Source organism: Homalodisca vitripennis, chromosome 5, assembly GCF_021130785.1.
Source record: "Homalodisca vitripennis isolate AUS2020 chromosome 5, UT_GWSS_2.1, whole genome shotgun sequence".
Lineage (NCBI taxonomy): Eukaryota > Metazoa > Arthropoda > Insecta > Hemiptera > Cicadellidae > Homalodisca > Homalodisca vitripennis.
The window spans coordinates 1,368,994-1,513,172 of NC_060211.1; positions in this window are offsets into that span (position 1 = coordinate 1,368,994).

Here is a 144,179-nt window from a genome sequence, read left to right on the forward strand (position 1 = left end):
TTTTAATTCTGAGTAAAAAAATATTCGAGTAAATTTAAAATAAAAATTACTTTTTGGGTATGTGCCACCTGCCGCCGTTTTCTCGATAGTGGCCAAATTTTCTTGGATATCAGAAGGGGAGTTGTAATTTTTTTTTTTTAATGTTAGTGAAGACTATCCCAGCGACCCATCGCAAACTCGTCAACTGAGTAAAATGCTTTGGACACTAAGAAGTGTTTTAATCGAGATTTAAATTGTTTGTGGTTATTGACGCGTTTGATCTCTTCAGGGAGCCTATTGATTAGCCTCACACCAACCTGAGATGGCAAGCGTTCAAAAACAGTAGTTCTGTGCTGTGCCATACGAAAGTTGTCCCGGCCTCTAGTTCCGTATTGGTGTACGTCGCTACCCCGAAGTGAGACGCACTTGAATCGGCAGTATAGCACGACGTCGAGAATGTAGAGGCTAGGCAAAGTGAGTAATCCAAGCTCCCCGAAGGCTAATTTACACGACTCTCTCTGATTTAATTTGTAAATGATTCTGACAGCTTTCTTTTGCATTCTAAACACTCTATTAAATTTGTATCTAGAACAGCCACCCCACAATCTTAGACCATAAGCTAAATGTGGATGTATTAGGCCAAAGTAAGCTGTCTTCAGAATATCCAATGAACAGAATTTTGCCAAATTGCGTAAGACATAAATGCCAGAAGCAACCTTTGAACAGACACTCTCAATGTGAACATCCCATGTCAGCCCTCGATCAAGGTGCATCCCAAGAAACTTGGTGGATTCTTCTTCTTCTATTATGGTTTCATCCACCATCACAATTGGTCGGATTTCGTTTTCGTGTTGCCGAAAACAGAAATTAATCACGCTTGTTTTAGAACAATTTGTTTTCAAATTGATATTGAAAAAATGATCAATGCATGAGTTGAGTTCTTCAAAGGCTTTGATTTCAAGATCTGGTTTGGTTTTTGATCTAATGCAGAGAGTCGTATCGTCAGCATACTGAATCATCTTTCCATTATGGATTGATGAACTCAATCTGTTGACGTAGACGAGAAAAAGGACAGGCCCTAGAATCGATCCTTGTGGGACTCCATAGGGCATTTTAACTTTTCCTGAGAGGGTATTCGCGATCTGCACACACTGCTCTCTATCATTTAGGTATGACGAGAGCCATTTGTGAGGCAAACCACGAACACCGCTTGACCATAACTGGTGCAACAGTATTTCATGATGCACACAGTCAAAGGCCTTTGAGAGGTCGAGAAATATGCTAAGCACATGTTCCCGCCTCTCCAAACCATCGACAACAGAATCAATGAGACTCGTGACAGCATCAATAGTCGATTTGTTTTTTCTAAATCCAAATTGTTCAGTATATTGCAAGTATATTAGCCACAAAGTGTCACTACGAGTTATACTGTCAGTATGGTATTGACTAATCCGGAACACGTGCACTATGAACACGTAGATCGGCCAAACGGAGAACATAAGGAAGTATATTAGCCAAAAAGTGTCACTACGAGTTATACTGTCAGTATGGTATTATCTAATACGGAACACGTGCAATATGAACACGTAGATCGGCTAAATGGAGAACATTAGTAAGTATAAGATCCACAAAATATCACTCTGAGAGATCAGATTGCAGTGAAACGAAGTGTTACTAATAGTATTTTACCACTGAAAGATGGTAAATGTCCATAAAAATCCTGCTTCCTTCACAATCCTCCCATTACCACAAACAATATTCTAACCAATCTTGTTTGGTTATTAATAGAGAGATTCCGTCTTTGAAGTGAAAATAAAATAATGGCAGTATATTATAACACTGCACTGAATAGTTAGAGGAGAACACAATTATAAATAAGTGAATGTGATATCATCTTTGCCAAGTTTCAACACAGTCACAAAATAAAAAAAACACCATACACGTCTTCCGTGTCAAAATGTAAATTTGGATATTCCATGGTTTGATAACGTACTTTTAAAATTTACAGCACAATATGTGAAATGTTCCCAAAAGGGATTACTATATTTGCCGAATACATATGGCCGAAAAATAATGAGTGATGCTTGAGTAATCTTTTGATCTCTCATAAAATGGATTGATCAGTAATAACGGTCATAGACGAAGAATGCATTTTATCAGGTTTCATTAAACGTGACAGTTATGAGATAAAAGTAAGTTATACAAGTACGATTATTGGACATTTCGTTGCATATATTATAAACCCTCATGAATAATGTATTTTCTCTTTTTTGTATTACAAGATGATGCAATATGTCTCACTCAAGTATAATTAGTTGCGCACTCTCTGAAATGGTTGCTTTAAATGCCCCAAAGCTGAAGAAGAGCAACGTAATGTTTGCAAAGAAATCACAAGCATAATTATTTCAAAATTTATGAAACTCCTAAGTCTAGTTTGTTTGTTCTTAGAAGAATCCTAGATGCTCCTGGTAGTAAAATGTTTTTTATAAATATTTTATTAGCCGGAATAACAAGTAACAAAATATACAGCCAACACGGTTACACCCTTTTGCATTGCTGCAAATCCGCTTGGGAATGAAAAGTCTCATTCAGCTTTTAAGTTGAAAAGCAACCCGAACCACTAAGAAATCCTATGCATACATATACAAGAAGATATGGGCCAAGTACTCAACGAAACATTATTTATAGTTTGGGACGAGTGTACCATCGCCAAAAAAGAGGTATATAGGCTCTGGACAGGACACTCCAAGATATGAAGATCTGCAAACGTCTAATGGACGGAGTACAGTGTTATGATAGGTGGGGACTTCAGGCAAACGTTACCCGTGATATGTGTACCTCGAGGAACTCGCACTAATCATTTTTATGGAAAAATATTAAGCTCGTTTCCTTGGGATTTAACAGGAGAATTTACTTGAATGGCGATTTGAAACCAGAAGAGTTTTATACATTAGTTTTACAAGTAGGTGACGGGAAACTGTTTTTTGTAATATTAGGACAAGAAGCTTAGAAAATTGCACTTAGTCCTATAAAGACCCTTGCGCTACTTCCGGAGTGACTTCCGGATATCCTGGATGGGTAAGTTAGGGGAAGGGGCCACCTCCTGTCAAGAACCATTAGTCATGCCCCCTCGGAAGAAAGTTACTATTTTGCTACACTAGACTGCAGGTGAAAACTCTGCATAACCATGTTATTGAAGCTACAGAATTTAAATTCAAGATAAAACTGTATTTATTCCCCGTATTCCTCTTATTCCACCGGACTATAATTTTGAATTCAAACGTCTGCAATTCCCTGTCAAGTTATATTTTGGCATGGCTATTAACAAAATACAAGGACAGAGTTTGAATATGGTAGGCGCATGGCGTCGATCTGATGAGTGGCTGTTTCTCTCATGCCAGTTGTACATAACGTGTTCCAGAGCAACCTCATCTGACAGCCTGGTCGTCCATCAGCCAGAAAAAATTAAAATGTTGTTTTAAAAGAAGGACTTGGGACTTTAATAGCCCTTAATAACCTGGGAGGCTACCAGCAGAAGGTTTCAACTAACTTTCACTTTACATTAAAATATTTAAAAAAATTGAATAAAAATTCTAAAAGATAATAAGTATAAAGAATTATGAAAATATTCTAATTTACGTATTGAGTATATTTTAAGAATGTAATTCTTTTAGGTTTGTTTAAGTAACTATTAAACCTAAAATTAACTTTTGCTAATATCAATATGAATAGTCATTGATTCTAATGACATTAAACCGTAGCTACTCATGAGCACTTTCAGCTAGTCAGATAAGTATGAAGATATATATAATATTTACTCACTTCTTTCGTAATAACATCATGTGTATTAATGATCCATAGTAAAAAGAGAACTTGATATGTAATCCACAACGTTTCAAGACACGTGTTTGTTTTTAAATTTTCCTCCAGATAATGGTTTGTGTGATCCTTGAAAAAGTATTTCGTGAACACGTCACAAAGCAGGGGTGCACAAGTTAAAATAGCTTTGAAACACATAAACAACAAATAAGGGTTCAAGTTCAGGTTGATTGCGTGCAATGCTTGGACCATCATTGTGAATACAGATCTCATTGTATTCAGGGTTTGAACTTTCACCCGTGCATCCAATATTTGAATAATGTGCCACGTTGAAGGATCATTTAACAAATTTGTACAGTATATTACTTGTTTAAAATATTTAATTTGTTTAATTTGGTTTTTTATATCTAACACTAAGTAAACAAAAAATATGATATGCAACTGCAGGAGGTTCTTTGATATTGGCCTTCCGTCGAACGCCAGCCCTATAAAATCAATTACTAATAGCGAGAAAAAGAACCAATATTCAGTTTTGGGTGACGTTACTGAGTTAGATGCATCCTTTACGGGTTTATTACATCGTAGAGTCCCAATAGTCTGATAGATTTTAGCAATTAAATTTTCGTTTTGGGCAGTACGAGTTCTCAAGAAGAGGTTAAGAGTTAATGTTAGCACTGGTGACACCATCTGCATGCTGACCAACGCCCAAAGAGGAAAAAAACTCATAAAGTTGTTCCTGCTTAAGGGAAACAACACTACCATGACGTAGTAGCCATTGGCTGTGAAAATAAACAAAAGAAGTGTGTTGAAAATGGTTTTCAAATACGGCACGTAAATCTTTTGGTAAAAACTATTGCTAACAGGTACGGAGTGAGTACTAAACATCGTATTGCACAAGTCACTATTATAACCCTGCATCGAGTTCTGCCCCAAGCGGGTCTTTACATATCGTGGCAGACTTCCATAAGGACACTAGATTGTTCTATTAATTTATTGCTTCTTTTAAAAGAAAGCTCAATCAAGGAAATTGAACTAAATTATTCATCAATGGAATCAATGAATGAATATAGAGGAACAACTCTTGTAATTCAAGAGACAGTTAGCTGTTAAAATAATAAAACTTTATTCTACTTTGTGGAAATAAGCATATTTATTTACGCTTTATTAAGTTGTAAGATAGTAATATAAATAATATACATACTTTGCGTATTTATTAAACTGTGTGGAGCAGTGTTGTTACTAGTTATAACCGATACTAAGAAGTGCATATTTATTTTATAAAAATTATACATATTTAAATGTTCAGTATACTAATATATGTTCAGCATATTTACAGATAGATGTTTTGGAAACAAAAAGCTTCACTCGCTATCCTGTCTAGTTAATCATTTAGTGTTCTTTTAAAAGATCAGTGTTGTTTAACACTTTCAAAACAGGAGAGCCTTATTTACCTTGCGGTGTAAAGGAACTACATATATAGTAACTGAATATTCATATTAAAAGATCAGTGTTTTTTAACACTTTCAAAACAGGAGAGCCTTATTTGCCTTGCAATGTAAAGGAGCAACATATAGTAACTGAATATTCATATTAAAAGATCAGTGTTGTTCAAAACTTTAAAAAAAGGAGAGCATTATTTGTACCTTGCGATGTAAAGGAACTGCATATAGTAACTGAGTATTCATATTAAAAGATCAGTGTTGTTTAACACTTTCAAAAAGGAGAGCCTTATTTGTTCATTGCGATGTAAAGGAACTACATATAGTAACTGAATATTCATATAAAAAGATCAGTGTTGTTTAACACTTTAAAAACATGAGAGCCTTATTTGTACCTTGCGATGTAAATGAACTGCATATAGTAACTGAGTATTCATATAAAAAGATCAGTGTTGTTTAACACTTTAAAAACATGAGAGCCTTATTTACCTTCAGATGTAAAGGAACACATAGTAACTGAATATTCATATTATAAGATCAGTGTGTTAAAGCTTTTTAAACAGGAGAGCATTATTTGTACCTTGCGATGTAAAGGAACTGCATATAGTAACTGAATATTCATATTAATAGATCAGTGTTCTTTAACACTTTCAAAAAGGAGAGCTTATTTACCTTGCGATGTAAACTCGTACATATAGTAACTAAATATTCGTATTAAAAGATCAGTGTTGTTGAACACTTTCAAAAAGGAGAGCCTTATTTGTTCCTTGCGATGTAAAGGAACACTATATAGTATCTGAATATTCATATAAAAAGATCAGTGTTGTTTAACACTTTAAAAACATGAGAGCCTTATTTGTACCTTGCGATGTAAAGGAACTACATATTGTAACTGAATATTCATATTAACAGAACTTAATTTGTTCCTAACTCGTGTGAGAATTTTAATATAAAAGGCTGGTGAGCTTTTTTTTATTTAGCTTATTATTTACTTAAATCTCCCTAGTACCTCTAAGGAAACAGTATTCCAATAGAAAAAATGCCATTTATTACTTCAAAATTGCAGTATGAAGATAATTCTCCAGCACGTTTTCTTATAGTAAACAATGTTGTAACTTTTTAATGAAAACGCGTACTCTAATGGGGTTTATTATATAAAAAAGAATAATATTTTAAGTCTCAGATCTTACCTACCTGGAAAATAGGGCCTTAAGTTTTCGTAAGGTGCAGTTATTACTTTGTAAACTTTTAAAGAATTTTTGGCGAATTCTGTAATGATCGATTTAATTACCATTTCTATTTTCAAGTCAACTCGGTCGATTTCCTTCTTAGGGAACTTTTATCGCTTTAAAAATAACGAATATGTGTTATAAACGGTGCAAATGGGTGCTTGGATCTTGGAATATTACAAGGTGATGGCAATCGTTTCAATTGCTATTAGTAATGGGGAATATTAAGGTCACATGATGCGGAACTTAACGACATATGCTTCAACAATGAACAAACATTAGAGGAGACGGGATTTTACCCGGAAATTTGATTTCGTTCAGTGACAAAGAAAATAGGTAACACTACTTTATGAGATCTGAACTGTTCTATTTCTCACGCGAACAATGAAACTAACACACAACTACAATCTACGTTAAAATAAACTAATCATAATAGAACGTTGTGTGGAGCATAAGCTAGGAATCACAACAACCATGATGTGTGTCAGCTCTATGGTTTCTAACTCATGAACTTAATAATAAGAAAATGCATCAATAAGTATCAAGATTAATAGGTCTACTCTTCGACGAACCACGTAAAGCAGACGAGAAGCCAATAGCCAAAGTAAATGACGATCGTCATGGCTACAAAAGTGGTCTAATTTCGACTTGTGGTTGATCCGTTGGTCTTAAAATGTAATGTATGCAGCCTCTATTAGTTTACTTTTAAAGTAATAAGGTTCTCGATGTATTACGTTGGCTATATCCCAATTCATACGATAGCCTTTAGACCATTAACTGTGTGAAACTTTTCTGTTAGCCCCTTTTAAACAAATTTCAAAAAAGAACAGAAATTAGTTCTTTAATCTTTATTGTTAGTGGCAAAACTTTAATTCTATCATAAAATAACTATCCTAATCTCAACTCTGAAATCAAATGAAGCAGAGTATGAGGTAGTGGCATTTGGGTTCTTGCTGTTGTATACTTTCGTAATTCCATTTTGTTCAATGTAAAGTCACTTTGGAATTGTTCTTACCAATGTACATATAAAAGTAAGTGTGTATGGAAGCAACTTACTTTCTTGATCCAATCGTACCAGGCTTGTGCTATAACAACTTGAGTCTATGGTATAAATGATAAAGAATCAACATAGAGATGTTTTACTGTAAGATAGATACAGCCATTATTCGCTGTACCTTGGAACAAATCAATTATTTTTGTGCGGCCGCAACAGATATTTGCAAACAGATCAGTATAAATAGTATGCTCTGAAGAGTAAACTGGCTTCATCTATGGTAATTTAAAACAGGTTCGTCAGTTAAGTAATGTAAATTACTTATCTAGCTCAAGTATTGTAAAAAGAATAGTATTCGTTTATAATCCTATCCTCCTACTTATATAAATCCAAAGTCGAGAACCATAGATTTTGTAGAAGAATTCAGTCTTTGCTAAACTACATTCTAGAACGTTTTCATTTTAATCACTTGTTATTGCGGGATGTTTTTTTAATTTTAATTTGCTTTCGAACACTCATGAAGTGGTGAAGTTTATAAATCTATTTTCTTCGTCTGGTTCCAAAGTGACTTCTTACAGATAACGAACGAGTCCGCATCTTGAACTGATAATATTCTAACCTCTTTTACCCTTATTTGATCTTTTTTATTGTAACCTGGACTTTATGATAATTTTATACTTTTAATTATATATGGATTCTATAATAAAAAACAACCTCAAAGAACGTAACGAATTTTTACGGTTGCTGTCAGAATCCGGAATATACAAATTGATATTTCTGAGTCGAATAAAACAGACGATAAATTTCACCTGTTCAGTCTTTCAAACAAATTTTCAGTCTGTCTTTATAAAAAGTCTTTCCTCTGGTGCATATTAAACAAAATAAAATATCAGGCTCTCTCCCTCTTGGATAACTCTGGGGATAAAGACTTCTTGTAACAGGAAGAGATTCCTGTTTGATGCTCAGCGCACCACCAAATGAGAGGTCGTGCGTAGGGAAACTGGTAAAAATAAAAAACTAACTGTGAAGACAAAAGGTTATCCGTAAGGGCAGAATAAATCACAAACTCGTTAAAAGTTGGCGAACAGTTAAATAGTTTTTTTAACAAGTATAGCTAAAAATATTGTCCAAAATCAAGCAGACGCAATTGATTTTTTTTATCTCAAACAGGTACTGCCAGACCCTAAGTCGATGTTTTATATCCTATTGATTCGAATGAACACGAACTCCTCATGTTGGGTTGGTATACCAACAGTGGTTTTGAAAACTAGTGTACATTTTATTTCCAAGTCCATGGCCGATATAATAAATGCTTCTTTTGAAAATTATATTTTTTCACAAATTTTGAAGTACGCTATAGTAAAACCGTTGTAAAAAACAAATAAACTGATAGACGATCGATGATATATAAGAGTACTGTCCAATATCTCTTTTGTCTATATGGTACAAAGTTTTTGAAAAATCTTTTTGGTTCGTTTAGTTACTTTCTTAAATACATTTCAAATTATCATAGACTTTCAATTTCTTTATAAATTTTCAACAATACATACATTTTCTTTATTTATTCAACCAGCTTTAATATCCGTCAAAAGAAAGGAATTCGCAGCATCTTTTATGTGCGATCTTTCTAAAGCATTCGATTGCATCAATCACAATATTCTCTTAAAGAAATTTTAACATTATTGGATGTGCGTTAAAGCTAAGGATTGGCTAAATTCTTATCTCTCTGAGAGAAAACAGCGGGTATTTTTATGTTAATAGTGCTGTTATTACTTGTCAATATTTCTGGGAAGTTAACGATCTTAGGGTACTCCAGGGATCAATATTAGACTCCATTCTATTCTTGTTATATGTTAACGCACTTCCACGGTCTTTTGGGGGTTCATCAGTGCTTCCCTTTACCGATGACACTACACTGAGTGTTTCAAATTAAAATATTTATGAGCACAATAATTCATTGCAGACAACTTTGGACAACGTTGGTTTTAGCAAACGGTCTAGCTCTGAACAAAGGAAAAAGCCAAGTCATAAAGTTTTGCTCGAAACAAATCAAAATTTATGCACCAGCAAATATAGATATTTCTGTAGTGTCGTCAGCGAGGTTCTAAGGAGTCGTGGGGGACAGTACGCTACATTGAAGTGGAAGGATCATGTAGTACTAGTGGGTTCAAAATTAAGCTCTGCTTGCTTAGCGATTAGGGTTATTTTTGTCATTAGTCCTGAGACTCTATGAACTGTCTACTACGCCTATGTCTACTCGCACCTGAGATATGGAGTGGTGTTCTGGGGGAACTTGTTAGACTATTGTATTACAAACAAAATTATTCGGACAATGTTTCAGCTAAAATACAGGCTGTCCCTGCATACCCTTTTTATTCAATTTAGAATTATGACTTTAGCCTCCCTAAAATTTATGAAACAATCTGCATTTACATAAAGTATCCAACAAAATGCAATAAGCACCAATATGAACATAAATATCAGCTAAGATATAGAGCTGAAGTTTACTACTCTGCTCTGAAATTATATAACGTGCTTCCGAAACATATCAAAATTCAAAATACCAGCAACAAATTCAAAGTTGCCCTGAGACACCATCTCATTGACCGCACCCACTACATGGTTGAGTAAAAAGAATGCAATTTAAAGTTTTTTTCACTCACAGCCACAATAATTTTAAATTAGTATAGCTCTTATAAGTTTGAAATGATTTTCTTGTTACAATTGATTTGACGTTTCATATGTTGAAACTTGAGCATAGCTCATTTTTGTAGACAAAAATGTATACACATTTTAAATTTAGCTTAAAAGTTTTCCGGATGAGTCTAGATCAAAATATGAATTAAACAAATACACTTTTTTCTTTTCATAATTGCAGTAAACACCAAATAACTAAAATAAGAATACACTTATTTACTCAAAGAAATATTTGTACAATATTATACTCGATATTTTACTCCGAAAGTAGCAATTAAATAACTAGTATTGCCTAAGTAGATTTAAAAAATTAATACTTCACACATAAGAAATAAAAATGCTAATAATTCTTTCTTCTCAAAAATGATAAGGACTCAGAGAGCAAAGGTCCGTTTTGATGTTCATTTAAAAAAATAAATTTAACTGATTAAGATTAACGTAATAATTGAATAAATTAATTCAAATCCAGTTACACATTGCTTAAACCTTTTTCTGAATAGGTTAAATAACTGCAGTTAAATAACTTTCAAACCATGCATAAATATTGCCTCTAAATTTGCAATTATTTATTTTATTTAAAAAAATAAATTTAACTGATTAAGATTAACGTAATAATTGAATAAATTAATTCAAATCCAGTTACACATAGCTTAACCCTTTTTCTGAATAGGTTAAATAACTGCAGTTAAATAACTTTCAAACCATGCATAAATATTGCCTCTAAAATTGCAATTATTTATTTTATTTAAAAAAATAAATTTAACTGATTAAGATTAACGTAATAATTGAATAAATTAATTCAAATCCAGTTACACATAGCATAACTGCAGTTAAATAACTTTCAAACCATGCATTAATATTGCCTCTAAATTTGCAATTATTTATTTTATTTAACAAAATAAATTTAACTGATTAAGATTAACGTAATAATTGAATAAATTAATTCAAATCCAGTTACACATAGCATAACTGCAGTTAAATAACTTTCAAACCATGCATAAATATTGCCTCTAAAATTGCAATTATTTATTTTATTTAACAAAATAAATTTAACTGATTAAGATTAACGTAATAATTGAATAAATTAATTCAAATCCAGTTACACATAGCTTAACCCTTTTTCTGAATAGGTTAAATAACTGCAGTTAAATAACTTTCAAACCATGCATAAATATTGCCTCTAAATTGCAATTATTTATTTTATTTAAAAAAATAAATTTAACTGATTAAGATTAACGTAATAATTGAATAAATTAATTCAAATCCAGTTACACATAGCTTAAACCTTTTTCTGAATAGGTATAACTCTGCAGTTAAATAACTTTCAAACCATGCATAAATATTGCCTCTAAATTGGCAATTATTTATTTTATTTAACAAAATAAATTTAACTGATTAAGATTAACGTAATAATTGAATCAATTAATTCAAATCCAGTTACACATAGCTTAAACCTTTTTCTGAATAGGTATACTCTGCAATTAAATAACTTTCAAACCATGCATAAATATTGCCTCTAAATTTGCAATTATTTATTTTATTTAACAAAATAAATTTAACTGATTAAGATTAACGTAATAATTGAATAAATTAATTCAAATCCAGTTACACATAGCATAACTGCAGTTAAATAACTTTCAAACCATGCATTAATATTGCCTCTAAATTTGCAATTATTTATTTTATTTAACAAAATAAATTTAACTGATTAAGATTAACGTAATAATTGAATAAATTAATTCAAATCCAGTTACACATAGCTTAAAACCTTTTTCTGAATAGGTTAAATAACTGCAGTTAAATAACTTTCAAACCATGCATAAATATTGCCTCTAAATTTGCAATTATTTATTTTATTTAACAAAATTAATCAAATGATTTTTTAATATCATTTTTATATCGGGCAAAGGTTGAGAGAAACCTTTTTTCGCTAAAGATTCTAGAAATACTTTTCAGAAAGCAAAGGTGATAAGACTTCTTCACTGGTACCGACTGGTTTTCTTATTCTTTACATTCTAAAACTAATTTAAAGCCTGCTCGAAAAGAAATAGTTAAAGACTAAACCGTTGTTGTCGAAGGTCCTCCAGGAACTGCTAGTGTTACCTGGATAGCCCGAAGTTACAAAACGTATAATCACTAATGTAGACAGGTTATTGAGAGAAATTCTCTTATCAATACTGCATCTCATCTAGTCGCACTTTAAACCATAGGCTTATTCTCCAGCAGGGTCTAACGACACCTTTTACCTTGTTGATTAGAGTTTTAGATTTCCTAGCCTCATTTAAAGAAATTGTAAATAATTCTGATCTACCCATCTCTTGACTCACAGAGATCAATTCATAGCCATTTAAGGTTTTAATGGTGGCTTACTTTGCTAGAATTAGAGCAATATTTGCACCACTTGATTGAGCACTTAAACGGACTTCGCTAACACGATTCAAGTTTTGCAATTTTATATAGTTGAGTTCAAAAAAGAAAGATTAACACTTTTGATTATAAAATATATTAAATAAAATATTTAAAAGTATCCTTTGAGTTGGTCAGGTATTTATCAACCAGCAACAAGACTCTGACGTCTGCAAACATCAACTTCTACTAATACTTTACATACTTAAGAAAACCATTAATAAATACTATAAAAAGCACGAATCCCAATACGAAACTCTGGTGTAGACCTACACCACATGTGATTTTCGTTTTCGTGTGATTTATGTTTTGGTATAGTTTATTGACGATAATTAAATCTATTACGTAGATAATGGAAGCATCAATTAATAAATTATGGATACAAATGTACTCACCTCTTCTGATATTGAGGCGTAAATATAGATTATCGACAAGGAAAATGTAAGCTGGTAGGATAACCACAAAACGTCGAGAAATGCGTTGCTCTTGGCTATAGGATTGGCACTTCTTTCGTTGTAACCACTTAACAAGTGAAATATGAACAAGTCACTGAGAAGGGGTGCGGCAGTTAGTATAGTTTTGATACAACTGAACAAGAGGTATGCGGCAAATCTCGCATTGAACCGCTTAAGAACACGAGTTAACAACGTGAAGCTTTTCACAACTCTTTTTAGTCTGTCAGATCTTCTATGTGTACACTTGATTCGAACGCAGGAATACTCCATTTCCTCATTTAGGAATGTTGCACACAACTTCAAACGTTTTAAAAGCCTTAACTGATGCACTTGGTTACATACATCAAAAATTACACACAAAATAAATAAGACGTGTGCCTCTAGAGTGGTCAGTAGAGCAGGAATATCGTTAGAGTAAGTAAAGATTACTATTGTGATATCAGTGAAAATCACAATGAAAAGTAGCCCGTAAGCTATTATAAATATACTATAAGAAAACTTATCACTACGTGTGACTTTTCCTTGACAGTCCATCGCACGAATGGTGAGGCAGAGCTTTCTGTAAAAGTTGGCATTTTGAATGGTGTATTCAGTTGAAGCAATGTTTATTAGCAGTGAGAGGATTGGAGATAATAATTGCGTACAGCTTAGAGTCCAAATTGAAAAGTATCTAATTGTAAATAAATCACGTCTAAGAGGGAGAACTTCCGATGTAACGTAAATTAAAATGGAACTGAATAAAAAAAGTAAAAATGCATTATAAATCAATTTACAATAGGAAACTTTAAAACCGTTTTTGTTCAGAACAAGAACAGATACTGAAAATATCGTTCCAATTAAGTCGATTGAAAAATCCTTTCTGTACCGCATCTCAAAATAATATTGACAAAAGAGTCAGAAGTGAGGATCAAAACTCTGCAAGAACATGTGAAAATGTCCAAAATACGTTTACATAATGTATACTGAATAGGTTCTGTTTGCGTTTAATACTCTTAGATCCACTTAATGTCCTTCCCATTGGATAGGATTATTAATGGAAATGTTAATTAAATATGGCTTCTTCCATTAAAGGTATTGCTTGTGAACAAATGAAACAATGAGTACTGGCACGCCTTAATTATCTAATAAGTAAGATCGTTCTCATCGAATTACTCTGTATTGTGCCTTGTACTTTTAATTTAAATAGTACGAAAGAACTATTGAATTTTTTTAATATGTAGTGTTCAATGTTTATTTATATTAGTAACAATATAGTACCTGTTGTATATGATTTAAGCAGTTGAAACCGTCCTCATAAGAACACATATTTTTTCACTACAATATTGTTATGATATATAGTAATTACATATTTATAAAATAATTATTGATACTTGATGTATTCACCTTGAGAACAATTCCAATTTATTAAAAGAACTCCTAGGAACACACAGCTTTGGTTGAAAATAATAATAAAAAACCAAACCAGAAAATTTCAAAATTAAAACTTCCAAAAAATCGTTGATACCTACATTTTGAATTTTTACTTAGGATCTAAGGGGATATGTGTGTATTGGTCATAGTTAGCTAGCGAACGGACTTGTTTAAGAGCCAGTCGTAGTGAAGCGCCATTCAGTTTTCAATACATAGCTTAATATAAATCCGCTTTTTGTGTTGGTCTGTTTGTACATCGATATTTTTCTCAATTACTCATCAGACTTTGATACGGTTTTCACTGTCAGCTTCGTTATGAACTAGGACAGGTCCCTAGGTATGATACATCAATATTGTAATCATAGAAAGTAGAGAGAAGTTCGCATATTGTGAGCATTAATATTTTTGAACGCTCTCATTATTAATTCTGAGAGCACCTTAGCATATTTTTAGATCCTCAAATTTAGCAGTTATTGTTATTGTTGGGTTTAAATAACGAGACTAATGAATCAATAAAACGACCATACATCTGACTACGTGTGGATAAATTAGAAGTAAAAACTAATATGATACATTCTTCTCATGAAAACAGGTATTTTACTCCATTATTGCTCAAAATATATAATGAAAATTTAATTAAGCCGATAATAAAATATATTAGGACAGTGAAAAACTTTGTGTTTTGGTAAAATGACGTCAAGAATTGCTCGACAAAGTATATCGTGAAATTAATAACATAAGTTTGTAAGACTATAACTTGGTTTGGTGAGAGAGCAGTTCTATTACATACCAACGAACAAGTAGACGAAGTTAATACTTTAGTTCTTTAAAAATTAATTCACAGATGCAAACATACTATTCTGTAGACACACTGCAGATGAGTCAGTTCATTTTCCTACAGAATTCCTGAATTCTTGTTAAATTCACATTAGAGGATTTGACAAAGACCAATAAAAAATTGAAACTTTTAAACCAATAACTTGAATTTCAGTTTAGCATATTTTATACCATATTTTATATCACACCATTCTTATATTCCAAGATTTTTAAAATAGTTCACTCCCTAAAGTCCGGTTAAAAAAGAAGCATTTGATATAATTGATTTAAATCCTATGCAATTCAACTTAATTGCATTGTAACTGATTAGCAGAATTTCTTTTTCTTAATTATTTCACAAACTGATTGTAAGAAACGGAATATCAGTACAAGTTTTTAGGGCTATCGTTTATACGTCTTGATATAAAAATAATATGTAAATCTCTTAAAATATACATTACGTTATCAAAATATACATACATCTTTCTAAAAATGCTGATATTGTAATTTAAAATTCTAGACATAAAAATTTAAATTTTTATTAGGCATACACCATTATTTGCTTGTGGGGTAAAACAATAAAAAATAAGAAATTAAATTCGTTACTTAAAAATCATATTTATATGACTTTTAGTGTATTTATTGACCGAAATAACAAAACCTCGAAACATGGACAATACTGTGTATCGTACGTTTTTAAATCTCAATCTATTTTAAACTATGCATAAAACATTTGAGCGTATTTCTCAAGAAATTTAGCATACTAATATCTCTATAATTAAATTAACCATTTGATGTATCACTTTATCTTGTGCTTGTCTTATTAATAATTATTTTATAACTTATTGTTGGTTACCTTAACTTTTGTACCGAATTCCGTTTTCCATATTCTGATCTCTGAGTCAGCAGATTTCTTTCCGTTTTCTCTACTGCGTAGCTTTTTTTGAAACAGTTTAGCCACTTTTATGGTTAATATATACAACTAAAAAGTCAGTTAGATTGTTGCAGTGATCATATCACAAAATTTTACGTTTCGCAAATACAAATAACAACTAAATAAAGTTAAGATGATAATTTGGGGGTTTTAGATTAAGAATTACTTTAAAATATGTTATAATTTTAAATCTAGCTAAATGAAGAAAAGACTTTATGGTTTGATGTTAGCCAACACTAACTAAAGTATTTTATTTTATACTCTATTTACCGAAATTAACTTATAATACGCGTTAACAGTACAATATAGATCGATAATTAATTTACATTTGGTTCAAGGTTTTTATACGTGGTATAAAACAGTATGAGATAAATAAATGTTTAATGAAAAGCGTTGTAACATTATTTTATTTTTGGAAGTTATATCGTAAACTATTTAATGTCATAAAAATATAATGGTACCAGTAATTTAAACTCACTATCAACGAAGAAAACGTGCATTAGTGATTGGACAATAAGAAAGACGATTTCTTTTACCCGCTATTTATAATTCCGATACGTGTTTGTAATTCGACTTTTAAAGCAACAGCATGAATGTGAATAGAGTAAACGTTATTGGTTGTCAAGTCGCTGTGATGCATGAAACATGAGCCTCTCATTCAAATATAAAGCGCAGTAGCTCATCCTCCCCAAAATATAAACTTTATTTTCTTCCATCATGGATACATTTCACTGAGTTAAATGTGTTGCTTCATTACTAACATGTATAACTGAATAAAGAGTATTTGCATTGTTGTTATACAAATGTACCATTTTAAAAGACCATTTGGAACGGCATATATTAACTTTGAAACAGTAATAACCATAATTTTAACCCGTTGGATGAGCTCTCAAGTCACACGTATACTCTTATACATTTATAAGGTATTATAAATGTTCACGCAAAGTTTAATGGCAATCAGTTTGGGAGGAGGAGATTAAAACTTTGACGCTGACAACTTCTGTGATATCAGATAATTAAAACACATTTAGTAAAATAGTTGAATGCAGTATATTGCTAATTAAACTCTAGCACAAATTGTTACTACACTTTCATTGAAATGAAATGAAATGAAATGAAAATGAAATGAAATGAAATGAAAAATTCTTTATTTGAAATGAAAAATTCTTTATTTTTACAGGCAAAGTTAGGGCCGCATGGCCCTTTCTTACACTTAACCTGTTGCAATGTAATATTTAAAACATTAAATAAATAGTATTTAAGAATAAAACAAAACATAATAAAGATAATAAAATAAAGAAATAATTACATTTACTCAAAGTGGTGAAATTAATGCAATATTTTAACGTGTAATAATTAAAATTTAACACAATAATAAATTAACCATCTCTACTATTCTTAAAACATAATATAAATTTATATTTTTAATATACAAATAAATTAAAGTATTTATTGCTAAATGAACTTTTTCACACACAATCTCACATTCATCCCTCTGCCAGTGTCACGCCCACAGCATCTCAGACCGGAACTGCCTCAGCTAACCGCTCAAGGTACATATCTTTCAGTTTCGCTTCATTAGGAGATTGTTAGAAATAATAAGTTTTATTAATTTTACCAGAATGGATAAAAATATCCTATCAGTTGTGAAATATTAAAAAGTTTCTTATTACTATAAAAACAACTTCAAGGCCCCTTCAATGGAGCCCTGACAACATTTACTTGTACTTATTTAGTTCGATTTCCATTAATAATTAGAAAAATCCATTTTTCACCTATAAAATATTATATTAAACAATAATATTACCATTTACTTGCAAGAAATATAACGCCTTCTTCGGCTAATTAATCTTTCAGATAAAGGCTTGGCCGAGTCCCTCTAGTCACTGTTACCGCTGCGACTGTGATCATCTCTGCACGCCAACGCACAATGCATCTCCTTGCACGCGGAGCTGTGTTAGTTTGTTAACTTACCATTATTTAGAGAAACTAATGTACGTGATAACATTTTCTTTAGTAAGTTATATATTTTAAATATCTAAAGAAAATTGACTTCAAACATCATATTTCACATCAATAGCTTTGCAATAAAAATATATTTTTAAACTGTAAAACATTAATGAATTATTGTAATGTCTGACTAGAATAAATCGTTGCAATAAAACTAATACAACTTCTTGCTCAATATTTCGTAATTGGATTTCAAACACTTCCTATTTTCCTTCCGCTCGGTACTCTTCTCTTATCCATTTCATTTTTTCCCTTAAAATAAAATTCTGATCCAAATAAATTGTGTACGATTGTGTTAAATATTAGAAGACAAAGGTATGTTGGGTTATCATATAAATAATGAAATTCATTACTATAGTAAGATGAGTAATCAGATTTTATTTAGGTTGTTTTGTTATTTTATTCTTATCTCCAGGCTTGCAAACAAAATGTTCAAATGTTGCCTGGAAGTTACTCTACGTATTTTTTGTAACTGTTGAGGTATATGTATCTACTTTGAACTTCCTAAAGCTATATGCAGGCAAGTGTAATAACCCTTCATAACCCTTCCCCAACTAGTCATATGAAGTTTAATATTGACAAATCGGTAAACTATATGGCTAAAAAAACTTTCTTGCTTATTCAGATAATTTTGAATTAAACATATTAATAGCTATTATCTAAAGCGAGCAAAAGGTTTTATTATTGCTTGACAGGAAACATCTGAATTTATGTAAATCAAGAAGATAATATATGCAATTCGTTTTTATAATAAGCTAATGTAGAAACTATTTACTCAATAATTTATACATATCATACAATTTAAAACTTTTTAAATAAATGAAATATTAACTTAATAACCCGGAAATTTTATACACTGATTTATTGCTTTAAATAGAGTACTTAATATTGTATTGTAATTAAACAAACCAACTATTTAGTTTCAAAAACGTAAGTATAAAAAGTGTAAAGCTACTTAAATAATATAGTGGAATGATTCAAGAACGAAATATAACAGGACAAAGTTAGTATTTGGCTTAAAAGTTTTTTTTTTTTAAACGACGATAATAAACTCTTAGATCATTTTCACCTTGGCTATTTATGTCTATAAGTTTCTTGTAATATGCAAAGTTTCAAGATGACGGCGTACACAATTCTTTAAAATTCCAGCAATATGAAAGCTAATATAAGGTATAATAAAACTTATAATTTTCAGCACATTGCAGCGATACTATGCACGATTATGGTTATTCCCAAAAGAATATCTACTCAATTAATGATATCAGGAAGGATCCGTATACACTAATGTTTAAATAACTTCTACTGATTATTTTACACTAACAAAAATCTGTAATACTTGAAATATCTCAAATATCTGAACTGAACAATTTATATATTTTTCTTCTGTGTTTGCAATTAAATAAACATTTCCATATTCTTTAGCTAATTGTTTTGTGTATAAATGAATATCGTTAATTGCAATTTTGTGACAGAAAACTGGAATCTTTTGTGGAAATTTCAGATTCTAATAAAAAGTGTTATTAGCTGCTCCTTGAAATTTTCCTGTTAAATGGCAATGCTCTCTAAATTTCTTGAATGCATATATAGTTCCAATTATCTGGCACAAAAGCTAATACTTTTTCTGTGTATTTGTAAGGAATCTCTTCACAAATATGACACAGATTTTAATTTTCATATACAATTTCTTCTTCTTCGGTAAATTTAATAGGTTTTGTCTTTTTAGATATACATTTTTAGCTATATACTTCGATAATTTATTGAGCTCTTCAAACAGCTTTTTGGAATATTTGGAAAATCTTTTCATATTTTGCTCTATAATTTTGTTTTGCATTCTATTCGTTTCATTACAACCTAAATATAAAGTAAAACCACAAGGAACTGCTTCTGAATCTTAGTTGTAGTCGGTTTTTGTGGATTATTCTTACATGTTGGAATTTTCTCTAATATGCTTTCAAAATCCATATAAATAAGGATAAGGACATTTCTTTTGATAATTAATAAATGTTGTTGTTTGTCCTGTATATGGCATAATTGGTTTACAAACTTCATTTTGCTTACAAATTTCTAAATTGTCTGTTTTAACCTACAGAATTGTATAAATTGGCTTAAACGTCCTCTACAAAGAAAATTTCTAAGTCCATGTTTAGATAATTGAGAAGAAACAATTTAAATCTGTTATAAAAACCTATTTGTTTAAAATACAATAAATCAGAGTTTAATTTAGCATCGTAAACTTCTAAAATTTGTATTGGAATAATATGAAATGTTTCACCATAAATATTGGATATTTATAGACATTTTTGGATGTCTTTATTTTGGATCAAAACTTGTTTTTTTCAAAAGCCTTCACATCTTTTAATGAAAATGAATAGTAAAATCCATACAATATTTCATCTCTTAAATAAATTTGATTTGACTTTCAGGATGAGTTCGGTTTTTCTACAGGCATCTAATTGTGTAAATAAAACAAAATAGATCACGATCATTTTAAAAATGAATACAAGCTTGGATTGCATTTTTAAATTCTTGTGGCAACTCAATATATGATTCAGCATTCAGAGAATTATATTTTTCAAGTCTTAAAATTGTTTGATTACATCCCCTCAAAGTCCATCCAGGTCCAACATTTGGTTGATTATTTCGTTCACACAATATAATGTTTTAAAAATTTGCTTGAAATAAAATAATCAAAATTAAAGGCATCTGTAGACCTAAATTGAAAAATAATTTGTTTTATTTTTTTTATCTTCATTTAATAATTTTCTTTCATCTTAACACTCGAAACATAATTGAATCCTAATATTTTCATTATCTTTTATGTAAGATGTTTACATGTTTTCAACCAAGTTTTTAATCTTATCTCTTTGAGATTCTATAGATATCCTATTCTATAAATATCGACATTGTTTCACGTGAATTAGGTAGAATAAATTCTTTAAAATGTTCTTTCGTAGACGATGATGCTTAAACATTGATATTATTTTATTTTGAAACTAGAATAAGTTTTTCCAATTCAAAGAACTCGTATCATTCATAAATAAATTGTTTTAGAGATATTGCAGAAATCGTCAATATATCATACAATATATAATATATCTATTACTTCCCAAACCAAGACAATCTGGATATTTTAAAACTTGTTCAATGTGTTTTTATGAAAGTTTCTCGCGATACATTATTAACTTTTCTAACTGAAAGTTTTTTGGAAATACATTGTATTTTTTTAAATTAAAAAAGGCTGAGATATTTGTTATATTATTTAAAAGATTTCTTTAGTTCCTGTAATTTGCCTGCAGTTAGTTTTTCATAACTATAAATTTGATTTTCCTTTGCCCAAACTCTCAAATAATTAAATTCGTCATCTTTTTTGATTTTTTCGAGATGCTTCTTTGAGTAGCAATGTCGGTTATAATGTTTCTTTAAAAGATCTTGATCGCAATATGGACAGTTAATTTTTTGTTAGTAATTTATTAAAAAATAATTTGTTTGACAGATTTGATTATTTAGTCAAATATCTTTTTATTTAGGAAACATAATTTACTAAATTCATGTTTTTTCCTTAATACTTTCTAAAGCTTTAAAAATATACTCTTTCACTGATGAAAAATCCCGATTTCTTCCGTATTAATCCGTATAATCATACAAATAATAGCCTAATTAGTTGTATAATAAAGTGAAATAATTTCTATTTACCCCAGTTGTTGAAATATAAACATAAACATTTGGACCAACAAATTTATATCTCGGCAGATGTAACTTTATAATTTCTCTTTCATAAACAATTTCAATGGATGAAATGCTTATTACTAACTGTTATAAATGTTCCAATATACGAGAGTTTATTGATAAAAGATATTTAGTTTGTACAAATTGTACATTAACATTGTATGAGCACCCTGAACCTAAGAAAAAAAAAACAAATTGACACATTTGAATAATCTGCTTTAAATATTTCAAAATAGAGGTGAAAAAAAACACAAGTTAAAAAATATACGTGCTTTTCAAAGAATACATTATGTTTGAAGGTACACACCTTTACTATGGTGAGATATTACCTGTTTTTTCATTATTTAGATGTCGAATTTTTATTATTTTAAAACAGAAATCCTCAATGATTTTATTGTACATTTATAGAAAAAGTTATGAATATCTTCATGAAAGTAATTGGGAATATTAAAAAAGTGTTTGCTTATCTTTAGTTACAAGTGCTATCGCATTATAGATTATAAAACTTGACTTTATATTAAATATATTATATTTTCTAATTCGAATTAAGAAAAAATACTTGAATTCTTTTCAAAAGAGTGTTCTTCAAAAGCAGAAATGCATGATTTTTCATTAGGAACACCTGAAAAAAGAACCAGTAAAAATTGTATTTAACTTTTAGCTATGTACACCGAAATACTAAGTACCAGATATATGGCTACTTCTGTTTGTAAACCATAATAGGGCTCCATCATATTACACCGTAAATACAAATTCACGGCTCGCAAACATTTGTGTGCCTCATTCAAACAGGTCTACAGAGGAAACAATTTACTTTTACAAAACAACACTTTTACAATTTTTCGAAATAATCCCCCTGAAACCTTATACACTTGTTCCAACGGTCCACAAGATTTTTTATACAAGCTACAAATAACACTTTATCTTGGTGTTTTAGCCAATTTCCCATAAAATTCTTGACGTTCTCCTTATCCTGGAACCACTTTCCACGCAATGCCTCCTTCAGCTGACCAAACAAGTGGAAGTCACTTGGTGCCAAATCGGGACTGAAAGGTGGATGAGGCAGCACTTCCCAGCCTATTTTGGTAATGGTTTCTCAAGTTAGTTGAGCAGTATGAGGACATGCATTGTCTTGTCGGAGAATCACACTTCTCCTCTGAGAACAACGACTTTTCTCCCTCATGGCTAGCTTCCTAATCTACCTTTGTTCCAATGCATATTCGAGAAGTATTGTCTGTTAATTGTACGCTGCTTTCAAGATAATCACAAAAAACCGGACCTTCAGCGTCTCCAAACACCGTCAACATGTCTTTTCCTGCTGATGGTTTGGTTTTGATTTATTTCCTGACAGGTGAGCTGGTGTGCTTCCACTCCGTGCTTTGCCTTTTTCATTCTGGCTCATAATAGTAAACCCAAGTTTCTTCACATATTAAAATTTTGTTAAGGAAGTGCTCACATTATCTTTCATAACGTTCCTGTAGCTCTGTGCACACTTTCAACCTTGTTTCCTTGCGAAGCCGGAACTGCCAACTCCTTTGGAACCCATCTTGCACATGTTTTGCCGTACTTCAACTTGATTTAAATAATGTTATAAACTGGACCATACTCACATGAACCTTTTTAACTATCATTTCCACAGTGACTCGGCGGTCAGCACGAATTACGTCGTCAATTATGCTTTCCAGAGAGGAAGTTGGAAATTCAACTGGTCGGCCAGGATGGTGTTCGTCAGTTACTGAGTATCGGTCATTTTTAAACTCTTTTACCCACTTGTAAATATTTGCACGGTTCAAACAATTTCCAACGTATACTTTGGTCATTCTATAATACATATTCACTGGTTTTTCACCTTCAGCAAGTAAAAAGCGAATAACGTTTTCTCCCCAGTCCTAATTGTCTCTTTAATTATTATATATCGCATACTCGTATATCGCATTAAAAAAAAAATAAATTTCCTGGGTATTCAGAGTACTGTAAACTTCACATTTCTGAGTACAATGTGTTTTATTTGTGACAATTTTTATTCATGACATTATTTACCAAACTAATAAGTGACAAAGTCTCATAAAAATATTAATGTATATAATAAGTTACAATGCAACAAATTAGGGAAAATATTTAACTCAATAAACAACAAATTAGGAACCTGTCTGTCCCACTGATCGGATTAGGAATGCCTATAGCCTGTTTTCTGGCGTTGAAGAGTGTTTGAACGTTAAATTGATTAATTTGGCGCTATCACACTGCAATATCACCCTGAGAGAAAGAGGGGAAAACAACAGTTAGAGTTCTTCATAGTGGATGAGGCTATTATTATTGAGAAACGATAGTGTCAGAGGAATATCAGTAAACACACCCCAATACATTTGTCTGCTTACCAGGAAAACCCTTTTTAGACTGTGGATTTCTTACAAAAACATATAATGATTGGACAAGGATATTTTGGTATTTCTCTACTATAATTTGAAAATCAAGTAGGAGTACGCCAAACCACGAGTCAAATAACAGTTTTCAGTCCATAGCTCATTTTGTATTTCAGATACCCTGCGAAAATTCAGAGAGAGATAGTACAGACAATAAGTAAAAATTTCAAACTAGAAAAGTACGGCCTTACAAAAAATATTGTTTTGTATTTGATACCCTATGAACACTCTCTATTTCGACTTAATAACCAAGGTGTCATGGTCCTCAAAAATAACGCTGACCAGACCTCTTAGCTCTGTAGAATGTTTAAACGCTTCAGCTCATATTATAGCACCTTGGGGTCCCAAAGCATAATTAGGTTTATTGAGTCTAAGTGTATTCAAATAGCACAATCTTCTTGAGCACACATACGAGCATACTACTGAGAATACCTGTACCGAGAATTTGCAATAGGTTTTGTTTTCTATCCTAATACATAGGACATCTGTTTTACAAGGAAAAGTTTAACTGTAAATTTGTTTATACCTATACACACATCAGGTATACACACACGTATTTAGTATGTTTAGTACCGTATGTTACGTTTGTAATATACTACATACGTTTCAAAAATTACTAAACCAACTTAAGTAATGCCGCAATCAAATTAGTGTGTCTATGTTTTTTTATTTATCCTTTTAGCATAGTACAGTAATAATAACATTTCTGTATTAGTTATTTGATTTCATAAAACTTATGACTTTTCTTAATAATCCAGGATCCTAGAGCCAATTTAAACTTGATGAGCAAATAACATATTTTGCCTTGTAACCAATAGAGGAATCTTTCTAAAGATGAAATCGGTATTCAGAAATGATAATTTTGGTGAAGTCGAAGGGAGTTGAACATATATCATTACTTAATAAATGTAAATACCGTCCGTCAGACAGCTATATTAAGGAGATACTGAAAACTCACCACTTTATAAGGTTTATTATATAGTTAGCTGACGCTATGTTTAAAATGTTTTTGTGTGAATTTTAGGTTTAAGTAATGTAGTCCCAGTTGAGAAATAATCTAAAATAAGAAATTTTATCTCGGTAATGTGAAGTAGCTGTAAATGAAATATCTAGACAACATTGTTAAAATTATATACTTTTTGCATTCAATGTAAATTTTCCATACAACTATTGTAGTGAAAAGTTGCTCCAACTATATCAGCTTGGTCTGCGAGAAAGACAATTTTCCCGGACCATTTAAGCAAGATATTCGATGAAAGTATTGAGAACCATGGGGAAGCTTTAACTTTTGTAGCCCTTCTAATGCCATTATACTATGGTCAACAAGATATAAAAATCATGATATTCCGCACAATCAACTATTTGTGGAAGTGAAGCTTTGACAAAACCTAATAATACATTAAATTAGCTTTGCATAAAGATAATATAAAGTTCTATAATTTCTGTATTAAGTATAGTTAACAAATGTATGTTAGATGCACAAATCGTTTAGTATAATATAAATCATATTTGCCACAGAACTACAGGAACTATGATTCCACGATGTGATAATCTAAACAATCTAATGAAAAAATATGTAATGTTTTCGAAGTAAGTATAGCAGATATACCTTCAAGTTCAATATAGAGTTCCCATATTTTTTGTTTTTTTAAAACTGGGCGTTTAAGTACAAAAATTTATCCTTATTGGAACCAAAACCTGAACAGTTAATAGCCTGTTTATATATAAACCAATATTAATGCATTGGAAACCAATAGGTAAATATTTTAACAATAGATTGCCTTGTTTAGTGTTATTGTAGTTTACGTTGTATATTCAGAGACAACACATAATAACTAATGGTTAAGAACACAACACAGTTTGTTTATATGCGATATACTACGATCGACAAGGGATATACTCAAACACCAGGATATAACAAAATCATGATATACCCTATAACCAATAAGTTTTAACATAGCAACAGAATAATTGGTTCTGTATTGTATATCGGTCAATCTCAACATATATGGTCCCAAGAACATCGGTACAAATAGAAACAATGAAATCATGAATGTAAATTTACCCGGTTGTTTTTGGACCATACATTGTTGAGATGACCAGTCGCGAGAATGTACAAACACTGGGTTATTTAGTTTCGGCTGTAGAACTGGACGAATTACGGGTTTTAATTTAGTATCGAGCTAGATATTTGAAGGTCAGCAAAATATAAAAAAGGCACACCCCGTAACCATCTTTTGTGTTTTGAGCTTTCTAATGAAAAACACAGAGCTTGTATTTTAGTGTTAAGTTTCTTCTGTTTTATTGCCTGCAAAATAAGTTTTTTTTATTTTGAGAATATGCTTTATTAATTGTAAATTTCTTTGTTACCGTTTTATAGTTATACTGTTGCCATCATGGTTTTTCATTACTGGCCAGAATTACGATAAATAGACGTTTTATTTAAAATTTCGGCATTTGATTTTTAGATTCATCTTAATAGAGAAAATTGTGTTTTTAACTGATAAAATGTTTTTAAATGATTGCAAAAAATATAAAGGTATACTTCTTCATTCGTTTCCATCCCCAATAACTGCATGTCCATCAAAATATGAAAGCGTTTAACAGTACAGCAAATCCAAAATAACCAGGATGTTAGTACATTGAGAAGAAATCATGTAAATCTTTCAGTTATAATATATTTTGTTTCTTAGGACGGTATTATTTGATGCTCTGCATGCTAAGCTATAATGGGGGTAGATATAAATGCACCAAAGTGCAATTCTAAAATGCTTCAATTTTTAATATCGTCTATTTTGTTTAATTCAAACTTTGACAATGTCTCCCATAAATAAAGAATCCCATAATGTAATCTACTCAACTTCGAAATTGTGTATCTGCAGGTAAAAATTCTGGAGAGTGTTCCACTTGTTCTGCAACTAAGTTGTTTTTTTATAATATTTAAATACTTTAGGACTTATGTTGCAATATTTTATTTTTATGAGTCTTAAAAGTAAAGTTTTATTAAAAGTAAAAGGATACCCAAAATGTTCAGTGTATCAACTACAAGGTAATCGGTGATTTTCCTCTATAAAGTACTGTAAGATACAGGATCAACAACCCTTTCTCCAGAAAATATCGATTGTAATGTAAAATGTGTGCTGGGCATTGATTTCCATGTGTAAACTAGATTTGCTGTATATGCGGTGTTAGTACATGATAATATTTACTTGCAGGGGTATAGTAGAAAACTCATCAGCATACATTGAGATGACGTTGATAATATGTGTCGGTGAAAACAAATTGTATATCTGATATGTATTAAGGAGCATCACAAAGATTAATAACCCACATGCTTGAGGTAACACCTCTGTTAGCTATACTCTAGTGCAGGTAAACGTTCTTCTAGAATCAAATGACACTTAAGAGCCTGTTGATTAATAAGATTATATGAGCAATTAAAACCAAGAATTTACGTAGAAATAACCTACATTATGAAATTTCATTTATTAGTGCTATATAAACAACATTATCATAGGGTACAGTATAGATCCAATGCTGTAGCAAAAGTAGTTTTCTTTGTACGACAGGGCTATTCAATAGTGTCTGTTAAAAGGTAAATAAAATAATCACTAACACCTTTCATTTTTAACTAAACCCATATAGGATGCTAGGAATTAGGTTAAGTTTTCTATAAGCCATTCTAATAATGTTTTATATGATTAAGTTAAATTATTATGCAAGAAAAGAAGAAAGGCAAAAAATTCAAGAAATTGGTCTGCATTTAATGCTTCAGATTTTTATCTTTAGAAGGTTTAAGTAGGCAATGACCCTGAAGTGTTTTCCAATTGCATGAAATATCATATCCATTTCATAGTATCATTTAAAAAAGTTCTAGGGAGCATATGAAGAGCATTATTTATTCGCAAAACACTTAATCCAATTTAAAAACGGAATTTCCAAACGAGGCCTGTTGAACTCGTGTTTGTATTTACTCCTAATCGTTAGTCGCAACACCTTTAAAGTAAAAGTTTGTTTTCTAAAGGTAAAAGGGTCAATTTTTGGATCTATATAGTTTTTCATTTTTGTATGCATTGCATTTCAATAACAATGGAGTTATTACATAATCTAAATTATTATGTGTTTGTTGAAAGCCCTCATTTCCTCTTTTTTTAATTTAAAACAATGTCAGTACTTCTCAGGAATAATATGTGTTTACGCTTTTTTAACTTCTTCATCGTATTGACCATGTGAATGTAGACTCCCTTTGAGATAACCTTTGCCATAATATTTTCCACCAAATTTAATTTTTTTCTTGGCCAACTGGAATTTTTTTCTCTACGCCTTTAATTGAGCTATATAATATGGTCCCCAGGTACTTAACTGCAATTTATTTTGTTTCTTGAATGTAGTGAATGCTAGTCGTCGTTTGGGCAACAGCCCCGGGGAACAATTAACTGTCCACCATGTTTTTGCGAACAAAGCTTCCCTTGGAATTATTTATTCGAAGTTTCAACTTGGGAATTAGATACTTAATTAGAATGTGCAATAATTAAATTTATTTATAGATTCTCTCAATGTTTATGGGCTTCAGTAGATTGCCTCATCCAGCTTTCTAATATTTTATTTCAAATAGTCATAGTGAAAAATAGGCCAAGTTTGCTTCTTAAAAACAATGTAGTTTCTTGTTATTAATATTTATAAAATCTGGATTCATACCTTAAATGTACGACGTCACAAATATTAAATTGTAGATACTTATAGGGTCAAGCTGATCACTTGGGCACATAGATCCTTTACAATACTTCCTATTTTTCCACTAAAGCATGGTGACGGCAGAAAGAAAAATCAAGGGGGTTGCAGCTTGATGATTTAAGGAGGGAACCTGTGTAGTGAACTGTGATCAGTTAAGCAAAATTAATAATGCATTTTATATATTCATGAAAAGTAATCATTTCCCCTCTTCGTGCTAGTTAAAAAGTAATTGCTGCCAGGTAGGCCGTGGATGAGCATTCATATCCCCACATAAATAATGTGAAACCCTTGATCTTTTATTGAATAAAGTAGTGTAGCCCAAAAACTGTATTTCAAATTTTAATTACAGAGGTGAACAATATACGTTTTGTAAATGTAAATATGGGTTTCTTTAATTTCAATACACTATTGAACTGTATTACTATTTTTGCATGTAGCTAGATATTTTTGGTATACGTAAAACAGACTTTATGTAACATAACTGCAACGCCACCGTATCTATGAGAAAAAAAAAATAAAATCTATTTGCCCCTGTTTCAAATATTGTACATGTATAATCTTTAATGGTAATCTCGATCTGTTACCCAAAGTTTTCTGAATCATACATACAGGAGTGTTTGTTTTGTTATAAGATCTTGTATGTAATAAAATTTCTGAACCATTTATGGGTGATTTTTGCGTTAGCACACTGGTTCCCAACATTTGCCGACTGATAGACTACGTATTAATAACGTTTGTGTTATAATGGCAACTTTTATTTATGTTTTTGGTTTTAAAAATTCAAAGTTCTGTTCATGAACATTAGTCGTTACTATTTAAGGTTCTTCTTCATTCCATGTTGAAATGGTTTCAAGAAAATAATAAACTTTGTTTTTTTTTGAAATTAATAAAAAATGAAAAAAAAAAAAAAAGGTTATTTTTTTTATTGTTTTAAATTGTATTTCCCTCCAATTCTTTATTCACCGGAACCTTAAATATTCCTTTTCCCTGTTCCCGTTGCCGCTGATTACTAATGTCAGGACTTACTTATTTTGTTATGAATCGAAAACCCGTATGAGTTTTTTTGAATTGGTACTGTATTAATTCTGCTACCACTAATACGATTAAGCTGTAAGACCTTGGGCTTAATAGCCTTATAACTTTTTATATAGTCCTTTCCTATGGTTTTTTTGTATTTTTGTTGCCTACATCTGATGGAGTATAATGTAAACGTTATAGTATAACTCTAGTTATGTTTGGCTTGTTCAGGTCTCTGAATAACCTTCTTCAGTTAAGGGCAATAAACATGTTGTTTAGTTTCTAATTAGGGTAGACGAATTAAATCCTAATTAACATCTACTCAAAGCAAGTACTTTTAATGTGCTGCCCCCGTATGTTTCAGGAGTCCCTAGCGTAAGAGTTTACAAAAATCTACTCCTTTACAAAATTATTCAGACTGTTTATATGATGTTATGGTGGAAAAAACTGTACTAGAAAGTAATTATAATCTCTTGTCCTTGAAACTCATACTCTATCCCTTAATGTTGTTTGACGGGTAATATCCTGGGAATATTTTAGTGGTTGGCTGCTGAGTGGGACCACATCAGAAAACACATTTTAAAGGGGTTCTTGACATTTCATCTGAATGCTACCTATCTCCATATTTTATACATAGCCTATCATTATTATTACACGTGTACTTGCCGTATATGCTCATCAGGCAAAACAAAAAAAACATTGCTTAACAGAATGTTATGTAGGTAATCATACCTTTATACGAACACTAAATGTAAGTTTTTACCATACTCAGGGTAGTTCACCTGAGTCCAAAAGTAACCTTTGCAATAGATTGTAAGTACTAGTTCGCCTATTGATTCATCTTTAAATCCTTATGAGACTTGAATTACCACACACTAATATTCTTGTCACTTTCTGCCATCTTGCCAAGGATTTTCATTCTACCGATATTTCTCGCTCTAAATACCTTACAGAATATAATTCTAACTGAGGGTACAAAAACATTGTATTACGACAAGTATATTGTGAATCTACTAAAAATTATGCCACATCGTGGTTTTTCAAATGTTGCAAGACAGAGTTGTTTTCCCGCGGACGCTCTATGTTTTCAATGTCCTTCATATTGGATTGTTTTAACCGATTGCAATAGTGTGTTATATTTAAGTTTTATCTTGATCTTAAATGATAATTATCAAAAGGTCCTTGATTATAAAAATTTTGTAAATACTTCTTGATAAATGTTTATTTTTTTAAGTTTGTTTAAGGTTTGGTTATTGTCCTGATTCCCAAAAAGGATGCACAGAATCCGTTTTCTCCGTTTATTTTTTGTTGGTTTTGTTTTCTAAAATTAAAACTATCCATGTAATCATGATCGGGTACAATAATAGTGTGTTACAGCTCTCTGCACCCACATAAAGTTCTCCGTCTCTTCTACTGAGCATTATGGCTGAAGGGGACAATCAGAGGACCACTAAACCTAATCTCTCATTAAACGTCGCAATATAAACCAAGGCAAAAATTCCAACCAGAGAAAGACAAATAAAACTCACATGTTTTAATCTCTCTCATAAGACGCCTTTTGCCTGTGAAGTTAACCATTAATGTGGCCGAATCACAATAAATAACACTAAAAACGAAACCAATTTATCAAAATTGCATATACAATTGCTAACTTTATTGTTTTAGATAACCAAATATAGGGTTGTGATAACCAAAATATGTTGTGAAAAACAATATAAATACTAAATTCAGATCGATATCATAATCAACAGATTTGGCAATTCAGCTGTAATATAGAATATTTATTTTATCCTCACTAAAGAAATAAAATTTAGAGAGAACTAAATTTAAATTAAGTAATAATTTTAAATGAATTATGTATTTATTTTAATATTTTTACCTTCTGGTTGCATACACTTGATAACTTAGTCTTTAATGGTATATTTATAATAAAAAAATATATATTGCTGTTAGGGATGCCAAATGGACAAATAACATGGTTTTTTAGGGGTATATACCATTAAGTAGATTAATTTCTTTAATGATTTAATCGTTTTCTATATGTTTGCTGTGTCTGGAATATCTGTAACAACGATTATCTGCGGCACGGGACTGATTAGCGTAATCTGTTATCTGAGCGCTCTGGGGCAAAAGTCAGTGCTATATATAAACGTAAGATCTTTACTGCTGAGTTTTGGATCGAGTGAGTGCGTGAGTGACGATCATGAAATCAACCATCCACTAGTTCGACCAATCGTAGTTAAATTGGTTTGTTGGAGTGGTTTTGTCGGGCATGTTTTAAGGAAGGTTTTACGTTTCCGATAAATCATGTATTTTTATAATGAGTAAAGAATTGTTCGTCGTGCGGTCGCGTATTGATTTTCAAACCGGAGGACTTTAATATTATCGGTTGCTAACCAGAAAAAATTCATTTAAAGTAGTAAAACCAGTTACAAAATGTTGTCATTTTTTAAAATTCGTCGCCCGGGCAGCGTTAGATATTTACAGAAACGACGCTTAAGACATTGAGGTACATATTAATGGTTATGGTAACTTCACTATTGGTTGCAATTGAAGCCAACCGAGACAACGCTATAATTTCGCTGCGTTTTGGCCATTTCCTGCACATTCTTTGGAACAGCACTGAATATAAGATTCCTCTATTAATGTCCATTTATATATTTAATATTAGGGGTTTATCATGATTTATTAAGTTATTTACACTGTACAAATAATTGCCTTTGAATTGACAATTTCAATAGTATACTTTTTGATCAGCCCCTCTAGAATAGTTGATTATTTTACTGAATATGCACTATCCACTCGAGGGATGTTATCTGTCGTTGTACATCTTGCATGCGTGCTGCCCTCCCCGCAGCTGATGCGCCGAGCACTTTGTGCTCAACGAAAATACCACTAATTAATTTGTAGCTCAAAATTCAAGAAAAACATTGTTCATGTTGGATCATAATTTATTTTTTGCTCATCGATCAGCAATTAGTTTTTTTCATTTACGTTTACAAAGGATGGCGACCAGTATCCTGATGACGATAATCCACGAGGTTAAATCAAGGTCACAAAAGGTCATTAGACGCCCGACCATGTAACAACATGGAAATATTGCTCCGCGCGTGAACAGTTGTTTCCCCATTTTTTACGGGTTGTTGATTTCTAATTTTCCAAACCTATATATCGTTTTGGTTGTGTAGGACGATTCCAACAAGTGTAATAACGCGAAAACCCGTATTTTGACGCTTTTTATAATGTGGCAATTTGCCAAAAATTTGAGATTCTGTGTCCAGATTGTAGGGTAATTTTGATTTAATGATCATAACAATACAATATTAAACGTATTTCATTATTAAAAACATTTATACCCATTTGCTCGATATGGTTTCCTACTGATTTATTATTCTTATTTTGATAAATAGAAAAATTTCTGAAATACTAAAGCATATTAAAGTTGGTACCCCTCAAACAAAAGGTTGAGAAAAACTGGGAGTTTGGATTGACAGATTGGGGTTGTGATAAAAGTGGGTTGATGACGCCGGTGTAACTTCCCACTAACTCAACTTGTAGGCCGGGATAAATGTTGAATGGGTAGCGGTATTCAATATATTTACAATAACAGGTTATGAAGAGCTAGTTGGAGATAGCGTTGCTAAAGAAGCTTGGATGTACAGACACGTCTTGCAAAGTTTGATACGTTGATTTCCAAGCAGGATTTTAATTTACCGTGACCAGAGGTGTGGATTTAACTCTAACGTGTACAATGATTAATACAATACAAGTATGAAACTAGTGAGATAGCGTTCCTAAAGTAAGCTGGAAATAGTACAGACAGCGCGTCCCTTGAGAAGATTGATACGTTGATTTCCAGTCATATTTAAATTTACTGTGACCAGAGGGTTGTGATTTAATACTTCTCAAAGTGTACAATAATTAATACAATAAACAAGTATGAAACTAGTGAGATAGCGTTTCCTATAGAAGCTGGATGTACAGACCAACGTCTTGCGACTTGATACGTTGATTCCAGCAGGATATTTTTAATTTACTGTGACCAGAGGGTGGTGATTTTAACTTCAAACGTGTACAATATTAATACAATACCAATTATGAAACTAGTGAGATAGCGTTCCTAAAGAAGCCGATGTTATAGACCACGTTCTTGCGAAGTTTGATACGTTTGATTCCAGCAGAATTTTAATTTACTGTGCACCAGAGGGTTGTGATTTAACTTCTAACGTGTACATTTTTAATACAATATACAAGTAATGGAAACATAGTCCAGATAGCGTTTCCTATAGAAGCTGTAATGTACAGCACACATCATGCGAAGTTTTGATACGTTTGAATTCCAGCAGGATTTTATAATTTACTGTGACCAGCAGGGTTTGAATTTAACTACTAACGTGTACAATAATTAATACGAATACAATTATGAAAGCTAGTGAGATAGGCGTTGTTCCTCAAAGAAGCCAGGATGTACAGACACGTCTTGCGAGAGTTTGAAACGTTTGATACCAGAAGGATTTTAATTTACTGTGACTAGAGGGGTGTGGCTATTTAACTTCTAAAGTGTACAAATATTAATACAATTAACAAGTATGAAGCTAGTCAGATAGCGTGTCCTAAAGAAGCCTGGATGTACAGACAGGTCTTGCGAAGTTTTGATACGTTGATAGTCAATGCAGGATTTTAATTTACTGTGACCAGAGGGTGTGATTTTAACTTCTAAACGTGTACAAATATTAAAACAATACAATTTAATGAAACTAGTGAGATAGCTGTTCTTAAAAAAGCCGGGATGTAACAGGACACGTCTTGCAAGTTTGAATACGTTGAATTCCAGCAGAATTTTACACACTTTACTGAGTTGAACCAGAGGCGTGTGTGTATTTAACATCTAACGAGTTTAACGATTTTTAATGACCATACAAGTAGGATGAAACTAGACAGAATAGCGATTCCTATAGAAGCCGGATGTAACTAGTACACTCTGCGAAAGTTTGGATACGTTTGATTTCCAGCAGGATTTTAATTTACTGTGACGCAGAAGGGTGTGAATTTAACTTCTAAACGTGTACAATAGATTAATACAAATAAAAGTATGAGCTAGTGAAGATAGCGTTTCCTCAATAGAAGCCGGATTGTACAGAACACGTCTTGCGAAGTATTGATAACGTTTGATTTCCAGCAGGATTTTAATTTACTGTGACCAGAAGGGTGTGAATTTAACTTCAAACGTGTACAATATTAATTACAAACTACAAGTCATGAAACTAGTGAGATAACGTTTCCAAAAGAAGCCGGAATGGTTAAAAAAACAAAGGACACGTCCTTGCGAAGGTTTTGATACGTTAGTATTCCCTAGCAGGAATTTCCATTTACTGTGACCAGAGGGTGTAGATTTTAACGTTCTAACGTGTACAATATTAATACAATACAAGTTTTGGAAGCTATGGAGATAACGTTCCCTAATCACGAACCGGATGTACAGACACCCGTCCTTGCGAAGTTTTGATACGGTTGATGTCAGCAGGATTTTAATTTACAGTGTACTAGAGGGTGTGATTTAACTTCTAAACGTGTACAATATTAATAACAATACAAGTATGAGCGAAACTAGTGAGATAGCGTTCCTGAAAGAAAGCCGGAATGTACAGACCACGTCTTGCGAAGTTTTGATACGTTGATTTCCAGCAGGAATTTTAATTTTACACTGTGCCCAGAAGGGTGTGATTTAACTTCAACTAACGTGTACAATATTTTTAATAAACAATACAAGTATGAAACTAGTCAGATAGCGTTCCTAAAGAAGCCTGGATGTACAGACACTTCCTTGCGAAGTTTAGATACGATATGTTTAATTCCAGCAGAATTTTAATTTACTTGTTGACCAGAGGTGTGTATTTTAACTTCTAACGTGTACATTTTTAATACAATACCAAGTATGAAACTAGTCCTCAGATAGCGTTTCCTATAGAATGGCTGGATGAGTTACAGTAACCACGTCTTGCGAAAGTGTGATAAACGTTTGATATTCCAGCAGGAATTTTGAATTTACTGGTGACCAGAGGGTGTGATTTAACTTCTAAACGTGTACAATATTAAATACCACCTACAATTACTGAAAGCTAGTGAAATAGCGTTCCTAAAGAACCGGATGTACAGTACACGTCTTGCGAAGTTTTTGAGATAGCGTTGATTCCAGCAGAATTTTACTTACTGTGACCAGAGGGTGTGATTTAACTTCTAACGTGTACAATTTTTAATTACAATACAAGTATGAAACTAGTCAGAATAGAGCTTTCTTCTATACGAAGCTGGATGTACAGACACGTCTTGCGAAGTTTGATACTTTGTTTTTCCCAGCAGGATTTTAGAATTTACTGCTGTGACCAGAGGGTGAGTTAAACTTCTAACGATTGTACAATATTAAAACAATACAATATGAAAGCTAGTAGACAGATTAGCGTTTCCTAAAGAAAGCTGGATGTACAGACACACTCTTGCGAAGTGTTGATACGTTTGAGATTCAATCAAGCAGGAAGTTTTAATTTACTCGTGACCCAAGAGAGTGTTGATATTTAACTTCTAAACGTTGTACAATAATTAATACTAATACAAGTATGAAAGCAATGAGATTAGAGTTCCTTAAAAAAGCCGGATTTATCAGACCACGTCCTTGCGAAGTTTTGATACGTTGGATCTCCAGCAGGATTTTAATATTTACTGTGACCGAGAGGTTGTGATTAACTTCTAACGTGTAACCAATATTAATACAATACAATTATGAAACTAGTGAGATAGCGTTTCCGTATAAGAAAGCCGGATGTACAGACACGTCCTTGCGAAGTTTAGATAACGTTGATTACAGCAGAATTTTAATTTTACTGCTGTGACCAAGTGTGTGTTATTTAACTTCTAACGACTGTACATTTTTTAATACAATACAAGTATGAAACTAGTCAGATAGCGATCCTATAGAAGCTGGATGTACAGACACGTCTTGGCGAAGTTTGAATAACGTTGATTTCCCAGCAGGATATTCCATTTAACTCGTGACTAGAGGGTGTGAATTTAATCTTCTAAACGAGGTACAAATATTAATACAATAACAAGTATGAAAGCTAGTAAGATAAAACGTTCCCTAAAGACAAGCCGATGTACAGACACGTCTTTGCGAGTTTTTGATACGTTGATTTCCAGCAGGATTTTAATTTTACGTGTGACCAGAGGGTGTGATTTGGAATCTTCTAAACGTGTACAATTATACAACACTCTAGATCGCCGAACACAAAGTCGATGAAACTAGGTGATGATAGCGTTCCTATAGAAGCCCTGGATGATACAGAACACGGACCCTTGCGAAGTTTGATACGTTGAGTTCCAGCAGAATTTTAAATTTAACTGTGACAAGAGGGTGTGATTTTAACTTCTAACGAGTACATTTTTAAATACAATACCAAAGTATGAAACTAGTCAGGATAGCGGTTACCTAAAGACGCTGGATGTACAGACACGTCTTGCGAAGTTTGATACGATGATTCCAGCAGGAATTTTTAAATTTACTTTGACCAGAGGGTGTGATAACCTTCTAACGTGTACATTTTTAATACAATACAAGATTAAACTAAGTCAGATAGCGTTTCCCAATAGATGCATGGAAGTACAGACACGTCTTTGAGCGAAGTTTTGATACCGTTTGATTTCCAGCAGGATTTTAATTTACTGTGACCCAGAGGGTGTGATTTAACTTCTAAACGAAACGTGTACAATATTAAAATACACAATACAAATTATGAAACTAGTGAGATAGCGTTTGTCCCTAATAGAGAGCTTGGATGTACAGAGACAACGTCTTGCGGAAAGTTTGATACGTTGATTCCAGCAGATTTTTACATTTACTGTGGACCGAGGGTGTGATTTAACTTCAACTGTAACAATTTTTAAATACAATACAAGTATGAAAGCTAGTCAGATAGCGTTTCCTAGAGAAGGCTGGATGTACAGCACAACGTGCTTGCGAAGTTTTGATACGTTTTTCCCAAGCAGGATATAATTTACTGTGACCTGAGGGTGTGATCTAACTTCTAACGTGTGACAATATTAATACAATACCAGTATGAAACTAGTGAGATCGAGTGTTTTACCTATAGAAGCTGATGTTACAGATACTTCTTGCGAAGTATGATACGTTTGATTTCCAGCAGGAATTTTAATATTTACTGTGACCAGCAGGGTGTGATTTAACTCTTCTAACGTGTACAATATTAATACAATACCAATATGAAACTAGTGAGACATAGCGTTCCCTAAAGAAGCCGGATGTACAGAACCACGTCTTACGAAGTTTGATACGTTGATTCCAAGCAGGAATTTTAATTTTACTGTGACCAGAGGGTGTGATTTAACTTCTAAAACGTGTAACATTTTTTAATACAATACACAGTATGAAACTAGTCAATAGCGTTTCCTATAGAAGCCTGGAATGTAACAGACATGGCGTCTTGCGAAGTATTTGATGACGTTGATTCCAGCAGTTTTAATTTACTGTGACCAGAGGGTGTGAATTAACTTATAACTTCTAACAAGTGTACAATTTTTTTACATACAATCACCAACTTTATGAAAGCTAGTCAATAGCGTTCCTATAGAAGCTGCTGGATGTACAGATACGTCTTGCGAAGGGTTTGAATACGTTGATTCCAGCAGAATGTTAATTTAACTCGTGAAAATGACCCGATTTGAAAAGATATGAGTGATTAACTGTGAACGTGTATCAATCATGACTTAAATACAATTAATGAAACCAGTGACGATAGCGTTCCTAAAGTGATGAACCGAACACAACCGAAAAATACCTGTGATGGACAAAGTAATGTGAATGAAACGAAGATACCAAGCAGGTATTTAGATCCTGGAACTGTGATTACACCGAGATTGGAAAGTTGATTTAGACCTATCACGCCTATATACTGTTGACATGACATTCAATATGAATGATGACCAAGGAGTGATGCGACTAGATGAATTTATGATAAGAGCTGGGATAGGTATCAGACACTCTATGACGAATTTCAAACCGCACATGCACAGTAGCAAACTATTAATTTACTGGTTAAACTGTGATACTGTTGAACCCTAACGTGTACAATCTTGAAAACAACACAATTGAATAAGAGAACTAGAAAGAAAAGCGTTATGTGAATGAAACCGATGATACAGATACTGTGGAGAACGAACGTTTGATAACGGATGAATACTTGTGAAATGAGATGATAATTGAAACTGAGACCATGAAAAAGCTTGCAAAACTACAAACAACTGTGAAAACCTATTTTTAATACACCATCCAATCCCTCTAAGTATCGCTCCAGCTCCACAACATCCCCCCAGTCAGATCACCTATTTCCCCTCGCTGCCCCCTAATGCAAGCTCCCCCCGGCCCCCATATCCGACTGTGATCCATCGCATCCCCCATCTCCATGAGCGAAGTTTGATACTTGATTCCTGCAGGATCATATTCTCAGCTGACCCAGACAACCCCAGCCATCCCACTTACCACACTCGCGCAAACTACACTCTACATCCCCATCCCCCACCTGCCCACAACATACGCACCCCATGTACAAAACAATTCACCTCAGCACCATAGCCACGCCATACCACATCATCGCACCCATATCTTATCCCCACTCCATGAGACATCGCCGTTCCAGTTCAACCACCCGACGCAACAAGAACAGACAAAACGCCATCCACATCACCTTCCCTGATATCTATCGTTCATTCCACCCTACAGTGATCATCCTCTCCACACCGCCCCTCGATTCCATATCCCATATCCATCACTAGAGGTCTCCAACACTTCTAACTTCGACCACACGATAATCTCCCTCTATTATAACAGATTAACCCATCACACATAGTGACCCAATAGAGTACCTAACCAAACAATACAGACACTATTCAGGAGTACAGACCTCACGTCCCTTGCGAATGTCATTAACGCCCCGACAATCACCACTGTATTGATAACCAGAATGATTTCCACCAGAATTTACATGTAACTTGAGACCCAGGGTCAGATTTAAACTTCCTAAACGTGTACAGTTTTAATACAATACAAGTTATGCACCCAAGAGAATCAGTCGTTCACTACACGAAGCAGGTAGTTAACAGACACTAGACCTTGCGAAGTTATGTATACTATTGTGATTCAACCAGCATTATTTAATTTGACTGTGACCAGAGGGTGTGATTTAACCTTCTAAACTTGTATACAACATTTTTACAACAATACAATGTATGAAACTAGTTAGAAATCGTTCTATACGAAGCTGATGTACAGACACGACGTATGGCGAGAAGTTAGTGTACGTTGATTCCAGACAGAATTTTAAATTTTACTGTTGACCAGAGGATTGTGATGAAACTTCTAACGTGTACAATATTAATACTTATACCAAGATGAAAGCTAGTGAGGAATCGTTTTACCTAAGCGTTCCTACGCCGGATGAACAGACACTCTTGCTAGGTTTGATAACGTAGATGTCCACGTCTGTGACCAGAGGGTGTGATTTAACTTCCTACACGTGTACAATATTAATACAAACAAATTATGAAACTAGATTAGATAGCGTTCCTTAAAGAAGCCGGATGTACAACACGTCTTCTTGCGCAGTTTGATACTTGATTCCAGCATATTTTAATTAACAAGTGACCAGAGGGTGTTTATTTAAACTTCTAACGTTGTACATTTTTTATACAATACAGAAGTATTAAACTCGTCAGATAGCGTTTCTTATAAGAAGCAGATGTCAGACACGTTCTTGCTAAGTTTGATACTGTTTTTTTTCCCAGCAGATTTTAAGTTTAGACTGTGACCATAGGGTGTGATCTAAACATGTACAATATTAATACAATACAAGTATGAAAACTAGTGAGATAGCGTTCCTATAGAAGCTGATGTACAATACGTCCTATGCGAAGTGATAACGTTGATTTCCAGCAGAATTTTAATTTACTGTGACAAGAGTGTGATTTAACTTCTAACACTGTACATTTTTAATACAATACAATATGAAACTCATCTCAATAGCGTTCCTAATAGAAAGCTGGATGTACAGACACGTCTTGCGAAGTTTGATACGTTGATTCCAGCAGGATTTTAATTTACTGTGACCAGAGGGTGTGATTTAACTTCTAACGTGTACAATATTAATACAATACAATTATGAAACTAGTGAGATAGCGTTCCTAAAGAAGCCGGATGTACAGACACGTCTTGCGAAGTTTGATACGTTGATTCCAGCAGGAATTTTAATTTACTGTGACCAGAGGGTGTGATTTAACTTCTAACGTGTACATTTTTAATACAATACAAGTATGAAACTAGTGAGATAGCGTTCCTATAGAAGCTGGATGTACAGACACGTCTTGCGAAGTTTGATACGTTGATTCCAGCAGGATTTTAATTTACTGTGACCAGAGGGTGTGATTTAACTTCTAACGTGTACAATATTAATACAATACAATTATGAAACTAGTCAGATAGCGTTCCTATAGAAGCTGGATGTACAGACACGTCTTGCGAAGTTTGATACGTTGATTCCAGCAGGATTTTAATTTACTGTGACCAGAGGGTGTGATTTAACTTCTAACGTGTACAATTTTTTAATACAATACAAGTATGAAACTAGTGAGATAGCGTTCCTATAGAAGCTGGATGTACAGACACGTCTTGCGAAGTTTGATACGTTGATTCCAGCAGGATTTTAATTTACTGTGACCAGAGGGTGTGATTTAACTTCTAACGTGTACAATATTAATACAATACAATTATGAAACTAGTGAGATAGCGTTCCTAAAGAAGCCGGATGTACAGACACGTCTTGCGAAGTTTGATACGTTGATTCCAGCAGAATTTTAATTTACTGTGACCAGAGGGTGTGATTTAACTTCTAACGTGTACATTTTTAATACAATACAAGTATGAAACTAGTCAGATAGCGTTCCTATAGAAGCTGGATGTACAGACACGTCTTGCGAAGTTTGATACGTTGATTCCAGCAGGATTTTAATTTACTGTGACCAGAGGGTGTGATTTAACTTCTAACGTGTACAATATTAATACAATACAATTATGAAACTAGTGAGATAGCGTTCCTATAGAAGCTGGATGTACAGACACGTCTTGCGAAGTTTGATACGTTGATTCCAGCAGAATTTTAATTTACTGTGACCAGAGGGTGTGATTTAACTTCTAACGTGTACATTTTTAATACAATACAAGTATGAAACTAGTCAGATAGCGTTCCTATAGAAGCTGGATGTACAGACACGTCTTGCGAAGTTTGATACGTTGATTCCAGCAGGATTTTAATTTACTGTGACCAGAGGGTGTGATTTAACTTCTAACGTGTACAATATTAATACAATACAAGTATGAAACTAGTGAGATAGCGTTCCTAAAGAAGCTGGATGTACAGACACGTCTTGCGAAGTTTGATACGTTGATTCCAGCAGGATTTTAATTTACTGTGACCAGAGGGTGTGATTTAACTTCTAACGTGTACAATATTAATACAATACAATTATGAAACTAGTGAGATAGCGTTCCTATAGAAGCTGGATGTACAGACACGTCTTGCGAAGTTTGATACGTTGATTCCAGCAGGATTTTAATTTACTGTGACCAGAGGGTGTGATTTAACTTCTAACGTGTACAATATTAATACAATACAAGTATGAAACTAGTGAGATAGCGTTCCTATAGAAGCTGGATGTACAGACACGTCTTGCGAAGTTTGATACGTTGATTCCAGCAGGAATTTTAATTTACTGTGACCAGAGGGTGTGATTTAACTTCTAACGTGTACAATTTTAATACAATACAAGTATGAAACTAGTGAGATAGCGTTCCTATAGAAGCTGGATGTACAGACACGTCTTGCGAAGTTTGATACGTTGATTCCAGCAGAATTTTAATTTACTGTGACCAGAGGGTGTGATTTAACTTCTAACGTGTACAATTTTAATACAATACAAGTATGAAACTAGTCAGATAGCGTTCCTATAGAAGCTGGATGTACAGACACGTCTTGCGAAGTTTGATACGTTGATTCCAGCAGGATTTTAATTTACTGTGACCAGAGGGTGTGATTTAACTTCTAAACGTGTACAATATTAATACAATACAATTATGAAACTAGTGAGATAGCGTTCCTATAGAAGCTGGATGTACAGACACGTCTTGCGAAGTTTGATACGTTGATTCCAGCAGAATTTTAATTTACTGTGACCAGAGGGTGTGATTTAACTTCTAACGTGTACATTTTTAATACAATACAAGTATGAAACTAGTGAGATAGCGTTCCTATAGAAGCTGGATGTACAGACACGTCTTGCGAAGTTTGATACGTTTGATTCCAGCAGGATTTTAATTTACTGTGACCAGAGGGTGTGATTTAACTTCTAACGTGTACATTTTTAATACAATACAAGTATGAAACTAGTCAGATAGCGTTCCTATAGAAGCTGGATGTACAGACACGTCTTGCGAAGTTTGATACGTTGATTCCAGCAGGATTTTAATTTACTGTGACCAGAGGGTGTGATTTAACTTCTAACGTGTACAATATTAATACAATACAATTATGAAACTAGTGAGATAGCGTTCCTAAAAGCCGGATGTACAGACACGTCTTGCGAAGTTTGATACGTTGATTCCAGCAGAATTTTAATTTACTGTGACCAGAGGGTGTGATTTAACTTCTAACGTGTACAATTTTAATACAATACAAGTATGAAACTAGTGAGATAGCGTTCCTATAGAAGCTGGATGTACAGACACGTCTTGCGAAGTTTGATACGTTGATTCCAGCAGAATTTTAATTTACTGTGACAGAGGGTGTGATTTAACTTCTAACGTGTACATTTTTAATACAATACAATTATGAAACTAGTGAGATAGCGTTCCTATAGAAGCTGGATGTACAGACACGTCTTGCGAAGTTTGATACGTTGATTCCAGCAGGATTTTAATTTACTGTGACCAGAGGGTGTGATTTAACTTCTAACGTGTACAATATTAATACAATACAAGTATGAAACTAGTCAGATAGCGTTCCTATAGAAGCTGGATGTACAGACACGTCTTGCGAAGTTTGATACGTTGATTCCAGCAGGATTTTAATTTACTGTGACCAGAGGGTGTGATTTAACTTCTAACGTGTACAATATTAATACAATACAATTATGAAACTAGTGAGATAGCGTTCCTATAAAGAAGCTGGATGTACAGACACGTCTTGCGAAGTTTGATACGTTGATTCCAGCAGAATTTTAATTTACTGTGACCAGAGGGTGTGATTTAACTTCTAACGTGTACATTTTTAATACAATACAAGTATGAAACTAGTCAGATAGCGTTCCTATAGAAGCTGGATGTACAGACACGTCTTGCGAAGTTTGATACGTTGATTCCAGCAGAATTTTAATTTACTGTGACCAGAGGGTGTGATTTAACTTCTAACGTGTACATTTTTAATACAATACAAGTATGAAACTAGTGAGATAGCGTTCCTATAGAAGCTGGATGTACAGACACGTCTTGCGAAGTTTGATACGTTGATTCCAGCAGGATTTTAATTTACTGTGACCAGAGGGTGTGATTTAACTTCTAACGTGTACAATATTAATACAATACAAGTATGAAACTAGTGAGATAGCGTTCCTATAGAAGCTGGATGTACAGACACGTCTTGCGAAGTTTGATACGTTGATTCCAGCAGAATTTTAATTTACTGTGACCAGAGGGTGTGATTTAACTTCTAACGTGTACATTTTTAATACAATACAAGTATGAAACTAGTCAGATAGCGTTCCTATAGAAGCTGGATGTACAGACACGTCTTGCGAAGTTTGATACGTTGATTCCAGCAGGATTTTAATTTACTGTGACCAGAGGGTGTGATTTAACTTCTAAACGTGTACAATATTAATACAATACAAGTATGAAACTAGTGAGATAGCGTTCCTAAAGAAGCTGGATGTACAGACACGTCTTGCGAAGTTTGATACGTTGATTCCAGCAGGATTTTAATTTACTGTGACCCAGGGTGTGATTTAACTTCTAAAGTGTACAATATTAATACAATACAAGTATGAAACTAGTGAGATAGCGTTCCTAAAGAAGCCGGATGTACAGACACGTCTTGCGAAGTTTGATACGTTGATTCCAGCAGGATTTTAATTTACTGTGACCAGAGGGTGTGATTTAACTTCTAAAGTGTACAATATTAATACAATACAAGTATGAAACTAGTCAGATAGCGTTCCTATAGAAGCTGGATGTACAGACACGTCTTGCGAAGTTTGATACGTTGATTCCAGCAGGATTTTAATTTACTGTGACCAGAGGGTGTGATTTAACTTCTAACGTGTACAATATTAATACAATACAATTATGAAACTAGTGAGATAGCGTTCCTAAAGAAGCCGGATGTACAGACACGTCTTGCGAAGTTTTGATACGTTGATTCCAGCAGAATTTTAATTTACTGTGACCAGAGGGTGTGATTTAACTTCTAAAGTGTACATTTTAATACAATACAAGTATGAAACTAGTCAGATAGCGTTCCTAAAGAAGCTGGATGTACAGACACGTCTTGCGAAGTTTGATACGTTGATTCCAGCAGGATTTTAATTTACTGTGACCAGAGGGTGTGATTTAACTTCTAACGTGTACAATATTAATACAATACAATTATGAAACTAGTCAGATAGCGTTCCTAAAGAAGCTGGATGTACAGACACGTCTTGCGAAGTTTGATACGTTTGATTCCAGCAGGATTTTAATTTACTGTGACCAGAGGGTGTGATTTAACTTCTAACGTGTACAATTTTTAATACAATACAAGTATGAAACTAGTGAGATAGCGTTCCTATAGAAGCTGGATGTACAGACACGTCTTGCGAAGTTTGATACGTTGATTCCAGCAGAAACTGTGACCAGAGGGTGTGATTTAACTTCTAACGTGTACAATATTAATACAATACAAGTATGAAACTAGTGAGATAGCGTTCCTATAGAAGCTGGATGTACAGACACGTCTTGCGAAGTTTGATACGTGATTCAGCAGTTAATACAATACAATATGTAGTTAGTGAGGATGTACAGACACGTCTTGCGAAGTTTGATACGTTGATTCTTTAATTTACTGTGACCTAACGTGTACAATATTAATACAATACATACAAGTATAAAGTAGTCATAGCGTTCAGCAAGCTGATGTACAGACACGTCTTGCGAAGTTTGATACGTTGATTCCAGCAGGATTTTAATTTACTGTGACCAGAGGGTGTGATTTAACTTCTAACGTGTACAATATTAATACAATACAATTATGAAACTAGTGAGATAGCGTTCCTAAAGAAGCCGGATGTACAGACACGTCTTGCGAAGTTTGATACGTTGATTCCAGCAGAATTTTAATTTACTGTGACCAGAGGGTGTGATTTAACTTCTAACGTGTACAATTTTAATACAATACAAGTATGAAACTAGTGAGATAGCGTTCCTAAAGAAGCTGGATGTACAGACACGTCTTGCGAAGTTTGATACGTTGATTCCAGCAGGATTTTAATTTACTGTGACCAGAGGGTGTGATTTAACTTCTAACGTGTACAATATTAATACAATACAATTATGAAACTAGTGAGATAGCGTTCCTATAGAAGCTGGATGTACAGACACGTCTTGCGAAGTTTGATACGTTGATTCCAGCAGAATTTTAATTTACTGTGACCAGAGGGTGTGATTTAACTTCTAACGTGTACATTTTTAATACAATACAAGTATGAAACTAGTCAGATAGCGTTCCTATAGAAGCTGGATGTACAGACACGTCTTGCGAAGTTTGATACGTTGATTCCAGCAGGATTTTAATTTACTGTGACCAGAGGGTGTGATTTAACTTCTAAAGTGTACAATATTAATACAATACAAGTATGAAACTAGTGAGATAGCGTTCCTAAAGAAGCCGGATGTACAGACACGTCTTGCGAAGTTTGATACGTTGATTCCAGCAGAATTTTAATTTACTGTGACCAGAGGGTGTGATTTAACTTCTAACGTGTACATTTTTAATACAATACAAGTATGAAACTAGTCAGATAGCGTTCCTATAGAAGCTGGATGTACAGACACGTCTTGCGAAGTTTGATACGTTGATTCCAGCAGGATTTTAATTTACTGTGACCAGAGGGTGTGATTTAACTTCTAACGTGTACAATATTAATACAATACAATTATGAAACTAGTGAGATAGCGTTCCTATAGAAGCTGGATGTACAGACACGTCTTGCGAAGTTTGATACGTTGATTCCAGCAGGATTTTAATTTACTGTGACCAGAGGGTGTGATTTAACTTCTAACGTGTACAATATTAATACAATACAATTATGAAACTAGTGAGATAGCGTTCCTAAAGAAGCTGGATGTACAGACACGTCTTGCGAAGTTTGATACGTTGATTCCAGCAGGATTTTAATTTACTGTGACCAGAGGGTGTGATTTAACTTCTAACGTGTACAATATTAATACAATACAAGTATGAAACTAGTGAGATAGCGTTCCTAAAGAAGCCGGATGTACAGACACGTCTTGCGAAGTTTGATACGTTGATTCCAGCAGAATTTTAATTTACTGTGACCAGAGGGTGTGATTTAACTTCTAACGTGTACAATATTAATACAATACAATTATGAAACTAGTGAGATAGCGTTCCTATAGAAGCTGGATGTACAGACACGTCTTGCGAAGTTTGATACGTTGATTCCAGCAGAATTTTAATTTACTGTGACCAGAGGGTGTGATTTAACTTCTAACGTGTACATTTTTAATACAATACAAGTATGAAACTAGTCAGATAGCGTTCCTATAGAAGCTGGATGTACAGACACGTCTTGCGAAGTTTGATACGTTGATTCCAGCAGGATTTTAATTTACTGTGACCAGAGGGTGTGATTTAACTTCTAACGTGTACAATATTAATACAATACAATTATGAAACTAGTGAGATAGCGTTCCTAAAGAAGCCGGATGTACAGACACGTCTTGCGAAGTTTGATACGTTGATTCCAGCAGAATTTTAATTTACTGTGACCAGAGGGTGTGATTTAACTTCTAACGTGTACATTTTTAATACAATACAAGTATGAAACTAGTCAGATAGCGTTCCTATAGAAGCTGGATGTACAGACACGTCTTGCGAAGTTTGATACGTTGATTCCAGCAGGATTTTAATTTACTGTGACCAGAGGGTGTGATTTAACTTCTAACGTGTACAATATTAATACAATACAATTATGAAACTAGTGAGATAGCGTTCCTATAGAAGCTGGATGTACAGACACGTCTTGCGAAGTTTGATACGTTGATTCCAGCAGGATTTTAATTTACTGTGACCAGAGGGTGTGATTTTAACTTCTAACGTGTACAATTTTAATACAATACAAGTATGAAACTAGTCAGATAGCGTTCCTAAAGAAGCTGGATGTACAGACACGTCTTGCGAAGTTTGATACGTTGATTCCAGCAGAATTTTAATTTACTGTGACCAGAGGGTGTGATTTAACTTCTAACGTGTACAATATTAATACAATACAATTATGAAACTAGTGAGATAGCGTTCCTAAAGAAGCCGGATGTACAGACACGTCTTGCGAAGTTTGATACGTTGATTCCAGCAGGAATTTTAATTTACTGTGACCAGAGGGTGTGATTTAACTTCTAACGTGTACAATATTAATACAATACAATTATGAAACTAGTGAGATAGCGTTCCTAAAGAAGCCGGATGTACAGACACGTCTTGCGAAGTTTGATACGTTGATTCCAGCAGAATTTTAATTTACTGTGACCAGAGGGTGTGATTTAACTTCTAACGTGTACATTTTTAATACAATACAAGTATGAAACTAGTCAGATAGCGTTCCTATAGAAGCTGGATGTACAGACACGTCTTGCGAAGTTTGATACGTTGATTCCAGCAGGATTTTAATTTACTGTGACCAGAGGGTGTGATTTAACTTCTAACGTGTACAATATTAATACAATACAATTATGAAACTAGTGAGATAGCGTTCCTATAGAAGCTGGATGTACAGACACGTCTTGCGAAGTTTGATACGTTGATTCCAGCAGAATTTTAATTTACTGTGACCAGAGGGTGTGATTTAACTTCTAACGTGTACATTTTTAATACAATACAAGTATGAAACTAGTCAGATAGCGTTCCTATAGAAGCTGGATGTACAGACACGTCTTGCGAAGTTTGATACGTTGATTCCAGCAGGATTTTAATTTACTGTGACCAGAGGGTGTGATTTAACTTCTAACGTGTACAATATTAATACAATACAATTATGAAACTAGTGAGATAGCGTTCCTAAAGAAGCTGGATGTACAGACACGTCTTGCGAAGTTTGATACGTTGATTCCAGCAGGAATTTTAATTTACTGTGACCAGAGGGTGTGATTTAACTTCTAACGTGTACAATATTAATACAATACAATTATGAAACTAGTGAGATAGCGTTCCTATAGAAGCTGGATGTACAGACACGTCTTGCGAAGTTTGATACGTTGATTCCAGCAGGATTTTAATTTACTGTGACCAGAGGGTGTGATTTAACTTCTAACGTGTACAATATTAATACAATACAAGTATGAAACTAGTGAGATAGCGTTCCTATAGAAGCTGGATGTACAGACACGTCTTGCGAAGTTTGATACGTTGATTCCAGCAGGAATTTTAATTTACTGTGACCAGAGGGTGTGATTTAACTTCTAACGTGTACAATTTTAATACAATACAAGTATGAAACTAGTCAGATAGCGTTCCTATAGAAGCTGGATGTACAGACACGTCTTGCGAAGTTTGATACGTTGATTCCAGCAGGATTTTAATTTACTGTGACCAGAGGGTGTGATTTAACTTCTAACGTGTACAATATTAATACAATACAATTATGAAACTAGTGAGATAGCGTTCCTATAGAAGCTGGATGTACAGACACGTCTTGCGAAGTTTGATACGTTGATTCCAGCAGAATTTTAATTTACTGTGACCAGAGGGTGTGATTTAACTTCTAACGTGTACAATTTTAATACAATACAAGTATGAAACTAGTCAGATAGCGTTCCTAAAGAAGCTGGATGTACAGACACGTCTTGCGAAGTTTGATACGTTGATTCCAGCAGGATTTTAATTTACTGTGACCAGAGGGTGTGATTTAACTTCTAACGTGTACAATATTAATACAATACAATTATGAAACTAGTGAGATAGCGTTCCTAAAGAAGCCGGATGTACAGACACGTCTTGCGAAGTTTGATACGTTGATTCCAGCAGAATTTTAATTTACTGTGACCAGAGGGTGTGATTTAACTTCTAACGTGTACAATATTAATACAATACAATTATGAAACTAGTGAGATAGCGTTCCTATAGAAGCTGGATGTACAGACACGTCTTGCGAAGTTTGATACGTTGATTCCAGCAGAATTTTAATTTACTGTGACCAGAGGGTGTGATTTAACTTCTAACGTGTACATTTTTAATACAATACAAGTATGAAACTAGTCAGATAGCGTTCCTATAGAAGCTGGATGTACAGACACGTCTTGCGAAGTTTGATACGTTGATTCCAGCAGAATTTTAATTTACTGTGACCAGAGGGTGTGATTTAACTTCTAACGTGTACAATTTTTAATACAATACAAGTATGAAACTAGTCAGATAGCGTTCCTATAGAAGCTGGATGTACAGACACGTCTTGCGAAGTTTGATACGTTGATTCCAGCAGGATTTTAATTTACTGTGACCAGAGGGTGTGATTTAACTTCTAACGTGTACAATATTAATACAATACAATTATGAAACTAGTGAGATAGCGTTCCTATAGAAGCTGGATGTACAGACACGTCTTGCGAAGTTTGATACGTTGATTCCAGCAGAATTTTAATTTACTGTGACCAGAGGGTGTGATTTAACTTCTAACGTGTACATTTTTAATACAATACAAGTATGAAACTAGTCAGATAGCGTTCCTATAGAAGCTGGATGTACAGACACGTCTTGCGAAGTTTGATACGTTGATTCCAGCAGGATTTTAATTTACTGTGACCAGAGGGTGTGATTTAACTTCTAAAGTGTACAATATTAATACAATACAAGTATGAAACTAGTGAGATAGCGTTCCTAAAGAAGCCGGATGTACAGACACGTCTTGCGAAGTTTGATACGTTGATTCCAGCAGAATTTTAATTTACTGTGACCAGAGGGTGTGATTTAACTTCTAAAGTGTACAATATTAATACAATACAAGTATGAAGCTAGTGAGATAGCGTTCCTAAAGAAGCCGGATGTACAGACACGTCTTGCGAAGTTTGATACGTTGATTCCAGCAGGATTTTAATTTACTGTGACCAGAGGGTGTGATTTAACTTCTAACGTGTACAATATTAATACAATACAATTATGAAACTAGTGAGATAGCGTTCCTAAAGAAGCCGGATGTACAGACACGTCTTGCGAAGTTTGATACGTTGATTCCAGCAGAATTTTAATTTACTGTGACCAGAGGGTGTGATTTAACTTCTAACGTGTACATTTTTAATACAATACAAGTATGAAACTAGTCAGATAGCGTTCCTATAGAAGCTGGATGTACAGACACGTCTTGCGAAGTTTGATACGTTGATTCCAGCAGGATTTTAATTTACTGTGACCAGAGGGTGTGATTTAACTTCTAACGTGTACAATATTAATACAATACAATTATGAAACTAGTGAGATAGCGTTCCTATAGAAGCTGGATGTACAGACACGTCTTGCGAAGTTTGATACGTTGATTCCAGCAGAATTTTAATTTACTGTGACCAGAGGGTGTGATTTAACTTCTAACGTGTACATTTTTAATACAATACAAGTATGAAACTAGTCAGATAGCGTTCCTATAGAAGCTGGATGTACAGACACGTCTTGCGAAGTTTGATACGTTGATTCCAGCAGGATTTTAATTTACTGTGACCAGAGGGTGTGATTTAACTTCTAACGTGTACAATATTAATACAATACAATTATGAAACTAGTGAGATAGCGTTCCTAAAGAAGCCGGATGTACAGACACGTCTTGCGAAGTTTGATACGTTGATTCCAGCAGGAATTTTAATTTACTGTGACCAGAGGGTGTGATTTAACTTCTAACGTGTACAATATTAATACAATACAATTATGAAACTAGTGAGATAGCGTTCCTAAAGAAGCTGGATGTACAGACACGTCTTGCGAAGTTTGATACGTTGATTCCAGCAGGATTTTAATTTACTGTGACCAGAGGGTGTGATTTAACTTCTAACGTGTACAATATTAATACAATACAATTATGAAACTAGTGAGATAGCGTTCCTATAGAAGCTGGATGTACAGACACGTCTTGCGAAGTTTGAAACGTTGATACCAGAAGGATTTTAATTTACTGTGACTAGAGGGTGTGATTTAACTTCTAAAGTGTACAATATTAATACAATACAAGTATGAAGCTAGTCAGATAGCGTTCCTAAAGAAGCTGGATGTACAGACACGTCTTGCGAAGTTTGATACGTTGATTCCAGCAGGATTTTAATTTACTGTGACCAGAGGGTGTGATTTAACTTCTAACGTGTACAATATTAATACAATACAATTATGAAACTAGTGAGATAGCGTTCCTAAAGAAGCCGGATGTACAGACACGTCTTGCGAAGTTTGATACGTTGATTCCAGCAGAATTTTAATTTACTGTGACCAGAGGGTGTGATTTAACTTCTAACGTGTACATTTTTAATACAATACAAGTATGAAACTAGTGAGATAGCGTTCCTATAGAAGCTGGATGTACAGACACGTCTTGCGAAGTTTGATACGTTGATTCCAGCAGAATTTTAATTTACTGTGACCAGAGGGTGTGATTTAACTTCTAACGTGTACATTTTTAATACAATACAAGTATGAAACTAGTCAGATAGCGTTCCTATAGAAGCTGGATGTACAGACACGTCTTGCGAAGTTTGATACGTTGATTCCAGCAGGATTTTAATTTACTGTGACCAGAGGGTGTGATTTAACTTCTAACGTGTACAATATTAATACAATACAAGTATGAAACTAGTGAGATAGCGTTCCTATAGAAGCTGGATGTACAGACACGTCTTGCGAAGTTTGATACGTTGATTCCAGCAGGATTTTAATTTACTGTGACCAGAGGGTGTGATTTAACTTCTAAAGTGTACAATATTAATACAATACAAGTATGAAACTAGTGAGATAGCGTTCCTAAAGAAGCTGGATGTACAGACACGTCTTGCGAAGTTTGATACGTTGATTCCAGCAGGATTTTAATTTACTGTGACCAGAGGGTGTGATTTAACTTCTAACGTGTACAATATTAATACAATACAAGTATGAAACTAGTGAGATAGCGTTCCTAAAGAAGCTGGATGTACAAACACGTCTTGCGAAGTTTGATACGTTGATTCCAGCAGGATTTTAATTTACTGTGACCTGAGGGTGTGATTTAACTTCTAACGTGTACAATATTAATACAATACAAGTATGAAACTAGTGAGATAGCGTTCCTAAAGAAGCTGGATGTACAGACACGTCTTGCGAAGTTTGATACGTTGATTCCAGCAGAATTTTAATTTAATGTGACCAGAGGGTGTGATTTAACTTTTAACGTGTACAGTATAAATACAATACAATTAATAAGGGAGATGATGGTGGTGGTTAGAATAACTAAATGACGCTTTATATTTTTATGTTTTTTAACCAGCCGGAAATAATAATTAAGAGCGCAGCTTACATCAATCTTAATTTCCTGCAAAACGAAACACACTAAAAGGTAGAAGAGGTAGGTCAAATAATTAAGAGGAATCAATAGGAGTGTGAAAATATTTCTCAGCTTAGACGAGAAACTTCAAGTATTATAACGGTAAAATAATAATAATCTTTTAAATGTAACAATAAGAAGATGACGCACACAATGCAATATTTAGCGATTTGAATTTTGAGGCCAATACTAAGATCAAGAGTGGCTTTTCTTGGAGAACAGACGTACTTAATTTAATTGAAATGTTATTCAACAACCGAAAAGAACACGCAAATATATAGGTACTTGTAAGACTCTAGCTGGTTATGTTTATTGTTGGTTCAAAGCAATTAATTAACCTGCTTCATCAATTTAACTTAATAGCTGCAGCAACATAAATAAATTTTTACATAACGTAATAAAACTTCATATAAAAGGTACGTTTCAAACTTTACTATATACGTATATATGAAACTTATATATATATATATACACTATATCAAGTCTTATTTTGATGCTTAATGGAAATTCCACACACACACACACACACATATATATATATATATATATATATATATATATATATATATATATATATATATATATTTGACTCACCTATTGCCTCACCGTCCCGAAACACATTAACAACATTATTTTACTTCTGCTAATAACACAATGTATGGAATGATTTGCGTTAAGGCAAGGATAGGTCACTCTCCACATATATTTTACAGTTTATTCAGACATGAAGAACACAGAATGGGTCAGAAAGTTATTGCCACTATAGTGTGGTGCCAGTGGTGCATCAGGTGGACGCTATTTCTGTTTATGTGGTCAGGATGCGAATGGCAGTTGGGCAGTTTGATATGAATGGGTTGTTTTGTTTGTGAATGAGAGCTACGTTGCCAAACAATCGGTTGGTATGCTGTTCCAGTTTAACCAGACAGTACTTCATTCTACGCATATATAGGATTTTAATTTTTTACCAACCATTATCATTGACTGAGCAATGTCTATTATTTTAGAGGCTGGAAAAAATTTCATTTTCTACGTCTATCCGCACCTTATCTCGAAAACGACTTGACCTGTACATTTAAAATTTTACATGAAGATTTACTTACATATATGCAACATCGAGTTCATGTAGAGTTGCATGGCACTCTATGGGATCTGACTGAGGATTAAAGAGGTTTTGGTTTGTTCTTATGGTCTTTTGTATGTTATAACAAATATATCGCTTATATTATAAGTAGATGAAATAGTGAAAGGTTTCCTCAAATAAATTCTGATGACCCCTTGAATGACCTCTGCAACCCGCGCAGTAACCATTATATGACGTCATCAAGAGCACTTTACCCATCCCATTAACGTCTGGGCGGATTCACAGTGAAATACACTTTATTGCGGAGCTGTAAACGAACGGACAAAGTAAGGATAAACCGTTCGACCAGTGGCGCAGCTATTATATATATATCGTATGGGGGACAAAGGCAGCTATCCATAAATAAATAAATTAAAAATTACAATTATTAAAAAGTACGTAAGAACAAAGTTCTTGAGTCATAAATTAAAAATAATATTAAAATCTCCCGTCACAAAGCTAAATCCAAATTACTGAGCCAGTTTAGAGACCCATCCTCTAAACAGTCTAAACCACTCAGACCAGCCAGACCACCAGAAAACAATCGCAAAGGGAGGTCGTTTACAATGTGCTCAATTGTCTGAGAGTTTGCGCCAAAATCACACGTCTGGTCGTCAGTAATACCCCACTTGAATTTCCAGTGATTGCTTCTCCCAACCCCAGTTCGAAAACGATTCAATAAAACCCATTCCTTTCGAGGAATTTCCAAGCCACCCGCTACTTTCGTAGGATCGGATATCAAGAACTTGTTCCGTCCATCGAATGATTCCCAGGATGACGCCCAGTTAGCATTAGGCGTAAAGTTCTCCTCTATCAACTGGGATGCTGTTCGTAGTGATGGCTTGCGTGATTTGAGCCGGCTATCTTGCTGAGGAAGGTCGCGCGTAACGGGCAATTCGGGATTGGACACGATCTTATTGAACTCTCTCAGAAGAGCCTCTTTGCGTCTAATCTCAGGTGGTGCTATATTGCTCAGCACTGGGAGCCAAGGTGTTGGTGTTGCCATGAGTATGGCGCAGCTATTAAGATTTCAGTAATTAATCTTATATAACAAATTATTTAATTCTGGTTATATTTAAACATTTAATATTACATGTAGGCTGTTAGATATTAGCTGTTACCTACCGCTTTTTTACACTATCCAGCATTGTAATTTTTCATACTCCATTTTATCCTGATATCTGAAGGCCTATATTCCACAAAATATTCCCTGTTATTAATAATCAGGCATTGAAGGTTCAAAATCCATTAACTGCTATTTATACGTAGGATTTACCTATTTAGACAAAACATCCATACTAAATACTATCCGTAGAAATACTTTTTACCTTTAAAACCACATTCTTACATATTTTCTTTATTTAGAAAAAGTCTGCATAAGTAGTCGCATAAATATTCAATGTGATAGTGGCTTACAAAATACTGTAACGCTAAATTAGTTAGTGTGTGTAACTATCATGGCAGTTTTATTCTAGTTTATTAATAATTACACTAGTTATTGTGTTCATTGGTATAAATGGTGTAAGTTAATGGAACTTGTGAGTGAAATTATGTGCTATGTGACCCGAGTTGGTCGTAACGGGGAAAAATTAAAGTTCTGCTGTTTATACAGAAGATTTATTTATTAGTATTTTCTTTTAAGTAAATGTATTTCTGTGTAAATTATTAAGGTAAAACGACAACAGCAAATAATAATAAACGAATTCATCATAAATTTGCCTGGAGCTGTTATGTACAATATTTATACGTCACGACAAAGAAATTACATTTTAAAAGGAGAAATACAGTTTCATCTAGTGTCATAGCAGACCACAAATATGTTTTCCTTTATATTTATGATAATATTTCTGGTTGTTAGTCCATAAACTGCCATAGTTTGAAAGAATGTCTCTTTTAGGGTTATCGACCCTATTTATTTTCTGGGTTTTGTAAACTCATTAAGACAATGTCGATTTGTGGTATGATATAATTAAGGCACTTTATACTAGTGTGGCTTTTTGTTTTTTTTCCATCTTTCATTTTCGTTGAAATACTAAACTGTTGTCACTTGCCTAACTAAACGTAAATGCATTGGTAGTTTTGAAGAAATGCAAAAACAAACTTGACTAGTTAACACCTGAACTTGTGCAGGCTAGAAATGATATTCTGGTATTCCATGATCTTTGTAAAATCAGACGTGAGTTGAAGCCTAGGCTCCGTTTGCTGCGGAGAGACTATAGGTTTGAGATTAAAGAAGCCAAGAAAGGTTTAAACTCTCAGCTCATCTTGTAATCTGTAAATCCTTGTAAAGCTGACTGAGATTTAATTAATTAAAAAAAGTCCAAATAAAGTAGGGACTTTGCCACAGGTGAAGAATTTAATGATTTTTGTTTGTTAAATCAGTAGAAGGTATTATTGCTGAGCTAAAACGGCCCACTCAATAAGGTTTCTCATGGTAGGCTTCTCTTTAGTTTTAAATAGAAATATTTTTAACGAGAGAGAAGTAGCGGTAGCAGTAAATAGCTTTCAATATTATGTAAATTTAAAAGTTTTAAAATACTTCCTTCATCGCTTACATACCTCATAAATTCGTGTATTTTTGAGGAGATTTTCCCTAATGTTTTAAAATGGTCCAGAACAGTTGTACAGAAAAGAAACAACCGATTTGGACTCCAGTTATAGGCCCATTTCCGTGATTCCGGTCATTGCAAAATTGATTGAATCAATGATTCTCAGTCAATTGAGCGACACTATCTCCTAGCCACTACCCAGTTTGTTGTTAGGCAAGGAAATCCACTGTCGTGTCTCCTCGCGGAAATATTGAAATCTTTCGAAATAAAAGCGACAACAGCCGTAAGTCTTGAACGACCTCCCTCGTGCATTTGATTTGTGTGTCACATGAAATTCTGGTTGGCAAGTTTGAAAAATATGGTCTCAGTGAAACTGTGCTCAAAATGGTCAGATCTTACCAAGTCGATAGAAGGCAGATGGTGAGCTGGAATAGGCATGAATCCCCTCCTAAGCTTGTGATGAGAGAAGTACCACAGGCTTCTGTGCTGGGCCCTCTCCTCTTTTTTGATCATCAACGACCTGCAGTATAGTGTGTCTATGTGATCTGTGTTGTTTGAGGATGACACAACTTTATTCAGCTTATACTCTGATTTTATGGGGGCTGCAATAGGTGTTCGACGTTTACTTGGCCTGGCATCTGAGTGTGCGATCAGACTGGTACTCATTGAATCCAAAACCCAATTTCTGACATATTTATTGTCACGGAATATATCATTTACCGATCCAGTGGAACTCCTAGGCTTCACCCTTGACATGAGCTAATCTGGAACTCGCATGTGGAGGGGCTGGTTGTCAGTAGGGTGCTGTTCCTCCTTAGAAGGTGGTGCAATAAACTCCAATATGAGCACGTTTGGCCTATCATGCATGTTTTCATTCTCTGATAAGCTACGGCACAAGGGTATGGGGCTACTCTGCGCACGGTCTGCTGCTGGTCCATTTTAGTTCTTTCTAATGCAGCGAATTGGACCACTGCCGTCCGGTGTTTATACCTAATAAAATTGTAATGATATATAATGTATATATGTAACCATGTATGTTAGAAATCAAGGAAAATATTGATTTATATGTAACAACTAAAGATGTGCATACCCATTTGGATGAGCTCTGAAAATTTCGTGGTTTAGGTATTGAATTTTAAATTTCCTGACTGTTGAGGTTGGGTATTTACCAAGATCTAAATTCACAAGTGTAGTTCTGGTTAGTTATTCACCCTTTGTACTATATTAATGAATATTTTGGATTCGAAAAACCTAATTTGTACCTGTACAAAGTTAATAATGTACAGATTGAATTTGTTTTACTTCAGGTGCGGCTTTTTCGTGGACTTATTAATTGTTAAATCTGCAAGAGCATCTTTTATCTCTTGCATGGACCTGAAGAACTTAGATAAACATGAACCCTATTATACATGTTATACTCATTGGCCAAATAATTGATTTAATTTCGTTTGATCTTAAATTTAGATCGGCCGGTTGTCTTCATTTTATATTTGACTCATGTGTGGCTTCAACCTTCCTTAAATTTAAATTGGGTTCTTAATGAAAAATCTCGGCTAGGTAGAAGTAATTTTAGAAAATATTCAAATTAATGTAGTTATGTTTATTTGTATGTGCAGATAACGGTATCTCTCAATTTCTGTGAAAAATATCAAACCAATGAATTGACAACATTTATAGTTTTAAAGAGTGATTGTTTTTTCAATATAATCGTAGGGTTAAATTTACAAATGTACAGACGTACTTTGACTTTGGAACCTATTACAATTACAAAGCGCCTAACACTTCCAACGCTTTTATTCCACTTCGGGTATAAGGGGTTAAGTATAAATCCTAACTTTTGGTTGTGGCTTATTCTACAGCAGACGTAAATTAGTGCTAAATCTCTTCAATGTAATAACGATTTTCGACATGATATGTAGACCTACATTGACAAATAATCAAAGACAATCCTTTCAAACTGATCTGAATTTTTAATAATATTTACTATTAGTTTAATTTTGTAAAATATACTTTCAGCATTTGTTTTATGAAAGAATGAGTGTCTTTATAGACACACCTGATACATTACAATATATCCTCTGGTTTCCCAGTCCCTATTTACTGTATAATATTATTTCCTGGGTTAAGTTTAAGCATTGCATGAATATTTATAGAACTAATTTGTATCATACCTTATCATCCTACATCAGAGAAAATAGACGCGTTATCCTCCCGAAGAGTTTCTTAAATATAAAATTGCTTTATTGTGTCTGTTGCATAGATTTTTGATTTCACTTGCTATAGACATTGAATCATTAAAGTCCCAAGTATGTACTATATTCCTGTATTACTTATCTTTTCAGTGTTATTAAAACATTTGTTTGATACTCTTGACAAAATTATTCTATGTATTCCCACCCTTACTTGTAAAATATAAGAGTACATAAATATTTGTTAAAATAATAATTTGAAAATTTACGTTAGTTTGAGAAATATACGGTTTTAAATAGTGTTGCAAGTATCCAATCTAGAGGTTGGATAGTGACGGAAATATACAATCGCTCTCTACTAATTACATATCAATAACTAGGCTATATCCAGATATTTCTAATTATTATGAAGGAAGGATATATTATGAGGTAAGTTACAGATACTTGTCTCTTGGCAGAAACTAGTGAGATTACGTACTGAGTGGTGGATACAGAGAAGATACAAAAGGGCACAAACGGTTACTGTATTTTGTACTTTCTGGGATACTTGACGTAAACTCTTTATATAATAAACACATTTCGTTTGCGTTATAGCCTTTGTCACCTGGTTAATCCTAGGCTATGGAACAGAAAAAATACAGACTATATCAGAAAATAAATTGCTTTTCACTATAACTACTCCTTTACCTGTACGTGTACATTGTCTCACATATTAAATAAAGTTCTGAATTACTTACGATATGGCAGAGGATAGTACAATGGAGTTCATTCTGATATGAAAAACACAGAATAGCTCAAAAAGTTATTGCCACTAAGGTGCAGTGCCAGTGGTGCAATCATCAGGTGGACGCTGCCTGTGTTATTGTGGTCAGGATTTTAATGGCAGTTGTGGAGTTCGATATCAATGAACGGTTTTATTTGAATTTGAGAGCTACTATACCAAATAATTGGTAGGTCTGCAGTTTTAGTCTGCAATCATCAGATAACACTGCCTGTGTTGATGTGGTCAGGATATTAATGGCAGTTGTGGAGTTCGATATCAATGAACGGTTTCGTTTGTAATTGAGAGCTAATATACAACACAATTGGTAGGTCTGTTGTTCTAGTCTTGAATCATCAGGTAAACACTGCGTGTGTTTTATATGATCAGGATGCGAAAGGTAGTTGTGCAGTTTTTTTTACCAAGAAACTGTTTAGTTTGTGATTGAGTGCTACTATAAAACACAATTTGCAGATCTACTGTTCTAGTCGTTAATCATCAGGTAAACGCTGCCTGTGTTTAGATGATCAGAATACGAAAGGCAAATGTGCAGTGCGTTACCAATGAACTGTTTTGCTTGTAAATGAGAGCTAATATATGACACAATTGGTAGGTTCTTTTATACCAAGTTTTATACCAAGAGCAACAGCTCTCATCTTCAATCATCAGGTAAACGAAGCCTGTGTTTATATAATCAGGGTATGAAAGGCAGGTGTGCAGTTCGTTATCAATGAACTGTTCTGTTTTTGAATGAGAGTTATTATACAAAACATTATACAAAGGAAGATCCGCTTTTCTAGTCTTCAATCATCAGGTAAACGGTGCCTGTGTTTATATGATCAGGATCTGAAAGGCAGATGTGCAGTTCGTTTTCAATGAACGGTTTTGTTTGTGCATAAGAGCTACTATACAACTCAATGGTAGGTCTGTTATTCTAGTCTTGAATCATCAGGTAAACACTGCGTGCGTTTTATATGATCAGGATGCAAAAGGCAGTTGTGCAGTTTTTTACCAAAAAACTGTTTCGTTTGTGATTGAGTGCTACTATGCAACACAATTTGCAGATCTACTGTTATAGTCGTTAATCTTCAGGTAAACGCTGCCTGTGTTTAGATGATGAGGATACGAAAGGCAGGTGGGCAGTTCGTTAATAATGAACTGTTATATTTGTAAATGAGAAGTTGTATACTACACAATTAGTTGGTCTATTGTTCTAGTCTTCAATCATCAGGTAAACCCTGCCTGTGTTTTATATGATCAGGATGCGAAAGGCAGGTGTGAAGTAAGTTACTAATGAACTGTTTTGTTTGTGAATGAGAGGTAGTATACAAAACAAATGGTAGGTCCGCTTTTCTAGTCTTCAATCATTAGGTAAACGTTGCCTGTGTTTATATGATCAGGACGCGAAAGATAGGTGTGCAGGACGTTACCAATCAGCTGTTTTTTAGAGAATGAGAGCTACCATACCAAACAGTCGGTTGTGTCTGCTGTTCCAGTTAACCATATAGTACTTCATTCTATATTAATGTTGGGTTTTAGTTTTATACCAATCCTTTTTTTAACTGAGCGTGAGTGAGGGCTATAATTTTATAGAATAGGCAAAAGTTTAACTTTCCTTTGACTATCTACACTTTATCTCGAGAACGATCTTACCTGTACTACGGTAATGTTATCGCACTATCCCTACGTAGAATCAAGCAACGTTGGTTGTCGCTGCTGCTTGGATGTGTGAGCGTGGAGCGATCCTGTCCTTGCAAATAGTCTGTCAGCGCGGCCATTGGTGGTGGTTCGGAAATTACTTTTATGCCGTTGTTCCCCCGGTTAAGTATTATAAAGGGATTCTTAAACCTAATTCGCCTGGTAAATAAGAAATCTTTACCTTTTATCTTTATCTGCAGATTTTAAAGTTTTTAAAGCTGAAGTTTTACTTATATATAAACAACATTGAGTTTATGTAGAGTTGCATGGCATTCTATGAGATGCGATTGAGCATTAGCGAAAAACGTTACCATGATATATAGCTAGTAATAATATACTATAATATACTAATATTTGAGTATAAATAGATAAAATAGTGAAAGGTTTAACAGTTTTCCCTCAAATACGTAACCACTAATGAACCTTTGGATGACCTCAATTAACCTTTATATGACGTCATTAAGAGTACTCTAACCATTCAATTAACCTCTGGTCGGACGCACAGTGAAATAAATTTTATTGCAGAGATTTAAAACGAACGGACAAAGTGAAGATAAACCATTCGACCAGTGGCGCAGCTATTAAGATTTCAGTAATTAATCTCATATCATAAATGATTTAATGCCGTTGATATTTAAGCACTTTACATTACTCGACAACTCTTAGATAGTGTGACATACCCCTTCGTTTACACTATTCAGCGTTATAATATTTGTCACGTCGCAGTATTCTGATATTTAAGCACTTTACATTACTCGACAACTCTTAGATAGTGTGACATACCCCTTCGTTTACACTATTCAGCGTTATAATATTTGTCACGTCGCAGTATTCTGATATTTAAGCACTTTACATTACTCGACAACTCTTAGATAGTGTGACATACCCCTTCGTTTACACTATTCAGCGTTATAATATTTGTCACGTCGCAGTATTCTGATCTGTCATAGGCTTCTTGAATATGCTCGCTAAAGGAAATATAATCATTGTATTCCACAACATATTCCTTATTACAAATGGCCAGGTATCCTATAACTGCCATTGTATGGCAAAATTTAAAGATAACTTAGATTTCTCTGAAATTTACTAAACGAAATTATGTAGATAACATTAATCTTTTAACATATTTTGTGGTTCATAGGATGTGGTTTAATAGATTTAATAACAATATCAAGATATCGTGACAGTCTTGATCTTATTAACTTTATTCCAAAATCTACTGCAATAATTAAACTATCATAATTATTTTTTAATTTAAAGACTCTTAATTGTTTTAAATATAATGTTTTACGCAGTTTGAATTATAATTTTACAGACAAATGTTTGTAGTAAATGTTATTAACTGTCGTATAAAATTGTCGTCTTGGGCATCTTCCTACAAATACAAAGTGCAGTATATTTTCTAGTATTTTCCTAAGTAGAGTATTTCCTATAATTGGTAAAGGAGTAACATTCATTGTGCCGATATAATTTTTACCGAATTCACTTTATTTATACATTTATATCATCCTTACACATAACTGAAAACTATATTGACTACAATTAGTGATTAGGTATATGAGCTACATACTATATGACACTATTGAAATATGTAAAATGTGCCAAAATGTTAAGCTTCTTAAATTAAATTACTGACTTTAATTATTGGCTAAAGTAGGTAAAGGAACAATTGAAGCTACCATTCTTATATAGAAGGCAATCGCATAACAGCTTGAGCTGATCATTGCTTTTCAGGTAAGGATGTGACCAATCCTTCCTTATCACTGTAATAATAACCTCTAATAACATATCTCCCTTACATCATCTTGTCTACAAAAATATTGCATGAGTGTTACAGTTGCATAACAGCAGTTGCATAATAGCTTGTGCTGATCATTGCTTTTCAGGTAAGGATGTGACCAATCCTTCCTTATCACTGTAATACTAACATCTATTAACATATCTCCCGTACATCATCTTGTCTTACTAAAATATCACATGTGTGCTACGCAACAATGATCAATAATTTACTGTGGGTCTTTTCACCTTTACACCACTGTGTCTGTAGACATTATTTGGAAACCTTTTCATCATGATCTATACTAATATATTTTACACAAACTTTATCCTCCATTTAGACTTCCACATTTCACAATGACCTTCGCGGCTGATATGTGTATCTTTTGGATGTTTCCCTAATGTTTCCAGCTAAGGGAAAACTTGGTGAAATTTGTATTCCTGCACAGCGCTTCAAATTGAGGACTACAACACAATAAATGTCTACATCTCCTGAAAGAGTATATTAAAAAAATACCACTGCATAAAAGTGTTTAATGTTACTTCTGATTTAGAAATTTATAACTAATCACATACGGTGTTCAATTACAAAAATTAAAGCTGGCCAGCATTTTGAAAATGGCAGATTTTTCAAATTTTCAAAATTGAAGAAAATAAGATCGATTTTTCGCTTAAAACTATTTGTCAAACTTACAGTTTCAAATATATACATACCAATCACGATAAAAATACCAATGAAGTTTTATGCTATATTAATATCTGGACGTAACATTCTACTTAAATTTCCCAATCGGTTCCAATTCGGTTACATATTTGAATTTTTTTAGTTCAAAACGTTCAAAGCGCTTCAAAGGGCGAATTACAACACAATAACTGTCGATAACTCCTAAAAGAGAACTATGCTCCGCTGCACATAGATTTAAGGATTGTTTCTCTTTAAAAATGTAACAAAAAAAAAAAAGCTTATTTAAGTAAAAACCATGCTATTACTTTCTTGTTAAGGATAACGTTTGTTTTCTATGGGACACAAATGTTCACCAAACTACAGAGGGTGGCCAAATTATTAGACTAGACTGTTTTTTTAGCGAAGAATATGAAAAAACTTTATTTTAACAACTTGTTACATCTTAGATTACAACAAATACATTTTTTGTAATACTTTGTGTGCATACCCTTATTCTTAATTAACATTTTTATTCTATTTGGCATGCTTTGGACCAAATGTTTACAATTGTTCCTAATTTCCTCATCATGGTGCCACACTTGTATTAACAGTTCAATAAGTCCTTGTCGAGTTGTAACTTTGTGATTTTTCGTTCTTTTCTTCACAATAGCCCACAGATTCTCAATTGGATTCATGTCAGGGCTATTACCTGGCCATGGAAGTGTACTGATCTCTGATTCACGGAGAAAGTTTGACACAGTCTTCGCTGCGTGGCAAGGGGCTCCGTCGTGCATAAAAATATATTCGCCATTCGGGAACCACTCTTTTGCTTGGGGAATAAGCCTTTTTTCAAAACATTCAAATACTGGTCCTGTCTCATAGTTTTGTCTACTATATAGAGTCTTCCTGGGCCATGTACAGACATTACACTCCAAATCATTACCGACGTTGGATGCTTTACAAACTGCTGAATACAATTTTCGTTAAACTCTTCCCCACATTGTCTACGGACGTACTGAGAGCTCTCATCACTAATCTGGAATATAGACTCATCAGAGAAGCATACCTGGAAAAACAAGTTGAATTGTAGTTCACTGTTGCTTAGGTTAGGTTAAATTAAGTTAAATTAGGTTATAGGTTTTGTACGGTACGATAGGCCTACGTAGTAATTTCATCATTATATTGATTACCATAGCTTTAAAATTTTAAAATACATTAAAAAAAGCTATAAATGCATGACTAGTATATATAGGCATACTGTAGGTTAGTTTACCTTTTCCCAATCTTCAACTGTGAAGCCTTGTAAGCCCTTAGCCCATTGCAGCCGTTTCTTGGCCATGGCAGGCGTGATCTTCTGTTTCTTCCTTGGCCTACAAGCCTTTAGGCCTTCTGCACTCAACACCCTCCTTACAGTTCTAGTTGAAACATTCGCTCCGTACTCATTTATTTGTTCAGACAATTGTTTTGTTGTATTTCTTCTGTTCATTGTAGTAATATTTTTTTAGTTTTCTAACCAGTCTGTCATTTAGTTTACGCTTTCGACCACATTTGCCTACTCGACGTGGTTCGTAATTCAAATTGAGATCACAGGCCATCTTAATTCTGCTTACAGATTTTTGGGAAATACCTAATCTCTTAGCTATTTCAGTCTGTGAATAGCAGTTTTCTTCCAATAGAAGTTTCACTGAAGCACTTTTTCTGGGAGACAAATCAATTGTTTTCCCCATTGCTGGTCAAATGTTTTCAACACAATTCAGAAACCAAAATGCACTTAAAAGTTATAAAAAAAGCACAACACACTGATTTACAACACAAACCGCTTCATAAACACTGTTTGCAATTCACACAATACATAAACAAACAACTACAAACACAAGTAATCAACATCAATTGTATGCCAAGTTTGAGGTTAGGAATTGCTTATAATGTCCAAAAGAACCAACAGCTGATTCAGTGCTGCCAATGCCATCAGAATCAATACAAAAACATTCAAGCATAATATAAATTGATTTTATACTGTAGTTTTTATTTTAGTTTATACATGTTTTCTAACCAAATTCAAAGTTAAGTCAAAAATGCATTAAACTAATACGTCTAGTCTAATACTTTGGCTGAGATGTAAATGTTGTATTTACTATATGCATTACACTACTGATAAAGCAATGTAAAAATTAAAATTAAAATGTAAAAAAGATGTTTCACCCAATTTGTCAAACTTCAAGATGAAATTCTTAACACCTGTTTAGTGGCAGTTAAATTTCGTTTATGAAACATAAATACTATAATTGTTTCAGAATTCCAAAGTGTTTCATGTACTGTTCAAATTTTTCGAGTTATATAAACCTTCATCGGATATCAGCAAACATGAAATAAAAAGAATGAGTTCCCGAGATTAGAGCTTAGCTATACATTTAGCAATTCATTGCAAGATACAAATGAGGGATCCCTAACTTACCAATCACACTAAGAGATATTGTACTCAATAACCTAAGAAATATTGAGCTGATGTGAATATGCGATATATGGAACTGGATTCTGATGGTGAATGACGACTTAATAGTACTTTAAGTGGTCAAAAGCCTGCCTATGTCATTCATATTGAAAGCAATAAGGCGTAGGCTTTGATTTTTGTAATTGAACACCGTATGTTATTAATTATAAATTTACTGATGACCTGAATAATACATATGCTAGTAGTTATATTAGGGTAACTATGCTTTACAAGAACCTTTCAATATTCTGTGTTCTATATGCTTTTCCTACATTATTAGTGTAAACTTTAAATATTTGACTATGGGAGGAGCGTTTATTGTTTGAATATGTTGGATACTATTACTTATAGAATGGTTTTACTGATATAGATGTAAATTATAAGTTGTTGGCCTATTTTGTAAAGCACAGTAACTATTTTAAATATAAGTTTTTATTCAATTAATTGAATAATGTTTCTCTTTAGTTTAACCTAGGTGTTCAAAACTAATGAAATATCAACTTTAAAGTCCTTTGCAGAATAATGTTTTAGGAAATTGAATAAAATTTGATTTTCAAGTAAATAATAATACACATTCAATATTTATTCAGGCAGTACAGTAATATGATTAAAGAGCTAAGCAGGAAAGCAAGACAAAGTTTGTGTTTACTTTCAAACTTCTCTAGTCTCCGTAATTTGTAGCTCAATTATATACTTTAGATTACTACAGTACTTGTAAAACCTGTAATAATTTAATGTAATAGTCGTATTTGTCTTGTTTTTTTAGAGAATGAAAGCAAAGAGAATGTATATACATAATATATATATATATATCAAATTTTAAAAATTGAAATAGCCTTATTTAATTTCAATAAACATTGAATCACAATATATATATATATATATATATATCAAATTTTAAAAATTGAAATAGCCTTATTTAATTTCAATAAACATTGAATCACAAAAAGTACTTGCTCCGCCGGGAGTCGAACACGGAACTCTCACTTGCCGGGTGAATGTGGATTTTGTGATTCACTGTTTATTGAAATTAAATAAGGCTATTACAATTTATCAAATTTGATGTATATATATTTATAATTATGTTCATGTTTAAGAAATTGTACAACAAAATAATACTTCAGAAAATTAATATTTTCAAAAACCACCAATGTGTAAATTCGTATTTATTTTTAAATTGCATGATATGTACATAAGACAACAAGTGTACAAGGTAGTGAAACCAGAAAAAATACTATTTATAATCACAAATGTGTAAATTCGTATTTATATCTAAATTACATGATATGCACATAAGACAACAAGTGTACGAGAGAGTGAAACAAGACAAAAAATAATTTCTATAATTACAAATGTGTAAATTCGTATTTATGTCTAAATTCAATTATACGAGCATAAAACAAAAATTGTACAAAAGAGTGAAACCAGAAAAAAATACTATTTATAATCACAAATGTGTAAATTCGTATTTATATCTAAATTCCATGATATGCACATAAGACAACAAGTGTACAACAGAGTGAAGCCAGACAAAAAATACTTTCTATATTCACAACTGTGTAAATTCGTATTTATGTCTAAACTCCATGATATGTACAGAAGACAACAAGTGTACAAGATAGTGAAACCAGACAAAAATACTTTCTATAGTCACAAATGTGTAAATTTGTATTTATGTCTAAATTCCATGATATGTATATAAGACAACAAGTGTACAAGAGAGTGAAAGCAGACAAAAAATACTTTCTATAGTCACAAATGTGTAAATTCGTATTTATGTCTAAATTCCATGATATGTACTTAAAACAACAATTGTACAAAAGAGTGAAACCAGAAAAAATACTATTTATAATCACAAATGTGTAAATTCGTATTTATATCTAAATTACATGATATGCACATAAGACAACAAGTGTACAAGAGAGTGAAACCAGACAAAAAATACTTTCTGTAGTCACAAATGTGTAAATTCGTATTTATGTCTAAATTCCATTATATGTACATAAAACAACAATTGTACAAAAGAGTGAAACCAGAAAAAAATACTATTTATAATCACAAATGTGTAAATTCGTATTTATGTCTAAATTCCATGATATGTACATAAGACAACAAGTGTACAAGATAGTGAAACCAGACATAAATACTTTCTATAGTCACAAATGTGTAAATTTGTATTTATTTCTAAATTCCATGATATGTACATAAGACAACAAGTGTACAAGATAGTGAAACCAGACAAAAAATACTTTCTGTAGTCACAAATGTGTAAATTCGTATTTATGTCTAAATTACATGATATGCACATAAGACAACAAGTGTACAAGAGAGTGAAACCAGACAAAAAATACTTTCTATAGTCACAAATGTGTAAATTCGTATTTATTTCTAAATTCCATGATATGTACATAAGACAACAAGTGTACAAGATAGTGAAACCAGACAAAAAATACTTTCTGTAGTCACAAATGTAAAAATTCGTATTTATGTCTAAATTCCATTATATGTACATAAAACAACAATTGTACAAAAGAGTGAAACCAGAAAAAAATACTATTTATAATCACAAATGTGTAAATTCGTATTTATTTCTAAATTCCATGATATGTACATAAGACAACAAGTGTACAAGATAGTGAAACCAGACAAAAAATACTTTCTGTAGTCACAAATGTGTAAATTCGTATTTTTTTTTAAAATTCCATGATATGTACATAAGACAACAAGTGTACAAGATAGTGAAACCAGACCAAAAATACTTTCTGTAGTCACAAATGTGTAAATTCGTATTTATGTCTAAATTCCATTATATGTACATAAAACAACAAGTGTACAAGATAGTGAAGCCAGACAAAAAATACTTTCTATATTCACAACTGTGTAAATTCGTATTTATGTCTAAATTCCATGATATGTACATAAGACAACAATTGTACAACAGAGTGAAACCAGACAATTGTACAAAACAGTGAAACCAGAAAAAAATACTATTTATAATCACAAATGTGTAAATTCGTATTTATTTCTAAATTCCATGATATGTACATAAGACAACAAGTGTACAAGATAGTGAAACCAGACAAAAAATACTTTCTGTAGTCACAAATGTGTAAATTCGTATTTTTTTCTAAATTCCATGATATGTACATAAGACAACAAGTGTACAAAAGAGTGAAACCAGAAAAAAATACTATTTATAATCACAAATGTGTAAATTCGTATTTATAACTAAATTACATGATATGCACATAAGACAAAAAGTGTACAACAGAGTGAAACCAGACAAAAAATAATTTATATAATCGCAAATGTGTAAATTCGTATTTATGTCTAAACTCCATGATATGTACAGAAGACAACAAGTGTACAAGATAGTGAAACCAGACAAAAATACTTTCTATAGTCACAAATGTGTAAATTTGTATTTATGTCTAAATTCCATGATATGTATATAAGACAACAAGTGTACAAGAGAGTGAAAGCAGACAAAAAATACTTTCTATAGTCACAAATGTGTAAATTCGTATTTATTTCTAAATTCCATGTTATGTACATAAGACAACAAGCGTACAACAGAGTGAAACCAGACAAAAAATAATTTCTATAATCACAATTGTGTAAATTCGTATTTATATCTAAATTACATGATATATACATAAGACAACAAGTGCACAAGAAGTTAAACCAGACAAAAAATACTTTCTATAATCACAAATGTTTAAATTCGTATTTATGTCTAAACTCCATGATATGTACATAAGACAACAAGTGTACAAGATAGTGAAACCAGACATAAATACTTTCTATAGTCACAAATGTGTAAATTTGTATTTATGTCTAAATTCCATTATATGTACATAAAAAAACAATTGTACAAAAGAGTGAAACCAGTAAAAAATACTATTTATAATCACAAATATGTAACTTCGTATTTTTATCTAAATTACATGATATGCACATAAGACAACAAGTGTACAAGAGAGTGACACCAGACAAAAAATACTTTCTATAGTCACAATGTGTAAATTCGTATTTATTTCTAAATTCCATGATATGTACATAAGACAACAAGTGTACAAGATAGTGAAACCAGACAAAAAATACTTTCTATATTTACAACTGTGTAAATTCGTATTTATGTCTAAACTCCATGATATGTACAGAAGACAACAAGTGTACAAGATAGTGAAACCAGACAAAAATACTTTCTATAGTCACAAATGTGTAAATTTGTATTTATGCCTAAATTCCATGATATGTACATAAGACAACAAGTGTACAAGATAGTGAAGCCAGACAAAAAATACTTTCTATATTCACAACTGTGTAAATTCGTATTTATATCTAAATTACATGATATATACATAAGACAACAAGTGCACAAGAAGTTAAACCAGACAAAAAATACTTTCTATAATCACAAATGTTTAAATTCGTATTTATGTCTGAACTCCATGATATGTACATAAGACAACAAGTGTACAAGATAGTGAAACCAGACATAAATACTTTCTATAGTCACAAATGTGTAAATTTGTATTTATGTCTAAATTCCATTATATGTACATAAAACAACAATTGTACAAAAGAGTGAAACCAGTAAAAAATACTATTTATAATCGCAAATATGTAACTTCGTATTTTTATCTAAATTACATGATATGCACATAAGACAACAAGAGTACAAGAGAGTGATACCAGACAAAAAATAATTTCTATAATAACAAATGTGTAAATTCGTATTTATGTCTAAACTCCATGATATGTACATAAGATAACAAGTGTACAAGATAGTGAAACTAGACATAAATACTTTCTATAGTCACAAATGTGTAAATTTGTATTTATGCCTAAATTCCATGATATTTATATAAGACAACAAGTGTACAAGAGAGTGAAACCAGACAAAAATACTTTCTATAGTCACAAATGTGTAAATTTGTATTTATGCCTAAATTCCATGATATGTACATAAGACAACAAGTGTACAAGATAGTGAAGCCAGACAAAAAATACTTTCTATATTCACAACTGTGTAAATTCGTATTTATGTCTAAACTCCATGATATGTACAGAAGACAACAAGTGTACAAGATAGTGAAACCAGACAAAAAATACTTTCTATAGTCACAAATGTGTAAATTTGTATTTATGTCTAAATTCCATGATATGTATATAAGACAACAAGTGTACAAGAGAGTGAAAGCAGACAAAAAATACTTTCTATAGTCACAAATGTGTAAATTCGTATTTATGTCTAAATTCCATGATATGTACTTAAAACAACAATTGTACAAAAGAGTGAAACCAGAAAAAATACTATTTATAATCACAAATGTGTAAATTCGTATTTATATCTAAATTACATGATATGCACATAAGACAACAAGTGTACAAGAGAGTGAAACCAGACAAAAAATACTTTCTGTAGTCACAAATGTGTAAATTCGTATTTATGTCTAAATTCCATTATATGTACATAAAACAACAATTGTACAAAAGAGTGAAACCAGAAAAAAATACTATTTATAATCACAAATGTGTAAATTCGTATTTATGTCTAAATTCCATGATATGTACATAAGACAACAAGTGTACAAGATAGTGAAACCAGACATAAATACTTTCTATAGTCACAAATGTGTAAATTTGTATTTATTTCTAAATTCCATGATATGTACATAAGACAACAAGTGTACAAGATAGTGAAACCAGACAAAAAATACTTTCTGTAGTCACAAATGTGTAAATTCGTATTTATGTCTAAATTACATGATATGCACATAAGACAACAAGTGTACAAGAGAGTGAAACCAGACAAAAAATACTTTCTATAGTCACAATGTGTAAATTCGTATTTATTTCTAAATTCCATGATATGTACATAAGACAACAAGTGTACAAGATAGTGAAGCCAGACAAAAAATACTTTCTATATTCACAACTGTGTAAATTCGTATTTATGTCTAAATTCCATGATATGTACATAAGACAACAATTGTACAACAGAGTGAAACCAGACAATTGTACAAAACAGTGAAACCAGAAAAAAATACTATTTATAATCACAAATGTGTAAATTCGTATTTATTTCTAAATTCCATGATATGTACATAAGACAACAAGTGTACAAGATAGTGAAACCAGACAAAAAATACTTTCTGTAGTCACAAATGTGTAAATTCGTATTTTTTTTTAAATTCCATGATATGTACATAAGACAACAAGTGTACAAGATAGTGAAACCAGACAAAAAATACTTTCTGTAGTCACAAATGTGTAAATTCGTATTTATGTCTAAATTCCATTATATGTACATAAAACAACAAGTGTACAAGATAGTGAAGCCAGACAAAAAATACTTTCTATATTCACAACTGTGTAAATTCGTATTTATGTCTAAATTCCATGATATGTACATAAGACAACAATTGTACAACAGAGTGAAACCAGACAATTGTACAAAACAGTGAAACCAGAAAAAAATACTATTTATAATCACAAATGTGTAAATTCGTATTTATTTCTAAATTCCATGATATGTACATAAGACAACAAGTGTACAAGATAGTGAAACCAGACAAAAAATACTTTCTGTAGTCACAAATGTGTAAATTCGTATTTATTTCTAAATTCCATGATATGTACATAAGACAACAAGTGTACAAAAGAGTGAAACCAGAAAAAAATACTATTTATAATCACAAATGTGTAAATTCGTATTTATATCTAAATTACATGATATGCACATAAGACAACAAGTGTACAAGAGTGAAACCAGACAAAAAATACTTTCTATAATCACAAATGTGTAAATTCGTATTTATGTCTAAACTCCATGATATGTACATAAGACAACAAGTGTACAAGATAGTGAAACCAGACAAAAAATACTTTCTATAGTCACAAATGTGTAAATTTGTATTTATGTCTAAATTCCATGATATGTACATAAAACAACAATTGTACAAAAGAGTGAAACCAGACAAAAAATACTATTTATAATCACAAATGTGTAAATTCGTATTTATTTCTAAATTCCATGATATGTACATAAGACAACAAGTGTACAACAGAGTGAAACCAGACAAAAAAATACTATTCTATAATCACAAATGTGTAAATTCGTATTTATTTCTAAATTCCATGATATGTACATAAGACAACAAGTGTACAAGATAGTGAAACCAGACAAAAAATACTTTCTATAATCACAAATGTGTAAATTCGTATTTATGTCTAAATTCCATGATATGTACATAAGACAACAAGTGTACAAGAGAGTGAAACCAGACAAAAAATACTTTCTATAGTCACAAATGTGTAAATTCGTATTTATGTCTAAATTCCATGATATGTACATAAGACAACAAGTGTACAAGATAGTGAAGCCAGACAAAAAATACTTTCTATATTCACAACTGTGTAAATTCGTATTTATGTCTAAATTCCATGATATGTACATAAGACAACAATTGTACAACAGAGTGAAACCAGACAATTGTACAAAACAGTGAAACCAGAAAAAAATACTATTTATAATCACAAATGTGTAAATTCGTATTTATTTCTAAATTCCATGATATGTACATAAGACAACAAGTGTACAAGATAGTGAAACCAGACAAAAAATACTTTCTGTAGTCACAAATGTGTAAATTCGTATTTTTTTCTAAATTCCATGATATGTATATAAGACAACAAGTGTACAAGAGAGTGAAACCAGACAAAAAATACTTTCTATAATCACAAATGTGTAAATTCGTATTTATGTCTAAATTCCATGATATGTACATAAGACAACAAGTGTACAAGATAGTGAAACCAGACAAAAAATACTTTCTATAATCACAAATGTGTAAATTCGTATTTATGTCTAAATTCCATGATATGTACATAAGACAACAAGTGTACAAGATAGTGAAACCAGACAAAAAATACTTTCTATAATCACAAATGTGTAAATTCGTATTTATGTCTAAATTCCATTATATGTACATAAAACAACAATTGTACAAAAGAGTGAAACCAGAAAAAAATACTATTTATAATCACAAATGTGTAAATTCGTATTTATATCTAAATTCCATGATATGTACATAAGACAACAAGTGTACAAGAGAGTGAAACCAGACAAAAAATAATTTCTATAATCACAAATGTGTAAATTCGTATTTATGTCTAAACTCCATGATATGTACATAAGATAACAAGTGTACAAGATAGTGAAACCAGACAAAAAATACTTTCTATAGTCACAAATGTGTAAATTTGTATTTATGTCTAAATTCCATGATATGTACATAAAACAACAATTGTACAAAAGAGTAAAACCAGAAAAAATTACTTTTTTTAATCACAAATGTGTAAATTCGTATTTATGTCTAAATTCCATGATATGTACATAAGACAACAAGTGTACAAGATAGTGAAGCCAGACAAAAAATACTTTCTATATTCACAACTGTGTAAATTCGTATTTATGTCTAAACTCCATGATATGTACAGAAGACAACAAGTGTACAAGAGAGTGAAACCAGACAAAAAATACTTTCTATAGTCACAAATGTATAAATTTGTATTTATGTCTAAATTCCATGATATGTATATAAGACAACAAGTGTACAAGAGAGTGAAAGCAGACAAAAAATACTTTCTATAGTCACAAATGTGTAAATTCGTATTTATTTCTAAATTCCATGATATGTACATAAGACAACAAGCGTACAACAGAGTGAAACCAGACAAAAAATAATTTCTATAATCACAATTGTGTAAATTCGTATTTATATCTAAATTACATGATATATACATAAGACAACAAGTGCACAAGAAGTGAAACCATACAAAAAATACTTTCTATAATCACAAATGTTTAAATTCGTATTTATGTCTAAACTCCATGATATGTACATAAGACAACAAGTGTACAAGATAGTGAAACCAGACATAAATACTTTCTATAGTCACAAATGTGTAAATTTGTATTTATGTCTAAATTCCATTATATGTACATAAAACAACAATTGTACAAAAGAGTGAAACCAGAAAAAAATACTATTTATAATCACAAATGTGTAACTTCGTATTTTTATCTAAATTACATGATATGCACATAAGACAACAAGTGTACAAGAGAGTGAAACCAGACAAAAAATACTTTCTATAGTCACAATGTGTAAATTCGTATTTATTTCTAAATTCCATGATATGTACATAAGACAACAAGTGTACAAGATAGTGAAACCAGACAAAAAATACTTTCTGTAGTCACAAATGTGTAAATTTGTATTTATGTCTAAATTCCATTATATGTACATAAAACAACAATTGTACAAAAGAGTGAAACCAGAAAAAAATACTATTTATAATCACAAATGTGTAAATTCGTATTTATTTCTAAATTCCATGATATTTACATAAGACAACAAGTGTACAAATGAGTGAAACCAGAAAAAAATTCTATTTATAACCACAAATGTGTAAATTCGTATTTATATCTAAATTACATGATATGCACATAAGACAACAAGTGTACAACAGAGTGAAACCAGACAAAAAATAATTTATATAATTACAAATGTGTAAATTCGTATTTATGTCTAAACTCCATGATATGTACATAAGATAACAAGTGTACAAGATAGTGAAACCAGACAAAAAATACTTTCTGTAGTCACAAATGTGTAAATTTGTATTTATGTCTAAATTCCATTATATGTACATAAAACAACAATTGTACAAAAGAGTGAAACCAGAAACAAATACTATTTATAATCACAAATGTGTAAATTCGTATTTATTTCTAAATTCCATGATATGCACATAAGACAACAAGTGTACAACAGAGTGAAACCAGAAAAAAATACTATTTATAACCACAAATGTGTAAATTCGTATTTATATCTAAATTCCATGATATGTACATAAGACAACAAGTGTACAAAAGCGTGAAACCAGAAAAAAATACTATTTATAACCACAAATGTGTAAATTCGTATTTATATCTAAATTACATGATATGCACATAAGACAACAAGAGTACAAGAGAGTGATACCAGACAAAAAATAATTTCTATAATAACAAATGTGTAAATTCGTATTTATGTCTAAACTCCATGATATGTACATAAGATAACAAGTGTACAAGATAGTGAAACTAGACATAAATACTTTCTATAGTCACAAATGTGTAAATTTGTATTTATGTCTAAATTCCATGATATGTACATAAAACAACAATTGTACAAAAGAGTAAAACCAGAAAAAATTACTTTTTTTAATCACAAATGTGTAAATTCGTATTTATATCTAAATTACATGATATGCACATAAGACAACAAGTGTACAACAGAGTGAAACCAGACAAAAAATAATTTATATAATTACAAATGTGTAAATTCGTATTTATGTCTAAACTCCATGATATGTACAGAAGACAACAAGTGTACAAGATAGTGAAACCAGACAAAAATACTTTCTATAGTCACAAATGTGTAAATTTGTATTTATGTCTAAATTCCATGATATGTATATAAGACAACAAGTGTACAAGAGAGTGAAAGCAGACAAAAAATACTTTCTATAGTCACAAATGTGTAAATTCGTATTTATTTCTAAATTCCATGATATGTACATAAGACAACAAGCGTACAACAGAGTGAAACCAGACAAAAAATAATTTCTATAATCACAATTGTGTAAATTCGTATTTATATCTAAATTACATGATATATACATAAGACAACAAGTGCACAAGAAGTGAAACCATACAAAAAATACTTTCTATAATCACAAATGTTTAAATTCGTATTTATGTCTAAACTCCATGATATGTACATAAGACAACAAGTGTACAAGATAGTGAAACCAGACATAAATACTTTCTATAGTCACAAATGTGTAAATTTGTATTTATGTCTAAATTCCATTATATGTACATAAAACAACAATTGTACAAAAGAGTGAAACCAGAAAAAAATACTATTTATAATCACAAATGTGTAACTTCGTATTTTTATCTAAATTACATGATATGCACATAAGACAACAAGTGTACAAGAGAGTGAAACCAGACAAAAAATACTTTCTATAGTCACAATGTGTAAATTCGTATTTATTTCTAAATTCCATGATATGTACATAAGCCAACAAGTGTACAAGATAGTGAAACCAGACAAAAAATACTTTCTGTAGTCACAAATGTATAAATTTGTATTTATGTCTAAATTCCATTATATGTACATAAAACAACAATTGTACAAAAGAGTGAAACCAGAAAAAAATACTATTTATAATCACAAATGTGTAAATTCGTATTTATTTCTAAATTCCATGATATTTACATAAGACAACAAGTGTACAAAAGAGTGAAACCAGAAAAAAAATTCTATTTATAACCACAAATGTGTAAATTCGTATTTATATCTAAATTACATGATATGCACATAAGACAACAAGAGTACAAGAGAGTGATACCAGACAAAAAATAATTTCTATAATCACAAATGTGTAAATTCGTATTTATGTCTAAACTCCATGATATGTACATAAGATAACAAGTGTACAAGATAGTGAAACCAGACATAAATACTTTTTATAGTCACAAATGTGTAAATTTGTATTTATGTCTAAATTCCATGATATGTACATAAAACAACAATTGTACAAAAGAGTAAAACCAGAAAAAATTCCTTTTTTTAATCACAAATGTGTAACTTCGTATTTATATCTAAATTACATGATATGCACATAAGACAACAAGTGTACAAGAGAGTGAAACAAGACAAAAAATAATTTCTATAATCACAAATGTGTAAATTCGTATTTATATCTAAACTCCATGATATGTACATAAGACAACAAGTGTACAAGATAGTGAAACAAGACAAAAATACTTTCTATAGTCACAAATGTGAAAATTTGTATTTATGCCTAAATTCCATGATATTTATATAAGACAACAAGTGTACAAGAGAGTGAAACCAGACAAAAATACTTTCTATAGTCACAAATGTGAAAATTTGTATTTATGCCTAAATTCCATGATATTTATATAAGACAACAAGTGTACAAGAGAGTGAAACCAGACAAAAATACTTTCTATAGTCACAAATGTGTAAATTTGTATTTATGCCTAAATTCCATGATATTTATATAAGACAACAAGTGTACAAGAGAGTGAAACCAGACAAAAAATACTTTCTATAGTCACAAATGTGTAAGTTCGTATTTATTTCTAAATCCTATTATATGTAACATGTAATATAATGTCTTATGCTTGCCATGAACTATTTTAACATTACGTATATTATTTCTAAGTGAGTATTGCAATGATCATACCATATATTTTTGAGTAGTAGTCAACAACACTCATGTAATTTACATTGAATTTTAACTTTTTACTATATTTTCTCCAACAGGTTTTACTTTAAAAACTGTTATGGGAATAAATTGAATTATATGAAGTAGCTAAAAGAGAAAATGTGCTCACAATTGATCGTTAAAGAATATTATTTGTTAATTGTTCCTTTTTCGTTATAACTGTTTGTAGGAGACCAATCTAAATTGGTGTACCATAGTTTTCAAATTCATTTATGCTGAATCGCGTAGGAAGTAGGCTCTTATTAACTAGACGCGGTGCGGGGACTTTGTTTTTGTTCAGTTGGACCGGCAATCAGCTGATCGGTCAGTGACGTATCGGGTGATGCGTTCCTCCGGCTCGCTGGAGGATTCAGTTCGAGTCTTGAAGCCACACGACGACAAGGTCCTGTTGAGAATCGCAGCTCTTCCTCTAACCCTATAGTGTGGGATTTAGAGTAATTCCATTTTTATCGCGTGTAAATTTTAATTCAAGTTTTTTAATTTTTCTTCAGTGCGTTATTAAATCCCTATCAGCCTCCGTAATCTTCAAAGTAGTAAGTCCCGTACCAGCGTTTAGTTAATATCTTTGATTTTTTATACTGTTGTAATTAAAATTTTCTAAAGTTTCCCATCTTTTCAGAGTCTGAGAATTAATTACATTTTTTGAGGTATTGTGAATTAAATTTTGGTCATAAAGTTAATATCAAGTTTTGTGTTATATTGATTTTGAGTATTTTGAGAAGAGAACTTTTATTTTATTTGTTAATTTAAACCATTTTTTGAGAAGTATAAATTTTTAGTTTCATTTAATTTTAATTCATTTTTAATCAGACTCTTAATTAGATTTGTTCGATTGTGTGAAGTTTTGAAGAAAATCGAATCAAAAGTTTGTAAACTTTGTTAATTTTTTTGGTAAACTTGAATTTCGGAATAAACCAAGTATTTCCGAAAAGTTGTTTAATTTATAAAGTATTAGCTCCATATAAATTTAAAATATGTGCTATAAAAACGGTACATAATTTGCGCCACTCTGCTTTAATTCTTTTTGAGCATAAACTTGTACAACAGGTTATTTACAGGAAAGAACTTGTAAACTTGCATAACTTGTCTGATACCTGTAAGTGTGTGTAACTTGTATAAGACTTGTATAAGACTTGTATGAACTTGAACATTGTGTATAAAACCTGCATAATTTTGTGTAGTGTGTAAGACTGAGGACTTAGAATAATATTGTGAGTTTGGAATATTTGATTTATTTTAAGAAAATTATTTTAAAATAAAAATGGAGCTAGCGCATGTAGATCTGTTGCTCAAAAAGGAATTAATATTTGAAATAAATTTTAGGGGCGGAAATGCTTCTGAAAAGCGACACCGTCCAGAATCTTAGAAAAATGTTGAGGTCCCTTTTGAAATTAAATATCAGGGCCAACGCTGGTAATCTGAAGGGGCGTATAGAACCTAGCACTGCATTAAAGGAAATAAAAGTTGATTTGGAGGCATTATCTGTCAAGATAGGAAACTTGTCCGAGGAAAAATCGACCAGGCGAGTATTTGAGACTAGTGTGTAGGCACAAACATCTCACTGTGAGAGTTGATGTATTATGTGAGTTGTATAAGTGGGGAAGGAGCGTCTGAAACCTTTAATTTCAAAACTTAAGGATGGTTTGATTGAAATTAATAGGCAAAACTATAGGAAAACTTGGCGTAAGCGAGGAGGAAATAGTTAATTTTGAAACCAAGTCTTTTAAATACAAGCCTGGAAGAGGAAGAATTCGAAGAGATGAGCAAGCCCGTATCTCAAACGAGAAATGAGGATATTTTAGGTTTGAGTCTTCCCCAGGGGAAACATGTAGAAGGGAATTTTGCAAAATTACCAAATCCCCTAGAAGCGATTTTTAAAAATGTTTAAAACCCACAGACGGACTAAATGTTTCAGAATTGTTGAATTATATCGAAATAATGTTAAAAATTAAGGGTGAAACTAGCTTAAGTGATAGTGAGATCATAAATATGAGTGTAGGTTATGCCACTGGTCCACATTTACAATAAAATGCTTCAATTTAAGGTAAATGCTAGTAATTTTAGTGAAGTACACAAAGGACTATTAGATTATTTTGTTCCATTTGGTCATAGAGAAGCCTTGAAGAGGGACTTAGTAACTAGATCACAAAAAACCTGGTGAAAAACTGAGCAGTTATATTTTAAACGTTAAGCAAAATGCAAAATTGCTATTGGTGTGATTATTCTGAGACCGAAACTGACGGAATTGATAAAATTAGGTATCTCATCTCAAGTAAGGGCCAGACTGGTATTTTGTACAAATCCGAAAGATTTTTGCCGACCTTGACAACTTATGTTATATATGAGCAGAACGTAGCTTATGAAGAAGTGAAGGTATGTGAGGAACGTAGAGTTTGCAAATCGGACTTTTGTTCAGAAAAGTAATGTAAACTCAACTGCAAACTCGTATGTAAACAATCCCATGATGGTAAAGAAAGCAATAATAAAATGTTTTATTTGTAATAAACCGGGACATATCGCTAGGATTGTCTTAAAAATATTCAGAGAGCACAGATACCGAGATTCGAAAAATCTGCGGTCCCAAAAAACTTATAAATAGGGGAGAATTCCAAGAAGGTAGTGCGAGAGTGGAATCTCCCCGGTCACGTCCCACTGACATTAAAAATAATTATAATTATGGAAGAGGTCGAGAACAAATGAGGGCAAGGGGTAAGAATAATGTGGGAAATTCCTGTATGAATGTAAAAAGGGGCCGGACGTAGCCAAGGTTCAATGACCCTGCCCGTTGTAAAAGTGTTTGTTGGTAAGGGTACATATAATGTATTATTGGACACGGGAAGCGGAGTGAACCTGATAAGCGAAAGCATTTACGACTCATTGTTAAAGAAAGGACTGGCTAGTATTCTTGAACATACTGATATTAAATGTTTGTCGGCAGATAACAACGAATTATCAATCCTGGGTAAATGTATTGTAAAAATAAAAGATAGAATGTTTTTCTTGGAAAGTTCAGTTTTTTAGTTTCGAAAAATTTGTCTTGGCCAATAATTCTGGGTTCAACTTTTATAAAAGAAACTGGCATGGTGGTGGATTTAAAACAGGATATGTGTTGGTTTAAGTTTAAACCAGAAGTCACAATCGAGTTATTTCAGAATAATACAATCCTTATAAATAATGTGAACCAGAGTATTGTGGTAGGGTGCAATAAGGCAAAGGAGGGTATTTTAAAAATTATTAACGAATTCCCTCAAGTTTTTACCGATAAAATAGGGCAAAGCTATTGACTTCGAAATTGACCTAGAAGTCAGCGACCCCGAGTCAGTGAGATTGAAGCCGTATCCGCTATCCCCCCCCAAGCTGCAAGAATTAAGAAAAATTTTAGATGAACTGTTGGCACAGAAATATAATTAGACCCAGTGTATCAAATTATGCTAGCCCCGCATTTTTAGTAACCAAACCGGGAAGTGATAAAATCTAGAATGGTGATTAATTACTCAAAATTAAATAGTAAGTTGAAGAGAGTGGAAACATCCAATTGGAGACGTATACGAATCATACCACTACTTACAAGGGTGTACTTATTTTTCAAACTTGGATTTGAGTAATTCATTTTACCAATTAAAACTTACGGAAAAAAGCAAACATTTAACTGGTTTTGTTACGGCCCGTTTGAATCATATGAATTCAATCGTGTACCATATGGGTTACACTTGGGAAGCGGAACAATGAGCCGCTTATTAAATAAAGTGTTGCAAGGTGTAAAATTTCAGTAATGCTTAAATTATGTAGATGACATAATAATATTTAGTAAAAGTTTACCAGAGCATATAGAACATGTCAGAGATGTTGTGGAGAGGCTGGCCAAACATGGACTTACAGTTAACCCGAATAAGGTGAGCTTTGCATGTAAAGAGATCAAGTTTTTTTTAGGTCACCTAATCTCTAAGGACCAGATAAGAGTCGACCCGGATAGAACTTCTGCCATTAGAGATGCGAGAGAGCCAAAGGACGCAAAAGGCTTAAGTAGATTTATCGGAGCGGTGAGCTATTTCGCAAAGTTCATCCCAAACTATGCAGACAAGGCAGCATGTCTAAATGAACTGAGAAAAAGAATAGGAAATTTGAGTGGACTCAGGAGTGCCAGGAGAGCTTCAACAGCTTAAAGGAAAGCGTAAGTACACCACCGGTATTAATAATACCAGATTATAGTAAGCCATTTATCCTATGTACGGACGCGAGTGACAAGGCAGCAGGAAGCTGTTTAATGCAGGAAATAGAAGGTGAGAATAAACCAGTGGCTTATTATTCAAAAAAATTCAATGAATCCGAACAAAGAAACTTGACTGTGTACCAAAAGGAAGCACTGCAGTGGTATGCGCGATAAACAAATTTCGCAGCTACCTAGAAGTAAGGCCTTTTACGCTAATAACGGACAATAGTGCACTAGCGTGGGTACTAGGCAATTTTAGGAAATTAGGAAAATTAGGTAGGTGGGCAGCTACAATTTTGAGCCTAACCATTTCAAATTAAACACGTAAAATCAAAAGACAATGCGGTGGCACAGACTATTTATCTAGACTATTTGAATGTAGAGATAAGATGCAAAGTGTGGAGGAAATTGAAGAATACCAGTACGGTATAGAAAATGATAGTGGTAACGGACAATAGCATAAGAGTAGCAATTAAGGAATAGAAAATGTAAATAGTGTATTTGTAAATAGCGTAGGTAATTTTCCACTAGCTTATACGGACTTTAAGGTTCACCAAACCCAGGGACAATATAATACGAAAAATATATAATAGTATTAAAAGGTGGTACTAACTCTGAAAAATATTTCTTGTGTAAGGGAGTTGTGATGTATAGAAGTAAGCCTACTAGTAAAGCCAAAGATATGTCTACCAGAACATTTAGTAGATATGGTTTTTAAGTATTACCATGAGTCGGAAATGCGTGGGGCCCACTATGGAATATTAAAAACTACCAGAAAGATATGCGATTTATTTTACCATGCGGATCTTGCCGGGCTGATAAAAGACAAGGTAAAAATGTGCGAAGCTTGTGCGTTAGCGAAAACCGGTAAGGTTTATCATGGCAAACTGATTTCTGGTGTATCAGCTAGGCCCATGGATAAATTGTACATAGACATTTTTTGGCCCTTTAACCAGGTCTAGTAGTGGAAATAATAATATCCTGATTGTACTTGACGACCATTCAAAAATGGTATTTTTAAGTGCGATAAAAGACGCGAAAAGTAAATCAATAATAAAAGTATTAGAAAGTGAAATTTTTAAAAATTTTGCATATTGCAAAAATATAGTGTCGGACAATGCACAGTGTTTTAGAAGTGTCGAACTAAAGAACTATTTATTCGCCCGGGGAATCAATCATCAATTTGTAACTCCATTTGTACCACAGGGAAAACAAAAGTGAACGTCAGTTGAGGACAGTAAAACAGATGTTAAAAATTTACTTTAATTCGGATCAAACTAAGTGGGACACCAAATTAAACTGAATTACAATTAGCAATAAATTGTGCGACCTCGGAAAGCTACTAAAAATTCACCATACGAAATTATGTTCGGAAATAGGCCTAACTTGGAATTGACCAACAGATGGAATATTAATGATTTATTGGACTGTGATGTGTCAAAGCCGGATAATTTGGATAGGTTTCAAAGAACTGTGTTAAACTTAAAAAAAGTCCATTTCGGCTAAACAGGAAGAGGGCAGGCTATAGTGATAAGGAATGTGAACACCCATTCAAAGTTGGAAAGCCTTGTATACGTGAAGACACACTGGCTGAGTAACAAAGCGGAAACATTTTCAGGCAAAAATGGCAAACCGTTTTGTGGACCCTACAGGATTATATATAAATTAACAGAAGTGACCTTTATAGTTCAGGATATAAAGGATGAAAAGATCAGTGAAGAAAGTACATGTTTCACAATTAAAGTTAAAGTACTAAAAGTGAAAGTTGAGAAACTCAATAAACATTAGCTCGGGGCAAAGGTCAGTATGTTTTATTTTCAGGACAATTATATTGTCGAAAAGGAATTGAAGATGGGTCTAAAAACAATAAATTGGCAATATAATTTATTTCTAAATTAACTTCAAGAATTGATTATATAATTATGTATTAATTTGGCCCAAAACACAAAACAAGTTAAGTATGAGAGTCCAGTAGCTTATTATAATAGTAAAAATAAATAATGGAATATAAAAGGGTGATGTGACGACGTTTTTTATTTCAGCACATTGTATGGCTAAGATGAGAAGTCATAATATAAAATGCCAGTGTAAGTGTGTAATAGAAGTGTTGTTGTAAACCATGTAATTTTTCAGGGACAATGAATGGCATTAATGGTGTATAAAGTAAATACACAGATGTATTCTGATGTATTGTGATATATCATGAGATATATTTCTTCCCTGTTCCTTCAAATGTAGAAGGACAGGGTAATTTTGGTAATGTTGTGGTGTTGTTTGTTCCCTGTTCCTTCCAATAGAGAAGGACAGGGTAATATTTTTTGGTATACAATGAGTTGTATTAATAGTGATAGTGATATGTAATATTGTTTTTTTATCACTATATGAGGTTTATTGTGTGTAAACAATTGATTATTGTGCCATTGTAATCCCTGTAAATTGATTGTATTGTAATTAACAACATCTGGTAATGGTTTACATTCGTGACACTGGCGCAGGCGTACAATAAGAACACCGTGAAAGACTGACAGCCATACAATTATACGGAGGGGATATTTTGTAAAAGGAATGTCCTCCAAGAGCTCAATGCCTCGCTGGCTGAAATTGTTATTAGATTTGGAGGAGCAGGTAGCAGTGCTATTACGAACCAGAGCCAGCCAACCACGAGATCAACGAGGCCGCCGCACTGCACCGGCCGTACAATCATTGGAGAAGCTACCTGCCTCTACTCCTCACCTACCACATCCCTCTGCGATGGCTACCTGGGGACCCACACTGGACGTCGGACACCTTCTACCACATCACCCCTCGGACTACACATCACAGCCTCCACGTAGTGATAAGTACAAAAGAATTGTTATTTAAAAGTGTGCATGTGGAGGGATATTATTGTACTTAGTCCGGGGGATGAGTGTTTAAAGGTTTAGGTTCCTACCGTGATTGCAGCTTCGGGCTAGGGAAAATATGTACCATAGTTCAAATTCATTTATGCTGAATCGCGGTAGGAAGTAGGCTCTTATTAACTAGACGCGGTGCGGGGACTTTGTTTGTTCAGTTGGACCGGCAATCAGCTGATCGGTCAGTGACGTATCGGGTGATGCGTTCCTCCCCGGCTCGCTGGAGGATTCAGTTCGAGTCTTGAAGCCCACGACGACAAGGTCCTGTTTGAGAATCGCAGCTCTTCCTCTAACCCTATAGTGTGGGATTTAGAGTAATTCCATTTTTTATCGCGTGTAAATTTAATTCAAGTTTTTTAATTTTTTCTTCAGTGCGTATTAAATCCCTATCAGCCTCCGTAATCTTCAAAGTAGTAAGTCCCGTACCAGCGTTTAGTTAATATCTTTGATTTTTTTATACTGTTGTAATTAAAATTTCTAAAGTTTCCCATCTTTCAGAGTCTGAGAATTAATTACATTTTTTTGAGGTATTGTGAATTAAATTTTTGGTCATAAAGTTAATATCAAGTTTTTGTGTTATATTGATTTTGAGTATTTTGAGAAGAGAACTTTTATTTTATTTGTTAATTTAAACCATTTTTTGAGAAGTATAAATTTTTAGTTTCATTTTAATTTTAATTCATTTTTTAATCAGACTCTTAATTAGATTTGTTCGATTGTGTGAAGTTTTGAAGAAAATCGAATCAAAAGTTTGTAAACTTTGTTAATTTTTTTGGTAAACTTGAATTTCGGAATAAAACCAAGTATTTCCGAAAAGTTGTTTAATTTTATAAAGTATTAGCTCCATATAAATTTAAAATATGTGCTATAAAAACGGTACAATTGAATGCTATTGGATTCAATTGTAAACATCCTTTCACATTGGTTTAATATTAATAACTGCTAAAATAATGATGCATTATTTTAAAATACGAAGTAATAACATGTAGAAGTTAATTAACTCCAATAAGTAATGTCTTTTTCGATGTTGTTCCAGTATTATTATTTTTACATTGTGTGGATATTAAATCATACTACTAGTCCTAATACTGCATGGGGTTCTAACAATTAACTCACCTATAATAGTAGGAACTGTTTGTTTAGTTTATAAAATGGGGACTCTCCCGCTAGTTTGCTGCACAGTTAATGTCTGCTCGTTTGTTGTTCGTGTGTCCATGCAATAATAACCGACTGGTTAAGTTGCAACCCACAAATTGTGTAAGAATATATTTTCACAAGTTCAAATTACTTTAGTAACGGTAGCTTCAGGTAGTATCAAATTTACAGTTAAAACATGTCGTCATAACGTTTAAAATGTTGTGATTGTAAAAATATTAATTACAAGTTACAGTGATAAAAATAATAAAATAATTTTCTTTTATGACGGCAAAGCCGAATGTTATCTTTTTAAATCCAGCCACCGCCCTCCAAAGTAAGGAGAGAGGTCACATTTCCTTTTAAGGAAGGATGACAAACAAAGGTAACTTATCGAGGAAATTAAATGTATCAAATATAAAATATAACGTATAAAATGAATATCATTATATTTTTATCTTATACCATCAAAATATCTCATTCACTTGTGTTATATTCCATTCAAAAACTCTTTATTATTTTAATTCATATAAATCTTATGCATAATATACATTCAGTACAATGGTATAGGTTTAACTGCAACCCTATTCCATGGACCTAGCACATAATTCTTCGTATATGTGTATAAATATTTTGAAGAATATGAAAATAACGTAATATTATGTTTTCCTAAGCTTCATGGAGGCGTGGAATATTTTAAATTATAGTATGAAGTTTCATAACCGTTGTTGCTACTATTATTTTTGTCATTTGGGCGTTGATCTATTCTTTTGTTCCTTCTTAACCTTTAAGAGTGACGTTAACCTTTAAGTGCAACTTGAACTGCAATTTCCATAAGCTACTTTTAAGTTTCATATTCCTCCAGTACGCTCGATTTTTGTCCTTTTTGGCATAAATTAAGCACTTCAGACCATTTGAATTGTATTTATCGAACGACGATAGTTAATTAGTGTTTTACAAATCACTGCTTGATAATTATCATAAAAACACTGATAAGTGATAGTGGAACTGCGTTTCCTTTTCATTTTGTAAGAATTATTTTAATTTGATCGCTTCCTAAAAGTCTGATCTCGATCCTGCAGTCTTCTAGGTGCGCCTAATATATACTGACCGGTTAGGCCTAGTGGATTTTGTTCTTTACGTTGTGTATGATAATTATGCGTTATGCCACTAAGAATAACTCTGATGAAGTTATCGGCGATGAATGGATTGTGTTTAGATTCTCTGATGATGTTATCGAAACGCCTAAGCGACTTTTATCTAGGATTGTACGACAGATTATATTTTAGAATATCATTGTAATTTACAATCCGAGACTGTCAAAATGAATTAAAAGGGTTTTAAACCAAGGCAACTATTAAATATGAACTTAAAAGCGTATTCATTCTGGTCCTGATCGTTAAAATTACCAATAATCAGACAATCAAAACATTGTGAAAGGACAATTTAAGTGCTCACTATCGTACTATTATGATAGTTACTTGAAATTAGACGATGTGACCTGTGGGACAAACTTAAATTACTTAATTCGTTCATTAGGCAGAAGAATACTGGCAAACTGTTGTTATGTTAACAGTTAAGGGAGTTTGCTGTTTCAATTTGTGATAGAAACATCAACTAGTCCTTGATGTTCGGTAAGAGTGTTTTCCGCCATCAATCAACAGCGGACCAGTCTGTTTCCCTCTTTACTGATTTTATAATATTTATGCCATAAAACTTCAACCATAACCGTGCAGTTCTGAATAAGTATCTGGCATATATTGAAATGTTGATTTTGAAATACAGTGTTGGATTTGCAAACAATGTTTGCTGATCAATGTTAGATTTTCTTCAGAGGTCTTTATAGCTTAGTTAAAGCTAAAGCTATTTAAAATAAATTACGAATACTAGATGGAAAACTTATTTGAATTTAAATCACTGATTAAAGGCTCCATACAGTTTTATAGGGTAAAAGGTATACATTCTAATAGGTTCTATATAATTGAAACTTGCTATTAACATTTGCAGAATTAAAAGTTCTAAAATTATACAGATTGCCTCTGATTTCTTTAGATTGAGTCTCTGTTGTTGCCTTTACATGAAACTATATAAAAAAATTTCTGAAAATCAGAAAATTTTCGTTAAGAACGCTATGTCCTTGGCCACATCCATCCTGAATAACCTAGACGCTTCAGGATTGCAATTATCTGTGTTATGGGTTACTGTGACCAAGGTTTTCAACTTTTGATTTGCTAATTTCTTCACTGGCTCGTGTCAATTTATTTTGATACGAGTATATTAATGGTGGTTGTAATAGATTTGCAGGAGACCTACTGAAATATTGAAAGAAAGTCCTATTATTACCCATACCATTAACTGAACATACAATATTGAGCATTGAAACGATTTTGAACAATATTATCATGAGACATTGGCAGAAATATAGTGCGATTTAAACGTTTTAAACATGTGTTTAAACGTATCTAAATATCGGATAGATAGACCGAATTACATTTTTCTAGCCCCTCAAGATAGGCTTTGCTAACGCTCAGCTAATGAAATATTAATTTTAACTGTTTCCTGTTAGACAGTACAATTGAATTGAAAAATATTACAAATTTAAGCCTTATTCAGTTATAAAATTATAACTGTAAACTACACTGGCATGTAATGGATGATACCGTTATAAAACTGATGAAATGAATAAAACTGGCACTATATATTATGGACTCGTGAGGCAGTTAAGTAGAATTAAGGCTTCTAATCCAACCCTAATTTTCGAGATACTTGAAGAAGATTTTATTACATACTCCATCTTACTAAGTATTAGACTAAAAGTAAATTATTCATATTAATATAAGTGTATTACTTATGCCTATATTAAAGTTCTTTATTAAAATTCAATTGGGAGGTAATATACTTTATGGGTTTGCATAAACCCTTACATACTCTTATAACATTACTTGCTTTGGCAGTCATGATCATATTATGGGGGACCCCCTGATTCAAAGGCACTTACTGTGACTGAACATTTGAAATTTCTACAAACTGACATCTGTCACTGAGGTACGATTTCAAGTACTTTAGTGGCAGGCCACGTATTCCATATGATTCCAGTTTATGCAGCAGAGTGGTGTGTTGAACACAATAATGCCTTTGAAAGATCGTGACACACCAACTATGTGCTCCCGACCCTACAAACCCTCCATAATTGTTCCCACATGGTTTGTGATGGCATCAGTTGTTGGCTTGGATTTTCGAATCCAAATTGGCTTTAAGACAATATGTCAAACATATTGAGCAAACTCATTAGTATTTCGAAAAATAGTTTTCAATAACTGCTCAAATTTGTCAAAATTGAAATAAAACGATAGTTGCTTACGAGACAAGGTCGTCATTATTGAAAATTGTAATCACTTTGGCTGTTTTTAGCTGAGTTGGAAACAGTCCTATTTCAAAACACATGTTACCAGTCTTTGTAAGTGGTTTAAAAACGTGCTTTAGGCAACGTGTAGCCACACTGACATACCATTGATGTCACACGATTTATTCTTGTTGAAATCCCGTATCACGCCCGCCCCCTCGTTTTTGCTAGCAGGAGAAAGCACCATGGACGATACCGGTCCCCTTACAGGCTCCAAACTTGAGCGACTGCGTTTAAAAGCCTGGTTCGGCACCGCAGATGCTGGTAACTTCTTCAGAGATTTGTAACAGCTCACCCCCAATTTAAAATTTAATTGGTTTTGAGAATTTGAAAAATCTGGTTTTAAATTCGAGGTAATAATGTCCTATGCTACCTTGCATATGTTTTCAGCTCTCTTCAGTATCTTTCATTGTCATGGGCTATAGCTAATTTTATCCTCTTGTAAATCCTCTTATTGTTTTCGAAAAAAGTTTTAAACCGCCCATCTTGAGATTCACTAAATATTGGCTAGTAATCTTTCAATTTTTCACTTGATTTTAAAATGGCCTGGGTAACTCAATGAACAAAATTAACCATGGACGTTTTCTTGGCTAATGGTGACAATAGTATGTTTGATTTCCTTCCTTTCTACCATTTAAATTATTTTAAAATGAACTTTCCAAATAAGAAATTTAAAATGCATCAAAAAGTATTTGACATGGATAAAGTTCGATCATTCTCTTTTTAAGTTTCTTGAGAATCTAATTAATATCTACTTTGCTACAAAAGACCTTGGCTCCTCAAATCCTGCGAGACAAATTTATCTTGATATAAAAAAGAAGTTTAGGAACGCAGCCAGAGCGGTCATGGCTAGGAATGTCCTCTCTCATATTGAAGACTCAAATAACAGTCAAAAAGCTATTTGAGATGTAGTTAAAGAATCAATTACAAACAAAGTACCACAGCAGGTGAAATATTGGATGTTGATAGAAGATGTCTGTTTTACCGCCTATATGCCCAAAGAGGAAACTGAATAATTCAGTAATTTCTTTTAAAATGTAGCATTTAAATCTGGAAAACCTTGCAAATCAGAATAAGACTTTTGATTTAGAAAGTGTCAACTCATCTCTGTTTTTGTGAATACAAGTGAAGTCAAAGTATTGAAAACTATAAGTTACTTAAGATTAGGAGCTCTGCTGGCCGAGATAGTATTTCCTCCATATTGTTAAAGGACGCTGGTGAGTTTTTAGTATCTCCCTTATCACATCTGTTAAATGCATCTTTTGAGCAGGACAAGTTTCCGAAATCTCATAAATCGGCGATTGTAAAACCTTTGCACAAAAAGGGCAGTACTCTCGATATTACCGTCCTATTTCCATAATTTCAACACTTTTACAAGTTTTTGAAAAGCTATTGCTTCATCTTAATGCGATGATGCTCTATTTTTCTAACAGTTTCCATCAAGGCACTTCGACCAAGGATGCTATGTTTTATTTAATTTAGAATCTTTGAAAGGCTCTGGATTATCACAAACACTTTTTGTTATATTTTTAGGCCTTCGATATGGCCAGTCATAATCTCCTCATAAACAAGCTTGACCATTTTGGAATTAGGGGCAAAGCCTTTCATTGGAGTTTAACATTTCTTATAGTTAAAACACAGATAGTTACAATTTCTTATGTAGATGACAGGAGCTGCATTTCTCGTCAAGAATCAGAGAAAATTCTAATATCTGGCGTTCCCAAAGTATCGGTTCCTGGACAGATTCTATTTTTGATGTATTTTAATGTTGGTTTTAGACGTGCGACTTGTGCTGATTTATACTTGTTTGCTGACGACACTTCTTTAAGAGTTAGCAATTACTCTCGTAATGATCTTGAGATTGATTGTTCCTACAGAATGGATTCCTATTGCAATGGTTGGCGGATAATAACTTATTAGTGAACACAAATAAAGTTTTTATTAGGAGTTAACTGATAGGAATGTTATCCTCACAGCATATTATGGTTGTACATATCCATACTCGCCCTCGGCTAGCTTGCCCCTAAGTTGGTTGTTAGCGAATTCGGGAATAAGAGGGATTGTTTAATTTTGGACATGTGGTATCAAAATTTAATGTTCACAGCTGTATCCGTTCTCAAGAAACATACGGGTCGTAACGCTCTTATAAATGGTGTGTGATTTATAAGAAATAATTAATGGATTTCGTAGAAAAAGTTTATGACATGTTATTAAAATTAGGAGACAAGAAGAATTTAGTGATAAATGAAGTTATTAGTTTGGCCAGGAAATAAATAGTAGACCGTAGGATTTTTAATAAATTTTCCGGATTTGATCAAACTTTTGATATTGAGGGCGTTTTGTAGCTTAACCATTAGAGATTCTAGACCTTTCTTGCAGAAAATTAATTTTGTCTCTTCGATTCTACCCTCAGATTTGAGCTGGTTTAGCCGGTACTGACTTTGGGAGGAAAGACTTCATAGGTCTGTTTTTAAGAATTGTTTAGAGTAAATAAAACTAAAAACTGACCAGCTTTCACATATATTCTGACAATTAATCCTATAAGCTACAACTGTACATAATTTCTAGCATAGCAGTAAGTGGATTACACTCTGTAAGTATGGAACAAAGGGGATGGACAAACTGTTGATCAGGGGGTTTAATTTACGCAGGATGATAATCTCTCCTGGGTCATACCAGGGATTTCTGGGGAGAGGGTTAATGTTACCGGAGGTCGAGACTCACGTGGTTCTCTCTTGGAGGGTGTAGTGCCTGTGAACATAAATAGAATGCACTGTCTCTGATTTCTATTGATGCTTCGCTAACGCTCAGCCAGTTCCAGTAGGGGAATATAGCCCGTCATTAAACTATGTCTTGTTAAGGTGAAATTAAAGTAAAATGCAACAGTTTTATGTTTATAGCTTTATTCGTTCTAGAAATTTACTGCAGTAAACTTCACTGACGCTCAGTAAATACCAAAAAGTTACGTATACCTCATCCGAATGAAATAGTTTCAGCGTAATAATGATGTATATTGCAAAATTTCAAGTCCACAGCTCATTTGGTTCTAGAAATATTCTACGAAATACATATAGACAGACAAAAATTTACCACCAGATGAGTTACATCGACATATCAGGTTTTAAAAATATCCTGTGAAAATTTTAGCTCTCTAGCAATTTTTGAAACAAATTGGTGACATTAAAAAAAAATATACTTGAAAAACACTAAAATAAGAATTTTTGGTATTGTAAAATTATTTATTGTCATATTGTAGAGAGATAAAACATTTCAATCAGAAAACTAGAACATAGCCTACTACAAAACCTAGAAATTACAGTTTACAATTATTCGAACTGTAATCTATCCACAGCGACACACTTATAACAGCACTTAATATATAAATTGTAAGCTTTTACAAAGAAATTCTGCGTTATTCGGAGAGTTCCTCTTCAATTGATTATTTTAATTCATCATCATTATTGAAGCTATGAGTATACACGTGTTCCTTTAAGTAACCCCATAGAAATTAATCACACACAGTCAAATCTAGTAATCGGGATGGCGAATATAAAAAAATCACTTCCACGACCAATCCAACGGCCATGATGGTTGTCATTTAGTAATCGCTTGACAGGATTGCGAATTTAGGAGGAGCACCATCTTGTTGGAAGATTGTTTGATCCATTTCTGGAACCGTAAAATGAGGCAAGACTTGTTCATTAAAATCCTGTTGATACCTATTCCTAGTCATTGTACTGTCTAAAATGTCGGATGATGGCACCCCATTACAACTGAAAGCTGCCCAAACAGTAAATCCTTTTGATGCTAGTAGAGTCTGCTCAAGAATAAATGGATTGTCTGTGTTGTAATAATTTCAATTATACCTACGACTTAACGCGCATACTGGTAATTCTCTTCCTCCGAAAGAGAGATACTTTGATACTTTCTTTATTAATCCTGTCATGGTTTAGACCAATGGTCCACTGCATCACCATGACAAGAAACAAATATTCATATGTAATACAATGTTTGAGCAGTAGCCCGATTTTATAAATTACATTTTTTATATATATTACCTTATTCTATTTTATTATGTGTAATAAAACTAACTGTTTTTTTCTTTTTGATCTGCAACAATACTCTTATTTAAATCACATATCCTATTTATATATATATATATATATATATATATATATATATATACACATATATAATCTTATCACTTAAATATACCCTACTTACAGTTCAGTTCTATATTTTACTATTTGCTTTATATGTTTATTCAATACTAACATAATTTCTTTTTATTTTCTTTTTTTTCTAAATTCCTATACGTATAGGAATAATTAATCTTACACAAGAAAGAATAATTTACACAGTATTGATGTACTATGAACTTATAATTCATATCTTTCTACAAGTTTCATTTTGTATTTTCTTAACAAAGCTGCATTGCTTTCCCTATCACTTTCCCGCAGTTCTCTTTCTAGTACATTCAAGAGAGAGAGAGAGAGAGAGAGAGAGAGAGAGAGAGAGAGAGAGAGAGAGAGAGGAGAGAGAGAGGAGAGAGAGAGAGAGAGAGAGAGAGAGGAGAGAGAGAGAGAGAGAGAGAGAGAGAGAGAGAGAGAGAGAGAGAGAGAGGAGAGAGAGAGAGAGAGAGAGAGAGAGAGAGAGAGAGAGAGAGAGAGAGAGAGAGAGAGAGAGAGAGAGAGAGAGAGAGAGAGAGAGAGAGAGAGAGAGAGAGAGAGAGAGAGAGAGAGAGAGAGAGAGAGAGAGAGAGAGAGAGAGAGAGAGAGAGAAGAGAGAGAGAGAGAGAGAGAGAGAGAGAGAGAGAGAGAGAGAGAGAGAGAGAGAGAGAGAGAGAGAGAGAGAGAAGAGAGAGAGAGAGAGAGAGAGAGAGAGAGAGAGAGAGAGAGAGAGGAGAGAGAGAGAGAGAGAGGAGAGAGAGAGAGAGAGAGAGAGAGAGACTTTGATACTTGATGTATAAATTGATAAATTATTTATTTAACCTGCCCTGGTTTAGACCAACGGTCCACTCTTACACCAGAACAGGCAGAAAAATATACAGTACATTACAAAACATTACAGTTGCGGGTTTTGTCTTACTATCGTTGCTAAATACAAATATATACAGCACATATTACTAAACCCTAAATATATTTCATATTACAAGTTAGATGGCTTTTTGTTCAATCTCAACACGCTGTTATACACTACTGTACAACTCTAAAAATACAAAAAAAAACAATACAGTTGACATTATTTTATCACTAATTACACACCTATACTTTTAACTTACAATACATACACATCATAGACGACAAATTATTTGACGTTAACTATTACACGATGATCTATTCACTATATCAATATTATATTACAAAAGCAGTGATGTTGCTGCAATTACATTGAGCTGACAATTATATCTCTGATAACAATCGATCACTATTTCTAAACATGCATATCTTACATATCTCAGGAATTATTTTTCTTTTTGTTAGTTCTCATATCTTAATAACAATAAATCTTTTACTTTACCAGCAAATATGTGTTCTTTTTCAATTCTCTTTATATTATCATCCAGACTATTCAACAATCTTATTGATGTCACTAAAAACGATTTTGTGTACGTGACAGTCCTGTGAATTGGAAACTGATACATCTCATTACCGAATCTGGTTGCTCTTAAATGAACATTGTGCATTAAATTGTAACATTCAAATAAATATTCTGGTTTTTTATATTTTAAAATCTTAAAAGCTAAATTCAGTACACTAAGTTCCCTTCTTTCCTGCACTTTTAGCCATTTCATTTGTTTATAGTACGGTGTTACATGCTCATCGTATTTCAAGTTATAAATATAACGTATGCAAGCATTCTGAGCTTTTTGTAATTGATTCGTTAGTACACTGTTAACATCACAGTAAGCTGCAATACCGTAATCAATTATAGGAAACACTAAAGCCGAAACTAGTTGCTTTCTTACATCCAAAGAAGGTCTAAAACGTAAGCGTCTAAATTGATATAAACATTGATAAATCCTCTTAGTGACATAATTAACTTGATTATTCCAAGACAATGAATCACTGAGCCTTAGACCTAAGTTAATAACATCTTTTTCAAGCTTAATAGCCTGCTCGCCAATTTTTATCGGAGCTATGTTATTGTGTAAAATATTATTTAGTAGTCTAGAAGATCCAATTAAAATTGGTTTGCATTTGGTTATATTTAGATTCAAACCATGATCTCTACACCATAAGTACACAGTCATAAGGTCAATATTAAGAAGGTTCGTAATTGTATGATTCAATTTATCAACGTCACAATGAATATATAGCTGCATGTCATCCGCATACATCATCGTATTACTAAACAATATATTATCACTTATCCTATTTATATACAAACTAAACAAAAGGGCTGATAACGTAGAGCCTTGTGGAACACCAACAGAATTAACTCTCCAATCAGAGGTTGCTCCACCTTGTGTCTTTACTCTTTGCATTCTATCAGACAAATAGGATTCAAACCATTCGATAGATGCATTGCCAAAATTGTAAGATTTCAAAATGGGCATTAGCAGTAAATGGTTTACACAGTCGAAAGCACGACTGAAATCCAACAACATAAGTACAGTTAGACGTTTATTGTCAATAGCTCTTCTAATATCGTCTGTAACTTTAATTAGCGCTGTTTGTGTACTGTAACAACTTCTGTAACCTGACTGGTACTTAAACATTATGTTATTTCTATTAACAAATTCATTTAATTGATAATATACTAACTTATCAAGTAACTTTCCCAGTACACATAATATATTTATTGGTCTAAAATGACTAGATTGTACAGAATTGGCTACCTTAGGCAAAGGCAAGATATTGGCTTTTTTCCATTCATTGGGATAAACACTATTACTAATGGAGTAATTAAAAATGTGACATAGCACATGCTCTATTTCCTTGAAAATTAACTTAAGAAATTTAACTTGAACCCCATCTGGACCAACTGCATTTGATGAGATTGTATTAAAAGCACGGTAGATCTGTTCCTCTGAGAACTCAGAAAAATTAAACGTTTGTTCGTTAGGTTTACTTAAACTCTCATAGTACTCAATGAGGTTCAAGTCAAAAGTATTTTGAACTCCACAAAAATAATCATTCAAATTATCAAGATTAATCATAGGATCAATTACCCTACCGGTTTGTTTACCAACACCTTGATTTCTAATAACACCCCACAAGTTTTTATTTGTACCCTCAGAAGAAATCAATGATTGAAAATAGCTGTTTCGTTTGTCTCTCAATAATCGCTTAACATTATTTCTCAGTACTCTGTACCTTTCCCATATATTAACATTTCTTGTTCTAACGTAATGTCTATACAAAATATCTCTTTCAGTCATCATATTTTTTACAGCAGTATCCAGCCAAGGACAAACAGGCCTCTTTTTATGTATTCTCCTTTCCGGAACATACTTATTAAATAAAAAATTAAGATTATTAACAAGTATTTTTACTTTATCGTCAATAGATCTTTGCTCATACAAATCATTCCATTGTACATTAGCACATTCGGCTTTAAGCTCCTTAATATTAATGTTCTTATAATCTCTAATTAAATTTGTACAACTATTACTTATCTTAACTTTTAGATCTATTTCCACATATATCATGTCATGGTAAGATACCCCGGATGCTGGAACCTGCCCATAATTCTTCACCTTGTCCATGTCATTACAAATAACTAAGTCAAGCCATGTATCAGATTGCGGTAGGTGATAGGTGGGTTGTAAAGGTAAGATAGTGAAACTTAAATTATCCACCAGATTTAGTAACTGAGTTCTGTCATAAGACGGTCTACTAGTATTAAGATCTATATTAAAATCACCTAGGACTAAGATATTCTGGTAAATAGGTACTAAACTTGCAAACACATCAAATAATTCAGCTAATTGACCCGCTTTAGGAGGTCTATAAACTACACATAATAATAATTTCCAGCCGTGACATACTTCTACAATTAAATACTCAGGTTTTTTACAATATGTGGGTTGAGATGATGATATTATTTTATATTTAAACATTTCATTAATATATAAAGCAACTCCTCCCCCTTCCTTACCCTCTCTGTCGTTCCTTACAATATTATATCCATTTATTTTATATGGCAAAGATGAAATTACAGGTTTAAGAAAGGTCTCGGAAACAGCAATGAAATAAAACCCACCATCCTTGACAAGACTAAAAAAAGAATCGTAATGCACAATTAAATTTTCCACATTAACATGAGCAGCTTTCAAACATTTTTTAGATTTATTACAACCAGCTGATCTCGTTTCTCTTTGAGTAATCAAGTTATCCGACATAGACAGGACTATAAAACATAGCACAAGAATTGTAACACTTAAATTCACAGGTGGTAAAGACACGTGACATCTTAAACATTAAACACAATAAAGCACATTGATCTATAAACAAAACATTGAAATCTGAATACAAATACAAAAAAACGCTCATGCATATTGCAACTAATATACATTCCTTAAAAACTAATAAATACATTTTTCCTTGAGATAACTCATGAAGTCATGCCAACTTTTCCAAGTCACTGACACTTTCTACAGTCACATACCGATCGCCCTCATTTTTCCGCAGGAAGATGCGTCCGTTTTTCACCCACAAATACGCGTATTGCTTACTCTTCTTTACTTCTCTCGCCGAGAGAGAGAGAGAGAGAGAGAGAGAGAGAGAGGAGAGAGAGAGAGAGAGAGAGAGAGAGAGAGAGAGAGAGACTTTGATACTTGATGTATTTAAATCTAGATTTTCATGCTTTCATGTTTATTTGTAAGCGAAAACATGCAAGTTTGCATAACTGACACATATTCTTTGTTTAAAGGTTATTTTTGACGATGGAAGGATTGTGAAGGAAACAGGATTTTTCCGGACATTTGCCATCGTTCAGTGAAACAAGAAAACAGTAACACTACGTTTCGAGATCTGCAATCCGATCTCTTCTTCAGGTAAAGAACTAACCTAATACATAATTACAAAACTAAGTTAAAATAAACAAATCTTACTAAAGCGTTGTGGCACGCCTAAGTCAGGAATCACAACCTACATGTTGTTGTCAACTTCACTAACACTAAAGACATGCACTTAATACAAAACTATACAAAAAAAAATGACACATATTCATTTACCCCCGCTTTCAAACCCCACAATCCATGTAGTAAACTGTATCAGTGCCTGAACACTGTGTACGCTGAGTGGTGGTATCTGTCCGTCCAGGGAAAAGCCAAACACTCTCACCGCTGCCATTGCCACTAGAGTGATAACACACCAACATTTACTTACGCCTACCTATACAGACTCTCACATTTACGAGTAACAGAGCGCCTGAAGCTCTCACTTGTATTTCTAAGGGTCCTCCCCGACTATCTTACGCTGTGCACCAGACGGGTTATGATTTATAACACCAGAAACTCTACATATGCCTACGCAAACAGACTCTCAAATGTACGAGTAACGGAGAGCCTGAATCTCTCATTCGTATTTCTAACAGTCCTTCCAAACTATTAAACTCTCTAAACACACGTGTTATGATTGATAACACCCCAAACTTTACGTATGCCTACCCATAAAGTCTCTAACATTTACGAGTGATGAAGGGCCTGAAGCTCCCAATCGTATTTCTAACAGTCCTTCCAAACTATTAAACACTCTAAAAACACGTGTTATGATTGATAACCCCCAAACTTTACGTATGCCTACCCATAAAGACTCTAACATTTACGAGTGGTGAAGGGCCTGAAGCTCCCAATCGTATTTCTAACAGTCCTTCCAAACTATTAAACGCTCTAAAAACACGTGTTATTATTGATAACACCCCAAACTTTTCTTATGCCTACCCATAAAGACTCTCACATTTACGAGTAACAGAGCGCCTGAAGCTCTTACTCGTATTTCTAACGGTCCTCCCAACTATCTTACGCTGTTACCCAGCCGTGTTACGATTTATTATTAGGCGAGAATTAGTTAAATTTTATTTATCTTACAGTTTCTTTCCGAGGCCGCTGGGTCGCTTGACGTAGGTTGGCACCAGCTTTCCTTTCCTTAGTTTCGAGCTCAAGTCGAGCTAGGCGCGATTTCGAGCGAACTAGTGTTCGCGTGTAGTTTTTATTTAGTTTATCATTTCATTTCGAGGTCGCTCGGTCGCTTTACGCTAAATTTTCGCTGTGTAAGACGTAGCGTAGCCCTGCTGAACACATGTCGTTTACGTCCATATCGTTCAATTTGGGCCAAATAAATCCGTTATCATCCTTCAGTAGCGTTTGCTGTTGACAGTGATCGCCTCACCAACGTTGTTTCCAAAAACATACTAACCAATCACATCGCCAGTCCAAATTTTAATTTCGATCTGATTCTGGGATTGCTGGTATAAGTTTTATATTATTCACAGCTTGAGTACAAAATTAGATTACTGAAGCTGTAAGTATATAATATAAGATTCATGTTCATGGGATATTCACTCAATGTAGACCAAATTAAGAAAGGAACGATAGTTCCATGGTCGTTCTCAGTTTTAAAAGTGAATATTACCCCCTCGCTTAAAGTTATGTTAAAATTTGCATAACAAAACTTAAGTTATTGTAAACAATTTTGGAATTCTTTTTTTCATAGGTAGCATGAAACATATAAGACTCTAACCGACGTTGGCGTGGAAATAGTAATCACGGATGCCTCAGACCAGTTTATCAGCGTCCATTTCTAATAAAATAGCTAAAAATTCCTTATTTGTGTAATTCAATTCAATTCATATTTTCTATATTGCAGTAAGAAATTTTTTACCAATTTTATTGCAAGCATCTAACTAATTCTAATACAATTTGAGTTTTAACACATAAATTTCAACAATGTTACATTAATTAAACATTCTTTTATAATCGTCAGCACAAAAATGTTATTCACTTCGGCAACAGAGTTAACAAAGCAATTATATCATTTCCAGCGATTTTTCATGAACTCATCAACAGAATAAAACGCATTCGACACTAAAAGATCTTTTAATCGAGCTTTGAAACGTTTCTTTGTTGCCAATTCTTTGATGCACTCCGGGAGTCTGATGATCACTTTAACAGCAACCTGCGATGGAAGTTGTTCATCTACAATACAGGGCAACCTCCAGGATATAGAGGCAGGGCAAAGTCAGTAACCCCAAACTCCTGAAGGCGTCTCTACACGACTCTCTACATTTTAAGTTTGCAGTGATTCTGACTGCCTTCTTTTGTAGCCGAAAGGCTCTTTGAAATTTTTATTCTGCGCAACCACCCCACAATCTTATTCCATAAGAAAAGTGTGGGTATACTAGCTTATAATAGGCCATTTAAATAAATTTTTTTAGAACAATATTTTTCTAAGTTCAGCAGAGCAAAGATACATTGGCAACTTTGGAACATAGCCCGTCGATATGATCACTCCAAGTCAGCCCTCTATCGAGGTGCATTTCTAGGAATGTAGTAGAATCGACTTCCTCTATCGTTCACTATGACCACTGATAAATTTTCATTTTCTTGCTGCCGCAAGTTGAAATTAATGAAGTTTGTTTTTTGATTGTTTATTGCAAGATTATTAAAGAATTGAATGCATGAATTAATTTCCATGTAAATTTCTATTTCCAAGTCATTTTTTGACTTAGATCTTAGAAAGAGAGTCGTGTCATCTGCGTATTGAACAAGATGTCCTCTTTGAATAGTATTGTTCAAATTGTTAGCGTAAACAAAAAAGAGAACGGGGCCAAGAACGGATTCCTTAGGGACCACACTGTCCATTCTTATTTTAGGTGACATTGAGTTTTCAATTTGGACACACTGATATCTGCCTTCAAGAAAAGCCCCCTTGAACACACAGTAGTGTAGCATGATGGACGCAGTCGTAGGCCTTGGACAGATCCAAGAAGACACTGAGTGAGTATTCTCGTCTGTCAAAGCCCTCCGCTATCAGGTCCACAAGTTTGCTTATTGCATCAATTGTGGAAACATTTTTTCGGAAGCCAAACTGGCTAGGTGAAAATATATAAAAACCGTTCCACAAAGTTTTAAAATCTCTTCAGAAACAATTTTTCAAACACTTTACTGAATATAGGCAAGATTGAAATTGGTCAATAATTGCTGATCAGGCAAGGAACTCCCTTTTTGAATACTGGAATTACCTTTGAAAGCTTTAGATCTGTCGGAGAAATTCCCATCTCAAAGGATAAATTAATCAATTTTGTTAGTGGTTCTAAAAGGTGACCATAGCAACGTTTGGTAAACCACATTGAAAAGCCATTAAGGTCATCCGACTTTGTGGGTTTGCACTCCCGAATAATCAAATCAATATCCTCGCAAGTCACAGGAGTCAGCGCCATGGATGTCAGCGTTGCTTTTGGATGGCACATGTTTTGACCCCCGATATTGAAAACCAGGAGAGGTAACTCCAACAGATGAAAAAATTCCGTTGAACTGTTGAGCAATGTCCTAAGTCTCAGTAATTACTGTCTCGTTAACTTTTATTTAGTTAATTTTACGTTGAATTGTGGGTTTTGATTTGTTAATAATATGCCAAGCAGTTTTTGAAAAATTTTCGGCGTTTTTCATGTTTAAATCAACGTCATAAGCTTTTGCGGCCTTTATGAAGTTTTTGTAAATTCTTTTGTAATTTTTTAAAAAACTATTAAAATTTTCATTGTCCGATTGGTGATATATTGAATGAAAAAATTTTAATTTTTCTCGCGATACAAGAATTCCACGGGTAAAAAAGAACTTTTGTGTGCTTTTACTTTTGAAGTATTAAAAGGACATGAATAATCTAAGTGATACAAGAGACATTCATGAAAATCTTTAAACAATGTAATTGAATTAATTGCAATTATAAAAAAATTCCATGATTCATTTTCTAGCCTTTTTATTGAATTCTCTAATGTTTTGGGGAAGAAATGATCTTTTATACACAAGTCTGGGCCTCTCTACCAGCGGGTCACATCCCAAGACGACTACCTTCTGTGAAAAGTTTTCGGAGATTGAGGAGTCAAATACGGATACGCGATAATCTTTTAGATTCGTAATTACATGATCAATGGTGAGTTGGTGAGTTCACTGACCATTTCAAATTATGTGAACCAAGTACGTCGCGGATTCGCTGGGTCATTGGGTTTGTGAGATTCAGTACATTGATGTTAAAATCGCCAACTAGTAAGAGTGTATGATGCTGAAGAGAATTTAGAAGTAAATTGTGTTTATATAGGAATATACTAAAACACTCACTTAGAGATCTTTACAGTAAAATGACAACAAAAGTTTCAGATACATCTAAAGAAAAACTGACACCCTCAACCCCAAAGTCAATTTCCGAACTGTAGTAGACTTTGAAGGGCTTGATTTTGAATTTATTTGTCTCACAAAATAGCTACACTCCCTCCTTTAAGTCGTTCACGGTGAAAAGAAATTGCCAATTAGAAATTGTTTAATTGAAAGATGCCAATGGTTTCTTTGGTGAATCCATGTTCAGATACAACCAAAATATCTGGTTGTAATTTATCACAAAGTAATGTAAATTCTTCTACTTTGTTTGTGGCACTTTGCGCATTTTGATGAATAATTTTGAATTCTGAATTTTGGATTTCATTAGAGCTAACTCTGCTGCCAAAATACAGGATTTTCTTCCCAAAAAATTATGTTCGCTAACAATATCTCCCTCATTCCTTCTTCCTGGCGACTTCACAGCATCTGCGTAGGTGTCATGTGGGAGCGGTGTCGCAGCCAGTGTCCCAGAAGACCCATCCTGAGTTGACGGAGGGGAGTGCCTACAGCTAGCTCGGCCAGCCCCCTCGTAAGGTTCATGGTCCACCTTACACAGAGTCTCCGCTATCAATTTGGCTAGGAGCCATTTGCCTCTCATCGTTAAATGTAAGCCGTGCCTCGTGAATTACCTCCGGCTAACTTTACTAAAGTCAAGGACCTGGATGTTGTGCCTGATAGCCAGTTATTCAATATAGGCATTCACGATCATGACTTCTTCGTTGATGGTATGGTTGAGGGGCAGATCATGGCGGTGTGGAAGTGTGGCGACAATCAGTCTGCATTCCGAGGGTTTAGATGAGATTCGCTCCTCCAGGTGGCGATATAATATATTGCGCTGTTCCCCGGCTGCAACGTCATTAGTCCCGGTAATCAGCACAAGGCAGTCAGATGGTGGAGAATTAGTTGCCGTCACCCCGAGAGATTTAGCTCCTGGTTTGCAAAATTATCGGACGATTGTGGCCAGACCAACCTGTTTTGCTACCAGACGAGCAATGTGCCTAGCATGGCTATCACCTTCTATTGATACCGAATTTACTTAAAGTTATTCAGTCGGTTGAAATTTTTAGTTTGCTTCTCGTTTTGTTGTGTTTTTTAATGTTTGCTTTTATTTCTTTCTTTCCCTTTTAATTTTACCCATTTCTTCTCCTTTTCACTTGTGCAACTTATTGGTTTCAGTTTGCCACTCAAACATTGAACTTCGGCCTCTAAAACCTAGACTGTATTCCTCAGGCTGCAGATAAGCTCATCAGTTTCCTGTGCCAATCTCGTTAAAAATTGCATTGAACAGAGAAATCGCTATTTTCCACTGTGCAAACAGTAGAATTAGTGAGGTCGGGAGTAAATTCACACTGTACGCAAGAATCGGCGAAAGTGCGTCTCGATTCGTCGACACTAGATTTTGCTGAATCAGAAACATTAGCTACAAATATCTGATCAGTGTATTGGATCAGTCGAGTGTCAGACTGAATTAAATGGTTCAACAAGTCACTGCGTTCAGTTTTAGGCTGCGCAATTTCCTCCTTTAGAGTTGCATTCTTAACGATCAGTTCTCTCATCAGTGGAATCGAGGTTGCAGGGATGGAGTCCATGACATTGGTCCCAATAAGCGATGGCGTATCAGACGAGGCTGAAGGTGACAAGACAGGTGATGAGGCGGCAATTGTTACATCCGGTGACAATGTTGCGGATACTAAAGATGACAACGGGGTTCCCTCAGGTGATAAGGCAAGGGAAATTGCCACAGGCGGCGAGGCGGTGGCAGTCGCGACTGATAACGAGACTGTTAAAGTCGGGGTAGAAGACAAGTTGGTGGGTGTTCTGGCAGGCGGCGAACAATGCGACGACAGGCGCCTTATGGTGACCGGGTGTGGACCTGTATGTCTTCCACTACTCACAATCACGGACTTGATGTCGGGTCCAGTTTTTAGGGAAGCGCCACAATTTCTCCCACGGAAATATGCCCGTTTTTCAATTGTATATTGTCTGTATTTGTTGACAATATAAAGGATACAATGGCTCCCCAGGTTTTGTCTTTTCAAGCGAAAATTCCATTGTAACTAGCTAGTAACCTTAATTAGACCAATATATTAAAAATAAATCAATAATATTACAATTGTTAAAATATCAATAATTTAGCTAAGACCAATAACTTAAAGTAACAACAGTAAACAACAATAAAACAGTATAACAAAGAATAATAACGTTTTTATATTTTATAAAAATGTATACTCTAACGTATATTTTGTAATACGATTAAAATATTTTTATAACAAATAAATCAGATTTAAAACTTAACTGCTAAAATAATAATAACTTTAGCTAAAATAAATAAGACGACAACAATAACATTAACATTAAACAAAGTTTCAGTTAAAACATTTACAAGCAGTGAGTTTATCGATAGTCAATTAATAATTATTGAACTTGTACTTTCATATGTCGATCAGCAAAAAATGTAGTGATGATAGAGTGGATTTGAACTCTTGAACTCCCGCTTATCAGTTCGGTACTTTAGCCTCTGGACTGACAGAGCGATGTTGATGAAGTATCGCAACGTGCATATAAGGTGCGTGATCAGCAGAGTGACGAAGCGAAGGGACATGTATGTTTACTTGGTTCGGACAGCTTATTAGTTCTGTTGTTAGGTTAGGCTACGAACATACGTCATACCACAAAACCATCTCCTCTTGCTTTAAACGAAATGTCAACTACCAACCACGGTTCCAAACTTGTTATGCACAGAATAAATAAAACACAACAAATTTTATAAAACTATTTAAAAACGTGATTAAAACAGAAGACGTATTGAGATGACACATTACATGCTAGCGCCACTAGCACTTGTTTCTCAATGTTATGTTCTTCGCTGTTGTATTAAGTATACTGCTCTAAAAGTACATATGTTTTTAAAACTAATATTATGCAAAATCAATCGAAACAGAAATAGATTTGGAATTCATGTAATTCAGTAGTTACTTCACAGTATACAATGTTTAACTGCATTATCTGACATCGTAAGTTTTACATTACATAGTACTTTTATCAAAGTTAAGATCCTATAAACATTATTAATAAGCATTGTAAACTATTTTTATAAATAACTTGTGTGTGTATAAAAATATAGATATTCTCAGTCCTGAAAGACAATTTAGGTGCCAAATGGCTCGCATAGACACAAAAACAGGTTACATCTGATTAAAAACACCATTGTATATTGGTTTTAAATATTTATAAACTTTCAAATAGTCTGTATACATATTCTGTAGAGAAAAAAAAATATAATTCAAACACCATAAAACATTGATTAAAAATGGCCCCGAAGAAGACTATTAAAATTTGGCTGATTCTAATAGTTAAATATTCGCCATAATTCAAGTTTTTATGAAACGTTTATATGAAATAAATGTAAAAAAAACAAACAATTTGGAATTTGAAAAAATGATATTATTTATATTCTATGATCCAAATTTAACTAATCTAACAGATGTTGACACTTTTAACTAAAGTTCAACAAAATGTGTGAAACATATGCTTCCGTTTATTTTTTATAAAATATTAATTATACAGTGATTGATCAGTACAATGCAGATAGAAAAGACAAATATAAAATCCAATTTATACTCTATATTCCGCCAGTAACGAATTAAAACCATCTAATGCATATCAAATAATATTCAAACACTTTTATAAAACCAGCCACAATGAACAAAGCTATAAATTTTATCACATAAATTATTCCAAATTAGTGGGCTTCCTTGATATTGTGATTTAGCATTTTAAAAGTTGCTTGAACGGTAAATTGAACAATAATATTACAAAATTATCCATACTTAAAGAATAAGGCCCAAAAACAACAAGACTATAATAATACAAAACTATATAAACGATTGAAATGTTGCAAGAACATAGCCTCATAGCGGAGTTAGGTAGGATTTCCCACTAAATTGTAATAAGCTTCTCAGTCTAAGGTTTATAAAATATTTTTTCATCGGGATATCAATGCTACCTAAACTATGGCATTGGAAATATCCTAAACATAAACTAAAGTTCAGTACTGTAAGTAGACGATATTTAATAGAAGCTTGTGAAGGAATAAGAACATAGTTTGATGTGTAATAGCAATCACGAATGTGCTAAGCACTACTAATGTCGGCTTAGCTTTGACAGACAGACGGGTTATAGACGGGCGATGGAAAGAGCTGTCTACCCCGGAGTGTTAATTCCTGATAATTCTGTCTGCTACTTGGGATCTGACGAACTTTGTGTTTTGACAGACAGACGGGTTATAGACAGGCGATGGAAAGAGCTGTCTACTCTGGAGTGTTACTTCCTGATAATTCTGTCTGCTTCATGGGATCTGACGAACTTTGTGTTTTGAAAGACAGACGGGTAATAGACGGGCGAAGGAAATATATGTCTACCCTGGAGTGTCACTTCCTGATAATGTCTGCTAGTACGCTATGAGAATTAAAATAAATACTTATCGATAGTTTATAAACATCTATTCCAGCCAAATCAGTGCTAAATATATTTATTTTGAAATTTATAATATTTCATTGCATGAAGATAATGAAGATGTAAATTTATTTATCATGGCTGCAAACTTAATTTCTATTTAAGAGTTTGGTTTTCTTCCTAAAATGTCTTTGTTTAAATTTCCAACAACAACAAAAAGTTCAACAACAACAACAAGTTCTAGATTCCTTTCTTAGTTGACAAGCTATAATATTAAAGATTTATTTTATCCAACTCGATGAATAAAAACATAAATGTATAATGTGGCAAGTTTGCACGAAACCTCATTTATATGCAAGAATTAGCTTCATGTTGATGCATGTTCGTCCATAGGATTTACCTGAACATCAATAAAGCGTATCAGTGCGGTAAGATTTCTCTTTGGTCTGTCGGTGGGATGTAATAGTTATTCTAGTTCATGATGTAAGGTCGATTTTGGCTTGCAATTTTGTCATAGACCAGGTATTTAAAAAACATATGGAGAGGATTTTTAATAATGTGTTATTTTACATATAAAACCAAAACTAAGAGGTACTAGTTATAACTTTATGACAACAGTGCATCAAGCGTATTCAAAAGCTTGTAAATGTTCAGAACTTTGTATGTTTCATTATATTCTGGCTTATAAGCTCACGGCTTTGATGTGGGTGCTTGCCATTGGCTCTCAAAGCTTTACTTAAATGCAAAGTAGAGTAATTGTCCGAACTGCCAATATCAGTTCCCCGACACCTTTGATGTAGCTCCACTTATCAAACTATTGAGCGGCCGTTGCATGTCGGTCAGAACTACGGTGCCGGGAAATACGGTTATTCATATCAAGGTTCGGTAACTTCCTCCCTTTGTGTATTTTACCAGTAATATAGTTAACATTAAGTACGGAATTTTTAGTGTGTTTACTACGAACATGATACAAATAAAAACACAAGTACAAATTGCATTATAAAGACCAATACCTAAAAGTATTCGGAAAGATATACTTATTATTTTTGAATAAATGTGAATTTTATTATAAAAACACTCGTTCTGATAAAAATATTAAATAATTTAAAAATAATAATTTTTAATTTTTTTAAAATAAATTCTTAAAATAATTTGCCTCAAAACAGGGACCAGCGAACGAGTCTCTCATATGTAAGGTATATCCTGGGTGTTTATGTTAGATTGTATGCCGAATTTCACGTGACCTCAAAGGATCCATAAGAATGACACAAGTCTACAGAATAAAGAGGAATATTTCGAGGCTCCTTTCACAGCCACTTCTACCACTTCAGGCATCAAGTAAATCTTCCAGGGCATCAAGTAAATTATCATCCTCAAAAATATGTATCTGACGGCATCATTCAATCACACGACAGCCACTGCTAAAAATCAGCTAAACGATCGCGTTTAAAACCTAACTGGTATGGAGGGATAGTTTAGACTTTCTTAAAAAGCCTAACATCATCTTAAAGAATCATAATCTTAGTATCCTAATGAGTTGCATTCCTCATCAAAGATCAAACGGAAGCGAAGATTTCTCAAAAATAAGTGTATATCAAAGTTTCATCATTGAAACCACATCCTTATATTTTTTTTAACCAAGAGAGAATCTTCTCAAAACCTCTCTAGAAATTTCTAGAATTTGGTTCAGTTATTCTTTGAGATGTCTAGGATTCTGCCTTTTATAGAGGCCCCGTTCTCTTTGTATCTGTGTACTAACACAGGAAATCTAACGAGACAAAGGAAGAATAGGAAATGAACTCTGTTATTGTACAACTGTTATTGTAAATCCAAAGCCGATTGAATCCAATTACCGATGGTGTAAATATTTTGGTGCAAAAACTTTAGGCTTTGGATTAACGTTAGTTAACATTCATTCAAATCTGTGCTATAGAAATTTCGATACAGTGTTAATATTAAAATGGCATTCTAAATTTAAAGTGTTTTATTTATTTTAAAGGAATGAAGACTATGCATAATATTACAATTTAAGCTTGCTTATACATAAATCTATTGTGGAACGTGTTATTTGTCACTACCAAAATATAAAACAATGCATGTATGTCTCATGCAACGATGTGACTTGAACTTAACCTATAATAAATATAAGGTCATTATATTCAATTATTTTTATATTAATATCTGTGTAATGTGTTGAAGTTAACCGTTCAAACCAGCAAGATTGAGTTCGGCCGCAATAGGTTGTATGGAAATGCTCTAACGATGTAGTATGTTAAAACGAATACAAATTGGTGGGTTATTTCCCTAAGGGGAAGAGTGAATTATTTAAATTAAGATCAACAAATATATTAAAAATGATTTACTATGTAGTATAAAATCGAGAGTTATGAATCTACTATTAAAGAGTCTAGAATTGTATTTAATTATACCTAAAAATCCACCATTAATCCATTATCAATCGTGAAATATGCAGTAAAGCAGTCAAATAACCTTATGAAGTATATGTATATATATATATATATATATATATATATATATATACATAAGTATAACTTATACTTATACTACTACTACTTATATATATAAGTAGTATACTTTGGCCGTTCCTGGGACAAAGCACCCGAGACCGGTTCTGGGACAAACCGTGTGAGACCGAATCTGGGACAGAATTTTTTAGAGAGCGACTAAGGCTGGTACTATACGGACGCTAAATGCGTCGCGCGTTAATGCGTCGCGTTAACGCCAAAAGTTCGGCGCATAAGTTGGACTACTAGTCCAGACTATACGGACGCAAAATGCGTCGCGCTGTTTTTGCGTCAACGCCCCGCTGGCCAGACTATACAAGCGCAGAAACCGCCACGTTGCTTCCCAGATCACTTTTTATTCCAAGTTGCCAATATGGATGCAGTGCAGATCGGTGCTGTAGGGTTTCAGTGTCTACTAGAGATGTATTTGGAAAAGACCAAAAGGCAGGATAGACGTTGGGGTACCCATCCCGTTCTAAGCAGCAGATTGACAACAGGTGCGTTTCATTTGATGTTTGAGAAGCACAGACAATATGAAGACAAATTTTTACCAATATTACAGGATGTCTGTTAGCTCATTTGATGAAACTTTTACATCTTGTCAGTGACGGTCTGATGAAGAAAGATACCAACATGAAAAGGAGTATTGAGCCAGCTGAAAGAACTTGCTATAACCATCAGGTAAGCCGTTTATGGGTTAAATCGAAGGGTAGATCCATGTCAAGTGTTCCAGCAGTGGTTGCTTGACATTTTCAGAAACATTAATATTTGGTAGATCCATTTTGAAATGGGGGACCCTATTTGTTTTGCCCGCTAGCTGTTTTCGCCTTTGCAAGCATCCCCCCAAATATAAGGAACTGACCTACCAAATAAAATTTTTTCTGAGATTATCAAGCAACCAATATTGTTTTCCTGGACCTTGGGATGGATTGACCCTGAAGTGGTTTTAAAACATTTAGTGTATATTATTTATTTTTTTCCTTCTAGAATAATGTTTGTTTGAAGTAAGGGTTATATAAAAAACGCAAAATCAGTTCTGGAATATGTATTAGTTTTAGTTTAATGATTCTTTTAACATAGTATTATAAATATTTCTATCAGGTGTACAATATGTAAACATCGGATATTGATAAAAAAATACAAATAAGAGCCTCGTTCAGTTTAAATTGCAGGTCAGACACTTACAAAACACAATAGGTACGTTGTAATCATTTTGTGATACATTATAATCACTAGGTTAACATTATTTTGGTAAACTTAATGTAAACTTGATTTTTATGTATTGATTACGGAACAACATTAAATTTCATTTACCTCAAATTGCTCTGAAAGTTAGCAGACCAATCTTTTGACCAGAGTTATAAAATACAACCTTTTTTCTATATATTTGTTAATGAAGGTAACAATGTAAGCCTATAACATTTTCCAATAGTTATATTAGGTTAGTCTTTTGTAAACAGATAACCTACAAACAATAGTAAACTAACCACATATTACAAAATATGAAACTACTATTAAGTAAGTAAAGAATTGTATGACCAAGAAGTTTCAGTTCTGCACAAACACACTGGGAAGTTTAATTACAAAAATTGTCATTATTCCACAGTTAATCGGAATAATACTTCTTACTACTTCTTCTTACTAGAAGATGGTTCAATTCCCGGGTTCACGGAAAAATGTACAAATTCTGATATGTTAAATGGTTGGTTTTGAGTGTTGTCACTGGAAGTGGCATTAGAGCATTCGGTGTTTTCGTCATAGTCACCGATTATTGATGGTGTGGTCGGAGTCGGAGTTGTGTATGGTGAATTTAGGCCCGAGAACATTAATGGTGACGCAGATGTGTAGTCCATCATTTGGGGTACGCACTGGCACTGGTTCCTGAACTCGTGTTTGGTTCATAATAGCATTTCGGAACACTTCAGTTAGTTGCATCCTAACATCAAAAGGCAGCAAGTGGTGGTAGGCTGTCCATAACAGGAAGAAAAGGACATTAAAAAATGCCTTGTTCCCAGATTTATCTGAGCTGTTAGCTGAGGAAGTGTTCGCTCTTTGAATGGCGATGCTTTCTTGCATCAATGATGTAATGTTTTTTTGAAGCTGATGTCAAAGTTCTCTCAATATTAGTTCTTTTTGACACACGTTCTTGTCTCTTCTGACGTTCAACTAGTGACGAATTTGAAACGCTGTCAGCACGGTCATTGTCATCTGCATTAGTTGTTTCTACTGTTTCTACTGCTTCTTGTTCAGATATAATGTGTTCAAGGGGTGGAATATTTGATACGTTCTTGTCATTGGGCTTCATGTAAGGTGTCAAAAAAGACAGTTGGTCAAAGAAAATGTATTTCTTTTTTTTTTTGTTGCTGGAGCTCCAGTCTCATTTTTCTTTAAAATACGTAGTTCCCGAACGAAATTGTCACGCAAAGTCTTCCATTTTTTCATCATATCTTTGCCTAAAAACAAACGGAGCACTTTTAGAATCATATAACTGTATACTTGTCACAGGTTTTAAAGCAGGTAATTATAATATAACATTTCTTGTTTGATTATAGTGTATTAGGGACATATTAGGGTCATTCCTTGTTAAAAATCATCAGAGTGGGGTTTCTTGACTGTTTTAGTTTTATTTTAATATTTTTATCACGACTTCTACCGCCACTTCAGGAGATCAACACAATTAAAGAAAAGATTTATACTATACTAAAAGGTTATACTAAAATCCCTTCTGTTCTGACGTTATTTTACAAGAATTAAGTAAATTGTTTTTATAATGTAAGACTTAAAAGCGTGTAAATCTACACATCTACAAAGACGGCAGTATCAATGTCTTATATTAGATAGTTATATTATGTTTCGCTTATATTTACGTTATATATTTTAGGTATTTGGGCTGTGGAATGAACTTCAGTGACCTTGAATTCGAATATCAAGTATCAAGAAAAACAATACGTCTCGTTGTTGAGGAGGACCTGTGAATACAATTTCGGGAAAAACTGCAGTCAACTGAAATGCCAATCCCTACAAAGTGATGAATGGCTTTTGAAGGCAACGGAATATGAGAAGTTAACCAACTTCCCAAATTTGTGTTGGTGCCATTGACGGCAAACACGTGCGGATACAATGTCCACAAGTTCAGGTTCACTATACTACAACTTCAGGAAGTATTTTTCACTTGTATTGTTTGCAGGTCAGCGACGCACAGTGCAACTTCACTGCAATAGATGTTGGTGCATATGGCCGGGGAGGGCGATTCCACAATCTTCAAAAACTCAAACTTTTACAAAAAACTGAATGCCGGCCAACTGAACTCCCAACAGAGAAACCGCTTTCACCAGGAAGGCCCTCACAGTACCTTTCGTATTTCTTGGCGATGGAAGCTTTTGGTTTAACTACACGTGTGTGATGCGCCCTTACCCACAGAAGAAACTCACAAAAGAGAGAAGTGTATATAACTATAGGCACTGCAGAGCCAGACGTACAGTTGAATGCGCATTTGGAATTATGAGCAACAAAATGGCGAGTAAATGCATTCCTGTATCCTGGTGAACCCGATCTTTGCAACGAAAATCATTCAGTCTTGCTGTGTATTGCATAATTATGTAAAAAGGCGGGATGGTTACATTTTTTGAAAGAATCGCTTACATGTGACATGGATTGCTTGGTCGGAGCAGCAGTAGGAAGTGGTCGTAGTAACGGACTTGTAGTAAGGGACTTGTTCTGTGAGTATTTCAATGGACCAGGAGCCTTAAACTGGCAAAAATCAATATGCCTAAGCACAATCACTTGAAAAAGTAGGACTTAGTAAAAAGAAGAAAAAAGTAAACTTAGAAAAAGTATAACAATATTATTTCCTATGTAATAAAATTTAAAATAAAAAGTTTTGTAATTGACTACTTTGAATACATCCTGTTATGTTATTGTAGCTCCTCTCAAATTAGACCTTTTGTATCATAATCTAGTGTCAGTTCTATAAACAGTATTGATCAACTCGTGAATAGGTTTTAGTGAAGGTTGGCAAGGAAGAAACAGTGACCTTGGACGACTCATAGCGCACAAATAGACTTTTCACCCCTCCCCTTTCTACCAACCTACCGCCGGGCGCGACGGCGACGCCGGCGCCGGTGCCGTCTGGGCTAGCCATGCGTCGTAACTTCGATATCTACAGCAGTAGATTTTTAAGTGCCAAAAACTGTGATCATGTACGCCAATGGCACAATTAAATTACTAATGTTCTTTACAATACGTTACAAATAACATACGTTTAACATACATTTCAATATTTAAACCTTTTACGTCAAATAACCACACAATTAAACAAATAACCATATAATCATAACCGTAATTTAAGGAAAGAGATGATTTCAAAAACGGTGTTAAGTTATTATCACAACAAAGTTGTAATTTCATTTTTGTCTTAATATATATACTTCCCATATTTATGTACGGTACTATTATTAATTATTGTCTTCGTTACTATTGTAAAAACAACAAGATAGTTAGTTGTACTTGGTGCTTAGAAAAAATATGTTTACATCATTACACCTTTGTTTATAAATATATCAAACTTAGTTACCTGCTTCGTCCTTCATTTGGGGAGTCATTTCCTCCCAGTTGTCGTGCACAGCTGCTCCTACCTCCATCCAGCACTGAGCTTTAACATTTCTGTTTGAATATTCTTTTGACTGGACGTCATAAAGTGGAGGTCGCTTCTTACTTCTAAGATGAATTCTCAGTATCAAAACATGTTGATGACTCTCACACAGAAGCACAATAACTACTCACTCAAGACTGCGACTGCGGGCCACGCATCTAGCGTCCGTATAGTCCGGCCCTAGCGTTGCGCAGCGCTATCTACGTCGCGCGCTGCTAACGTTTTTCCAGGGCTGGTCGCGTAAAAATGCGTCGACGCCGAGTTGGGAGGGCAGCGTGCCGCGTAGACTGCGCTCGTATAGTCGCTCAAATTGACTTGCATTGCCATCCAAAATTAAAAATAGCGCAGCGTATTTAACGCGACGCATTTAGCGTCCGTATAGTACCAGCCTAAGAGTGTGAGTACGGGTAGTCAGAACCGCGCCGCGCGAATCACCACGCATGTCATCGCTGTCCCGCTACCGCGCAGACACCACGCGTTTTTATTTACCACAATTGTGAGTATGTATGTGTTTGTGATTTACTGATCAGATCTAAATAGACGATGTTGTTTACATGGTTGTTCTGGAGCAGTTGGTTGTTTTGGTCTACAAGTGATTGTGATCTGTTGAATCTTTCGTAAACCGCTCCGAAGAGGTATGTAGTGTTTTTCTTGAGGTGATTGAGATATTTTGTAGCCGTGTGGTACATTTGGGGAAAAGGAGTAGAGGATTGCTGTCTCCAAATGTTTGTGAGAGTGAACATCATGATTGACAAGACTGTTGTTGACAATATTGCAGTGTATCTCGATGACATCAACGGCTCTGAGATTTGGTGGATTCGATGCAATTACATTTTCATTTGAGTTGAAGTAAGACGATTCTTTTTGTAAGTTTGTTGCATCAGATTTTTCAAAACCTAAGAGATCACTAACGGTTTTATCCAAGTAGAATTTAATTGGAGAATTAATTGATATTTTGTCACCATCTTTAAAGATCTTGAAATCGTCAGAATTTATACTAAGATTCAACGATTGTATGTAATCTCTGAAACTCTTTTCAAGTTTTTCAATGGTCCAGTAACCACATTGAAGTATCAGTGGTTTCGGAATGAAATGTATTTCCAAGTCCCAAAAATAGACTTTTGCATGTTGCAACAAGTTGTATATGTTGTTCTCAGAGTAAAATCCAACAAGAGCCATATAATACTCCGCGTTTGGATCCAAGTGGATGGGGTGTTCTAGATGGAGAGTCAGTACAGACTCAGTTCCAGTTAGTTTGAGTAATGGCATGGTTGCAGTTTTTTATATACTTATAATTCTATACAAGTTTTAGATGAAGTTACTACCATCATGGAAGTCTTCAAAACCTCTTTCCATATATTTTTTATTTCGTTGTTGAATTTTTTCTGCATGATGTATATCTTGCCTTCTAATTCAATCAATTGAACTTTGACAACCACATCATATGGCTCCACTGCTTTGCTCACTTGACCAATTCTCTGGTGGTTTTTCAATAGGAAGCTGCCCCATATCTTTTCACCATTTACGGTACTAGTGGGGACAATCTCGATCGCATTTATTATTTTTTCCGATTTTAAGAAAAATGCGATTCCAATAATTTCTTGACTTCGGATAAATCTTGTGAGACTTTTGATACATCACTTGCAAGCTCAATTATCTCGTCAGGAGAAGGGTCTGAATTGGGTTGAGTTGGTATTGATCCAATTTCAATTTCGTCTCCAAATCTGTTGAAAATAAAACCACGGTTTCCATGCATTTTTATTGTTTCTTATACTACGAAGAATATTTTCCCAGTCCTCACCAGCTGAATCTCGTCGTAGAACCTCCAGGCACAGATGTCCACAGATAGGAGGATCGTCAAACCCCTGAATACGCTCTGAGTTATAAACCAACCCTTTTGGCCCCAAGTACCCGACTACTTCTATTGGAGGATTGACATCGCCATATGAATCAAAATAGAATTTCTTTTCACCACGTTTCACATAACACGTCCAGTGAGTACCACCAGATGAAAGGTCACCAAGATTTACAATACCACGTTCGATATTTGTAGGTTTGTCTGGAAGTAACTGTCGCATGAAAACACCTCTAAACTCATTAATGTTTAATATACCTACTAATTTTTCTATTTCACCAAGAGACAGTGGGAAGATCTCTTTTTTTTATTCACAGACAACAATGCATCAAGCTTCTGACCAATACGTCGTTTCAACCCTCTACCCGTAGGGTCTTTTTCAGTAATGGTGTCCAACTCCTCATCGACTAAACTCTTTAACCAAGGTATAAATTTTTCTCTCAGTAAAGGAGCCAACTTTCTTCTTATTAATGGAGAGATGAAGCGTTTACCTCCAGGAACTGACGAATCCACCATTTCCATAATTTCCTTCAAAAACCCTCCTTGTTTATTAGATACGAGTTGGTTGTAACTTAGAAGCAATTGTAAACCTTTTTTGTTCTTAACAGCTCTAGAAACGGCTTTGTGTTGCTCTCCAGAAAGAAGTATACGATCACTTCCGTGAGACAGCTGTTCATTAGATAATCTGATTACTGTAGGTTTCCGTCTTTTGTACGCTGTACGAAGCTTACGTTTTTGAGCTTCGGAAGCCGAACTGTATAATTATGCTGACTTTCCATTCTATACGCTTTCTTATATACAAAACACTTACATGAAAACAATAATTGCCGCCTACTAATGAAAAAAAAAACATTTTTATTTTACTTTTTTTTGTTTTTTGTTTTTTTTTATTTGTTTTTACAGGAATTTGATTATGTTTCGAGTAATGTCATATGAGAAATGTACCTCAGATACAACGACAACATATGCCGTGGTGCCGCTGCTCCCCTGTGGAGATGCAATAGCTTTTACAAAATCTAATTCAATCTGAATGTCACTTCGAGATCTGTCTGTTGTTGGTTGATGTAGATGTGTGTCAATTACAACCAAAGGTGAGTTATCAATAAATTCTTTCAGGTTTACTAACACGTTATTGTCTCCGAAGTTTATTTTTCGGAACCCTAGGTACTGATCGTACATGATCCTGTATATAACATTAGTAATATCAACATTCTGCAATTCCTGAGGGTACCTTTCTCCATTAATTTTCACAGACACATTTTTGATGTTGCAGCTGTCAAATCTACTAGGATCTTTTGCCTGGGTGTTTGTTCTGTTTGTCTGAAGTGCGATTATAACAAATCTAGGATTGTACACATTTCTGTAAACACTTGTAATATCGAAGCTGAACGATGAACCGAACACCCCTCTTTTGTCGATGCATTGCCATTGAAAGAAGTTGTAGACTAAAGCATCCTTGTCACTCAGATGTTTCAAACCATCAATTAACTGGATTTTGGAAGTGCTGGTATAATCGACTATGGGGACTCGTAACACAAACGACTCTATCACAATTTTCCCATCACCAGGATCCGTTGTTGTGGACCCTACCCCTTTCCAGTGAAACAACGCATCATTATCTTCATTCCTAGTAAATGTGATTTCAAAACCTCCCTTGTACATCGGGTAACGTAGGTGGTCAAAGAACCCTAATCCTAAATGCCCAAGTGTGCCGAGTGCTTCAAACTTCCCACCTCCTGTAAACGATGATGAGAAACCACTACTTGAGAGTGTTTGTTTTTCAGTGTTACTGTAACTAACAATCCCCTTTATAGTGCTGGTGATGTCGGGGAGTTCTACTGTGTCGATCAATGTATTGTGTTTCCTCAGCTCTATTCTTGAAAACAAGAAGGCCGCGAAGTTGTCTACCAGTTTGACGGTAGAGTTAGTTTGATAATCAGATCCATCAGATTTTTGCACATACTTTCCTTGAATGTGGTACATTATGCGTGAATCATAAAATGCGTCTCCATGATCCAGTTTGAATGTTGTATTGTTGTTGGGTGCATTGAAGTTGAGCTCTGGAACTGGCATTGCAGTTCTATACTCACTTCTTGCTATACCGCTCGAAAATTCAATATACAGTTTCTCCATCACTGGTTTTACCTTTGATCACTGTTCTATTATATCCTCTCTTATATATAGGGTAAAAAATATTTGCTTTCATTACTTTATATATCTGATGGGTAGATACATCCTGAAGTTCCTAACCCCATACCGAGTTTACGTTTCAACCACATTCCTCCTGTTGTTGCTAGACCGACCATACGCTCATTCAAGTCAGCATCATCTGAGGTAACCCTCTCCCAAGCTTTCTTTTGTAATATTTTGTCCGCCTCCCACCTGTCTTCTGTGTTTTTATGATCCCTATACCATATATCATGCTTCTTACAAGCTTCATCGAGGGGATTAATTCCCTTATCTCCCCTAGCAAGTCTCTTGTCAAGCTGGGTGCCGGGCCCACAGTATTTGTACGTATCAAGATTCCAGTTCTTGGGCGCATGTAACTCGAATGGTAACTTGTTAATGATGTCGTTCAAAAGCCCTTTACCTTCTATAACATTTTCAGGCAAAACAGACAAACATCTGACTAGGTACTTCAACCCTTTAGGTGTAGCAATTAGGTCTTCCATTTCATCGTGAAGGAAATCAACCACAGCTTCTTCCTGAGCTTGAATGTAGTGTAGCCTGTCAATGAGGTCTTTGAAGTTCCTTATGTACCTATATTCGACCGGACTTTCATTGTAAACCTTTAACCCTGAACCAATTGTTGCCACTTTTCCATTCACCAACTCATCCCAAATAGGTTTTATCATATGTTTCCACTTTAGTCCTTGACTTGATTTGGGACGATTACTTTTGGGATTGTTTCTTTGGAAAAGCGAGTTTGTCCTCACCAACATGTCCTTGTAAGAGTTCCAGTATTCATCGGTGTACAGATCCTTCTCTACTATATTGTTTTTCGTCAACAATCTCCAAAGACCCTCAGTCCCTTTGTATTTCTTTTGAGAGCTGACTAATATAATGTCATCATAATCAAATGTAATCGGTTCGGATCCGATCATCGGCTGCTCTAGATTTTCATCGTACCAAATACCAAACTGTTTGTCGTTGGATTTTGGAAGGTATCGGGCTCCTAGAGAACCAAGTGTTACTACTTTAGAATCCATCAACTGTTTCATCGATTGCTCTTGAGGTTGTACTTCTGGCTCATCATCGTAATCTACATCCTCAAACGTTCGACGATCTGATGCTTGAGGTTGAAATCTTACCAACTGTTTCATATGGTTTTGACTACGTATCTTTTGTGTTTCCAATTCTCTATGTTGTTGTTCCCTAATGGCTCTGGTGATTGGTTTGTACTTTTTCTCATTTTCACGAACATCTTCTAACTCTTTAAAATGGGTCTGAGCAAACTCACTTTGTAATTTCCGGTTTAACTCATCCAACTTTCGAGCTTTAGAAACAGTGAGCGGTCGATCATGTGTTATTGATATGTTACGATTGGCAGACGTCTCATTAGCATTTGATGATATAGTATTTTTGTTTGAGAAATTTTTTAATTCATCCTGTTCAGCACGTTTGAACTTTGCAGCCAAGACAGTCTGAATTTTTTCAAGTCGCCTTGCTTCTTTTGCATCTAGTTTATTCGCCATGTTGTATACTTATAGTAATAGATACAGCGTTATTCTTCAAATCTTTCAAGTCACGTTTACACTGGAACGTCAAATTACGTTTAGAGAACGTCAAATTACGTTTATGAACGTCAAATTACGTTTATACTTAAACGTCAAATTACGTTTATGAACGTCAAATTACGTTTATGAACGTTAAATTACGTTTATACTTAAACGTCAAATTACGTTTATGAACGTTCAATTACGTTTATACTTAAACGCTAAATTACGTTTATACTTAAACGTCAAATTACGTTTATGAACGTTCAATTACGTTTATACTTAAACGCTAAATTACGTTTATACTTAAACGTCAAATTACGTTTATGAACGTCAAATTACGTTTATGAACGTCAAATTACGTTTATGAACGTTCAATTACGTTTATACTTAAACGCTAAATTACGTTTATACTTAAATGTCAAATTACGTTTATGAACGTTAAATTACGTTTATACTTAAACGTCAAATTACGTTTATGAACGTTAAATTACGTTTATGAACGTTAAATTACGTTTATACTTAAACGTCAAATTACGTTTATGAACGTTAAATTAAGTTTATGAACGTTAAATTACGTTTATACTTAAACGTTAAATTACGTTTATACTTAAACGTCAAATTACGTTTATGAACGTCAAATTACGTTTATACTTAAACGTCAAATTACGTTTATGAACGTTAAATTACGTTTATACTTAAACGTTAAATTACGTTTATGAACGTTAAATTACGTTTATGAACGTCAAATTACGTTTATACTGGTACGTTTTACAACGAAGTATTATTCAACACTTAGTTACCTTTTTAAATTGCACATGTATTTCCTTTTTTGTGGTTTAGCTGTTGTATTAATAGATATGAACCCATGAGGTGTTTTCCAGCACTCAAAACAGAGAGCCTCAAATTTGTTGAAAGTCATGTCAGAACCTACAAAGTCCTGGAACACTCTTTGTATAGTACTTGTTCATTGTAAACAGACACAACAGATTAACATTGTTTCGTATGACCTGCATATCAACTCGACCATAGCTCTGACTCAGGTAGACACAAGAAATCCCTTTATGACGTCCTCTAATGAAATAGTCTTTGATTTTAGTTTGCTCTTCTAGGAGGCAGTCATCAAATACCACAAGTGAGTTTGGTTTGCAGTCATCGATAGAAATGAGATCTTGACAGGACGAATAGAAAAACGCTATTTGTCTTCTAAGGTTTTTTTCTAATCTACTGTATTGTTCACGCAGATCTACATATGCAGGTTGTTCTATTGAACGACTGAACACGTATAGATTCTTGAACGGAACTCCATCTTTGTTGTAAATGAAATTCAATAACAAGTTCGTTTTACCACTCCCAGACGGTCCTACAATAAGACACCGTAACGGTCTAGGTAAAAATTGGTCTTCGAATTTATCTCTGCAATACACTTGAATTTCCATAGTATGTTCTCTTACATACATTTACAATTTAACAGTTTTCGCATATTCTATGATGACCCCATGCTAGGGTTCGGATATTGTCTTCGAGTACGAAACGCTTGTCGTCCTTTGATGAAAGTACCACTTTATGGTGTTCTACACTGTAGAGATTGTGTGCTTGACTCCGAATTGTATTCATCGTTTTGTAGTGCTCGATGTTACTAAACAAACAGTCTTTATAGTTGCTAAAGGTAATTTCATTTTCAACTACAGCTTTTTTCACACCCTTAGACCTCTTTATGAAATGGTTGTCTTCTATATTGCTCGCATACATCTTGGATCGTAGTCCTACAAACTCTCGCATGATTCGACCATTAAGTTCATCTTTCATTTTACCCAGAACTTTTTTGTTTACGTGGGGAAGCCCATATTGGTTGGGGTTGGGGTAGTCACTTGTATCAAATAATCCAATTAAATGTTTCATGTCTTCATAGAAGTGTTTCGTTTTGATGTCATATATCAGGGAATCGGTATCGGTGTACACCATTTTTATGTTAGATCCATACTTCTCTTTCATTACATTGTAGTGGAAATCATACATCAGTGTCTTTGATATGTCTAGAATACTCATACCTACGTAAATAGGTTTATTTAACAAAAGTTTTTTCTTACTAAAATGTACAGCAACTAGGTTTTCTGTAAAGATGGTTCGACTCTTAAAGTTCGGTTTGCTAACCCATCTTTCCACTAATTTGGATTTAGTACCCAAACGAATGTCCACACGATTTCTCATATTTTCCATAGTTTTTCCAAAAACTGAGTTGTTCATTACTTTGAAAAAGTCTTTCTCAAAATCATTTTTCGCCTTTGTACGCTCCATGGTATTCAGATTAATGTACGGTTGCAACCAATTGCTTTGACTGAAACTAAGAACTCTATGAACATGTTTTAGTTTCATACCCAGACTCAAATAAAGCTTTAAATTTTTGTAGTGTACGACATACTTTTCTTTGCCGTAGAGAGTTGTCAGAAGCTTTGCCATTTTCGATCCTGGTGGGACTCTACGTTCTGGAGCGAGAGGTAGATCAGAGTGTACGTCGTGTAGTTCTTCAGGATATTCCAAATCAACTTCTAATATGTAGCCTGTGGGTGAATCGTCACTAACTTTCATTACATCGATGTCGGTACTGCTCCACTGAAAGTTTGCATATGGTAGTTTTACAGACATTGCCCACCCATACAGGTTGTTTGCATCCAAGTACATGAGGTAGTTGTTTGGTTTCGATTTGTCGTAGTCTTTCATGTAGGGATTGTTTGCCTTCACATATCGATGAGAACACTGTGAAATACCACCACGAATACCTTTTTCAACCATGAGTACCATATCGATGTCAGTCAATAGGGACAGTTCAACTTTTGTAATTTTTAGCATTGCGTTCCAAGCCAACCCAGGTGCTGTGAAATACCATGCAGGATCTAATTTGTATGTATTGAGACATACATCCCTGAAGTTTTCCATAACATCTGCAAGCAGCAAGACATCGGTTTCGTTATATAGCATTGTATATTCTTTCATGTTCTGAATGTTAAAGGCGGTCCATACATCGCACGCATGTTTGTAATCTTCATTTGTTATGTGTTGTTTATTCAGTCTATTGTAAAATTCTTCTTGACTAGGCAATGATGTTTCACTATATTTTTCTATACTGTCCATGTAGTCGTAAGAGTACACTCCTTTCGTAGCAATAAATTGAGGTCCTTACCATTGTAATATGTTGAGATGTGTTTGAATTGAGATCTCGTCAGATTCTTTACCAACCTATCGAGACTTTGTGACATGAACTTGAATGAATCGATGAATCGTAGTTCAATTCCACCTTCCACACTGACCGTAAAGGAAATGTACCGCTCCTCGTTGTTGGGTATCAATGATATGCGATTTTGGAACTTACCAAACTCTTTAATGAAAAGGTGAGTATCGTAATTTGCTAAATTATGAATGAAAACAGGAATGAACCTAGGTTTTTTGAAATTGATGTTACACTTGTTGTGAGCTGCTCCTCTAAACAAACCCGTCAAATGGTTATGGTCACTAACACGATCATCACCAAGAAAATTTCCACAGATATGACACGTAGTAGTAGATTCAAACATTTCCTGTTGCTCTTTTGTCATCAACTGCATGGGGACTATTGCTTCACTCTTGTAAAGTTCATTAATCCTTATCGACTCCTCAATCAATGATTTTACAAATACATGTGCAGCATCGTTTCCAAAGTATTTAATCGGTGGTTTGGAAAAGCCGTCTTCTGACATCCCATACATACAGAAGGAAATGGCATTATGTTTCTGATATTTAATAGTGAACGACTGGTGATTACCATTACAATCCACTTTACATGGTTGACATGTTGAAATAGGTGCTAGACAGCATTCAAAGTCTGCGTAATACACAAAGGGCACTCTCATTGAGCAATTGAAATCTTTAAATCTAATTACAGTTCCTGGCTCTGGTAGTTCCAATTTCACAGCATCGTGTGTGTTACAGTCTTCTCTATGCTTGATGAGTAAATCCTCTCTCGTAAAGTGTTGCAAACACCTATTGCATATCCACATCTTATGTCCATTTCGTGAGATCTGTGAACTAACCAAACGGTACATATCTTTGATCCAGCAGTAGTGAGTGTTTGTTTTTTCTCTGATAAACAGTAGATTAACATGTTTTTCCATCTCGTTATCAGTTATTCTCAGCGGGAATATATCGAACTTGTCATCATAAGCATAGACATTAACAGAAATTCCACTACGTCTTTCAAACTTTGCTATATCATCAAGTTTCATGGGGCATTCGCAAGTTGCTAGTGCATGAAGCAGCTCTCGTTTGAAAGGTTCGTAATTGCTGATTCTTTCTGGATGAACCTTAACTGGATGTAAAGCTGCCAGAATAGACCACATAAAACATTTCTGATCTTCGTTTTTTACATTAATAACAGCCTTTTTCGATTGAATCCGTTTTGGTAGAACCACATAGCTGGATCCGTGAAAAGGAACGTATCGGTTGACTCTGATCTCCAAGTCTTTCACACTTTTTAGTGACCATTGAGAACCGTTTGCCTCAAACTCCTCCACCTCAACCAACATCTTAAGTTTTGCTGAGTTATAATAGTCAGACAGAGACGTTGTCGAGTAAAGAATTTCATTTTTTGTTTTAAAGTTCATGACTTGAGTCACCTCCACATCGTTTATTATTTTCTTGAATTCAGCATGATAAACCATTTTTACCTTAAGATTTTTTTCTTTTACAGCTTCCTGAAGTTTTTCAACAACGAGTGGTTTGCATATCTCAAGAAACATTTTTGGATCTTTGATCCCACGTTTGTTCATAATCACATACGTTTTCAATCTTCCCGTGAATGCCGACTGGACTTCTGATATTTCATCAAGTATTGTCTGTGACTCCTCTGGAGTACGTACCGGAACCAGATGAGGTGTTGAAGATGATTCTGTTTCAGACAGAAGCTGTCTCTCTTCCATGGTAGGGCTAATCGAATTCTCACTATTAATTGTACTAGTCGGTGTCTCACTAATAATCTTTTTCACACCTGTAGGAATCTTTTGTGGTCTAGTCGGTTTTCGGATCATCGCTTCAAGAGCTATATCGTTTGTATTGACCTTCGGTACTTGTTTGACTTCCCTTGGTCGTTTTGGGTATTTCTTTACCAGCATGTTGATGTCTGGAGTGGGTGCCGGCAGTCTTGGTGTCAGTCTCGTAATGGGTAATATTTCACTCCTGTATCGAGGACCTTCATGAAGTGCTGACAAACGGATATGGCGTTTCGATTGTTTGTGACGGTTCCAGTTGGATGACTCTATTGGTGTTTCACAAATCCAACACATTTTACTTTTAGGAGCTGGTTTGATTTCCATCTTTTTCAGACGTTCGTTATATGTCATACCATGCTGGTTTCTGGCACATTTCTGAGATTTTTGGTGCCGAGCCATGTTGGAAACCGTTATTTCCTTACTGCATTTTGGACATGGTTTCTTCTGGGGTTTTATTTGAGCACGTACATCGGTCGGACTAAGCACGTTGTATGTTGGACTCTCTGGGATATGTAGTGGTGAATGGTATACAGGACTATATGGTATATGCAGTGAATAGTCTGACTTATCCGGAACTTCAAATGGTGGTGGACCAAGTATTGATTTAATTTTCGATGAATCGGGGTGTATCCTTTTTACTGGTGTTTCAAACTTTGGAGCGTCAGCTGTAGATGGACCAATTATAGTTCTAATTTTGGAATAGAAATCTGGAGTGTCTAACATAGACAAATCAAAATCAGCAATCGCGTCTTGTTCTTCAGGTCTGAGATTTGAATAGGACTCTGGCAACATAGACATATCAAAATCAGCAATCGCGTCTTGTTCTTCAGGTCTGAGATTTGAATAGGACTCTGGCAACATAGATATATCAAAATCAGCAATCACGTTCTGGAATTGATTGTCACTCACAGCATCAGCGTAGTTTTCCAACATAGACATATCAAAATCCGGAGTTTGTCTGTCTAACGTGGACATGCATTTCTTTGTTTTTTTATGGCGGGACATGGAGGAGTTCCTGACTTCAGCACCACACCTTGAACATACTTGTTTCATCGAAGGAGGTTTTTCATTGAATCCGTTGGAAGAAGCATAAGCTGGTGGATTTGACGCTGAAATACACTTCTTTGTTTTTTGGTGGCGGGATAGGTTAGATGCAGTATGCTCCACAATTCGGACATTTCTTCACTGATGATCTTCGAAGACCATCCGTAGCATTGAGAAATGCTGTTTGCTTGCTAGCAGGAGAAAACGCCATTATTACAGAGCTGGCTACTCTCTTACTGTATGGGCGATTGACGATGGAAAAGGATGAGGTATGGATACACTTCTTTGTTTTTTGGTGGCGGGATAGGTTAGATGCAGTAACCCCTTCTCCACAATTCGGACATTTTTTGACTGATGATCTTCGAAGACCATCCGTAGCATTGAGAAATGCTGTTTGCTTGCTAGCAGGAGAAAACGACATTATTATAGAGCTGGCTACTCTCTTATTGTATGGGCGATTGACGATGGAAAAGGATGAGGTATGGATGGATGAGAATAGGAAGAGGAGTAGGAAGAGGATGGGATGAGTGGAAGGAGGGATGATAGCATTATTAATACATTTGACTCTGAAAGGAAGAGGAGTAGGAAGAAGGTGGGTGAGTGGGATGAGTAAGGTGTGATGTCTCGCGCGGCGCGGCGGTGACTGGACAGTGACGAGGCGCGTACCGATTGTTTGTATACTTATAGAAACAACACACGGTGTCTCACACGGCGCGGTGGTGGTGACGGTTCAGCAGTCGCGCCGCGCGACTGCTGACGAGGCGCGTGCCAATTGCTTGGCGGTGACGGTTCAGCAGTCGCGCGGCGCGGCGATGACGAGGTTCTGGGACAAACCGTGTGAGACCGAATCTGGGACAGAATTTTTAGAGAGCGACAAGAGTGTGGCGGGACAGCGATAACATGCGTGGTGATTCGCGCGGCGCGGTTCTGACCACCCGTACTCACACTCTTGTCGCTCTCTAAAAATTCTGTCCCAGATTCGGTCTCACACGGTTTGTCCCAGAACCGGTCTCAGGTGCGTTGTCCCAGGAACGGCCAAAGTATACTACTTATATATAAAATATTGCTATAATAACACAGTAACCTATAGGAATATAATATCGAAGTGTGCGACTATCATTTTCTACAGCAGAAAACATATTGTCGATTGATAATACGTGTAAAGCACCACAAAAGTTGAACCACTTCTGCAGGAAGATCACATCATAGTGAGTCAATATCATTCACTACCACTACAGAGAATGAAATATTGCCGATTGGTTTTACATACAAAGCATCAGAACAGTATAAGTGAATCTGTAGGAATGTTACATCTCAGTGAGTCAATGTCATGCACTACAAAAACCACACAAATAAGTCAAAATTAAAATTGGGGATAGGCTTATGGAGTATGAGACTGGGATTGCCAGTCGGTTTAATGGGGTTTTCGCATTTGTTGCTGATGGGCAAGGCCCTCGCTCGTCTGACCCTAAGTACGCCCCTCGTAAAGGCAGAGCCCAGCAGCATCAATGGTGTTGACTCCTGTGGTTGAGGACGAGCTTCACCTAACTATTCAGGAGCTCCCAGCAAAAATACCAAATGACCCTAATCTGATGTCCCCGTGGCTAATTAGCTAATGGTGCAAGCTCGTAGCTCAATTTGTAAATTATTCATTCAAAAAAACACATTCGTTCCCCTTTCTCCTTAAAATTGAAAAAGTTGCCCCAATTTTAAAGAAAGAGTACCTAGCTTCTATAAATAACTATCGGCCTGTCTCAATTTTGTTAGTATTCAGCAAAAGTTTTGAAACGTGTTTGTTATAAGAATGTTTAACTTTTCGACAAATACATTAGCTCTCAAATGTACAGTTTGGGTTCAGAAAATATAGTAAATCTACAACTGACACAGACGTTGGTTTTGTCGATATGATTGTAGAGGGAATTGAATGTCGAAACCACACAATTGAGATCCCTAGGGGTCTATCCTCAGTTCTGTGTTTTTCATAATTTGTGTCAATGACATAGAATCATCGCTTCTGGTTGGAACAACAGTGCAGTTTGCAGATGTTACGACTCTCTTTTTCAATGCAATATCAAGCAAAGTTTTGGATCAACTGGGTTTTTTTTTATAATAACAACTGTATCCAAATCTCAAACTCACAATAAACTCTTCAAAAACTTGTGTTGCCTTGCGCACTGCGGGCAACCAATGTGGAACAGCCCACGGGCGGCTCACTCGTGTACGTTAACACTAATATACCAGCTGCCCGTGTCGTAGAGACGGCTGATTGTACAGTGACTGAGTTCAATGTAAACAAAACTCCGTTCTCTCTTGCGGTAGTTTATAGATTGCAGGCGTTCAGTTCTAAGCGTTTCCTTGATGAATTCTCTAATTTGTTTCCGTCACTTAGATGTAACTCTATGGTTGTTGGTGATTTCAATATTGTTATTTCGTACGATGGTTGTAGGTGATTTCAATATTGATATATCGTACGGTTCAAATAAATTATAAAAAGAAAACTATTTATCAACATTAAATAATAATGGTTTTGTTGAACACTCACGACCATTATTTAATCAGCTTAAGATTTTCCCTATCAAGATGTTATTTATATATATAAAGTATTAAAACAATACTATGATTTGATAAATACTACCAACTTAGAAGCAAATGAATTTAGCTTAAAACTAAGAAATTCAGGAAATATAAAAGTACCAAAACCAAAAAATACTTTTTTTAATAAATCATTCATCTGTATGTCACCGTGGATTTTAAATAAATTACCTCACAATATAAAAAACACAAATTAAAAAATTAGTATTTTTTAAAAAATTGGGAAGGTGGTTGTTTGAACTAGAGTATGTAAATTCAGTTTTATATATTCAGACATAGTAACTGGTTTTTTTACCTCACGGCCCATATATATATTTTCAAAAAATTGGAGAATTCTAATCCAACTCAAATAAGCAGGTTGATTACAACTATTACTATATTGTTTTGACTAAATAATACATTAATTTATTTCCTCAAGAGAGATCTAAATTGTTAAATTAAGTTGTTTGCTGATGTTTTTTAATGTGTTAAAATATAATAAGGAACCTCCAAACAGGCTTAGCCTTAGAGGCCCTATATTTTCTCATTTATTGTAAAGTATAGGCCTAAGCGCATTTAGTTGTAGGTTATTTTTTTAACTATAAGTTTAGTTTATAGGTATTTTGAAGAAGTAATTTTTTATATCCAGTCTTTTGTAATGGTGCAGTCAGACCTGGCAAGATTTAGGAAATTATAACTCCATTATGTTAATTTACCTTTATGTATTGATGTATGTATGTAGCCTGTAAGAAAATGAGAAAAACATAATTCTTTATTATTTATTTATTCTTTATTAAGTTGAAAATAAGCATACTCAAGTGACACAATTTTCAAAAACTTGTTTAGATCATATTTCTTTAAGATATCGTAATTTTGAGAACTTTGAAATTGCTATCTTTGATATTGGGTTAACGGACCACTGTGCAATCGGGTTGTCTTTTTTAGGCTGAATTTCGAAAAGGGTCACCAATTTAGAAAAACTAGTCGACGACCTTCTTAGTGTTAAGTGAGATATTTTGCTACAAAATAAAAATATCGATGTTAATTTTCAAAATTTTCTCAGCAAAATACTGATTGTATAAATTTATGTACGCAAGTTACAACTATTCGTAATAAACTAACTAAGGCTAAAGCGATTTTAGTCCCTGGATGAATGAGGCGCTACTTAATCGTTTAGAAAGAAGAAAATTGCTTTACAATCAGTTAAAAAAACTCCCCTTAGGAATTATCTTAGGAATTACTTCACAAGTTTTAAAAACCAACTTACAAATGACCTCGACGAGAGGAAAACCGGTACTATGCTGAGCTGTTTCACGACTGCGGTGGCCGTCCAGCGGAACTGTGGCGCTTGATAAACAGTTTATTGGCAAACACAAAGCAAGCAATTGGTCAATTACTCTTCAAAATGGCCGCACTATTGAAAGGGATGATGTTATAAGCAAACGAATTTAACAACTATTTCTCGAGCACCAAATTTGTTTATCAGAATGTACCGATTGGCGATAACACATGGGGGTGGTGACTTCTGAGGTCGTAGTAATAAATACTAGAATAGCAAAGTTTACTTATAAGTTCAATTTAATCCGTGAACTTACAAGCACCACTTTTAGGTGGTAAATTAAATGTATGCCTTGCCACGTTGCTGCCAATTAGAGTACAAGAACTAAACAACTTATATCTGATAGGTGGGCCTAAAATATCCAATGTTCTATGGAATTATGCCTACGATGTTTTACTTTATAAAACATTAAGATTTTACTTCCCTTCGCAATGTGTAGACTCACAACACGTGTTTCGGCGTCTTGGCACGAGACATTGAAGCTGTAGTCTAAGAACGGTTATTTCTAGTCGGTGATTACTAGAAGAGGAGTAGAAATTATGAAACTGGTAGCCATCTACTCAAACAATACGTGAGATACGTGATATACGTGAGACACGTGAGATCCGTGAGCTCGCCTAAAACAAATTCGCGACGGTATTAGCCATTTAATGATACAAAAAACTTATTACAACAACGTGCTCGTCAGAAGGACTTTACTATTTTCAACTTTACTTTACGTTGCATTCATTTTGATATGTTTGGCATCAAAGGGCTAATTTAATAATACGAAAAGATAAATTTTACTTACGGACAAGGCGCACGAGGTCAGATCGGTCACGTAGTTGGGCTGCTACAAAGGGTTAGAATAAAATATTCATACGCGTGCCAATTAGGTAGTTACTCCGCCGATAATTTAGTTCCGGAACATTGGATAAAAAAAATAATATTAAATTATACTGGCTGACTAGGTTGTGAAATTTACATTATATAAAATCTAATTAACTAATTAACGGTACAAGAATCTAGGCCAAAGTAACGAAACGTTTACTAATTTACACAAACAAAATCAATCAATGTTTCTTTTTCCTGTAGACAAAGATGAAGTAGAAAGTACAATAAGTTTTCAGAACTAAAAGTCTTCCGGCATTAATGTAATTCCTTAAAAAAAAATCATGTAATTTCTGATCCCTTAGCCAAATTAGTTAATATAAGCTTTGCTACCGGAGTATTCCCTACGATTTTAAAGAAATCAATAATTGTGCCGATTTTCAAGGGTGGAAATCCGGAATTGTTAGAGCAGAATATGCCAATCACACTGCTCTTAATTTTCTCGATACTGCTGAAAAAACTGGTGAGAACAAGATTTTTAAATTTTTTTATTAAAAAGTTTTTTTCTAACAATCAATTCGGTTTTAAAAAAGGTAGAAGTACAGAAGACGCGATTGAAACCTTATGCATATGGTCTATAGAAATTAAATTCTGGCAAAAAAGTAACAGGCTTATTTATTGATTTCACAAAAGCGTTTGACCTAGTCCGTCATGATTATCTATTAACAAAATTAGAAGTAGCCGGCATTAAAGGCCCTACACTGAATTGGCTTCGAACTTTTATTCAAAATAGAGAACAAGTCCGGATATGCAACGTTTTGAGTGACATAAATTTAGTAAATATCGGCGTTCCTCAAAGCTCAGTTCTATCGGCAGATCTCTTTTCCTTCTTTATTAATGATCTCTTATTAGAAAAGTTTCGTGGAGAAATCATAGCATTTGCCGATGATATTGCATTCGTGCATTCGTCTGAATATTGGGCTACAATTAAAGAGTCAATAAGCCAGGACTTCGAACATTCTACTTTTGCAGAAATATCTGTGACATCGCTTAAGATCACTGTATTTTGCGGTGATAAACTCCCGCCTTTAATATGGGCTGCAGTTTTGGGGTGTGCTTTGATACATTAATTAATAAACTTTTTTTGACCCACAAACACTTTGATAGAATTATGTTTTTTAAAAAACAGCGTGAACACACAGACTATCTTTTTAAAAATCTGAAAATTTTAGCCATAAAAAACCTTTTTGTCTTTAAAGTTCTTCGAGCATTTTTCAAAAAGAGCGGTAAAAGTGGAACTGAAAATTTGTTTTATTCTACTTGAAGCACAGTCCGCCGTTTGTTTGTAAGACCAAAGGTAAACAGATCATTCTTTGTAAACACATTTGTATACTTAGGCCCAAAATGCTTCAATCCTTTACCTGATAATATAAAGCAAATTATCTTGTTTTCAAAAAAGGTTAAAATTTGGCTCAATAATATTAACGATTTAGTCATTTTACTATCTACTTTTTCTGTCTAGCTTACGATCTAATCTAGTATTAATCTATATTGTTATACATTTTGTATTTCTTTAATCTAATACTATTCAATCATTTTCTCTGTAACTGTGCTATAACTGTAAAATAGGTGCAATTATTAAATATGTATTTTTTTCTTTCTCTTACATACTAAATTTTATTATTTTTAGTTGGTATCCACTACAAAAGCCGAAAGACTATAATGTTAATTTATTACGGATGACTAATACTTTAAGTTGTAACTATGTTATAATTAAATTACCAAACTAACCACAGAATACTGTTAAATGGTGGTTATTTGTTTTTTTCGAGGTTGTCATCTTATTTTGTAATATAAATGAAAAAGATGGAAATAAATATATTCAATTCTATATTCTATTCTTGATGTCTGACTCCACACTAGGCGAAGCCAGCTCTTAGAAATTCCTAGGAATGTGCCTCGATCGAGGGCTGATATGAACCGAGTATATTGATCATGTTTGCGCCAAAATCTGCCAGGGATCTTTGTTCTGAGGTCTTTAGCAAAATACTGCCCGAGTCAGGTACTAATTACGGCATTTTATGCCTTCATATACCCCAATATCGTCTATGGAATGATACTTTGGGTGATTTGCGCAAAACTAAGTTCCAACTAACATTCAGACTCTAAAAGAAAGCGATTCCAATCATCGAAAAAAACAAATTCAGAGAGTTGTTCAGGCAAGCTTTCAAGAAACTGCAGCTGTTGGCTTTTCCGTGTCTCTAAATACTGGAAACAACTTTTTTGTATTATAAAATGTACCTTAACCAGAGGACGAGACATACACACGTATGAGACACGTGGCAGAGCAAACTACCGAACTGGGAGACACAGAACGGTGGTTTATGTAAACTTACCCTCACAAACTGGGAGGCCGCCCAATTAGAAGATTGAACCCGATGTTTGGCGATGAATGAAAAAGGCGTGATTGTAAAGATAGAACGTATGAATGTGTATTGTAGTATGAATGACAGAAATTTTAGTATATCATTATTAATTGACGTTTTCCATACGATGTAATTATTGTCTCAGTAATAAAACAGATTGATTTTAAATGAAGTTTTATGAAAATACAAAGTCTAAAATGAAATAATTTTCGTGATATCCGATAGTTAGTCAATGCTAATGCTCAAATAAATTCATAGAGGCATACACATAATCAAATTAGAAGTTACTTTTTTCCTCTCTCTCTCTCTCTCTCTCTCTCTCTCTCTCTCTCTCTCTCTCTCTCTCTCTCTCTCTCTCTCTCTCTCTCTCTCTCTCTCTCTTTAAGTGGCAGTCCACTGCCGTACGCTGTAGCTTTAAAGAACATGTAATTGTCTTCTTACGTGACGAAGGGGATAGGTTTATACAATTTGTAATATATAACCATGGAGAATCCGCGAAATACTATTATAATTTCAGCCCTTCCATCCTCAGTACTGAATAAAGAATAGTCTATGAGTTATTAGTTTATATTAAAATCTGTTTGCCCGATTATTTTGTTGCACCTTTTCCTATAATACCGATTTTATGATAGTTGATAACTCTCAACCAAACACTAATGAGTGACATGAACCATCGTAAACATTGATGTTGCTTATATAGAAATAAAAATTCATGCAAATGATTAATTATGTACGTCAGTTCATTTTCAATATATCTTGTGGATAAAGAGCCACACAGAAGATAAATGTTGTCAGCCCCCTGATGATGCTCACGCCCAGCAAAAAGTTTAGTTGTTACGAGTTGTTGCAATTTGTACAACGATTAGAAATCAATATTTCTACAATCTTCACAACGTGGATTTCTTACAGATAGTTGCACGAATGAAAAACATTTTACTAACCTCACTTGCTTAGGCTGAGCTCTTTAGCATTATAGCAATTACTTTAGTTGGTTTTCATTTTTATGTACAAGTAGATTATATAACTCGCAGCTGATGTTCTTTATTATTTGGTTGTTAATAATATTTAAGAATGGCGTGTGCAACAGAATTAGTAGTTTAAGCGTATTCTATTCATATTGAGTGAAACTCGTATTTTTATTGACTCACATAAAACAATTCCATAAAAACTATCGGAAGTTCTAGACTTACTCGTAGTCTTACATTCTCGAACATCAAATGATTGAAAACCTTCATGTAACGGTGTGCCAGACCGCCAGTGTGTATTATTTTAAAATTCAATATTCGAGATTACTTTAATCCTTACTGTAACTTATGTTTACTATTATCTTTCCGATCTACAAATATCAAATCTTACGTCGAGATCACCAGATTTGACGAACCTTTATTTTTAAAACTATTCAGTCTTTGTTACGTCACGTGTTCTAATGAATATCTCATTTTCATTTCATTTTCATTTATTTATCTCATTTACATATAATACAAATATAGTGATAATAATATACACGAGAAGGTACCCACATGGGCAAAAGCCTGTGTGTGAGAACCGAGTCCATCTTCACTCGAGTTTGCAATCACAATAATTCTAATATACAATGTAAATTTTAGAACAAAATTAAAATTGTATGATTTAAAGATAACTAAAAATAAATAATAGTAAACATACTCTGTTTGGATGCATATTAACTAAATTCAAGCAGTGTGAAAAGTAATAATTTAAAAGTTATGATAATGGAACGACATGACAAAGATGCAACAAATTCTAGTATATGAAGTTTTATGGCTATAAGACGTAAGACAACATACGGGATGCGCAAGAAACATTATTTTAAGAGCTATAAAAAGGGAAAAGAATAGAAAATGTTATTGAATATGTTATAGAAATATGTTATTGGGTTTAACATGACACATACATGTCCGAGTGCGGCTGAAGAATGCATATGATGAGTGACACTGAGGTGATCTGGACGAATTATCAAGGAGGAATATTTTGGCACAAATCTACTCATAAGGCTGCTTAATCTCCTAAGTAAGATGTTTTCATAGAATCGCCCTACAATCTGTAAGTTCATTATCTTTTAATAAGCTGATAGTGAATTTTCCGCCAGATACATCTCCTCGTGAAATAACTAAATTACTTTCTATTGTGCAGTAAATATGTGATTAGAAGCAGTTATTTTTTATCAATAATAGGGAAGTCACAGAGCACATCCTTTTTTGATGACATACCGAAAATTCCTGATAAGTGATGGGAAAATTAAAGTATTTCAATCTCATTATGCATTTTAGAATAATTGAGCTCTAAGTTTTAGATAATTGTTTCAGCACCTTGAAACAGAAGAAAGAAACAGTTTTTAAGAGCAACAGTGATATAACACGAATTTTTATGCAAACCTACGGTTCCTTTACGGTTTCCTTTAATGCACTTATGATGGGATAAAATGAAGCTCTATGGTAATCGAGACTTGAAATTAATACGGTTCGATATTTGAAATATGGTCGATGTCGTCAAAAATTTTAATGTTGATTAATGATATAACTGGATTGACTGAAATTGTTAATTTTTAATGACAGGAATATTTGCCTAAAAATAGTCAAAATGCATAAGAGATTCAAGTGGTCGAAATACCAAACAAAGTAATTTTAAAAAATAGCATTCACCTTAACCTATACTTTAGCTCTCAGTTTCCTCTCCGACATCTTATAAAACGTTACCCAGAAAATTGGGCTTACTCTATATGCGCGATAATATATCAAAATATAACAAATTTGAATACTTTACAAACACTCTCTTTAGATAAAAATATTTAGTAAACTGGGGATTGTTTCACAAAAGGATAATTACAATTATACAGTGGATATAAACGAATAAACGGCCAGTTAGTCGAACTACCGACAAATACAAACACTGCGCGGAATATTGACGAGTTGCATGATGGATACAATTCTACGAGTTGATATAAACCAATAACCGGCCATTTAGTTGAACTACCGTCAAATGGAAACACTGCGCGGAATATTGACGAGTTGCATGATGGATACAATTATACGAGTGGATATAAACCAATTACCGGCCATTTAGTTGAACTAACATCAAATAGAAACACTGCGCGGAATATTGATGGGTTGCATGATGGATACAATTCTACGAGTGGATATAAACCAATAACCGGCCATTTAGTTGAACTACCGTCAAATGGAAACACTGCGCGGAATATTGACGAGTTGCATGATGGATACAATTCTACGAGTGGATATAAACCAATTAGACCGGCCAGTTACTTGAACTACCGTCAATGGGAACACTGCGCGGAATATTGACGAGTTGCATGATGCATACAATTCTAACGAGTAGATATAAACCAATAACTACTCGTCCATTTAGTGAACTATCGTCAAAATGGGAACACTGCGCGGAATAATGACGAGTTGCATGATGGATACATCTAACGAGTGGATATAAACCATAACCGGCCGATTTAGTTTGAACTACCGTCAAATTGGAAACACTTCGCGGAATAATGACGAGTTGCATGATGGATACAGTTTTCTACGAGTGATATAAACCAATAACCGGCCATTTAGTTGAACCTAACTTCAAATAGAAACACTGCGCGATATTGACGAGTTGCATGTATGGATTTCAATTCTCGAGTGGATATAAACCAATAACCGGCCACTTAGTTGAACTAACGTCAAATAGAAACACTGCGCGGAATATTGACGAGTTTGCAGTGACGGTATACAATTCTAGAGTTGATAATAAACCATAACCGGCCATTTAGTTTGAACTAACGTCAAATAGAAAACACCTGCGCGGGAATATTTGAAACGAGTTGGCATGATGGATACAATTCTACGAGTGAGTATATAACCCAATATCCCACTCTTATATATATAAACCATATCCCAGGCCCAAAAAAACTGAGATATTCTAATTACAGGCCAACATTCTGCTCTCCTCTTTTGCTAAGGTGTTTGAGATGATCATTCTGGCAAGACTTCAATGGTTACTTTGACCCTCTAAACTCTCTTTACTGCATCTCAGTTTGTATTCATAAAAGGTTTTCAACTCTAGCGCTGTCCAATGATGTCATTGTGCAGTGTTTGGTAGCCCTTGGATGGGTCGCAGTGGTGTCGGTGGCGATATACTCGTGATCCTGTCCAAGGCTTTCGACTGTGTCAACCATTCTGTACATTTGTATAAACTGAAAGATAAATGTGCTTGAACGAAGCACTCTCTCACTCCTTTCTCAGAATCTCACTGAGAGAAAGCAGACGACAGTTTCTGTAACAAAAAAAGGACAACTTCAAAGAGGTTGGTTAAGGACCAGCTCAGGAGTACCTCAAGGCTCCGTACTTGGTCCTTTTTTAATTTCCTATATATATAAACGACCTTCCTCCATATGAAAAGCAGACATCTTGTTTGCTAGCCGGAGTGACACAACTGCTCTAGCTTCTCCTGGTGTGATATTCACAGCCTCGAAATTATTATGAATCAGTCCGTATGTCAGCTTGAATAAGTTGTTGAGTCAAATGGTCTCCTATTGAATGATAGAAAAACTAAAATCGTGTTTTTCTTTCCTCACCAACTTCTCGTGATATAGCGGGGTTTCAGCGTAAATGGTATCAACCCATCAGAGTCTGCCTCTCTTCTTGTGTGTTTCATTGATTACAAGCTCAACTGGAGTCTAAACATATAGATAAACGCATGCTCAAAGCTGTCCTTCATTACCTTTTGCTCTTTCGAGTTTTAATGCCTGCAGTTGGTAAGAACTACGTTCAAATTTGTCTATGGCTTATGTAAAACAGTAGACTGAAAATTCTATTGGATTCTGTGGTGTCTTCTAGTGAAATTTTAAGGGTATTTAGATTCCAAAAATAATTGTTAGCATTATGTCTGCACAGGTAATCGTGGCTCACTGTAAGGCCTTTTTTCAGCAACTGAATCTCCCGACGTCTTCCAAGCATACTATATACTTGAAGTATTGCCTTTTCTTCAAAAATAACCCACACTTTTTGCAGAGAGACAACACTTTTAATCATCAGTACGATACCCGCCCCAGGGGTAATAATGGTCTATACCCGATCCATAGATTGACAAATTTTTCGAAAGGGGCATGCACTATTCGGCTCTACGGCTCTAGTCACGCGCTGCCGTCGGCACCTGAAAAACATAACCACTCACAAATTTTCTAAAAACATTAAAACTAGTTTTCTTGAAAAATGCCCATATTCTTTAAAGAATTCCTGTCATATTGCACAAACATGTGAATAATAACCTAGGTTGACTATTATTGATTGTTTGATTTTATTTAATTGTTATTTGTTAGTAATTAATATACGTACTATTTTTATCTATGACTTATTTCAATGTAACTTTATGTTATTAACCGAAATAAATTATTTCTGATTCTGAGTCTGCAAAACTCGTCCATTTAGTTAAACTACCGTCAAATGGGAACACTGCGCGGAATAATGACTAGTTTTTAGCATGATGATACAATTCTACGAGTGGATATAAACCAATAACCGGCCAGTAGTTTGAACTACCGTCCAAATGGAAAACACTTCGGCGCGGAATAATTGACGAGTTTGCATGAATGGATACAGTTCTACGAGTGGATATAGAACCAATAACCGGCCATTTAGTGAACTAACTTCAAATAGAAACACACCATGCGAGAATATATGACGAGTTGCATGACGGATACAATTCTAAGGAGTGGATATAAACCAATAACCGCCGTATAGGTGAATCTAACGTCAAATAGAAACACTGCGCGGAATATTGTACGAGTTGCATTATGGATACAATGCTAACGTGGATAAAAACCAATAACCGGCCAGTTAGTTGATCTACCCGCAAATGGGAACACGCGCGGAATAATGACGATTGCATGATGGGATACAATCTACGAGTAGGATATAAACCAATAACCGCCTATTTAGTTGAACTACCTGTCAAATGGAAACACTGCGCGGAATACTGACGAGTTGCATGATGGATACAATTCTACAGTGAAATAAACCAATAACACGGCCATTTAGTTGAACAAACCGTCAAATGAAACACTGCGCGGAATATTGAACGAGTTGCATGAAAGGAGTACAATACTACGAGTGGATTAAACCCAAAACCGGCCCATTTCGTTGCACTAACGTCAAATAGAAACACTGCTGCGGAATATTGACGAGTTGCATGACGAATACAATATCTAGGATTGGATAAAAAGCCAATAACCGGCCATTTAGTTGAACTAACGCCAATAGATACACTGCGCGGAATATGACGATTGCATGATGGATACCAATTTCTACGTAGTGGATATAAACAAATAACCGGCCGATTAGGTTGAAAACCTAACGTCAAATAGAAACAAACTGCACGGAATATTGACTAGTTGCATGATGGATACAATGCTTACAGTTTGATATAAACCAATAAACCGGCCAGTCGTTGAACGAACCGTCAAAAGGGAACACTGCGCGGAATATTGGACGATTTGCATGATGGATTACAATTCTACGAGTGGATATAAACCAATAACCTGCCATTTAGTTGAACTACCGTCAAATGGAAACACTGCGCGGTAAATATTGACGAGTTGCATGATGGATACAGTTCTATCGAGTGTAGATAAACCAATAACGCGCCATTTAGTTGAACTACCCGTAAATGGAAACATTGCGCGGAATATTGACGAGGCTTGCATGATGGATACAACTCTAGCTAGTGGATATAAATCCAATAACCGCCATTTAATTATGAACTACCGTCAATGGAACACTGGCGCGGAAATATTGACGAGTTGCATGTGATTGATACGAATTCTACTAGTGGATATTAAACCAATAACCGGCATTTAGTTGAACTAACGTCAAATAGAAACACTGCGCGAATAATTGACGATATGCATGACGGATACAATTCTAGAAGTGGATATAAACCAATAACCGGCCATTTAGTTGAACTAACGTCAAATAGAAACACTGCGCGAATTATTGAACGAGTTTGCATTATTGGTATACAAATTCTACCAGTTGGAATATAAACCAATAACCTGCCATTTAGTTGAACTACCGTCAAATGGGACACAACTGCGCGGAATATTGACGAGTTCGTGATGGATACAATTCTACGAGTGGATATAAACCATCACCGGCCATTTATGAACCTAAACACAAATAGAAACACTCTGCGCGGAATAATTGACGATTGCATGACGATACAATACTAGAGTGGATATAAACCAATAACCGGCCATTTAGTTTGAAACTAACGTCAAAATAGAAACACTGCGCGGATATTGACGATTGCATATGGATACAATTCTACGAGTGGATATAAACCATAACCACTCTTAATATAAAAACTCAATATCCCAGGCCAAAAAACTGAGAATTCTAAGTTACAGGCCAATCAGTCCTGCACACTTCTTTTTGCTAAGGTGGTTTTGAGATGATCATTCTGGCAAGACACTCAATGTTACTTTGACTCTAATACTCTCTTGACTGCATCTCATTTTGGTTTCAGAAAATGGTTTTCAAACATCTTAGGCGCTGTCCAATTGATGTCATGTGGTTGCCCGTGTTGGGAGCCTTCGGATTGGCGCAGTGGTGTCGGTGCGATATACTTGTGATCTGTCCAAGGCTTTCGAGCTGTGTCCAACCATTTCATAGTGTCTTTGTATAAACTTGAACGATATGGCTTGACGAGTGCAGCTCTCTCACTCCTTTCCGTCAACCTTCTCTTAGAGATAAGCAGAACAGTTTTCTGTAACAAAAAAAGGACAACTCAAAGAGGTTGGTTAATGGACCAGCTCAGGAGTACCGTCAAGCTCACCCGTACTTGGTCTTATTTCTTTTCTATATATTATAAACGACCTTCCTTCCATATGAAATCTAGAACATTGTTTGCTATGGACGATGACACCAACTGCTCTATCTCCTTGTTGTGATATCACAGCCTCGAAATTATTATAATCAGTCGTATGTCAGCTTGAATAAGTGTTTTGACGTCAATGGTCCTCCAATGAATGAAGAAAAAAACTAAAATCGTGGATTTCTCACCAACAATCTCTGATATAGCGGATTTCAGCGTAATGGTATCACCCATCAGAGTCCTGCCGTCTCTCTAGGTGTTGTCATTGGATTACGAAGCACAACTGGTCTAAACATATAAGATCGCTATGCTCAAAGCTGTCTTCAATTACCTTTGCTTTTCGAGTTTTTAATGCCTGCAGTTGGTAAAGAAACTATCGTTCAAAAGTTGCTAATGCTTATGTAATACAGTAGACTGAAATATGCTATTGGATTCTGGGGTTCATCTAGTGAAAATTTTAAGGTATTTTAAGATTCCAAAAAATAATTTGTTCGCATTATATTTCTGCAGCAGGTAAAATCGTGCACAGACTGTAAAGCCTTTTTTCAGCAACTGAAGTCTCCTCACTCTTCCAGCATCTATATACTTGAAGTTTTGACCTTTTCTATCAAAAATAACCCACATCTTTTTGCAGAGAACACTTATTAATCATCAGGTACGATACCCTCCAGCAGGGTAATATGGGACAACACCTATCCATAGATTGACAATTTTTCGAAGGGAATGCACTATTCGGCTCTACGTAGACTGCTCTACTAACGCAGCTGCCTCGCACCTAAAAACATAACCAGCACACAAATTTTTACTCAAAAAACAAAAAAAGCTATTTGCTTATGAAAAATGCCCATATTCTGTTAAAGAATTCCTGTCAAATTGCACAAACATGTGAATTATAAACCTATGTATTGACAATTTGATTGTTGATTTTAATTTAATAGTTATTGTTATAATTAATATACGTACTATTTGTGTGGGGGGATCTATGACTTATTTCCATGTAACTTTATGTTATCTAACGTAATAAATTATTTTCTGATCTCTGATTCTGCATAACCGGCCCATTTAGTTGAACTACCGTCAAATGGAACACTGCGCGAATATTGACGGAGTTGCATGATGGATGCAATCATACAGTGGATAATGAAACCAATAACCGGCCCAGTTAGTTGAACTACCGTCAAATGGAAACACTTCGCGAATATTGACGAGTTCATGATGATACAGTTCTACGATGGTATATAAAAAACCAATAAATAACCGGCCGATTTAGTAATGA